This window comes from Oncorhynchus gorbuscha, linkage group LG16, assembly GCF_021184085.1.
Source record: "Oncorhynchus gorbuscha isolate QuinsamMale2020 ecotype Even-year linkage group LG16, OgorEven_v1.0, whole genome shotgun sequence".
NCBI lineage: Eukaryota > Metazoa > Chordata > Actinopteri > Salmoniformes > Salmonidae > Oncorhynchus > Oncorhynchus gorbuscha.
In genome coordinates, this window is record NC_060188.1 from 22,974,708 (window position 1) to 23,118,886 (window position 144,179).

General features: G+C 41.8%; 1 protein-coding gene across 1 annotated transcript; it reads left to right on the forward strand.

The window, feature by feature from the left end:
* Nucleotides 1-5,108: 5,108 nt before the first annotated feature.
* On the forward strand, nt 5,109-93,859 carry LOC124000380 (heparan sulfate glucosamine 3-O-sulfotransferase 4-like). Its single transcript, XM_046306699.1, has 2 exons — nt 5,109-6,360; nt 91,677-93,859. The coding sequence occupies exons 1-2, from the start codon at nt 5,747-5,749 to the stop codon at nt 92,329-92,331; spliced, it is 1,269 nt and encodes a 422-aa protein (XP_046162655.1). The 5' UTR covers nt 5,109-5,746; the 3' UTR covers nt 92,332-93,859.
* The last annotated feature ends 50,320 nt before the right edge of the window (nt 93,860-144,179 follow it).

Sequence of the window (144,179 nt, forward strand, 5' to 3'; positions counted from 1 at the left end):
ATTCTTCTTGATCCTCTCCTGCTGTTTTAGCAATGTGCCAGACCCTTAATACTGTAAAGGTCTGCTGGTGTTTAGGGATGGTATTATGCTTCTGTCTCTCAAAGACAGATTGACCATACAGAATGTATTGCAAATTGCCATGAAGCCTGTCAGGCAGAAACAATATGATTAAGTACAACCCGTGGCACAGTCCTTAATGAAGCAAGAGCCGGGATAAAAGTTTTGCCCCCCAAGGACCTGCTGATGGTGGCCCTATGGTGATCCAGTGGGAGAGGTCTAATACAGGTAACTGACAAAATAAAGGAAACACTTGAGGGATACAAAGTATATTTAAAGCAGATGCTTCACACAGGTGTGGTTCCTGAGTTAATTAAGCAATTAAAATCCCATCATGCTTAGGGTCATGTATAAAATTGCCCAGTGGCCCATTAGTTTGGCTATCATGGCTAGAAGAAGAGATCTCAATGATTTTGAAAGAGGGTTCTCAAAGGAGCATAGGGGTTTTTAAGTGTGTGTGTGTGTGTGTGTGTGTGTGTGTGTGTGTGTGTGTGTGTGTGTGTGTGTGTGTGTGTGTGTGTGTGTGTGTGTGTGTGTGTGTGTGTGTGTGTGTGTGTGTGTGTGTGTGTGTGTGTGTGTGTGTGTGTGTGTGTGTGTGTGTGTGTGTGTGTGTGTGTGTGTGCGTGCATGGAGGTGGATATGTAAGTGTGCCTCAGTCTCCAGATCTCAACCCAATTGAACATTCTGGAGCGGTACGAGACAGCATTTTCCACCTACATCAACAAAACACCAAATAATGGAACTTCTCATGGAAGAATGGTGTCGCATCCCTCCAGTAGAGTTCCCGACACTTGTAGAATCTATACCAAGGTGCATTGAAGCTGTTCTGGCTCTATTAAGACACTGTATGTTGGGGTTTCCTTTATTTTGGCAGTTACCTGTACATCTCAACGCTGGTACTGCGTGAGTATCAGCCCCCCACTGTCCTCCCTCTAGGTATGGTCTCTTGGTGTTCACTGGTTGCTATATCGAACGTACAGTATGACCCATTCTGAGGTTATTGGATTATTTCGCCCAACAAACCCCACTGTGGATAATTTGTCCCTTTTCTTGCAGTCCTAGACAATTACTTTTTTATCAGGGCAAATTTTGTGAAACCTCATTATCTTGAGCGTTTGGAATGAGGATCAATAGAGATTTATCCTTTGTTTGATTTATTACAGTGGAACAGAGGAAAATACCCAATTGTCCATTTTCCAACTGCTTTCCATGTAGGATGTTGCCATACCATATTTACACCTTTAATTGTTCTGCCGTCTTCCATGGGGGTTTCAAGCACAGAGAGGCCACTGCTATCCGACCACAACCTTGGAGCCAACTGCTGCATTGCAAACATCCAACAAATTGATTTAATTGCATTCACATACAATAAAGTGGAGATGTAAAAGGTCAGTAAGAAATGATCCAAAGCCCAAAGGAGGTTGTTTTAAGGTGCCAGCTGAATTTAATTCACATCCATCACTTTTTATCATCTAATTAGTTCACAGAATGGCAGGCAACATTGGGGGAAAACAGCATTATCGATCACATAAAGGCCTGATATCTATCACTTCACCTCTGCATTGACAGTCTCCAGCCATTTCTAACCATGGGAGTCTATGTGGCTGAGCATCTCACTGAAGTGACGCTTAGCCAGACAGCATGTCTCTACAGCCCGGTGCTGACATCCTCTTGTGATAGTTTACAATAAATACTGTGTTTAATTATTAATTATTTATATCATCGATTGATTTCAAGGCAAAGAATGACTTTGTTCTTGGACATGGCTGCTGCCATTGCATTTATTTTGCATACTGTATCTGTGACTGTGTGACTATATAGTGCTTTTGTGGTGCAATACATCAGCTCATTATGTCAGTGTGAGGCTAAAACATGCAGGGAGTTAATTAATGTAAACCACCTGTATCGATGGGAAATGATATAAATTCATAATGACTTCAAACAATGATTTGCCACATTGATGAGTTGAGATTCTAATGAATGCATAGATATCATTTGGTAAGACAGGAACTAAAAATGAACTGTTCATTTTGAAACATGGACTCCATTTTATGCCAATTTTGAAGAATGCAATCAAAATTGATTTACTGTAATAATCCCTCCCTAATCTTAAAACACAGACATTCTGAGACAGACTGTCTTCCTCCAGAAAAAGAAAAAGCACCCAGGAGACAATGAGTCCTGGATATAGTGATCCCCTTAGGCCGGCTCCAACTACCTCCACATTCCACAACCCACACTGTACCAAAGTACTATCTAACTTTTCTCCTGTTGACGCCAATACATGCATTATTCAAAAGTGATTATCTCAAGTTAGGTGTTATCAACCAGGTGTAATATATAATTTTAACTTACCAACCTTCAATTGCCAATCAACAATTATTAAATCAACAGTTATTATAACTTCTAGACAACCAAATGTCTCGTATGTATGTGTGGACTGCAGGATCCCTGATACAGTACTTGAATGGCAGTGGATATACAGGTATACAGGTAACTGACAAAATAAAGGAAACACCAACATAAAGCATATCAATAGGGCATTGGGACACCACAAGCCAGAACCCTTCCTGTCTCAGCCTCCAGTATTTATGCTGCAAAAGTTTGTGTCGGGAGGCTAGGGTCAGTCTGTTATATCTGGAGTATTTCGCCTGTCTTATCCGGTGTCCTGTGTGAATTTAAGTATGCTCTCTCTAATTCTCTCACTCTCTCTTTTTCTCTCTTTCTCTCTTTCTCCCTCGCTCGCTCTTTCTCTCGGAGGACCTGAACCATAGGACCATGCCTCAGGACTACCTGGCCTGATGACTCCTTGCTGTCCCCAGTCCACCTGTTCGTGCTGCTGCTCCAGTTTCAACTGTTCTGCTTGCGGCTATGGAACCCTGACCTGTTCACCAGACATGCTACCTTGTCCCAGACCTGCTGTTTTCAACTCTCTAGAGATAGTAGGTGCGGTAGAGATACTCTGAATGATTGGCTATGAAAAGCCAACTGACATTTTCTCCTGTGGTGCTGACCTGTTGCACCCTCTACAACCACTGTGATTATTATTATCTGACCCTGCTGGTCATCTATGAACATTTGAACATCTTGGCCATGTTATCCACTTGGCACAGCCAGAAGAGGACTGGCCACCCCTCATAGCCTGGTTCCTCTCTAGGTATCTTCCTAGGTTCCGGCCTTCTAGGGAGTTTTTTCTAGCCAACGTGCTTCTACACCTGCATTGCTTTCTGTTTGGGTTTTAGGATGGGTTTCTGTACAGCACTTTGTGACATTAGCTGATTATCTGATGATTGATTGAGAACAGTTTTAATGCAAACTTTATTGGAGGGACACCATTCTTTCATAATAAATTAAATAATTTGGTGTTTTGTTGAAGGCGGTGGAAAATTCTGTCTAAGGTGCTGCTCATTCTCATCAAACCATTCAGTGGCCACTTGTACCCTGTGGATGGGGGCATTGCAATTATATGGGGGCATAGGCATAGTAGCCAAAATAATGATGATGATATGATGTTAATTGCTTAATTAACTCAGGAACCACACCTGTGTGGAAGCACATGCTTTCAATATACTTTGTATCCCTCATTTACTCAAGTGTTTCCATTATTTTGGCAGTTACATTTACATAACTTTACTATAACAAAGCATACTGTATGCTGAAGTGGCTGTACAGTATGTACCACAGCTGCTAAGAAAAAAGGAAGGGTGTGATTTATCTGCCTTTCTCTGTGTAAGAGATGTCCTATTGGATTGTTCAGCATTTCCTGTCCTGTGGGAGGCCATAGGTCGAACACAAAAGAGCTGCACTTTGATTTTTTTGTTCACTACTCTAGGATTATCGCGTTTTGGCAATAAAATATCTTTGGTCTCACCTTTTTTCCTCCTTGCTCAGTCATTTCAGCCACTGTTTGATTTGCCAAACTGCTGGTTACACAATCTTAGAGATGTGATGGGAAGAGAAATTTGGCCAAATAAGCATTCTCTCATACTTTCAGATGCTAATACTATAAGATGACCCTGTCATTCTGCTTTGAGAGCAATGAGCCCTCCATTTATTGTTGTCCAGGCATTGCTGTTCTGCAGATATTTCTGGTGTGTTTGAGGAGTATGATGAATGAGACTCTCTAATAAAAGGAGACATATCTCAGTGGCTCACAATCTAGAATCTCTTACTTTACCTCCCAAAAGGGCATAAGTCAAATTTGTCAACATTTTTCAATTCAGAGAACAATACTGACTGTCACCTTGTGTAATAAATGTGGTATAGATATGTTCTCCCTACATAAGCATCTTTAATGCAAAATACCTCAGTAAGGCTACACAGCCTAGTGTCCGTTCCAGCTCACTTACAATGCACTCCATAGCACTGTCAGGTGCCCCTCCTTTGTATCAGACCAGCATGCATGAGAAGCAACAACCTCTGTGATATGAATTGGTGGAGTGAACCGACGATTTTCATCACACATAATTTCCATCGAAAAAAAGATTGATCTATTCTCCAACCATCCATCCTACCTTCTTGTGTAAAATCTCCCAAGATCACGGTTACAACTATTGCAATGTTCCAGAGAACACCAGTAGGGAGCAGCCATGAGCTGCTTGTATAATAATGATTTAGTAGTCATATAATAATAATAATAATAATAATAATAATAATAATAATAATTACTATTATTATAATTATGACACATTTATTCAGTAAATAATTTGAGGAAATTCAGATGTAGCCTACATTAGTTGAGCAAATTATCTTCAAGATTTCTTCTTAAGTGCATACAGGGCAATACACCACTTTCTACTTTTCCCTACTCACCCTTACATTCATCCAGCAACATCTTTGCAGATCATAAGGCATGTAAAAAGGAGAGGAGGAATAGTCATCCCGCCTTCCCAATGCCATCTCAGTGTTATCTGCCTGTCGTATCTGACATCTCATTGGGTTTCCTACACTCTGGCACCGATTGCGAAAAGTAGGTGTTCACTTACTGAGTTTGTGGTGCTCCTACTAATATAATAGCGCTTCCGTGCGGGTGAGCTCACAGAGTTGATGCGCACATCGTATCTACCAATCAATAGAAGGCATTGGGACAGCAAGCAACATTCCTGGCCACTGAGAGAGCGCAGTCAATTAATATTTATGCAAAGGTTGTTCACTTTCTACTGCACAAAGTTAGCAGTGAGAGGACCAATGTGTGGCAGTTTTTTCACCCTTGTTGGGAAGATCCACAGGATTTGTAATTGGCCGCCAGTGAATCGGGATGAAGACGTGCTTTGCACACTACTTCAAACACTTTGGCGTTCCCTTTTTTATTTTTCCGTAAAATGCCAAGACTTCGTCCATCACATTCTGCACATTTCAAACCAGGCTGCTCATTTGGAAGGACGCCAGACCGCAGGCTTGCTAATCTGCAAATTCAGTCCAATAAATGGTGACATTGGCTGTCAGCGTTGGAATAAGAAATCGATAGGCTACTCAAAAAAGGGACGCGATATTCTTTCGGAATTTTAACGATCTATTTCCTGTATCCTTATAACCATGCGAATTAGGGGTATGCTGGAGTGGTTCAGCTACTCACATTTTCAAATGGAGCTGTGCTCATAGTGACAGATTATTGTTGTTGAGTGTCCATGCAAGTATTGGGGTGGAAACATGTCTGGCCACTTCTTTGAGAGGATCACTGCTATCAGAGATGGCATTTTGGTCCAGCACTTCGGTTTTTACCTCTAAAGTGCCCCGGAAAATTTTATTCATGTTCACCCTCTCCCTTTCTGTCACCTACTTGTTCTATAGCCTGATGAGCTGTTACAACTCGTTACAGTTCCCCTTGCAAGAGAACTACGTGTACCAAGGGAGGCTGGTAACGGAGGAGACAACTTTCGTAACATTAAGGGAGAAACTTTATTCCACTTCACCCCAGGGCTATTTGGACGAGGAGCTGACAGAGGTGACTGCTGCCGAGAAAACGGTTGCAATTTCCACCGTCAAAGATAATGTGGAGACCGAACAAAGAACATTGGATTGGGTTCGGAATCAGGCGGCTCCAACTAAAACTGCCGCGGTGTATCAATCTCCCGCTCTGGAGAGGGAGCACCAGGAATTCAGCACCACGGACAACGAACTCAGGGTGAACTGCACCTCGGATTATGGGGTGAAAAAATTACCCCAAGCCATTATAATTGGGGTGAAGAAAGGAGGTACCAGGGCTCTGCTCGAAGCTTTGAGGGTCCATCCCGATATCAGAGCCGTTGGGAATGAGCCACATTTCTTCGACAGGAACTACGAGAAAGGGCTGGATTGGTACAGGTGCGCGCATCCACTCTCACGTAATAACCCTATCTGGTTCAGGTGTCTCATTACCCCACATAACATAAACCATGTGTTGGTCGATAGCCTCGATTGGTTCATATTTTAAATGCATTAGATGATCTCTAATAATACCTATACCACGATCAATGCAATTATTTATTATAATCATAATGAAAAGAACAACTCTGATGAAAAAATTGCCTACCTATTAGATTGGATATCTGCCAAGTAATTCTGCTTAAGCATGTTTCTAGTCTAGTAAAATATCACCCACTTGTTTTCCATCCAATGATACAAAACAGTTGATCAGGTAGCCTCGTTTTTCTATCCATTCCACTGCATCAAAATGAGAGCTAGACTGATTTGGATGATAAACTAAAATATTCATCTCACTTAGAAACCACACCTAGGGAACAAAGTAGCCTTTATGCACTACACCTTTATCTTGCTTCTGAAGTACAGTGAACCTACTTTTGCAATAATATACAATGTTTTATCGTAGCGTGCATGTATATGAACATAGCATGCAGCAATAGCCAACCTATTCAGTCGAACAGGTGTTCATGCGAGTGCATTCATTGGAACAATACTCAGATCCCACCTGGTATTACCTTTCTACAGTGTTCAGAACTGCCCCTGTGCAACAGGCCTGGTACCTTTAGCAGTGTACTCTGTGTTCGGAATGTGATGTCCAGTTAGTATTCATACTGTACCACATGTTCTGATTGTCTATATTTGTGACACTATCTTGCCTCATTTAGACAAAATGTATTTCCTTGTTTATTTCCATCTGATAATCGCTAGTTCCCAATATTGCGTTTATTTAGCAAATGCCTTGCAATGTCCACCATTGCAGGAAAAAGTCTGGTAGCTTGATAACAAAATGAAAACATTCTGCGCTCACCAAGATCCATATCTGATTCAGTGTATATTGTAGGAATTGTGAAAAAGTGGTCATTTTAAAGCCATTTAATCTGACACAGAGCTGAAACCAAATGCATGTAGCTAAAGGCCTATTTACGTCTATCTATCTAAAAGCCACATTGCCAGGCTTTTGCTGTATGACTACATGGGGGTAGTAGAGATCATCATTTTGATCAGCTCATCCAGATGTTTCTCTGCTGATCCTGAGTGTTGTGCCATCCATGTCTTCTCACATGCAATACATTCAAGGTAAAGATTCCCCCAGTCAGGTTCATCACCCAGTCAGGTTCATCACCCAGTCATGGGTTTTCTTTGTTTTCCAACACTGCACATCTCACTGCCTCCTTCGTGATTATTGTTCTGTTTATTAAAATATAAACAATCGTGTCATTGAACCACAGTCTGTTTGAGGGTTCTTCCGTCCCTCCGTTTGACAGTGGCACTCGCTCAATAAGGCGCCAGCATCTAGCAAGATGATGGTCTGACCAAACAGGGGAATGCTGGATGAGTTCAAATGGACTCAATGAGCAGAGAATGAAAATGAAGCCAGCCAGTAGTACACAGAGTCCCTGACTCCGTGCTTGTGCCCAGAGGGATGAGGTGCTGTGCCTGTGAACCCAGTCTAGTACAGTGGCTCGGGGCTTTGGGTAAACAGGGAACCATCTGCCTCAACTCATTGCAGTGTGGATGGGAGCTATGCGCTCCTCTGTCCTCGGCTGTTGGCTGTTCATTTAGCCCGTGTTAATGTGAGACGTTTCATTACGCTTTCGGTGTCAGGCTCGTTAGACGACAAGATGACAGGCTTACATAAATAACACCAAAGTGTGCTTGTATGTTTTAGTGCCCCTGAGCCAACCAAATCCCTTAAGCGCTCTTAGCATTTATTTCCGCGTTTCGTCCTCTGAGTAATGTTAACCTCAGAATGACGTATGCAGAAATGTAAGTATCGGGTAGATGTGTTTTTTACACCCATGGGGACGATATAGCAGTGTGGCTGTTCTGTCTGCCAAATTTGAACAGTGTTGTAGTGTGACAAGGGAAACAAAGGTTACCCTCAGAGCTATGTGATCTGCCCACGTCCTGATGCTACAGACAAAGCATGTCATTTTTGTGGTGTTTTTGCTGTGTAAAAAAATATACTACGTCACATCTGTGTGCAGGCCTGCTGTGTAGGCAGTGTGCCTAATCCTATGACTGAAATCATGATTACGCCAATATAACATTGGCTTAGGAGGTTGAGTCCAAAAATGTTGTCAAACGCACTGAATCGGTTTGGTTGTGCTCGTTTCATACTTTGTGATGGCTTGGAGAGTTAGACACTGGCAGAGGATGAATGTGGTACCCGTTGTAAAAGATTTAAAAGAAGCCAGTACAAATGCACAGCCTGAAGAGGTGTGCACTGAGAGAGCTATTCTGTGCTTGCCACAGTTATATGGTGTTCCAGAATCCCGGTACGCATACAGAATTCATCTGGTAGAAAATATCAAGTGAAAACATATTTTTATACCCCATCCTCTGGGCATATAATTCACAAGGAGTAAGTTCATCTTCTTGTTCATGAAATATGATGCAGCACCTCGGTGACATCTGTTTTACCCGGGTTACACAGTGTTTAAAAGGCTTGTCGGAGAGGACCTTATGCATTGTTAAACTCCTTACCGCTTTTGAGGAGAAGCTATAGTCTTTAACCAGCAGGTCATTCTTTCTGTGTGCCGGGTCATAATAGCTATACCATAATTAGAAGAATCACGCCGTTGCCTGGAAGCCTATCTCGGGTTTAAATCGGTGCTGCAAAACAGCAGACGATTCATTGAGCTGGTATTTAGGAACAACTCTATTGCTTGTGTTACAGTTGATTTTCCAGGAAGATCATTTGGGTTGTACTACTATGCTGATCATATTGTGTGAGTTGTCAATGAGATGCATAGCTCTAAAGCGGCTCTGAGGTCTCCGAGCCCCTTATCATTGTGTTGGGAGAATGACACTTTGTAAGCCTTGTAAGCGATAAAAGCTGAGGCAATGTGACTGTAAATCCTTTGAGCTGTTTGGTACCTTTGCAAGGCAATGGCCCTGTGTTGCACAGTGTGACAAACAATAATGTTAATTTACAGTGGTGCTTGTTCTGAACGTGCTCTCCTTCCCCAAGCTATTTCACCTCAGGCAGAGGTCTTGGTTGCTGCCTGCTGGCTTTTATATGAGGTGGCCTTTAAATAAGATGCCAAAGAATCAGCCTTGCCATCACCAAGGACTTTCTCTCTTTGTGTGAATTGTAATGCATTCTGATCAATAGGGACCTACACAGCTCAGAAGCCCACACAGTGCAGGCTCTACGCTCTGCCAAGGCCTTGCAATGAAGTGCTCTCATTCTTTTATCTACTTCTTCATCGAGGCTCTGTTTCCCACTGAATGGTGGAAAAAGCTTAACGAAAGAATTTCCAGTTTGCTGCTTCTTCTTTTTCAGTAAATACGAAATGCTAGTAGTGTAGAGACCATGTCAGAGCACCATGTCTTTGCACTGCTGCAGGCCCGGGGGGACTCTGAGGAGAATAGCATGAATTCCAGCCCCAGCTTTATCCGCACCCTTCAGTGTAGTAAGACAGGACCCTCTGACAGGAAGTGTGTGTTGGAGACAGCGATCTACTGCTGAGAGTAGCATCAGAGAGTCTAAATCCTGTGTTTCTCCCTTGTTTACCCCTGCGCCCCCACCTCAGCATGCAGCTCCACGGCTCAGCTCCCTGAGTCTTGCCACCAGACTAGGGGCCCGTGACTCCAGTCGGCGGGGAGATGGGATGGAGGGAGGTGGGCCAGATCCCTGAGCAGCAGGCTGGATGCCATCCCCTCCATCTTCCAGCTGGGCCTGTGTTGCTGCTGCTGCAGCTCCTCCACGTCCTCCGCTCCTCCCCGGCAAGCCGGAATCTGTCTGTGCCTGATAAGATGGCGCCAAGGCTCGCAAGGACGCACCTCTGGGTACTGGGATGCCAACGCGGCAGTCGTGGAATTACATTTTTTAATTAGCAGCATGCCCCAGTGCCTGTCAAGAGAGTGGACCACTGCAGTCAGGTTGGTCTCAACATCCCCCCTCCCCTTTTCCACTTGATTAAACTCCCAAGCACCACAGAGCCCAGAGATTCCACCAGCGTCCACAACAGAAACATATTTATTTCCCGTTCCAGCGCCTTTGACTGGATGCAGACATGGCACAGCGCTATGACACAGACGGCACCTTCCCGCCAGAAAGCCTTTGTGTCATCTCTGTCTGGCTGTTAAACATGAGTTTATGAAGGAGAATAATCAGAACCTTCAGATTGCTGCACCACCAATTACTGTCAGTCTGGATAAATATGGATATTGGATCACACTTAAATAGCCTAATGTGACTCCCTCTGTAGCAAGTTCCTACAACTATGAATGGCAGGTTTGTGTAGCTGTTTACTCTAGTGTGTTATCACATGCAAGATACCTGTTACATGTTAGCTAGTGAAATGTCTACTAGCTAGATATTTAGGTTTGTGTATAGCTATCTTATGTGTATGTGTCTACAGCGAAACTGTGGGAACAATTCACAGCACTTTATCTTTCCAGTTCAAACATATCAGCAGGTATTATCAAGATAAGTCTAGTCATGAACACCATCCTCACAACATTGCACTGCCTGGGAAAATGTTTTTTTTTTCTGCAATGGAATCAGTGTTTTGTGTTGGGAGAATGTGGATTCAATTTGTTTTGTGTTACTCTAGGGTCAGCCTTGGGGGGTTATCTTAGTCTATTTTTATCGTGACACTAGAATTATGAAAGAAGTAACACTGCTGCATCCTTTGTGGCTTAGAGAGAGAACAAATCACTCTGGCAGTGGGTTAGTGCAGACAATTTCATTCTACCCCAGCTCCTTCTTGCTATTCACATGCAATACCTTACCCTCTCTCTTTGACATTCATTTCCTATTCCGTGTCATGGACAAAGCTACACCCAAACACCTAAAGTGATCATTCTCCAATTCCAGTAAAGTTGACTTTACTTGAGCTTAGAATTTAATTTGCTGATTCAATTTGTCAACACAATGAATTGGCAATGGGGCATGGTTGCCATCAAGGCTCAGCCTCTCTTTAGGTTTGTGTCTGTCAAAATAGAACTGGATGGAATTCTGCCTTGCATTCTTCTCCATTCCACCGCCAATGGGAAAACAGGGAATTCTTAGCCCCCTATTTCAGTTCCATGTCATAGATGGATTGCCTGAAAATGACAGCCCCAGTCTTGCCTGTTAAGTGATTTATTTTGGACCCAAAATAAAGTATAAGCACAAGTCATTTTAAGCTTGAAAGGATTCCTATCTCCCAGGGATTATTTACTTGCCGCAGAATTGCCGTGATGTGCTTCTAGTCAGAAGGAACAATGTTTCCATTCGGCAAGAATGCTGCTTTACAGCCGTCTTTAAATCTCCCTGAATAAGACTTCCTTTTGGGACAAATAAGCATGTCAATCATGCTTGTCAAGATTCCAATTCTCCTTTAGCCTCTCCTGGAGCACTTGGTGCTGTGCATACATGCCCCTTATCGGTTGTGAGTGATGCAGTCTCATGACACAAACGCAAAACCAAGCTGATGCATTGGTTCAGTCAGAGCAGGGTTCTCTCTGACAGGGCTGGCCATGGAGCCAAGACGTCACGCAAGGGCTGTTGGGAGCATGTTTCAAATATGTGGCTGTGACCTGACATGTACTCCAGGAGTGTGTTAAGCAGAGGGATGTGGGGAGAGTGGAAATCATAACTTCTCCCTCCACGCTCTACCAGTAGCATTATTCCGCCTGCATGCCCATGACATGTTACACACAGAGCTTATTCACAGGAAATACATCAGCTTGGCTGTATCAAGATGTAGGAATTAGCTTGAGATATAGTCTGGGATGACATGGAAAGCAATCGCCTTATTTTTTCAAGGACTTGCCAAAGAACAGAGCAGAATGAAAAGGCAGTTCTAGCTATAGAAATACACATGTATCCTGTCAGCTCACATGCACCTCGCGCCACTGACGCCATCCACAGCTCACAACAATATTGACAGGCTTAATTCAATTATGGCAGTGTGATGTGCTGAGACTCCGGAGGTGTGAGCTAATTCCTCTGTTTATACCCCTGAGTCACTGTCACAAACAAAGAAATTCATTGGCTTCCAGGAGCTTGTTTGCTGCGATTGTCCCATTGCCTTTGAAGTTTCTCATCGCTTTAAGTTGTTTATTTATTCATGCTCTTTCTTTGCCTGAAATCACCATGGGGTATTCCGCTAGAATATTTTAGCACAGTGTGAAACAATGAAGGAGCTGAGTATTAGACGTGTAAACTACGCACAACACAGTCCTTACATTGAGATGGTATTCTGATTCAGAGGGGCTGGGTTAAATGCGGAAGACACATTTCAGTTGAATGCATTCAGTTGTACAACTGACTAGGTATCCCCCTTTCCCTTTCTGTGTTGATTGGGCTTTTCAAGTAGGAGCTCTTCATTGGGAGTTGTGTTTATTGAAACCATTTTATAAGTATTTAGGTTTTCGAGTTTCAACCATCTGCATCAAGAACACTTTATCAATCAGACCTCCACCATGAGAATACTGTCCTCTATTCTCTGTATAGGCTGGTGGAAGTGATTTTTATATAGAGGCTGTGGCATTGTGCCAAGCTCCTTTGAGACTTAGACTAAACTGATGAAATGCAAAATGATTCTTTTAGGGATTATGCTAATTACTAATTGGTGTATAAGAAGGTGATTGTTTTTCCTGGATAATTTGGATTATTGGCATTAGAGATTTAGTTGCAAATTAACGTGCTCTTCCTGTTTTAATGGGGCCATTAGCTCCTCCCAACAATGCGAAGCCAACTCTTAGTTAATGTGGCTGATAGTTTTTCTTTATGCCTTTAACATGCTCAGCCACACACACACACACACACACACGTGTGCAGGGTGACACACGAGGAAATGTGTTTCGGTGCAATCATGTCAAAGATGCGTGTGTGTTTAAAAGAAAAGTGACATATCCCGTGATCCTTCATGTATGGGGGTAAGTACAAAGGGGTACATAGTCAGACATCACAGGTACAGTCATGTTTCCCCATGGTTTTGTTTTTCTGTTGAATGTCCGAAGTTAGCTATGAAGCTTTGTATTGTTCCAAAAAAAGATAGATGCCAAACTGTAGTTACAGTATATATATTTTACTAGGCAAGTCAGTTAAGAACAAATTCTTATTTTCGATGACGGCCTAGGAACAGTGGGTTAACTGCCTGTTCAGGGGCAGAACCTTGTCAGCTCGGGGATTTGAACTTGCAACCTTTCGGTTACTAGTCCAACGCTCTAACCACTAGGCTACCCTGCCATATTCACAAGATATGTTTCAGAGCAGGAAGAAAAGATAGAAGAAGAAAAGATCGGAGTGAAAACATGCTAACCCATACCCAGGGCTATAGCAGGATTATACTCTCTTTTTGTCTGAGGTCTTTAGATATGTGAGCTACACTTGGTTATTCATCCCATTCATTTTCAGTATGCCTGGGATGACTCTGCTCACAGTCGCCTTCCACTCCCATCGACCTCCAGTTTGTTTCACATCTGCACGACTCGAGGAGGGAGAATGTGAAGTATGAATTGATTTTGAAGTAAGCATACATTTACCTTCAGACACCTGCGGAACATATTGGGCTCGTGCTGCATTGCAAAACAGGCTATTTTAATTGATCTTTGTGATGAACAATGAGGACAGACCACCCTGTCTTTGGAGTCAAGGTGACTTTGGCATGACAATCCTATGCCGAGTCCCTTGTTTTTTTATGATGGGACAACTTACCATGAAAGCGCATCTGGGCAGAGGTGAGAAGGTAACAATGCTGTAACTAATGGGTTTATTTTATTTAATTTACTGGCTGTGGCCCCCAGATCATTGGAGGCATGCTGGCCACAGTGAGATTGAGGTTGCAGTGGGAAAGAAAGAAAGATTAACCCTCTTTTCAAAAGGGCAAATTTCACTCTCATGTCATGCTGGATTTTCTTGCTGAGATAGCAGGCCAGTATAAATCTGCAGAACTAAATGAATACAGGTTTGCGGTGAAATGGGCCTCTCAAGCTTATTCCGTACAAGCCACCTAATCAACGTCACGCTGGGGCCATGCTCGCTGGGCTGGGGGATCGGTCATAAATGAAGGCTTTGTCAACATGTCCTTAGACGGATGCAAGGGAGCATTTGCAATAACAATTCGAAACGTTGACGTACCAAAGGAAGGTCAATTAGGCATATCTAACGCGACTGAAGTTTTTTTGAGGGGAAAGTTGTGAGGGCAAGTATTTTCCTAATGATTAAAGGTATATAATTCTGTAGAACAGCTTGGTAGGGTTGTTGCTGTCACCATTAACACAGACTTTTAGCAAATATTATCTTTGATGCCATTGTTGTAGTCACATGTCTCTCCATATCTGTTTCTGGCCACATTGTCTCCAATTAACAGTCTCACAATTTTCCGATGCAATCAGTGGAATATAAATGAAGCAATCCCAGTAGCCTCTGGCTCTGCGTCGTCTCAGCCTCACGCTGAATCACTCGCTGTTAGATCTGTTTTGTAATAAACCCACTTTTTACAGGGCTAAACACGTACTCACTGCACCTTGGGTAAACTCAACAAACGCTTCAGGGTTTCAAAATTAATGTGGCATAATAATTAGTTAACCAACAGTGCGATGCCAGAGGAAGGAATTTTACTCCTTGTGTTTAATAACAGATAGTTTAATTTGCCTTGCTACTAATGTTGCATGTATTTCTTTATGCTATTTAATAGTTGGGACTCACTTAGCTGGCTCCTTCCCTCCACACAGATGGATCTGCACAAATATACCCATTTGCTGATTTTCCTTTCAGTAGATTTTTGGTTTGTGATGGCAAGACAGTGTAAAACACTGAAAACTGCCTACAAACCACTGATGGTTGCTCATGGCGGAATCCGATCAAAACAAAGAAGCTGTGTTTGGTTAGTTCAATCAGTCAGCCATTGGCTGATCGATGGGTCGGTCTGCATTCTAGTGGATGTTATTGAAGTACATTTTTAGGACTGAGGCATTTTCTCTTATAGGCTACCCCAGGTGTAATATGATCACTTTCCCTCTCACCTGTCTGTTGGGCTAACCCAACTCTAAAGCTGTGAGAGGGGTGTGTGTTTTTGTTTTGTTCGAGACGAGTGAATGTCCAAAGCCAAACCAAAAAGGCGCTAGACATTCCACGGCACCACCCATAGATGAAGAGACTAACACTCTTAAAGGCCAGTGCAGTCAAAAGTATGATTTTCTTATGTTTTATATACATTTCCACACTATGAGGTTGAAATTGTGAAATTGTGAAAATTATGATAATGCCCTTTAATAGGGATAGGCGTTCCATCAACAGGACACTTCACATAATCACAGTTAACTAGCGGTTCCTTGTGTCACAATAGCAGATTTTATAGAATTATATCACAAATTTGTCTTATCTTAGCAATTTCTTCTCAGCTAGCTACATAGCCGTCTTTGTATCAAAGATAATTGCGTAATTATCGTATTGGCTGTCCTAAAGTCTTAAAGCTAACGTTGATTAATATAACTCAACTGTCCAAGTTTAGTGCAGCTATTATAGCTGTCTTTGCTGTCTTCGTATCAAATGCCAAGATAATTGTGTTGTTTGTTTGAGTGTGTAGTCCAATTATCTTAACAAAACACTATTTTTTCCTTAACGAGGTGAGTTTGAGAATTTATGTGTAGCCAACGTCTTCTGAAATCTTGCATTCACAGGTTTATCATTTTCTTCAAACAGTACAACGGTTGATTTGTTTGAGTATAACATAGCTAAGTCTTTGTATCAAAGATAATTGTGTAGTCTAGAGCGATTTTCTAAGCCATCTATTGTCGTTCTTTTCATATAAACAACACTGCTAAAAGGTCCACTGCAGAAACTATTACACTCAATCGACTTTTTGTATTTGCCAGCTGGCCATTCAGCAGTTTATCATTTTAATCATTTTAGTCAATAAAGGAATCTGAACATTCGAGAAGTCCACTTGTCATTCCAATCCTTTGCATTAAATGTCAACTATGTGTCTGTTTATCCCTGTTCTCTCCTCTCTGCACAGTCAAATCACATGGCCGCGGCCACCCTACTCTGGTGGTATTCCCACGTGGACATCCTCTGGAACTGTAACCAATCTTCGGTCAATCATTAGGCAGAGTTCATCTCAGCCTATGCCTCCCTCCAGTCCCTTGACTTCTTGGCACTGACGGAAACATGGATCACCACAGACAACACTGCTACTCCTACTGCTCTCTCTTCGTCCGCCCACGCACACCCCGACAATGTGTCCTGGTCTTCATTGGTCATTCTCTCTTTCTCCCCTTACCCATCTGTCTATCGCCTCCTTTGAATCTTTGTCAGTTATAAGCTTAACACTTATCATTTATCGCCCTCCAGGTTCCCTCGGAGGTCAAATGAGCTTGATGCCTTGATAAGCTCCTTTCCTGAGGACGGCTCACCTCTCACAGTTCTGGCCTTTAACCTCCCCACGTCTACCTTTGACTCTTTCCTCTCTGCCTCCTTCTTTCCACTCCTCTCCTCTTTTGACCTCACCCTCTCACCTTCCCCCTACTCACAAGGCAAATAAACATCTTTACTAGATGCTGTTCTTCCACTAACCTTTTGCAACTCCCCTCCAAGTCTCCGACCACTGCCTTGTATCCTTTTCCCTCTCGCTCTCATCCAACAAAATGATTATTCATAGTCCTCTTCCATCCTATCATCTCTTCCCTCCGCTCAAAACCTATCTCCTGATTTGCAAATGTTGAACTCTATAATATGGCTAGTGAATACTGGAAAATCAAAGTGGAGGAAAACTGATCCCTGCGGACCTGGCATCCTTTCATCTACATTTTCCTCCTCTGTCTCTGCTGCTAAAGCCACTTTCTACCACGCTAAATTCCAAGCATCTGCCTCTAACCCTAGGAAGCTCTTTGCCACCTTCTCCTCCCTCCTGAATCCTCCGCCCCCTCCCCCTCCTCCCTCTCTGCAGATGACTTCGTCAACCATTTTGAAAAGAAGGTCGAACATCCGATCCTCGTTTGCTAAGTCAAACGACGCTGATTCTGCTCAAATGCCCTACCCTGTGCTCTGACCTCTTTCTCCCTCCTCCAGATGACTTCACACTAAATGTCATGCTTGACCCTAGTTCACTCTTCTCCAGACCATTTCCGGAGAGTTATCAGTCTGAAACTTTTCGTCTTAACTGCGAGAGTTGACATTTTCTGAAAACTCATCCGAATGTCAACAATTAAAGTGATCTTTTCTCTCCAAAACTCTTGAACGTGCCGTCCTTGGCCAGCTCTCCCGCTTTCTCTCTGAATTTCATCCAAATCAGTGGTTTCAAGACTAGTCATTCAAAATAATTGTTGCTAACTCTCTCTTTTTTCCTTTGTATTTTCTTCTGAACCATCAGATCTATTGTGTTGTATTCTCCTGACATTCACCAGGTTGGCACATTTCCACAAACTTCAAAGGGCTCTGTTCTTGGCCCTTTCATTCTGGTACCAAGTCAATCTGTCATAACCTATGGTCTCTCTTATCATTGCTATGCAGAGACACACAATTAATCTTCTCCTTTCCCCCTTCTGATGACCAGGTGGCATCGCATCTCTGCATGTCTGGCAGACATATCAGTGTGGATGACGGATCACCAAAAGCTGAAAAGACGGAGGCTCCCGGGGAAGGACTGCCCCCATGATCTGAAGACAACTTTGTGTCCCAGAGCGGATGCAGTTTTGGACTGTCTTAGGTTCATGCTCTACAACAGGGTTGTCAGGAGCGGCGCAGGTTAATCCGGCATGGTCTGGATTACTAATTGGCTGGGCTCCCTGTCTGTGCCATTAAACCCTTCAACTTTCCAGAACAATTGGTGTTCAACCTTCCCAAGTTTTGGCTCCTCCGTTCTCTCCACTGGCTTCCAGTTGAAGCTCGCATTACAAGACCATGGTGCTTGCCTACGGAGCTGTGAGGGAACGGCACCTCAGTACCATCTGGCTGTGATCAGGCATCACCCAAACAAGGGCACGTTCATCCACCTCTGGCCTGCTCGCCTCCCTACCACTGATTGGAGTCAAAACTGTTAAGCCCTGGCCCCCAATGGTGGAACAAACTCCCTCACGACGCCAGGACAGCATCAAACTGATTGTTTTTATAAGATTAATCTTCACAGTTTTAATCACTATTGTTAAGTGACTGTCCCACTGGATGTCACATTTGGTTGATGATGACTTAAATGTAAAATGTAAATGTAAACTACACATGGTTGATGATATTACTAGGTTAACTAGCTTGTTCTGCATTGCATATAATGAATGCGGTGCCTGTTAATATATCATAGAATCACAGCTTACTTCAACTTCGCCAAACGGGAGATGATTTAACAAAAGCGCATTCGCAAAAAAAGCACAATCGTTGCAATAATGTACCTTTTACCATAAACATCAATTCCTTTCTTAAAATCAATACACAAGTATATATTTTCAAACCTGCATATTTAGTTAAAATACATTTATGTTAGCAGGCAATATTAACTAGGGAAATTGTGTCACTTGCATTCAGTGCAAGCAGAGTCAGGGTATATGCAGCAGCTTGGGCCGCCGGCTCGTTGCGAACTGTTGACAGGCCATTTATTCCTAACAAAGACCGTAATTAATTCACCAGAATTTTACATAATTATGAAATAACATTGAAGGTTGTGCAATGTAACAGCAATATTTAGACTTAGGGTTGCCACCCGTTCGATAACATACGGAACGGTTCTGTACTTCACTGAAAGAATAAACGTTTTGTTTTTCGAAATGATAGTTTACGGATTTGACCATTATTAATGACCAAAGGCTCATATTTCTGTGTGTTTATTATATTATAATTAAGAGAGCGGTCTGACTGAACGGTTGTAGGTTGCAGCAGGCTCGTAAGCATTCATTCAAACATCACTTTCCTGACTTTGCCAGCAGATTTTCGCAGTGCTTAAAGCTCAACGCTGTTTATGTCTTCAAGCCTATCAACTCCTGAGATTAGGCTGGCAATACTATAGTGCCTATAAGAACATCCAATAGTCAAAGGTATATGAAATGCATATGGTATAGAGAGAAATAGTCCTATAATTCATATAATAACTACAACCTAAAACATCTTAACTGGGAATATTGGAGACTGATGTTAAAACCAACTTTCATATGTGCTCATGTTCAGAGCAAGAAACTTAAACGTTAACTTTTTTTACATGGCACATATTGCACTTTTACCTTCTTCTCCAACACTGTTTTTGCATTATTTAAACCAAATTGAACATGTTTCAATATTAATTTGAGACTAAATTGAGTTTATTTATGTATTATATTAAGTTAAAATAAGTGTTCATTATTCATTCAGTATTGTTGTAATTGTCATAATTACAAATATATATATAAAAATCGTCCGGTACCGGCTTCTCTTGGTCCTCCAATAATTGGTATCGGCGTTGAAAAACCATAATCGGTCGACCTCTAGTCTGGTGACATCACAAGGCGGTAAATTAGATAAAATAACTAAAATAAAGATAGCTCCAAACCTTTTCAGTCCCCCTCCCCACTTAGATACAAACATTTAAAAAAAGATCAGTCTTGAATTTACAACTGATTATTTTCCCTTTCATGAGATATAAGACAGTTTTGCATCATCTCTTGTTTTTGTGCGCTTTACTATAAATATTGTGAAGCAGAAAAGATCTTTGTAGACCTCATTAAAAGTTCCATGAATTTTTCATACAGTATGGCATTTGGTTCAACTTGAATGATAACTGCATTAGTTCCCCAATTGTCTTCATTCTACTACATTCTGGTTATCCGTATTCAAGTGTTTCATCATCAGTGCATGATGGCATTGGGCATTTTTTCGTTTTAACGTAACAGCTCCATTGGACTCCTGCTCTCACCGGGAGCTTTCGCACTGAGATTAGCCACACCGTGTCTCTAAACTGTTCTGACAGGTGATTTGCCCATAGTCTTTTGATGAGTTGTTCACATTCTGATATAGCAAAGTTCCTATACATAATAATTCCACCGTAAATGCCATTCACAATTGAATCATAGATGTCTTTGCTTGACTGAGTGCACCAGTTTATTTGTAAATATCTGAACTTTTTGGTAAAATCGCCCTTAGATATGGTTGAAATACTGGATGCTGCTTTTTGCTCTCCCTTTTCCCCCCACTCAAACCACTCCCAGACAGTCCTAGCAAAATCCTTGCTTGCGAAATTGTTTATTTTTGACCATTTTCATTTAAGGTACTTTAAGGTATTTAAGGTACTTAATTTTTACCCAGAAATGATTTAATATTGAGATAAAAACGACTGGAGTGGCCCTTTAAATCCCGGTTATCATAAACCAGTCCACTCATGCCACCGTCAGACTGCAGCTGAAGTGTAGGTTGAGTTTAGGTTATTGCAGTGTAAGTCAAAATGATATGCCTCCCGTATCCTCACAAGTTTGAACAGGACAGGAGAAGGTAGGTAATAGAACTTTTTCTTATTGCGACAGCGTCTTTAGAAAGGCATTCAAAGACTAGCCCTAGTAATACAGGAGTATGGTAATTAATATCAGTGAAAAACAGTATAGTGTTCAGACAAGCCGTGACATTGAAAGGGCATGCCCCCCAACTCAAATAAATGTTGCCCCATAGAGCCAGGCATGGCCCTGGCATTCCCCGATTTTTAGTTCCTTTTGTTTCACGAGTCAAGGGCCTTTTTCTATCAGACTTGTCCATTATCTGAGTCTGAAAGACACAGCAAAGTCCACCACATGGTCTGTCAATTTGTGAAACTCGCCAGAGTAGTCCTGGTGTGATAATGAATGTAATTTCTTTCCTCCCATGGCACAGACACAATTATTTAAAATGCCTGTGGACCTGTGGACCTGTGGACCTGTGGACCTGTGGACCTGTGGACCTGTGCATGTGGGGAAGTGTAAGATACACCAAATAGTCATCTTCACCCACTCCAGGATGAAAATAATTGTCAATGATGAAGTATTTCTTTATTATAAGTAAAGTAAATGTTTTAATACAGAAACGTGTTCCAGTAGGGCTTCAATAGGAACAGGAATATTTCCTAATAATGTCACGTGGCTTATTAGCCACAGCATCAACCACACATTTCTTAACATTCTACAATGCTGCCCGCTGTGCTGGTTCATCTATCTGGCTTGCACCCGACCAGAACTGACAACCCACTGGATTGACTGACTGTCACCAAGGCACCCGCTATAAAACCGTATCAGCCCAACCTGAGGTTGTGATCCCAGCCTCGTGTTGTGTCTGGCTGAGGCATGTTTGTTTTGGAAAGAGCACTCTGCCTTCCTTGGCTGTCCACTTTATTGCAGCGGCCCTTAATAGCTTGATTTAATGCACTCTCAGAGGTCAGATATTGCGCTGGCAGCCACAGACCACTTCCTTCCTCACTGCCCCATTAATAGCAGCAAACAAATCAGAGATGCACTGTAAATTCTCTCCCTGGCATATTGGAGCTGTTTGGATGGGAGACGTGGACAGATTTATTATGGGGAGGAAGGATATCTCCAGCCAGGTTTTTTCCCATCTCTCTCCAAAACATGGGCTGTGTGAACACTAATTAAATGTATTATTCCCAGTAGGATAGCTTAGCTAGTGTTCCTTCACATGTCCTCTGATCCTTATGGTAGGTCTGTGCAAGATGTGTACTGTATGTAGAGTCATGTGCAGAGTCACTCATCAACTTCTTCAGTAACCTCATAAAGGATTGTAAGTAAAGCCTGTTTATCCTGACATCAACTTCTTCAGTAACCTCATAAAGGCTTGTAAGTAAAGCCTGTTTATCCTGGCTTTTCACAGGTCTACTTCCCCCAAACAAGAAGCTCAATCTCAAGTGGTTTATTTTGTCATTGAGGTTTGCTAATTGTTCCTTGTAAATGCCTTGTAGATGTGTACAGTGACAGTCATGAGCATATCAGTCCAGAACCTTTGACATTGTGCATCTTGGCTTTGGAGAGTCATGTGTTGTGTTTAGGGACTATCACCTAAATAAAAACTACCGGTCAAAAGTTTTAGAACACCGACTCATTCAGGGGGTTTTCTTTATTTGGACTATTTTCTACATTGTAAAATAACAGTGAAGACATTTAAACTATGAAACACACATATGGAATCATGTAAACTCAGCACAAAAAGAAACGTCCCTTTTTCAGGACCGTGTCTTTTAAAGATAATTCATAAAAATCCCAATAACTTCACAGACCTTCATTGTAAAGGGTTTAAACACTGTTTTCCATGCGTGTTCAATGAACCATAAACAATTAATGAACATGCACCTGTGGAACGATCATTAAGACAATAACAGCTTACAGATGGTAGGCAGTTATGAAAACGTAGGACACTAAAGAGGCCTTTCTACTGACTCTGAAAAACACCAAAAGAAAGATGCCCAGGGTCCCTGCTCATCTGCGTGAACGTTCCTTAGGCATGCTGTAAGGAGGCATGAGGACTGCAGATGTGGCCAGGGCAATACATTGCAATGTCTGTACTCTGAGACACCCAAGACAGTGCTACATGGAGACAGGATAGACAGCTGATCGTCCTCACAGTGGCAGACCATGTGTAACAACACCTGCACAGGATCGGTACATCTGAACATCGCATCTGCGGGACAGGTACAGGATGGCAACAACAACTGCCCAAGTTACACCAGGAACGCACAATCCCTCCATCAGTGCTCAGACTGTCCGGATAATAGACTGAGAGAGGCTGGACTGAGGGCTTGTAGGCCTGTTGTAAGGCAGGTCCTCACCAGACATCACCTATGCCTATGGGCACAAACCCACCATCGCTGGACCAGACAGGACTGGCAAAAAGTGCTCTTCACTGACGAGTCATGGTTTTGTCTCACCAGGGGTGATGGTTGGATTCGCATTTATCGTCGAAGAAATGAGCGTCTCACCAAGGCCTGTACTCTGGAGCGGGATTGATTTGGAGGTGGAGGGTCCGTCGTGGTCTGGGGCGGTGTGTCACAGCATCATCGGACTGAGCTTGTTGTCATTGCAGGCAATCTCAACGCTGTGCGTTACATGGAAGACATTCTCCTCCCTCATGTGGTACCCTTCCTGCAGGCTCATCCTGACATGACCCTCTAGCATGACAATGCCACCAGCCATACTGCTCGTTCTGTGTGTGATTTCCTGCAAGACAGACATTTCAGTGTTCTGCCATGGCCAGCGAAGAGCCCGGATCTCCATCCCATTGAGCATGTCTGGGACCTGTTGGATCGGAGGGTGAGGGCTAGGGCCATTCCCCCCAGAAATGTCTGGAAACTGGCAGGCCTTGGTAGAAGAGTGGGGTAACATCGCACAGGAAGACCTGGCAAATCTGGTGCAGTCCATGAGGAGGAGATGCACTGCAGTAGTTAATGCAGCTGGTGGCCAGATCCTGATTTTGACCCCCTCCCGCCTTTGTTCAGGGACACATTATTCCATGTCTGTGGAACTTGTTCAGTTTATGTCTTCTGTTGAATCTTGTTATGTTCATATAAATATTTACATATATTAAGTTTGCTGAAAATAAACGCAGTTAACAGTAGAGGATGTTTCTTTTTTTGCTGAGTTTAGTAACCAAAAAAAGTGTTAAACAAATTAAAATATACAGCTTTGCACACTATTGGCATTTACTCAACCAGTTTCACGAGGTAGTCACCTGTAATGCATTTCAATTAACAGGTGTGCCTTAAGTTAATTTGTGTGTTTGAGCCAATCAGTTGTTGTGACAAGGTAGGGGTGGTATACAGAAGATATCCCTATTTAGTAAAAGACCAAGTCCATATTATGGCAAGAGCAGCTCAAAAAAGCAAAGAGAAACAACAGTCCATTATTACTTTAACACATGAAGGTCAGTGAAGAACTTTGAAAGTTTCTTCAAGTGGAGTCACAAAAACCATCAACCGCTATGGTGGAACTGGCTCTCATGAGGACCGCCACAGGAATGGAAGATCCACAGTTACCTCTGCAGCAGAGGATAAGTTCATTAGAGTTGCCAGCCTCAGAAATTGCAGCCCAAATAAATGCTTCACAGAGTTCAATTAACAGACACATCTCAACATCAACTGTTCAGAGGAGTCTGTGAATCAGGCCTTCATGGTCAAATTGCTGCAAAGACACCACTGCTAAAGGACACCAATAATAAGAAGAGACTTGCTTGGGCCAAGAAACACGAGCAATGGCCAAATTAGACATTTTTGGTTCCAACCACCATGTCTTTGTGAGATGGGGTGTGGGTGAATGGATGATCTCCGCATATGTATTTCGCACCATAAAGCATGGAGGAGGAAGTGTTGTGGTGTGGGGGTGCTTTGCTGGTGACACTGTCTGTGATTGATTTAGAATTCAAGGCACACTTAACCAGCCTGTCTATTACAACATTCTGCAGCTATACACTATCCCATCTGGTTTGCGCTTAGTGGGACTACCATTTGTTATTCAACAGGACAATAACCCAACACACCTCCAGGCTGTGTAAGGGCTATTTTACCAAGAAGGAGAGTGATGAAGTGCTGCATCAGATGACCTTGCCTCCACAATACTCCGACCTCAACCAAATTGAGATGGTTTGGAATCAGTCGGACCGCAGCGGGAACAAAAATCAGCCAACAAGTGCTCAGCATATGTGGGAACTCCTTCAAGACTGTTGTAAAAGCCTTCCTGTCACACCCTGACCTTAGAGAGCCTTTTAATGTCTCTATTTGGTTTGGTCAGGGTGTGATTTGGGGTGGGCATTCTATGTTTTGTTTTTCTATGATTTTGTATTTCTATGTTTTGGCCGGGTATGGCTCTCAATCAGGGACAGCTGTCTATCGTTGTCTCTGATTGGGAACCATAATTAGGTAGCCCTTTTCCCTTCTTTCTTTGTGGGAAGTTGACTTTGTTTAGGGCACATAGCCTTTAGCTTCACGGTTTGTTTTTGTAGTGTTTATTGTTTTGTTCAGCGTCTTTTTTCCAAATAAAAAGAGAACGCTAACCACGCTGAACTTTGGTCCTCTTCCTTTAAAGGCCAGGTGAAGCTGGTTTAGAGAATGCTAAGAGTGTGCAAAGCTGTCATCTAGGTAAAGGGTGGCTACTTTGAAGAATCAAAAAATATAGTTTGATTTGTTTAACGTGTTTTGGGTTACTACATGATTTCATATGTGTTATTTCATAGTTTTTATGTCTTCACTATTATTCTACAATGTAGAAAATAGTTTTAAAAAATAAGAAAAACCCATGAATGAGTAGGTGTTCTAAAACTTTTGACAGGTAGTGTATACCCGATATGAAGCCGTCACAACCATACAGGAAAACGAAGCTTGTAAATTGGAAGTAACCTTTTCTCAGACAGCCCTTTCCTTCCAATCACATCTCGGCTTTGCAGCAGTATGACAAAATATTTATTTTCATCAAATGATATTTGGTCAGACAGGATAATTATTATTCTAGTCAGCATGTGTTTATCTTGATGTAGCCCTCAATAATCAACTAGATCCAAAAAGCACATTTCATTCAGGTGCCACTGCGGTCAAAGCCCTTGCATTTCTAAGGAGCACTGCACAACATCATTTTCAACAATAGTGGTAAAATGAGTTCCTTACACAATGTTAAACATTTGACTTATATTTCACGCTGTAAATATAGCACAAGGGTGTATATATCAAAGCCTTCATTATTCAATATTTTTATTGACATGACTACAGCATTTGAGAATCATCAATTATGTTTCCTGGGATAAATGGAACAACGTCAAACATGTGGTTTCCATATGTTTGATGTGTTTAATAACGTTCCATTCCAGTCATTACAATGAGCCCGTCCTCCTACAGCTCCTCCATCCAGCCTGCTCTGATCCTAAGGTGCATTTACTGTAAAGGCGTGACTGTTTTTGAAGCGTTTCCAACCTTCCCTGTAGATGTTACACGAGCACAGCTGCTTTGAAAAAATTACCCAGAAACCCCATTTTTCCATAGTTATTGGGAATTGGAAACTACACTTGCCAACAATCATTTAGAGAGACATGGCAAAGCTACATAACTGTTAACCCTTCTGTAGCTTATCTTTAAAGGCCTTCATTATGAGTTAGAGCCATATACTTAGAGTTTTATCAAATGTATGAAACCAACTGGCCGGTGATTGTAAATGAATCATGTTGTGGTGTATAAACCCGGGATGGTTGTGATTTTTAGGTAGAAAGAGCTCCAGTAATGCTGAATCTCTGAGGCAGATGTCTGTATTTAGACAGGGCAGGTAGCATATTTGAGCAACAGATACTCTAGGGAGTAAAAACCTTTCAGTGTTCTGCCAATTACAGTGTTCTGTGTTCTTACGGTGTTCTGCCAATTACAAAACTTGCCTTGGAAATGCATGTCTTCTTCTTATACTCCTCTCCACATTGTTTATACACCAATCTCCCACTGCATTCTCACCTTCACTTTTCTTATGAAGAATAAACTGCCCGAGGCTACTCTCATGCAACAATGGTTCACACTGTCCATAACACAGAAAAGCATTCACCTTACTCACAGGAGACCATGACTATTTCAACAGTATAGACCTCTTGTCACAAAAGAGCAGGAGCGAGGGAGGACGGTAATGGTGTGCGATTGAAAAGTAGACATTTTGCCCATCCCTGTACCACTTGATTATGTTGTGGAGAAAGAGAACTTCACAAGGAGTGGAATATCAATTTCCTCTTACGTTCTAAAAATGTCAATAATCAAAGACTTGGTATTAATTACACACATAAACAAAGCAGCCTTTTTAATGGTGATCAACATCAAAGGTAGTGGCGGACTCAACAAAAATAGTCCTTGGAGAATTCAGTGTGGGGTTGTGTGTGTGTGGGGTAGGTGTTGTGTGTGTGGGGTTGTGTGTGTGTGTGTGGGGGTTGTATGTGTGGGGGTTTGTGTGTGTGCGGGGTAGGGGTTGTGTGTGTGGGGTTGTATGTGTGTGTGTGGGGGGGTTGTGTGTGTGTGGAGTAGGGGTTGTGTGTGTGGGGGGGGGTGCGGTCGGTTCAGTGCTTGTGTGCATGCATTATGTTTTGTGTCAGTCTGTCTGTGTGTTTTTGTTTGTGCTGAATGAGAATATTTTTAATGTGGAAAGTCTGTGATGATTCATACTTTGCTCAAGGAAAAAGGCAACATGTTGGTCTGCCCCACTAAATAACCAACAACATTATGAATTCTATTTCTCTCCCCTCGCTATTAAAAATGAACAGGCCCACTATGGCTGCAAAACTTGGCAGCAGGGACTTGGTCTTGATTTGCGGGGGAACCAATAAAACGGCTTGGCGGGGGCGTCCATTCTCTCAGATGTTAAGACATATGAATTATGCAGAAACCAGCTGTTCCAATATTTATCACTATGTGTGAATATTCTTTAATGCATATGGGGGAAGCCAAAGTCATTATATCTGTTACATATTTAGGCATACATTTGGTTGATGGATGCTAAAGGATGAAATATGAGGGTATTAAGAATTGCACTTCATGCAAATCCTTAAATACGGTTTGCAGTGTTCGGTATTGTGCTAGCATAATAATATCCCAATAAACTGTCCTCAGCTGCTCAATGGTAAGTGATCTCATTATTTAGGATTGGGCTTTATAGTCAACAGCAAGAAATTTTGAGGCAACCAGGAGAGTGAAAGGATCTCGTGTTTCCTTTCTTTTTTTAACACCCAATCTAAATTATGCACAGTAGCATTGTTTATGCGTCAAACCAGGCCTCGTTCCAGAATCATCACAAAGAGGCTCAGTATTAATTGGCAACAACAGAATGGAGACACAGCAAACAGACACCTTTCTCACTCGGTCCACGATGCAAATCATATTCAGTATGGGAAAAGCAGAGCCAACTGTCTTTTAAGTTTCATCCCTTCAGTTCTAATGCCAAATTCAGTTGAGCTGTGCAGTGTTTAACCTCTCCACCTCCGGATTCCCAAGGCTCCGAAAGAAATATCCTGACTAAAATGAATGTAGGGGTAGACGGCGATTGGGGAGGTGAATGAGGGATTGTGAATAACGCTGAGATAATTGGGGTCTGCTGCAGCTCTCTTTCCCCCTCTCAGATCCAGGGACAGCCAATCGAAGGGGAGACAGGGGAGAGAAGAGGTCAAAAAGACTTATTCAGCAGTGGAACACATTTGAGGTGGGCATGCACACACCCTCTACTTCCTTGTACTCTCATAGTGGCCCCTTTAGTACACAGGGAGTGAGTTAGGTAGATAGATCGCGTGCATCTCATCTATATTGAGAGTTACACCTCAGCGGTACAATCAGCGGCCCCGGTGGAGAGTGCTGACCATGCTTGAGGGGGAATGGGGGGAGTGGCTTTGTGGCGCACCTTGGCGAGGGTTTACCCACGAGACACTCACAACACTGACACACTTTCACTTTGGCTAATAAATCATTAAAAGTCTGATGTGCACCGATGGGAATGCAGTGTCAGTTTTGATACTTGATTAGCATTTCTGTCACTTCGCTTTATGCTTAACATAACTCCAGCTGTGCAACCAATTCCCACTGCCCATCGGCATGACAATGCCGAGCCATTCCTCAAACTGACAGGCCGTCATGACAACATGTCCACTAAAGGGGAATTGCACTGAACGTCCAGAACACACATGCAAAAGAAATGTTTTCCTTAGAGACATTACACATCTCAAGTGTCACAGTATCAGACTGTGTTGGTCTCTGTGTGTAGAACACTGCCAACGGATTGGGGAGTCATGATAACTGCACAACATAGTTTAGATCGACACTGGGAATGCTCACTCACACTCGTATTGGATGGAGAAGCTGATGCCACGTCACACACAACTCACCAGTTCTAAAATCACTGACTACCGGTGGAAAACAAGGTGCAGCCATGGCTATAAACTTTATATGAGTGTGGCTTATTAATTTATCAGTCCCAGTTGTAAAGCCTACTCTACTGGAAACTTCCCCACTCAGGGATGGATCTGCAGAGCGCAGGGCAAGTAGTATGTCATCCTTGTTTGATTGCTACTGTTTTAATGGTGATCATGACTCTGCTCATTAAAAAATGTCATTGTCTAATATTATCTTATTAGATTGATTTAGATTCAGTCTGGAAGATCAGGCTTTGACTCTGACCTTGGGCACCCACCTTGCTCTGGTCTGTGGCAGTTGCTTAGTCTAGGTCCTAACACACACTCTTCGTATGGTAATGAGCGATGTTAATATTCCCTGCCTGACCTCCTGGTTCACCATTGGTATGTTGAAATCTGTCAGTCGGCTGCATCATTTCTGATAGCCCCCAGTCAGTCTGCTCTGACCGTTCCCTGTCAACTAGCAGATAGTTGCGTTGCTCTTTAAAATCAGGCTGGCTAGAAATAGATGATTGTACTTAAATGTATTACTGTGGACTTTACAGGACAATGTTACATTTCATTTAATCAAGCTCTTTTGATGTTATGGTTCACTGCCGTTTTGGTGATATAATTCAACTTGAAACAATCAAAAGATTGCTGTGCTTTATTGTTTAACAATAGATTGCATAACCCTTGAAATTGTTCAAAACACTTCTACTACACAGTAAATAAAAATGAAACAATAACTGGAGCATCATTTTCCATCTCTGCACAGACGAGTAGCGTCAAAAAATAGAAATACTCTGCAAAATAGTTGTTACATAACAGCCTAATGTAATTGTGACTATTTACATGGTTTTGTTTGTTTTATTACTGAGTGTCTTTAACAATGTATAACAAGGCCAAGCTGTTCTCTGTGGGTTTGGTGGGTACTCTCTGATTCTCTTCCAGAGCATGACCATAGTATCTATCCACTGTGGGGCCTGACCCTTGCTTGAAGGCGCATGGCCTACATTGTACTGAATATAGTAAGTCCTCTTTGTCTTCTCCTCAGAGGCCCTCTGATTCAAGAACATAAAGGAATAAAGAACCACATGGCTTAGAGAATGAAAATACACTCTAGGGTATGTTGCCATTCCTCGGCTGGTTTTGCCTGTCCATTATGATTCAATTTCACCATGTCTTTATGCAGTGGAAATGGAAATAGCTAGCTACGAAGCGTTACGTGTTATGCTATTAACATTCAGCTGTCTGCATATCTTGGGGAAAAGCATTGTGTTCTACTTTCAGATAAGATATTGGAGATAGCTTGACAGTACGATACTTAGCTTTCAGAAGGCATTTTGCCCTTCAAATGACAATAGACCTGAAGTCATTACATTCTTCCTGTATTCTCTATCCACTATGAAGGTCTGGACTGGAGAGCAGATCATGGTTAGCATCAGCAACAGAACGATGATGAAAGCCTTTCTAAAACTTGTGTGACCTGACTAACCTGCACAATGACTTTGACTAATTAGATGTCATGGAGCGTGGTGCGCTGGTTCAGAATGCTAAGCCTGCAAATTAATATTCCATCATGTTGTGCTTAACAAGATAATTAAATGCTAATATACGCTAACAAGCAACTCTGTTTGTATAATTGGTGCTAGTGGCATTGTGCTGTATGTGGAAATGATTTGGATGGAGGGTGAAGATTGTAGGATTTAAAACAGGAAATAATTCTAAGGAAAGTCAAGTTTAATACGTATCAAAGCATTTGTTGTGTCAAGAAACCTGTTCAGATTATGGTCTGTCTTTAGACTAATGGATAAACAATAGATATAGATTCAACCAATTGTTTTGCTTGATAAGTAAGGGGGTGTTTTTGTTTTCTACTTCCAGACAAGATGAGCATGAGTACAGTAAATTATTGAATCTAATTCTAGTTTTGTTTGACATGGATTGCAGTATATTATTATGCATCGTTTCTGTCGCTGTATATTTTCCCATCACATCTTGGCTGTCACTCTGGGTGTATCCCTGCCTCTCACTCCATCATATTTGTTGCTGTACATATTTGAGTTTCAGTAGCACCAGTAATAGCCTTTTAGTGCTGGCAGCTGTACATCTGCAGTGCTATTACAAGTCCTGACAGCTTTAGTGGCACAGCTGCATTAACCCAACACTAAGGGAAAGAACTGAGAGTCTACCATGCCGGTCCCTCCTGATCTCACCCGATGCCATTTTCCCGAGTTGAGCTCACACCTGCCGAAACGCCACACATTAATCTGTCAGAAGTGAGTTCCTTCATAAGTCTTATCTAAAAATGTGTGACAATGGATTATTTTCTTCTTCTTTTTTGCCACACTGTAGGTTAAGTTAGGAACGTACGTGTTTTCAACGTGTCCAACTGACTAAGAAAATGTTTTCTGGTTGTTGAATTTGTTCATTGCATGTGAAGTATGACTTTTCCTCCCTGAATGGTTTCATTGGAGTCATTAATGTTTGGATGAAAACCAAATTGTTCCTTCAGAAGCATTAGTCTAGGTTAAAGACAAATATTTAGTGTTTGTCTTGGATGTTGGCCCATGTTTTCAATATTAATTGGCACTCTGAATAACACAAAATTGACAGTTTTACTGGCACAGCAGACTTGGTTCTGGCCAAAGACTGTTATTCGGGAGTCAAATCAGAATCAATTTAGACATCTATGCACCGAAAGTAATGGTGGGTCTAGAATGTTACTAGTGATTTAAAATATGCAAATTCTCAGCCCTTTAATGCACCATACCAATATTACTACAATTGGCAATGTACTGAATGTTTGCTTTAGACTAGAATACACTAAATACACATGATGATTAAAGTACACTGTAAGAGCTTTCCCACAGAGACATGCAAATGCAATCAGTGACACCCGGTCAAGCACTCAAAGCCTGTTCTATTTAACCTCAGACGCCTTGCCAAGAGATGATGTTTAGCTCCAAATTAACAGGTTTGCCGGCAAGTCCGAACTGAACTTTTCTAAATTGAAATAGTCCTCGTTCTTCATTGTTGATCTCAGCTGTAGCCGTATGTTTACTATGTTTCATATAACAAAATTGTGTTCTGTTAATGGGTTTCACACCTGTAATTAAAACAGAAGGTCAAATATTAGAAATAAGTGCTATTCAAATCCTCTGTAATTGAATAGTTGAATGGCTAATTAAAATCCCTGTTGTAGGGTGAGATAAGGGAAATTACTCTCCTTTATGCACCTGCTCTGAATATGCCTCTCATTTTCCCTTTCTACTCCTCTCTATGTCGCAAAAGAAAGATTCCTTTTCCCGGTCTGTCACGCTGGTTTAATAAAAGATAGCCTGGAATTAGAGTGAAGACAATACCCAGTGTTTGCACCAGCCCCCCCCTGGGAGCCTGATTAAATATACCACAAGAGCCTCTAGCCAACCAGCTCGCTCCGTCCCATAAACTGCTGTATGTGGGTGAAGCATCACCATTCCATAGTGTTCACACCCGCCCCTAGAAGAGAATGAAATTAGCCACACATCCCACATATTCCAGGAAAGGCTCCTCCTGCTTTATCTTTAGATCCCCAAGTCTCTTTTCTTTCTGTCCTGTTTTTTTCCCCCTCCTTTTATTTCTATCGCAAGCAATCAAGTCATCGAATGTATTTAGTCTTTTGTCTTAACGCTGCACCCTGGAGTATTTATAGAAGTGCAGTTAACAGTAGCACAGAGCTGGGGGAGGAAAATCATCTGAATGCGTCAGCTTCTGCAGCTCGTATCAGCTCTGTGAATCCAGTCCCCTTGTGGGATCCATGGAAAGACGGGGGAAATTTGCGAATCTGAAAATAATTTTGCTTGCTGTGAAACTAAACAGATTTTCAACTCCCACTAGTCCTGACTGAGGTCTCACTGAAGTTGCAGGAATCGTGATGACAGTACACTTTCATATAAAACTGCATACATCTACCCTACTGTCAGTTGAGCTTAATTTCATGTAATGCAATCCTGATGAGTATTGTGTCTTATGCACTATATAAAAACAGGGATTAGCCTAGGACTAGTCAGTAAAAAATTGCATTTCAGAGATCACTGTTTGATGTGTGTCCCAGTACTCTGGTACTGATGTACCATTCCAACATGTGCCCATGCTGTGGAAACTGCCAGAAATCTCCGGTTGATTCTCTCTCATTTCAGTGCACTCAGCACGTTGGGCCCATAATGCCTTGAGTGGTTGCCTGAGCCACATGACATCACTCTGTGTAGCCACTCTCTCCAATTCTAGTTTGTCCTCCTTTATCCAGGGTAACAAGAGCGGAGATAGTATGGGGGGGGGGGTGTTGGGTTCCTCGACTAAGTCCCAGAGCAGCCTCTCATGCAGAAGGCAAAAAGCTCGCCCGGGGCATGATATACCAGAGAGCTGTCTGGCTGCACGCTAATCTCACCAGCCACCCACCAGCTCTGACCTGTGTTTCCAGTGTCAGTAGCAGACTTCAGGACAAGCCCACCCCTCCATCACTGTCAGAGCCAGGCCTAATGAGCGCCAGAGGGCACCGGGTCAATAACTAAGCTGATTTGCCTACTGATACTCCGTCACCAGGAGACACAGCAGTAAGGAGCAGGAAAAGGAGACTTCTCTGCTGTGTCTAGGCATAGTTTCTCCCATTACAATGAGTCATGTGGTTTCCCATTACCTGGGCTGGCGGTGGATGTCTACACTGATCTTCCAACTACCCCTCACAATATACGCATGACCTACTGCAGAAAATCTCAGGGACACCTGGAACAGATTGTGAGAATCCAATGCGAGTGCTAAGAGCACAATATATATAAACGAGGATGAGCACAAAGGGGGATTAACTCAAAGAATACCCCCTATAATATCCATTGCAGACTTTGTAATAAATGTCAGATATTTCCTTGTCAACCTCAAAAGAGCCGCATTTTGTCTTCCAAGCTGCATGATGCATTAATAACTTAACACTTTTATTTCTACCTGATCTGTTGTTATTCTTAATACTGGAATAAGTGATGTGAAACTGAAACGGCTCCTCTGTGATTTTAAGAATGCCATTCAAATATGTCAGCGATTACAACCTCCGAGCTAATTTACATGTGATTATGCATCTGTTTCTGTGGAAGAAAAAGAAGACCGGATGGCTGTAATTGTCTAACTTTTAGCATGTAATTATACAGCAATTTTCTCACTGTAGTCTTAGATGCTATGGTAAATGCTGTGTGGCAGAATTAATTGCAGAAAAGGGGTGCATGTTGTCTCGATATACACTTTCCTTTTTGTTCACTTTTCATTGTCCCTCATATTCAGATTGATTCATTGTCCCTCATATTCAGACTGATTCATTGTCCCTCATATTCAGTTTTCAATAACAATCACCTGGCTCTATTTTCTCTGTGGAAACGTTCCTTTGTGTGGTAGAGACACAGGCTGTATGAACTCTGTTTCATTTCTTGAAGTATACGCACGTTTCAGGCTCCTACACTGTGTCTAAACCCACATCTAACATAGCAGGGGACAAAAAGTGATGAACAATTATCCCCATACCTTCTCCTCCTTGTGTTGCATGGATAGCTCCTTATCAGCCGGTCACTTTGCCAGCTTATCTCCCGTCTCCCATTTAACTTCACTGAAAGCGCCATCGAGCTGCTGATTACTTTAATCTATTGGAAATGAGGCCTATATTTAACAGTGGAGCTCAGAGCATATGACATTTCAGGCAACCAGGGCTTATCCTCTGTCAGTCAGCGGTTGGATCCATCTGCTGGCCATGCCTCTCTGTCTGGGGGAGGTAGGCTTGGTAATTCTAGATACACACTTGATGCCTTTATTTTGGCATGGCCTTCCACGTCTGACTCTTGATAGGGAGTATTGGCAGTTCTCAGGAAGACTGGCAGCAGGCGTAATCAATCGGGCCATCCTGTGTCAGGGGGAGACAGCTGAGCCTAGAGGCTGGCTATCCATCAGGGACAGCAGGCAGAGCCGGCCTCCACGAGTACCTGGATCTCCACCGGACTTGTAAAAGTTCAACAGCCGTGTGCATAAATAAAAAGGTTGTTTTAATTAGGTAGTGCACTGTTGAGGTTTATTCAATCCTCTGTGCCTCCTAAGTGCCATTAAGATGTGGTTAAATAATGCATCAGGTAGAACGGTGAAAGGTAGATTTTTTTGCCTTCTCCACTCAGTGGATTTGAAAAACATTGTTACTCTCTGAGACATCAGGGGAGTGATTTGGCCTCTTAGCCGCCCCCACTAGAGGCTGGAGTTGTGCGCGGGGGAGTTGTTGCTCCGAGGACAGGTACAGCAGTTCTCTTAGCTGCTGGACATGAAGGACTCAGGAATTGTGTAGTTCTGCACAATTCTGTGGCTGTTCAAACTGAACTTTATAGTATGAGGGTGAAAGAGCTCAGTTGGAGGTTCTCTGTCTGTCTTACTTGGTCTGAGTAAGACACCGATATACAGTGGGTAAAGTTTGGTGAGATTGATTTCTGCTTCCACATTTGTATTCTATCTATTTGTTAAGTACTTACCTGCAGTGAGCATGGTATTTGTTTGTCCACCTTCCCACGGTGTGAGTCACTCTCCACTAGTAGAGCCCTAGGGGCTAGGGCGCAGTGTCTGCTGCCCCCACAGAGTGTGCCCCTGCCTGGCCTGACTCTGACTGTCGTATGGCCGGAGGGGGCAGAGCGCCAGGCTCAGGCAGCTTACTGAGGTGACATTTGTAGTAAGTGATCCGGCACCGTAGAGGGACATTAACAGAGTATCAACTTCCATATGAGTCAGTCTTCCCTCTAACCTTTGCATCCTGCCCCCTGCTATGACCATGATACAGTCAGGTACACTGACATCAGTGAATCATAGGACATGACCCCAGTGCTCCCAAGTGCATAGATCAGATCAACCCACCCTTTTGTACTGCGTGGGAAGTCATGTGGAAAATTGTTTATCATGAAAAAGGACACGTTTTCATGATGAAGATCGAAGCAACGATTCCATCCGCCATAAACATTAAACAACAACAGACCCTGCCAAATAACCATTATCATCATTGCCCCCCACCAAACAACACTCATTAAGAACAGAGCTTTCAGTGACACTCTAACCCTGTGACTAATGTGCTCCTACTGTGTGAGAGCCATAATGGTGAATTAATGCTCTGGTTGCACAAACTGTACATTGTGAAAGCCACCCGCTGTGAGTTCAGTAATCAGTGTTTGCATTTTTTTGTGTGTGAGGCTTAAACATTGATGCAATGTTTACTCAGGACCCACTGTGCTCATCCCTGACAGCTGATGAGGTTTATTAATACAGGGACATGTAATTACAGGGTAAAATTAGACTGGATAAAGTCATTTGAATGGATGCAGTACACTCTTTGAACAACAAGAAAAGAGAGATACCAGTACCACCGTCTCCCCCACTGTTCTTCAAAGCATGGAACGGATGCTATTGGCATCTATGAAGTATGATTTCTTGAGTCATAGCAAGAAACACGCTTAATGTCCTTAAAATCATGTGTATTTTTTTCCCCTGCTGCATTATAGGCATGCAACTGCAAGTGCTTTCATGTTCTTTCCCCACATGGCCAAATGTGTCAGCGTCACTTCTGATATGCTTTATTTAGATCAGTCATTTCAATTATGTCATGCAATACATCCTGGGAAGAAAGTCAGGATAGAACTTATGACGGAAGCAAGCGTTATCTCTCTACGTGTGGAAATAAATACCGCCCTCCTCCGTTCATGCAGGCTAATAAAAGCTGTGTTGAGTATAATCCTGCCAAAAGGTCCAGCAATACTAATTACCTGCTGTTTACTGGGCTCTATACACCCCACCTTTCTCGGGACAATCGATGACTACACACAAAGGCCGGAGGAATCAAATCACCGCTGATAACCATTAGAATGAAATTGGAGGAAGTTCATTAGTGATTCCTAGGGCATAGTCAGGTCTGCAATATTGGAGAGACAACCCTCCCCTCCTATCCTTTGGTCTTTTGTTCTCGTCCTGTGTGGAAAGCATACAAGTCGGGACTTCTAAGACAATTAATTCAACTCGCAGACGATAGGCAATCTCATGCACTGCCTGCCTCACAGCAATCTGCAGGAAGATTAGCTGAATTTGATTCTCAATGTTTTTCCTGCTGTTTGGTTATTTGCACACGCTGTCTCCAGTGTTTGTCATCTGGCATGACTGCACTGATGTTGCCGTCCCATCGCTGTGTGTGTTGTTCAGCAGCGTCTTCATGGGTTGGTCTAGAACAGCCTCCTCAAGCCTCCTCTCTGTTGCCAAGGCGCAGTCTTAAGTCCCTCTCCCACCATGGTACAAGCAACACTTTGGGTTGGAATCACTGCCAGATATGTTTAAAGATAGCATTTTTTTTTTGTCAACAATGTGTCATCATTATGTGTTTTGGTCTAATTATTATTTAAACATTTTTGTGAAGTGTGTTGCGTAATCTGGTAATTGCAAGGTTCTTTCCATTCTTTGGCCACTGTTATCAGAGGAAAAATAACAGGATGTGTTACTCTCAGACGATCACAATAGCTTTGGGATTATGAAAGATGCCATCTGGCCAAAATGCCAGACTTGTAATCATCAATTAAGCATCGGTAGAGGTTGGTCTCAGATAGTATCTAGCAAGTGTTTTAGGATGTTTTGGATTTAGTGTTTTAAATCTCTGGCTGGGAGAAACAAAGTTTGCTCTACTGTGAAGACTTGAATTCCTCTAAAATTACTTTGGCAACCTGTACAAAGTGAGGTCACTGCAAGGCTTACAGACAATCTTTTTCAACCTTTACCAAAGCAGAGATTGTGCGGTTGGTTGGTTGCACTGATGCTTTTTATGACCAGATGTATGTGCTGCTTATAGTTCACGGTTCTGCTGTATAGTACACTGCACTGTATAATACATCCCTGGTATATCCAAATAATTACCTTATATTTACTGTGGAGGGCTATTTGCATGTGCTGAATATTTATAATGAATGGTAATGTATTAAAATCCTGTGGTTTTTTAATATATATTTTTTTAACAAATTCAAGTAATTATATGCGCATGCTACTTATTAAATCATGTCAACTGTAAGGCATGACAGAAACACAATTTAGAGACAATCTGTGCACCTTTGAATCGGTTTCCTTACAATGCCTATTTTCACTTGAATTGGTTGGAGAAGTTAGACTGCTCTCTAACTACACCAGCACAGAACACAAACCGTAATACTCTCAATTACACGGCATCATTTTGAGTAATGAACATGTGTTATGACTTGTGCATTATACACTAAATCATTCGGCCTCTCCTTCATCCCGCTATCGCATTTGAAAGTAGCTGTACGAGGTAGATTAGTGTAATCCACACAATACTCTGGCTTCCATGATTTTAAGACAATTAATTTCTCCATTGGACCCTCAGATTAGGTGAGTTGTATTGGACAGAGTGGCCCCTAACCTCTGGCTTTTGCCTTCATCACAAATCGTATTAACTCACATGGCCTATCTAATTAAGCATGCAACAGACCATGAGCATCGAGCCAACGAGTGAAGCGGGAACAATAGATTGGGCAATATCAGCTAGGGATACGATGTGGATGTTTATTGTATAAAAGCCCTCTACAGCTCTCACTTCGAGCCGGATAGGAACAATTGTCCTGGAACATTAATTTTGTCTGTTTCGATGTTCAAACACTTGACTCATTTGTTTTTTCACATGGAAGGCCCTATTGTACTAAAGTCCACCTTTACCAAGGTGGAAAGGAGCATTGTGGGTGTCTGTATGCTCTAACCCAGGCTCCCTACACCTCAAATATTCAAGAGGTGTCCGGAGGCCATTCTTAGCAGGTTTAGTCCAAGTGCATCACCTGTCAAACTGTATCGATTCAGCCTCTGACTCAGCTGAAATAAAAACAGAGACACATGTGTACCTAAGCACTGCTACTTTCCACGTACACGTTCTCACTACTCCAGGAAGGGAGCGTTACGCCATGTGGCCAAGCCATTTGCTCTGCCTATAAAATGCTTGACTGGTTTTCTCTTTCTCTCCCCTTTTACTTCGGTGAACGTATTGGAAACCACCGTCCGTATAAACTGTTAAATGCAAGGAGTCTGGAGCATGTCACTGCATGTCAGAGAGCAGATAGGGTAAACTTTATTTATCACAGGAAAGGCCTTCTCACCTCCTAATAATGACTTTGAAACCATTGTGTGTGTTGATTTTAGCAGTCATCAAAGGTCTCGTGCTGTATCTCCTTTTTTCTTTTATACAACTTTTTAAAACCAATATTCAATTCATCATCAATATTGCAGGTGGCCTAGTGGTTAGAGCGCGTTGGGCCAGTAAATGAAAGGTCACTTGGGCATGGCACTTAACTCTAATTGTTCTAGAGTTGCCGTTGATAATGGCTGACCCTGGCTGTGACCCACATGTAGAATGTGGAGAACCGTAAGCAACTCACCTAATTATGGTTATTAAGTTGAAGTTGGAAGTTTACATACACTTAGGTTGGAGTCATTAGAACTAGTTTTTTAACCACTCCACAAATGTCTTGTTAACAAACTATAGTTTTGGAAAGTCGGTTAGAACATCTACTTTGTGCATGACTCAAGTCATTTTTCCAAAAATTGTTTACAAACAGATTATATCACTTATCATTCACTGTCTCACAATTCCAGTGGGTCAGAAGTTTACATACACTAAGTTGACTGACAGCTTGGAAAATTCCATAAAATTATGTCATTGCTTTAGAAGCTTCTGATAGGCTAATTGACATAGTTTGAGTCAATTGGAGGTGTACCTGTGGATGGATTTCAAGGCCTACCTTCTAACTCAGTGCCTCTTTGCTTGACATCATGGGAAAATCAAAGGAAATCAGCCAAGGCCTCAGAAGAAAATTGTAGACCTCCACAAGTCTGTCTCATCCTTGGAAGCAATTCCAAACGCTTGAAGGTACCACCTTCATCTGTACAAACAATAGTACGCAAGTGTAAACCTCATTGGACCACGCAGCCATCATACTGCTCAGGAAGAAGACGCGTTCTGTCTCCTAGAGATTAACATACTTTGGACGCGAAAAGTGCAAATCAATCCCAGAACAACAGCAAAGGACCTTGCGAAGATGCTGGTGGGAACAGGTACAAAAGTATCTATATCCACAGTCAAATGAGTCCTATATCGACATAACCTGAAAGGCCGCTCAGCAAGAAAGAAGCCACTACTCCAAAACCGCCATAAAAAAGCCAGACTACGGTTTTCAACTGCACATGGGGACAAAGATCATACTTTTTTGAGAAATGTCCTCTGGTCTGATGAAACAAAATTATAACTGTTTGGCCATAATGACCATCGTTATGTTTGGAGGAAAAAGGGGGAGGCTTGCAAGCCAAAGAACACCATCCCAACTGTGAAGCACGGGGGGTGGCAGCATCATGTAGTGGGGGTGCTTTGCTGCAGGAGGGACTGGTGCACTTCACAAAATAGATGGCATCATGAGGCTGGAATATTATGTGGATGTATTGAAGCAACATCTCAAGACATCAGTCAGGAAGTTAAAGCTTGGTCGCAAATGGGTCTTCCAAATGAACATTGACCACAAGCATACTTCAAAAGTTGTGGCAAAATGGACTACAAAGTCAAGGTGTTGGAGTGGCCATCACAATGCCCTGACCTCATCCCTATAGAAAATATGTGGGCAGAACTGAAAAAGTGTGTGCGAGCAAGGAGGCCTACAACTCTGACTCAGTTACACCAGCTCTGTCAGGAGGAATCGGACAAAATTCACCCAACTTATTGTGGGAAGCTTGTGGAAGGCTACTCGAAACGTTTGACAGAAATAAGAAATAAAAGCTGAAATAAATTATTCTCTCTACTATTATTCTGACATTCCACATTTTTAAAATAAAGTGGTGATCCTAACTGACCTAAGACAGGGAATTTTTACTATGATTAAATGTCAGGAATTGTGAAATGTATTTGGCTTTGGTTTAAATGTATTTGGCTAAGGTGTATGTAAACTTCAGATTTCAACTGTTTTTTCAAATTGAGAATCTCTCTTTTAAAAAAATGTACGGGCATAGTACTAAAGTGTGTGTGTGTGTGTGTGTGTGTGTGTGTGTGTGTGTGTGTGTGTGTGTGTGTGTGTGTGTGTGTGTGTGTGTGTGTGTGTGTGTGTGTGTGTGTGTGTGTGTGTGTGTGTGTGTGTGTGTGTGTGTGTGTGTGTGTGTGTGTGTGTGTGTGTGTGTGTGTGTGTGTGTGTGTGTGTGTGTGTTAATGGAAATATGTCTGGAGTGCAGGTTTGAAGGCCATCAGATGGACTATTATTGATATAAAAACACGCAATGTTTGTATCCCTTCTCAGCTTCTCTCACCACATGTTTCTATTAACTGTGCTATGTGTCACAGATGTCCAACTTGCCCCCCAAAGGGGATTTTGGTGGTTCTAGTTCTACGTATATTTTTCAGTGGGAAGGATTATTTACTGTGTGCCGGGGGAAACCTTACTTCACTCTTGTATATGTACATCTTTCAAGTTTCTTCTCTGCAGTCGGTGCTCTAAATCAAATGAGCACAGACCTCTTTTTTCCTCCCCCATCTCCTGAGAGATATTTTGTTTCAGGGTTCAGAAAATAAAACAGTTTAGTCAGGGTTTGAGGGCATTGTTTACTGCATTAGCAACACTCCTTGGAAAGAATTCTGACATCTTATGATTTGAAACAGAAGGTGGTTTGTTTTGTTGCCTCTTGTCTCTTGTACATTTACTGCCATGTCACCCTGCTGTGTCTCTCTGTGTACAAAGTGTTTGCTAGGGGAGTTATATTTGATAGAGATCTGTGAAGACCACTGATAACCTTTTAACATGCTTGTCCATGTCTGGTTGGGTGCTTGATGAAAAGAGAAGAGTGTCTCAAACAGAGGGGAGGTGAAAGTGCTGCCTATGCCCTTCCAGTGACATTATCTCAAGTGCGACACTACTGGGGAGCGAGTGGACTGGAGTGCAGGGAATATCTCAGAAAAACTAAAGATGACATTGATCAAGGAGACAAATAGGATGCCTCCACAGAGCCATTCATCATTACCTTTTTCTAATACTAAAATCCCTCCACATTTCAAAAACATACTAGTCAGATACAGTAGAAATAAAACGCATGAACTAAGAAGTGCACAATACAGTTTGCAGCCCAAAATAGTGGAATACAACAACCCTCTTCCATGAGATAAGAATCATTAAACGAAGAAAAAAAAGTATTTAAGAAGCTAGCGATGAAACTGTGGACTTTAAAGCTGCATCGGTCAGGTCAGGATAGATGGAATACTGGTAGTCTGGAAAGGGATAAAGAGAGTTTGTGACCTTGTTAATAATTCCTTCCCAAACCACTGGAGACCCTCCACCATTACCAACACAAACACCCTAAAGAAACAACTGCCATGGCCTTACTTGTTTCCATGCCATTAGGTATATTCTGGAGCAAGCATTAGCTTTGAGCAAACCTTAGCTTATTGCCTTTTCACCCGGGGCATATTGCTTACATGGCGGAACACAGTATTTCCATAAAAAATGCCCAGGCTTATTCATCTGAGTGTTTCAGGCCATTATGAGAAGTGCCCTCTGTGAAGATGGTTCCTGTCCTCTAACAACTGAAACAGCACAAGGAATAAGTGAAAACCATATGTCTGGTATACCCCCGGCCTGCAGTGAAATCACTGATAGTTTCACTTCTAAGGAAAAGACAAGTGCATGAACATCCCTCTTGCTTCTGGGGTGGGGGTGTTTGCTTTAGGACATACTGAAGCCCCAGCTAAAATGTTTTTCTCAGTTCCATCCACTGTTTATCCATCAGGCTTTTCCCTCCCACTCGGATTAGTTAGAAATCCATGCGCCAGTTTAGAGGGGTTAGCCTACTTGACGGCAATTGTCATCAATGAATCTGGAGGGTATAGCCGTACTGTTTGGCTTGCAGTTCTTTCAGGTAATTAAGAGGGGAAGCCAACCGCCTCCCCAATGTCTAACGGATTTCACTATCAGCTTTGCAAAGAGCTAAATGAAATTAGTAGTCTGTCGGCTACCGGCGGTTAAGTCTAATTTATCTCCTTCTTCAGACACTGTCCTGCGTTGCATTTTTAGACAGGGGGTGCTGTCCCGTGTCGGTGACGCGATCATTAGAAGGTCAGCGGCACACAAAAGAGGACAGCTTGCACAGCCACCTCTCAACAGGACTCATCTAATCTCGTTTACAGCACAGTGGGTGCTCCTCTCCACTCACAGGACGCTATGCTAGCTAAGGAATGTGACGTGGCGAATACTGACAAACTACTGGAAACGATATAAATAAATAAATAAAACACCTCCAGACGAACCACAGAGTGGCCTGTCTGTGTTTTGAGATGCAAATGTGTCATTAAGGATGAGCTAGTCACCTCGCGTTTCTGCCACCATTGTCACATGGCCGACTGCTGCTGTCTGAGCATTCAGTTTAATGATACCACCGGTAATGAGGCAGCTTTTGATGAGAAGCTATTGCGCCGATGTTGATGTCCACTGGATGTAAACGGGGTCACATCTACCTTGAGTAATGTAATCAATGCTGTGCTTCTATACCACTTAGCCTGCTTTGAGTTGTCATGAAAGAGATACGCTATGTCGCTACCTGTGCTGTAGCGCTGTAATGAAACGGTTCATTAAAATGGGGTGGAGCTTTGTGCTGCATGCTATGTTGGCTATGTCATGTCACTGACCCTCAACTGATTCCAATGATTCAACGCTATTATGTTTCACACTAAAGCCTCGACTAACTGTCTTGCAGTTATAACAGGATCATACATGTCATTTCTTTACATTAGCAGTAAACTATTATAGTTGACCTTTTTAATAAGCTTTTGCTCATTGTAAATCTAAGCTTGACATTTTTTCCAATTGTCTTAAATTAGTTTTCCAAGCTCAATAGTGTCATTGGTGTGTTGTTGGCTGCTGGACATGAATACAGAGCCCATTGTGATCACTATATGTGTCTACAGTAATGTGTGTGCCTCCCAGCCAGCTCTTAACTGATGGCTGTGATTGACATGACGGCTGCCACAAGGCTCTGGATCTCAATTATGACTCACACCCCATCCCTCTATGAAGCACACACACCCACAGACTCTCCTCTCTGAAGCACACACACAACCCCCCCCCCCCCCCCCACACACACACACACCCTATGTGAAGAAAACACATCTACAGTGTCTCTCCCCTGTGAAGCACACATATCCACAGCCTTTTGTCATACACTGTGTCTGACTGCACATCAAAATAGCAGGGTAGTCTCCAAAATGTTGCTAATTCTAACTCACTACAATGCTAGCAATACATTCTTCATCCACAGCTTTGGGGGGAGCGTATTTAGTGACCGAGTATTTAATTACAGCAGTTGTACACTGCAAGGCAGTTAGTTATTCACAGTGCTGCTTGTCAGTTTTAGCACAATGTCCAGGCTATGAAGAGACACTTTGTATGGTGGAAAATGTATGATCTGCTTTATATTTCTGGAATAAGATGGGTGGGAAAAATGTTGTTGAAAAAACTTTGACCACCCTCATCTCTTCCTTTTCGAGTGCTTAATTTTTGCCTCTTCCTCTCTTTCTCCCACTACATTACCTTCTTGCGTTCTCTCTTTTTTTCTTTTAGTTTTGTATGTACACCTTGCTTTTTCACTCCCCCTCTTGTTCAGCTTTTAAACATTGATAATACCTGCAGAGAACATGGAGGCCCATGTAGGGAGAGTGTTGGTGACCTCAGGTGACGCGGAACACCTGCCTCTCTGAGGAGATGTGAGGAACGGCTATGTTCCTCTCCTCTGCTCTCCGATAGGACTCGTACAGACCCTCTTTTTCTGACTGATGATGAGCTCTCTTTCCTGGTTGCCAGTCCCAGATGTGCCTTTGATCGCTGTGTCTATTTTTAGAGCCTTTCATTTTCGCCAAGGAGTGAAATTGATAGAAAAAATACATCGTTAGAACAAATACAGCATTGTGCAGCATTCAAAATATGTCGAAAAATTCAGTCTCATTTTTCCTTCCTGGAAGACACATCTCAGATGTTTGACAGCAGGCGCTGAATTAGTGACACATTTATTTTCATTACTGGAACTTCCTTGTGATTGATTATGGCTCGAGCTGTTTAAAGTTGAACACCAGGCACTGCATCCATAGTGATGAAGCGGATGGACATACACAACTCACACCTAATTTAGAATTCCTATTTTAGCAACACATGTTTAAGCATCATAGATTTTCCCCTGGCACCCAGTTTTGTACTGATTGCTGTGTTTATGGAACTCACACGGAGCAGCATGTCCTTGTATATTATCGGATGTGGTGCGCAATGTCATGCCTCTCTTTGCTTGCCCTAGTAAATGGAGCTTTCTATTTCCAAGGAGACGTTTAGTCATAGCTCATTTGGTTTGAGGATACTCATCACGCTCAATTAGTTAAGTTTATGCTTTTGCTGTCATTCCTTTTAATAATAATTATTGTCTGTTTTTATGGTCAAATCAAATCATGATTGCTCGCAGTAGAGAGCTAGCCTCGCTGTAGAGAGCTAGCCTCACTGTAGAGCTAGCCTCTCTATGGAGCTAGCCTCTACACTAATGTTTAGACACAATATTACACCTGTAGAGAGAGAGGACTCTAGTGAATTAACTGGTGTAGTTGCACAATGTCAACGAGTACAGATTTAGCCACACATCACCTGCTGGTCTACATTGATCTATGGAACTGGGATTTACTGTAGATGCTAAGAGCACTGTTGGACCATAATGCTGTGTAAAAGCAGATAGATACAGACAAATAGTGGATGAAAGTGGTCGTGCTTGGCGATTATTGTCCTAAATGCCCTGAAATGGGTGGATTTTAGAGGATTAATAGAATAGAGCTGTTGTGTGCAGCCATTTCCAGATGTTGCAGCTGTAATGATTGATGCTTACTGCCTCCTAGTCAGTGGGTGCTTTTTAAACTTTTTATTTCACTTTATCTATGGAAATGTTCTTTCCCGGGGAGTTGAATTGGAAGCTCGTCAATGTCCATGACGGTATATCACCGCCAAACTGCTTTGATAATGCACTAAAAATGGATGTCTGTCTTACCTGGGACTTCTGACGGCATGTCTTGAGATAAAACAATTTCCCAAACTGACAATCTGGCAATTAGTGAGAAAGGTCCTATTCTAATTGTTAGTGCCATGTAAATGTTTCCTTTGCTTTTATCTTTACATCCCACTTAATGGAAAAATCTACAGTGACTTTAAGGGTAAAAAAAAATACAATGTCCACATGAAAATCACATTGAATATAAAATGTGCATATACTGTACATACACAAAACATAGAAATATATACACATACTGAAAGGCTTCACATACACTATATGCATGCATATGTAAACTCAGCAAAAAAATTAACATCCCTTTTCCAGGACCCTGTCTATCAAAGATGCTTCATAAAAATCTAAATAACTTCACAGATCTCAATTATAAAGGGTTTAAACACTGTTTCCCACTGTTTGCTTGTTCAATTAATCATAAACAATTAATGAACATGCACCTGTGGAACAGTCGTTAAGACACTAACAGCTTACAGACGGTAGGCAATTAAGGTCACAGGTATGAAAACTTAGTACACTAAAGAGGCCTTTCCACTGACTCTGAAAAACACCAAAAGAAAGATTCCCAGGGTTCCTGCTCATCTGTGTGAACGTGCCTTAGGCATGCTGCAAGGAGGCATGAGGACTGCAGATGTGGCCAGGGCAATAAATTGCAATGTCCGTACTGTGAGACGCCTAAGACAGCGCTACAGGGAGACAGGACGGACAGCTGATCGTCCTCGCAGTGGCAGACCACGTGTAACAACACCTGCACAGGATTGGTACATCCAAACATCAAACCTGCGGGACAGGTACAGGATGGCAATAACAACTGCCCGAGTTACACCAGGAACACACATCAGTGCTCAGACTGAATGCCACCAGCCATATTGCTCATTCTGTGATTGATTTCCTTCAAGACAGGTATGTCAGTGTTCTGCCATGGCCAGCGAAGAGCCCGGATCACAATCCCATTGAGCACTTTTGGGACCTGTTGGATTGGAGGGTGAGGGCTAGGGCCATTCCCCCCAGAAATGTCCAGGAACTTGCAGGTGCCTCGGTGGAAGAGTGGGGTAACATCTCACAGCAAGAACTGGCAAATCTGGTGCAGTCCATGAGGAGGAGATGCACTGCAGTACTTAATGCAGCTGGTGGCCACACCAGATGCTGACTGTTACTTTTGATTTTGATCCCCCCCTTTGTTCAGGGACCCATTATTCCATTTCTGTTAGTCACATGTCTGTGCAACTTGTTCAGTTTATGTCTCAGTTGTTGAATCTTATGTTCATACAAATATTTACACATGTTAAGTTTGCTGAAAATAAATGCAGTTCACAGTGAGAGGACGTTTCTTTTTTTTCTGAGTTTACTATGAACATCAGTACTCATATCTTAGATAGTCAGTGAGTATGCTTACATGCACACAATAATATGATTGCTGCGAATAGTCAGATTAATATAGTATAATGATTTAAACGTTTACATGCTTTGCAAGAAGAAGAATTTCCCTAATAATCCTGTTTACATGGACACATCTGAAATCAGGGTACCTAATGGGAATTAGATAAATGCAGAAAAACATCTATCAAAATAAACATTCTACCACAGCGACTGTTATTTTTTGGGAAGCCTTTTTCGGACATTTAAAGTTTGTGTGTGAAAACTTTTTCTAAGATGCATACTTTCAGTTTTTCCAAACTCACTTGACAGAAGAGGGAGGTTGCTGGTGCTGGCACATGCGCAGGACAAACACACTGCTGGAACTCTAAACTGTTTTACATGTCTTAATAATATGGAAGATTGCTCAGAAAACCAGGTGTTTTATCTGTGTATGCTTCATTTGATGATTACCTTATGCCGATAAGATAAGCAGAGTAAGGTGTTTACATGACTAATGCTGTACTGGGCCTACTGCCACAATCAGTTTAATAGTGAATGATTAGTGTGCATGTAAACCTACTAGTTTATGATGTATACTGTATGAAGGTAACTCGTCATTCCATGTGCCAGCTGAATGACATGGGTTCATTGCTTTAAACCTCCCAAACAGGCAAGTAGAAAAGGATTACAGACATTTGAGTTGGATTTAGGAGAAAATATGAGCTATAATAAATCTTGCTCTATGCCTAATCCTTGACATAGAATCTGATAACAGATGTTCCACATGCAATCCTTTACATTCTATTGGCTGTACAGTAAAATCATTGATTAACACTAATCTAATCCCCATTGCCGCTGGAAGAAATGGCAGCAGTTTTACGGGCGCCTAACCAATTGTGCTATTTTGTGGGGTTTTTTGCATTATTTGTAACTCATTTTGTACATAATGTTTCTGTCACCGTAGCTTATGACAAAAAAAGAGCTTCTGGATATCAGGACAGCGATCACTCACCTCGGATTAGACAAAGATTTTTTCTTCTACAAGTACTTCGAACACCCGATAAGGCCAACATCCCCGTCATTGGCAAGAGAAAGAGACACAGGTACAGAGGACACAGAGCGGTGTGCCTCGTAAGGGTCCACAGACGGCGAGTGGGACAGCTGCCGTTACCGTCAGTATTACTTGCCAGCGTACAATCATTAGACAATAAATTAGACGAGGTATGATCACGAATATCCTACCAACGGGACATCAGAAACTGTAACATATTATGTTTCACGGAATCGTGTCTGATTGATGACATGGATAGTCAGCTAGTGGGATATACGCTGCACCAGCTAGATAGAACAGCACACACTGGTAAGACAGGGGGGGGGGGGTCTGTGCATATTTGTAAACAACAGCTGATGCACAGAATCTAAGGAAGTCTATAGATTTTGCTCGCCTGAAGTAGATTATCTTATGATAAGCATATATTTTGGTGGCTGTTTATTTACCAACACAGACAGATGCTGGCACTAAGACCACATTCAGTCAGCTGTATAAGGAAATAAGAAAACAGGAAACCGCTCACCCTGAGGCGACGCTCCTAGTGGCCAGGGACTTTAATGCAGTACAACTTAAATCAGTTTTACCTAATTTCTATCAACATGTTAAATGCGTAACCAGAGGGGGGGCAATTCTAGATCACCTGTACTCCACACAGAGAGATGCATACAAAGCTCTCCCTCACCCTCCCTTTGGTAAATCTGATCACAATTCTGATTCCTGCTTGCAGGCAAAAATCAAAGCAGGAAGCACCAAATCAAATCAAATCTTATTGGTCACATACACATGGTTAACAGATGTTAATGCGAGTGTAGATAAATGCTTGTGCTCTTAGTTCCGACCATGCTGTAATATTTAACAAGTAACTCTAACAATTTCACAATATCAAAGGAATGAATAAGAAAATGTACAAAAAATACAGTGGGGCAAAAAGGTATTTAGTCAGCCACCAATTGTGCATGTTCTACCACTTAAAAAGATGAGAGAGGCCTGTAATTGTCATCATAGGTACACTTCAACTATGACAGACAAAATGAGAAAAAAAATCCAGAAAATCACATTGTTGGATTTTTAATGAATTTATTTGCAAATTATGGTCAATAACAAAAGTTTATCTCAATACTTTGTTATATACCCTTTGTTGGCAATGACACCTTTGTTGGCAATGAGGTCAAACGTTTTCTGTAAGTCTTCACAAGGTTTTAACACACCCATTCCACTCCTCTAGAGCAGTGATGTTTTGGGGCTGTTGCTGGGCAACACGGACTTTCAACTCCCTCCAAAGATTTTCTATGGGGTTGAGATCTGGAGACTGGCTAGGCCACTCCAGGATCTTGAAATGCTTCTTACGAAGCCACTCCTTCGCTGCCCAGGCGGTGTGTTTGGGATCATTGTCATGCTGAAAGAACCAGACACGTTTCATCTTCAATGCCCTTGCTGATGGAAGGAGGTTTTCACTCAAAATCTCATGATACATGGCCCCATTCATTCTTTCCTTTACACGGATCAGTCGTCCTGGTCCCTTTGCAGAAAAATAGCCCCAAAGCATGATGTTTCTACCCCCATGCTTCACAGTAGGTATGGTGTTCTTTGGATGCAACTCAGCATTCTTTGTCCTCCAAATACGACGAGTTGAGTTTTTACCAAAAAGTTTTATTTTGGTTTCATCTGACCTTGTGACATTCTCCCAATCTTCTTCTGGATCATCCAAATGCTCTCTAGCAAACTTCAGACGGGCCTGGACATGTACTGGCTTAAGCAGGGGGACACGTCTGGCACTGCAGGATTTGAGTCCCTGGCGGCGTAGTGTGTTGCTGATGGTAGGCTTTGTTACTTTGGTCCCAGCTCTCTGCATGTCATTCACTAGGTCCCCCCGTGTGGTTCTGGGATTTTTGCTCACCGTTCTTGTGATCATTTTGACCCCACGGGGTGAGATCTTGCGTGGAGCCCCAGATCGAGGGAGATTATCAGTGGTCTTGTATGTCTTCCATTTCCTAATAATTGCTCCCACAGTTGATTTCTTCAAACCAAGCTGCTTACCTATTGCAGATTTAGTCTTCCCAGCCTGGTGCAGGTCTACAATTTTGTTTCTGGTGTCCTTTGAGAGCTCTTTGGTCTTGGCCATAGTGGAGTTTGGAGTGTGACTGTTTGAGGTTGTGGACAGGTGTCTTTTATACTGAGCACAAGTTCAAACAGGTGCCATTAATACAGGTAACGAGTGGAGGACAGAGAGCCTCTTAACATCTTGGATATAGGGGGCGCTCTTTTAATTTATGGATAAAAAACGTTCCCGTTTTAAACAAGATATTTTGTCACGAAAAGATGCTCGACTATGCATATAATTGACAGATTTGGAAAGAAAACACTCCGACGTTTCCAAAATTGCAAAGATATTGTCTGTGAGTGCCATAGAACTATTGCTACAGGCGAAACCAAGATGAAATTTCATACAGGAAGTGCCACAGATTTTGAATGCGCTGTGTTCCAATGTCTCCTTATATGGCTGTGTATGGGTCACGAATGAGCTTAGACTTTCTGTCGTTTCCCCAAGGTGTCGAGAGCATTGTGACGTATTTGTCGGCAAATCATTGGAAGATTGACCTTAAGAGACTACATCTACCAGGTGGCCGCTTTGTGTCCTCCGTTGCAATTATTGCGTAATCTCCAGCTGCATGTATTTTTCATTTGCTTCGAGGAGAAACACAGCTGCCACGAATGATTTATCATCGAATAGATATGTGAAAAACACCTTGAGGATTGATTCTAAACAACGTTTGCCATGTTTCTGTCAATATTATGGAGTTAATTTGGTAAAAAGTTTGGCATTGTAGAGACTGCATTTTCAGATTTTTTCTTAGCCAAATGTGATGAACAAAACGGAGCGATTTCTCCTACTCAAGTAATCTTTTTGGAAAAACTGAACATTTGCTATCTAACTGAGAGTCTTCTCATTGAAAACATCCAAAGTTCTTCAAAGGTAAATGATTTTATTTGAATGGTTTTCCTGTTTTTGTGAAAATGTTGCCTGCTGAATGCTAGGCTGTGAAGGCCCACGGGAAACACAGTGAGTAGAGCCGGCGCAGAATATCCTGGGCCGAAGAGACGCACCGGAGACCAGGAGGGCTGAGCCGGCACCATCCATCCTGGCTGAATGCCCACTCTAGCGCGACAACTGCGGGGAGCTGGAACAGAGCACAACGGACACCGCATAACACGGTGCCTGACCGGTCACACGCTCCCCACGGTAAGCACCGGGAGTTGGATCAGGTCTAAACCCTGACTCTGCCAATCTCCCCGTGTGCCTCCCCCAAAACACATTTTTGGGTCTGACTCTCGTCGCGAACCCCGGTGTCGACGTTGTTTCTCCCTCGCTGCCTCCGTCTGCTCCCATGGAAGGCAATCCATTCCGGCCTGGATCTCCTCCCACGTCCAGGATCCTTTACCGTCTAAGATGTCCTCCCATGTCCAGTCCTCCTGGCCGCGCTGCTTGGTCAGTTTTTGGTGGGATCTTCTGTAACAGCTCTCGTTTGTAGAAGGAGACCAAGGCGCTGCGTGGTAGGCGTACATCGTATTTTTATTGACGACACCAAACAAAATAACAAAAACAAAAAAACGGAAGCGCACAGTTCTGTCAGGCTCAGATACAAAAAAAAAAAATCCTACAAAACCCAAAAGGAAAATGACAACTTATATATGATCCCCAATCAGAGACAACGATAGACAGCTGCCTCTGATTGAGAACCACACTCGTCAAAAAAAAGAAATAGAAAACATAGACTTTCCCACCCGAGTCACACCCTGACCTAACCAAACATGGAGAATAATAGGGATCTCTAAGGGCGTGACAGTACTGTTATGTATCACTGTCTTTTTACTGTTGTTTTTATTTCTTTACTTAACTTTTGTTCACCTAATACCTAGTTTTTTACTTAAAAATTGCACTGTTGGTTAGGGCTTGTAAGTAAGCATTTCACTGTTGTATTCCACGCACGTGACAAATAAACTTTGATTTGATTTGAAATACATTCCAACTGTATATGATTTTTTAAATTAATGGCTGAAACAGTTTTCTTTGTACATACTCAGAATGTATGCTGAATAATAGCTTCTGTATTCCAGGAGATATTAATCACTTGTTTTGACCAGTTTTAATCTTCTGGAGAGTTAAGAGTCTATTGGGTAACTCAAAGCATATGACATGTCTGCTGTGGAGAATTATTTTTAAATAACTCGAGTGCATGAATTAAAATGGATCCAATGTGTTCAGCGAGCTAACTTTTAATTAGCGTCAGCTGTACAAGTTGAGCCGAACAAACCCCTGCTATACCGAGCTTAATTAGAGGCTGACTTGTTGTTTTTATTGATTTACAAAGCCTTTCATAGACACTCAACTCCCCTGCTGACGACTCATTGTGACCAACGGGAACTCACTCACTCAGTGCTATGCCTGCTGGGGGGGCCTGCGGGTCGGCATTCTCATCCTCATATCAGCCATGCGTGGAAACAGCAGAACTCATGTCTGAAAGAGCGTTTTCCATTCCTCTAAGCATTTTGCCTTTTGACACATTAGTCATTTGGTTTGTGGGGTCCAGATTAAGTCAGCACACTATCATCCAAATGAGGCAGGAGAGATAAGTAATCTAATTTACATTTGTTGTTCTGCTTTAAGCATAAACAGCCAGATGCTCTATTTATGAGACTGTCACAATTAGCAAATAAACATTTTCACATTAAACCTGATTAAAATTCATAGTAGGAATTGGGGTATTCAATCAAAAGCAAGGTAAGAGGCACTTAGTGGTAGCCCGATATGGTGTCTTTTCCTGAGGCATTCTATTCAAATTTTAGGAATAACCTGTTCATTCTAGTAAATATGTTTGGTAACTTAGTTCAAGAGGCATTATGAGAATGGTACTCTATCTGCAATCAATAGGGTTCATGGCAGAGAAAGCACACTTGCATAACCCACAAACCCGTCTATGGTCATTGTAAGCCACGTTGCTTCAAACCGAAATTAAAAGAATATTACGTGATCCAGAAACAATGCTTCCTATTCAGCCTTTTAAGAGCCAGTCCATGTGACCTGTTGATAAAAGCTCAAGATGTGACCAGTACAGTCTGATTATATGTTAGTGAAATTGATTGAAATACTGTACTTCAAACACTGCTAAAGAAAATATGTTATTATAATTATTATGAGCTTGAGTAGCATTGGTGCACTTTGCCAGAAATGGTATATAATTTGCACAGCTCTTAGATCCCTCCATTTAGAATGTTCAGGACTAGGCGTCATTGCAGATATGTCTGTTAGTTGGTAATATTCATAGGATGACAGAGTAGTCGCCCACCTTTTTCCAATACATTACATTTTCTACAGATTACAATAGCTAGCAACCTTCTACAGTCCATACATTTTACAGTTCATACATGGTACAGTATGTACATACTGACCGCATGTTTGCGCAACTAGCCTATGCTTCCCTTTTCAATACAGATTTGATACTTCTATTGAATCTAATTCACCCACACACCACAGGCACACAGTTACCCGATTTTATCAACAGTATTCAGAAAAACACATTCAAAACTACGATTATTGTGTGGTCATTGTCCTACCATTTCGTATTTAATTGATTCCTCACATTTTAAATTTGCTTTCCCCATGGTTTGATGATTACTTGTGGGTCCACTTTATTAAATTCTATATCCTGGGCGATTTTTTTGTGATGTGAGCCTCTCCTCATCATTACCGTGGTGACCACTCTGAGCAGATGAAAGTTTGCTGTAAATATGTTCCCCACAATAGCTCTGTGTCTCCCAGTAGAGATGAAACTTTAAATACGTGGAAAAACGAGTATACTGTATATTGTTCTTTTTTAAACATAAGCTGACTCCAAGGCCACACTTGTCAAGGGAAATGTCAGTGTGCTTCTCAGCCTTTTATCATGCTCGCCGCTGCTGTCATAATGAAGCGCCATTTCATTTCTCTTTCCCCAGATGAAGTGATAAGAGTTGAAAAGTGGTTTTGACATGTAGATGATGGAGGAGAGAAGTAAATAAGTCCCACAGCTCTGTGGAGCTCTGCTCTGTACACTTCAGACAGTGTCTGGAAGCAGGATTGCACAAGGGTTATGTCTCCTCCGGAGATGAAAGAAACCAGGCTTGATTTTGTCTGGGAAACACGTTATATAAAAGCCATATTAGCGTGCAACTATAAAATGTTGATCAAGAAATAAGGAGACAAAACTAATTGAGACAAGGTTGTTTTCTGTCAAGCTTGTTAAAGATGACATGAGGAGGAAGAGTATTTTTTAACTGCAGTTGATTGGAAAATACAACAAGCATGGTTCATTCTTATACAGCAAATTGGAGAACACAGAAGACGGCCAAAGTAGCTACAACTGGTATGTTCGTAAGGTTTATTTCTATATGCTATCATTAATAATGATGAAGGTGATGATGATGACAATTATGATTCGTAATGGCTGACAAATCTAGCATTAATGGATATGAGATATTGTTGGCTATAAAGTGGCAATAAATAAACTACCCTCTTCAAACAAAAGCCTGTGTTGCCCACTGACATTAACGGATGTGCATAGTGCTCAGCAACTCTTGTGCCAGTGAGGAGGAAGGCCATGACAGTTAGCTACAGCATAATGTAGAGAGGATTCAATTGCAAAGCAACTGTAATTGATTAACCATTCAAGAGTTGACTGCCTTCAAAGCAGGAAAATTGAATTCTGACCTCAATGATTTAGCATTTCAAATGACCTGGCTTATAGAAGTGACTTTGAATGTATGCTGTGCGAATTGTGATGGAGAGGCCCAGTTTTGTGCCTGTGGTTTGTGCACAGAATCTCAGATTAGTTCTCAGAAATGTAGACTTGATAAAACGGTATAGCTAATATTTCAGTTGAATTCTTTTGACATTACATTTCCCCAGACTAAATGAAGCCTAATGACTAAAAGGTCTTCTCATTTCATGTTTTCATCACCTGTTTCCTTTTTTTGAACTTTCTGATACACTGTAAAAGTATGCCTGTGTTGTAAAGGCTTAAAATGCATTTGTAGCTCTCCTTCAGTCGCAACTCTCCCAAGGCTTGTGTATTCCTTCTCCGTGCCTTGTTTCTCTTTAATAGCCCTGTCTCTATGTCTCTCTGGATTACCATGTAAAGGAACCATTTACTTGGTCAAATACTGTATATTAGAAGAAAAGACAATCATGCATTTTTAATGATATTGTTTGTTTCTGTCTCTCCTTTTTCTCCAGAGTGCCATCCACCCTGAGCCAGGGTAGTTCTGGCGTCAGTTCATCCAACATCAAGTGCATTTTTCATGGGGCAATCTGTGTGATTCTTTTCATGTGGCAATCTGCGTGATTCTTTTCATGGGGCAATCTGTGTGATTCTTTTCATGTGGCAATCTGTGTGATTCTTTTCATGGGGCAATCTGTGTGATTCTTTTCATGTGACCAATTCCTGCCCCCCCCCCCCCCCCCCCACACACACACACACACACCAGCCTGCTTCTCTGTGCCTAAGCAATGTTGCATATGAAAGGGACTCATCAGAATGGAATTGAATGTGTGCAGAAGAAAAGAGGCGAGAGGAATAACAGTGTCTGCAGGTCAATTTAGATGTCCATGACAAGGCGTCAGAAAGGTCATCTGTGGCATTTCTTTATTTTGCCAGTTTATAAAGGGCATGTGTTGTAGGGCATGGAGGGCAGCAATGAGCAAGGGGGATCTTGACTGGCAGATTGGCACATTGGTTCAACCCCTACCCATGACATGTGCTCGCTACAAATATATAAAGGACTCTGTCAGAACAACCCAGCAATATTGGAGGTGGCAAAGGTCATGGACATTGATTCCAACTAACTGATTTCATGTTACAGGTCTGTGGAACTCTTCACATGAAGCTGAACTGCTCAGCAGTCGGAGAAGCTCCCAGTCTTCTGCAAACTAATTGCTGTAAAATGGAAGTGCCCTGAACCTGATGGCTCTCATATCAATCCATGGCGTATTTATCTTTAATTGGGCGCAATACATTTTTAGGGCCCTGATCTGTGCCATTTTTTCAGATGACATTTAACTGCTTTTGACTGCCATTTTATTCACACGTTTTGTTCACAAGTTTTCACAAGTTCACCAAGACACCCATCAAAACACTTCTGCCTATGTGGGTAATAGCTTTTTACTCTGGCAGTAGTCTTCTTTGTGCAAGCTTTAGAAATAGCTATACAATAATTTGCAACAGACATTAGGCAAAGATAACATGGTATTGATGAAAGCAAACCAAATCATTTCTCTCCATAGAGGACATTTGTATGCAGTGATGTGTATTTTTTTATTTAACTAGGCAAGTCAGTTAAGAACAAGTTCTTATTTTCAACGACGGCCTAGGAACAGTGGGTTAACTGCCTGTTCAGGAGTAGAACGACAGATTTGTACCTTGTCAGCTCGGGGATTTGAACTTGCAACCTTTCGGTTACTGATAAAGTTTGAAGTTAATCGATCAAGTGAAGACTGCCCGCGCCATCGGCGTGCCATGAAGGCGCCACTCTCTGACCAAATTTTGTGTCCTATAGGATATACTACACCCCTAATCATATAGGAAAGTCTAGTTACGTTCTTGGATCTCTGAGGAATAAATATGAATGTGATTTCACTGGTTAAAACAACGTTTAAGGTTAGATTTTCACAGATTCCTTTCTTGCAAATTGAACGAGTGGAAATACAAAATCGATTGTGCATGCTGTATGGACCTTTTTAGGATCTGAAAGAGGATTTTATCTAACAAAACGACACTTCATGTTATCTGTGGGACCCTTTGGATGATAAATTAGAGCAAGACTTCAGAATGTAAGTACACAATTCACCTTCAGAGGTGACTTTATCAAACCTATCGCGGTGAAAAAAAGTGTTTTGTTGTTAGGAGCTCTCCTCAAACAATAGCATGGTATTTCTTCACAGTAATAGCTACTGGAAATTAGACAGTGCAGCTATATTAAAAATAATTTAAGCTTTCATTCGATATAAGACACTTATATGTACCGACATTTGTTGTTTCTCTAAAATCTGCGATCGTGACACAAGGCGCTGCATGATTTACAACTCTCCCGTTGACGGGACGCCTATCCCTATTAACACCGCTGCTACTCCCTGTTGTTATCATCTATGCAGTCACTTTAATAACTATACCTACATGTACATATTACCTCAACTAACCGGTGCTCCCGCACATTGACTCACATTGTACCGGTACTTCCCCGTGTATAGTCTTGTATTGTTATTTTACTGCTGCACTTTAATAACTTGTTACTTTTATTTCTTATTCATATTTTTTTTAACTGCATTGTTGGTTAGGGGCTTGCAATTAAGCATTTCACTGTAAGTTCTACACCTGTTGTATTTGGCGCATGTGACTAATACAATTTGATTGGAATGTCTTAGCAGAACAGCCTCTAAACAAATATCCAACTAGAATAGAACAGCTATGTCAAATCTGTTCTGTTGTATTGTTTGGAGTGTTGCCCTGTTGTCAAGAACGACATGAGAAGGGTGGAGGCTTTCTGCAGTGGATGTCTCAAGAGAATCTGCTGTGTCTTCTAGACAAATAAAATACACTACAGTAAGCTATACAAGAAGACCAGTTGCCAAAATCTCTCTGATGGCTTGACCACATTCTCAGAATGCCCAGATTTAGACTCATTATGGACTTATGTCCCAATGGGGATGAAGTGGATTGAGCTGATTGAGGCCTATTTAGAATATGAGATGTTTGTCGGCCTATGTGGACAACTCTCTTGCTAAAGTCTCTTGTACACTCTGATCTACTATGGTCATCCATGCCGTGAATATTGCCTAAATGAACAACTGGTTAATTAATGGTCACATACTTTACCTGTACTCTCTTGCCTAAATTGACAATTTGTCTGGCCTAGATGGTCATATGCACTCCAACCTTTGCTGCTGCTTTCTCTTTGTGGGTCTAGACCAGGTTGTTGTAAAACACTGACACTCGTTGTTGTGAAAATGGCTATATATTTATAGCTTTTGTATTCATCGATTTTGATGTGCTGCACCAAAGTTTAATTTGTGGGAAGATCTACACCTTTTCTCATCCTTTCTTCCTGAACATCTCAAAATGAGCTTGATTGATGTTATCTCGACTGTTAGTGCAATCATAAAAGAGAATTGTGAATTGTTCCAAAATGGAAATGTTATTTTCTGAAACATCATTTGAGGAGTGATGAGTGGCATTTGGGACCGACAAGCACTTGAGGTACATACGGTATGTGCCAATGAAATCACCAAGTCCAGACAATTTCAAAGACCTTCCCATGTTCAATGAATTTACATTGTCACACAGTATCCACATTAACAGCTAGGGGAAAGACGACAGCAGGAGACAACTGTATGGCTCTGTATGCCACAGAAATAATATTCTATTGCGTATGTTGTCAGAAACTGGGATTTGATTGGATTTCTTCCCATGGCTTACCATGGCAGTCCGCCATTATATAATAATCTGAATAATCAAAACATAAGGGTAGACATGACATTTTCTGTGTTATCATGTTTGGTTCAAGAGATATGAAGAAAAATACATTATTTGGTTGGAAAATGGCCGCAGTGAGGATTTTTTGCGATTAATCATTTATGCCAGCTTTTGTTTGTTGTAGACTTAGTTCACACCCACCCACGCACGCACACAAACACACATGCACACACACACACACCCACGCACGCACACGCACACGCACACACACACACATTGTTCCTCTATCCATGTGGGGGGATGAAGTTAGTTTGTTTGTGGGGTAATTAATTGTGTAGGGAGTCCTTCAGATGTGCAACTTTCTCTCTGGAGGATATGAATCCAGATGTGCACGGGTCTACCGGGAGTGACACTTCATGATATGTACAGTTGAAGTTCGAAGTTTACATACACTTAGGTTGGAGTCATAAACTCGTTTTTAAACCACTCCACAAATGTCTTGTTAACAAACTATAGTTTTGGAAAGTTAGTTAGGACATCTACTTTGCGCATGACACAAGTATTTTTTCCAACAATTGTTTAAAGACAAATTATTTCACTTATCATTCACTGTATCACAATTACAGTGTGTCAGAAGTTTACATACACTAAGTTGATTGTGCCTTTTAACAGCTTGGAAAATTCCACAAAATGATGTCATGGCTTTAGAAGCTTCTGATAGGCTAATTGACATAATTTGAGTCAATTGGAGCTGTACCTGTGGATGTATTTCAAGGCCTACCTTCAAACTCAGTGCCTCTTTGCTTGACATCATGGGAAAATCAAAAGAAAAGACCTCAGAAAATAAATTGTAGACCTCCACAAGTCTGGTTCATCCTTGGGAGCAATTTCCAAATGCCTGAAGGTACCACGCTCATCTGTACAAACAATACTACCCAAGTACAAACACCATGTGACCACGCAGCCATCATACCGCTCAGGAAGAAGATAGGAGACATGTTCTGTCTCCTAGAGATGAACATACGTTGGTGCGAAAAGTGCAAATCAATCCCAGAACAACAGCAAAGGACCTTGTGAAGATGCTGGAGGAAACATGTACAAAATTATCTATATCCACAGTAAAACAAGTCCTATATCGACATGACCTGAAAGGCCGCTCAGCAAGGAAGAAGCCACTACTCCAAAACCGCCATAAAAAAGCTAGACTACGGTTTGCAACTGCACATGGGGACAAAGATCATACTTTTTGGAGACATGTCCTCTGGTCTGATGAAACAAAAATAGATCTGTTTGGCCATAATGAACATTGTTATGTTTGGAGGAAAAAAGGGGGAGGCTTGCAAGCCGAAGAACACCATCCCAACCGTGAGGCACGGGGGGTGGCAGCATCATGTTGTTGGGGTGCTTTGCTGCAAGAGGGACTGGTGCACTTCACAAAATAGATGGCATCATGAGGTAGGAAAATTATTTGGATATATTGAAGCAACATCTCAAGACATCAATCAGGAAGTTAAAGCTTGGTCGCAAATGGGTCTTCCAAATGGACAATGAACCCAAGCATACTTACAAAGTTGTGGCAAAATGGCTTAAGGACAACAAAGTCAAGCTATTGGAGAGGCCATCACAAAGTCCTGACCTCAGTCCCATAGAAAATTTGTGGGCAGAACTGGAAAAGTGTGTGCGAGCAAGGAGGCCTACAAACCTGACTCAGTTGTACCAGCTCTGTCAGGGGGAATGGGCCAAAATTCACCCAACTTGTGGAAGGCTACCCGAAACATTTGACCCAAGTTAAACAATTTAAAGGCAAATGCTACCAAATGTATGTGGGAATGTGATGAAAGAAAAAAAAGCTGAAAAAAATCATTCTCTCTACTATTATTCTGACATTTAACATTCTTAAAATAAAACAGGGAATATTTACTAGATTTACTAGATTAAATGTCAGGAATTGTGAAAAACTGAGTTTAAATGTATTTGGCTAAGGTGTATGTAAACTTCCGACTTCAACTGTATACACAATGCCTTCAGAATGTGCACCCCTTGACTTTGGGATTAAAATGTGGGATTAAAATGGATTTTATTGTCAAAGGACTACACAGCATACTCTAATGTCAAAGTGGATGAACAAATCTAACATTTGTTTAAAAAATATATATGAAAAATAGAACACTAATATATCTTGATTAGATAAGTATTCAACCCCCTGAGTCAACACATTTTGCAATCACCTTTGGCAGCGATTACAGCTGTGAGTCTTTCTGAGTAAGTCTCTAAGAGCTTTCCATGCATGGATTGTGCAACTATTATTATTTTTGAAAATTCTTCAAGATCTGTCAAATTGGTTGTTGCAAATTGCAATCATTTTCAGGTCTTGCCAAAACTGTAACTCGGCTACTCAGGAACATTCACTGTCTTCTTGGTAAGCAACTCCAGTGTAGATTTGGTCTTGTGTTTTAGGTTATTGTCCTGCTGAAAGGTGAATTAATCTCCCAGTATCCGTTGGAAAGCAGACTGAACCTCCCCAGTCCTTAATGATTACAAGCATATCCATAACATGATTCAGCCATGACTGTGCTTGAAAATACGGAAAGTGGTCCTCAGTAATGTATTGAATTGGATTTGCCCCAAACATAACATTTTGTATTCAGGACAAAAAGTGAATTGCTTTGCCACATTTTTTGCAGCATTACTTTAGTTTCTTGATGAAAATAGGATGCATGTTTTGGAATAGTTTTATTCTGTACAGATTTACTTCATTTCACTCTCTTGTTGATCCGTCCTCGGTTTTCTCCTATCAAAGCCATTAAACTCCGTAACTGTTTTAAAGTCACAATTAGACTCATGTTGAAATCCCTCAGCTGTTTCCTTCCTTTCCGGCAACTAAGTTCGGAAGGACGCCTCTATCTTTGTAGTGACTGCATGTATTGATACTCCATCCAAAGTGTAATTAATACCATGCCCAAAAGGATATCCAATGTCTGTTTTTTTTTTTACCCATCTAACAATAGGTGCCCTTTTTTCTGCGAGCCATTGGAAAACCTCCCTAGTCTTTGAGGTTGAATCTGTGTTTGACCTTATAGATAATTGTATGTGTGGGGTACAGAGATGAGGTAGCCATTCAAAAATCATGTTAAACACTATTATTGTACACAGAGTCCATAAAACATATTATGTGACTTGTTAAGAACATTTTTACTCCTAAACCTATTTAGCCTTTCCATAACAAGCGTTTCATATTTAATTAACTTGTAGACATTTAGAAAAACATAATTCCACTTTGAAATTATGGGGTATTGTGTGTCTGACACTGACAGAAAAATCTCAATTTAATCCATTTTAAATTCAGTCTGTAACACAATAAAATGTAAATATTATTTTTTTGTCAGCAAAACGGGACTAAGGAAACTTGTGTGAAATAACACAGGTGACACTCCAATGGCCCTAACAACATTATAGGATAGAGATGTGTGGGACCAAACACTACTGTACATCAGGGTTCCCCAACTGGCGGCCCACAGGTGGTTTCATTTGACCCCCCGCCAGGAAATCAGCTCCAAATTATTTTAATTTAAGAAATCTGTTCCCACATATTCCCACACATAATAAAGAGATGTGATCGTATACAAATGTAAGCAAGGTTTAAAATGATTATGTTTTAGTCAAACATTATATCTGTTTGGACTTCTTGCGGTCAATTTGCAGTCTACAAATGATTTATTTGTAATTATGTTCCGGAGCCCTGACCATCCGCTCAACAAAGAAATCATCCCGCTGCTGAATCTAGTTAATGATCCCTGCTGTACATACAGCAAGTTAAGTCTAGGGTTGTTACAATTGCTGGAGTGAACGACACACAGCTTGGCATAGCTTGACAGGTATTCAGAAACTCCCCATACCTCTATTTTAGACAGCCAAGAGTTGCTCCCAGGGCCTTCCAACATAGCTCATCCCACATGAGATGGACTGTCACAGTCTGAGGCAGCAGACTCAGTGCAGGGGGAATGTGTGAGCGGCCTACAGCCTTATGCCTCTCTGTCATCATCAGGGCCAGTGACAGCCAGGCAGGCAGACAGGAGCTGGGGTTTTCTGTGACTCAGCTTTCAGGGTCAGGATCAGGAACCCATAGGGCCCTGTGCGGTGTTATCTCATATGGGAGCGGGGAGGGAGGAGAGTGAGGGTTAGATGGGGGGCTTTGGTCAATGATGAGCAAACTGCCCATGGCTGGTTTATGCAATATGCATGTAAGCTGTCAGATCAGAAATGTCACTGTGAGTGAGGCTGTTGAATGAGAATATTATTTAAGTGATAAAATGTTGGGGAAATTTAAAGCGTCTGCAATTTAAAGTGGGGTTGTTTTTTTCCTTTTAATTTGTATTTTTTTTTATCAGAACATGTGTTTGTGATTTAGAATGAGTACGAAATCGGTTCTATGTAGGCTACAGATGTAGGATCTTAATTTGAGCCAGTTTGCTACACCAGGAAAAATAATAATTTGGCAACAGGAAATGTGAATTATTATGTGGATTATAATGAATGGATATTTTTATAGGGGTAGATACGTTTGGGGGTGGGGGTGCTGCAAAAGTATTTTTGTCCCCACTACAGATGGCTTTATCGGTCCGCTAATACCAGCAAAGGCCTAATGCAATACTTTTGTGATGTAGATATGTCTTTTTTTTGTACATGTTTTTTTTAAACATATTTTTGTATTATTCCGATTTTTCAGGGGGTGCTGCATCACCCTCAACACCCCTATTTCCCACAGCAATGTAAAATACACTACAAGTTTAAAATGCCATTGCAGGAAAATTCTCCTACAATAGCGTGATAAAATGAAGATCCAACATCTGTGTAGGATATTTTTAGTCAGTCCTGCTCTTGAGTCTGGGCTGATTGGTAAATGGAATGTTTAGGCTAAACAGGTGCTTGAAGAAAAGACAAGGTGCCCCAAATTTGTTCTTTCAATCAGTTTCTCTCTTTGGATCTCATTTCAAGCAGCAATTTCAAGTCCATTGTAATTCACTATATTGGAGAAACTAAATACTCAAGTCACTGACTTTCTCTCTGAAGCAAGTTCCACCTAACAAATTATTCCAATGTCTGGTTCAGAGCACTTAAGAAGCATGAATAATTATACTCTGCGGTAGGATGGGGCGACAACAGCTTGTATGTGTGCATGCATGTGTGTGTGTGTGTGAGTACAGTGGTGGAAATAGTACCCAATTGTCATACTTGAGTAAAAGTAAAGATATCTTGATATAGAATGACTCAAGGGCCTCTCAAGTGGTGTAGCTTTCTAAGGCACTGTGTTGCAGTGCTAGAGGCATCACTACAGACCCGGGTTCAATCTTGGGCTGTATCACAACTGGCCATGATCGGGAGTCCCATAGGGCGGAGCACAATTGGCCCGGCATTGTCTGGGTTAGGGGAGGGTTTGGCCGAGGGGGCTTTACTTGGCTCATTGCGCTCTCGCAACTCCTTGTGGTGGGCCAGGCGCCTGCAGGCGGAGGTCGGTCGTCAGTTGAGCGGCATTTCCTCCAACACATTGGTGCAGCTGGCTTCCGGGTAAAGCGGTCTGGTGTTAAGAAGTGCTGTTAGGAGGGTAATGTTACGGAGGATGCATGACTCAACCTTCACCTCCCGAGCCCGTTGGGGAGTTACAGCGATGATACATGATCAAAATTGGGGAGAAAAAGAGGGTAGAATACCAAAAAACAATGACTTAAGTAAAAGTGAAAGCCCCCCAGTAAAATATTACTTCAGTAGAAGTCTAAATGTATTTGGTTTTAATATAGTTAAGTATCAAAGTAAATGTAATTGCTAAAATATATTTAAGTATCAAAAGTAAAAGTATAAATCATTTCATATTCCTTATATTGCATAAACCAGATGGCACAATTTTCTTGTTTTTCAAATGTACCGATAGCCACACTCCAACATTAACATAATTTACAAGCAAAGCATTTGTGTTTAGTGAGTCCACCAAATCAGAGGCTGTAGGGATGACCAGGCATGTTCTCTTGATAAGTCTGAGAATTTGACCATTTTCTTGTCCTGCTAAGCATTCGAAATGTAGCGAGTACCTTTGGTTGTCAGAGAAAATGTATGGAGTATAAAGTACATAATTTTCTTTAGGAATGTAGTGGAGTAAAAGCAAGTTGTCAAAAATATAAATAGTAAAGTAAAGTACAGTGCCCGGTTGCATAAAATATATAAAGTGTTTCCCTTAAGGGTTTATCTTAATAAATAATGTTCCCTTACCTAAGGGAATTGTTTAAGGTTGTTGCATGGAGCCCCTCAAATATTTCCTTAGGTAAGGGCATACTTAAGGGGTTTTACGGTAGTTTGAAAGCATGTATGACAGAAAGAGTATCTGGCTACCATGGAGATGGCCTGATTCACTGACTAAACATCTCCTCAAAGAGATCTCTTTTGTTTTGTGAGATTGGAAAAATAGAAATGCTATAATCAAGACAGGACAACCAAATTGCTTCAGAAGGTAATAAACCAGGTTTCTCATCAACTTGTTTATATTACTTTCTAGTACACAAAGCTAGCTTACAGAGTAGCTACAGCATAATAAACAAGCCAGCTATCTTTGTAGCCAGGGATAGTGCACCTTCCATTGTTTATCTAAGTAGCTAGCTAGTTGAGGTTTTACTTTTGTAACCAGATCAGATGAAAGCAACATTCACCTCCACAGATGCTTTTTACATTGATATCGATACTGAATGACGCAGTTAAGGGACCTCATGGGGACCTCACTTAATTTAAGGGGCAAATTCACCTTAAGGTGTTTTATGCAACTGGGCCCTGATACCCACAAAAATGACTTCAGTAGTACTTTGAAGTATTTTTTACTTAAGTGCTTTACACTACTGTGTGTTTGAAAACAGCATCACTAGTGAGTGTGTGAGGTCTGACTGTGTGTGACTGTCACCAGCTGCACATTTGGCCAACTTGATTTCATCACTGTTCAACAGGGGCTGTTGTCACACAATAATGAAAGGCAGATTCAGACCTCCCATTGAGCTTGTATCGTGCTGCTTTAGTAATGTCTTTAAGGCCATCGAACCAGCATTGCAGTATTCTTGTTGTAATGGTCAAAGAGAATCACAGAATGGCTTTGAGTACCGTACAAACAAGAGGAGGCTAGTGGGAGGCGCTATAGGAGGACAGGCTCATTGTAATGGCTGGAATGGAATAAATAGAACCGAGTCAAACATGGTTTCCATATGTTGGATGTGTTTGATAAAGTACCATTTAATACCTTTCCAGCCATTACAATGAGCCTGTCCTGATATAGCTGCTCTCACCAGACCTCCTCTGGTACAAATTTACAGGGCCGGCTCCAGGCATAAGCCAAAACCTACTGTTGAGAGAGAATAATCGAATACACAATGTGCAAGTGTATTATTTAGTTGTGCATCATCAATTTTTTGGTTAGTCATTCTCACTCATATCATTAGCATGGCATAAATCATGGCTAAATGTTTCATACAATTCTAATAAAATCCTCTCTGGCCTATGGCAAAATGTGTAGAATCTCGGTTAGGGCCCCCAAAGGGCTAGAGCCCTGAATAAGACACCTGAATAAACATTGCTATGAATTTGAACTCTTCAAAAAAAACAGATTCAGACACTATATTGGTGTAGATTGCAGCACTGATGCACTGAGAGATAATCCTTCCATGGAAAGTAATGTATCGCTGCATGTGAAACTGTCTCTGTCCCCATACTGCACTCGAACCAGTGTTTCTCTGCTCGCAGACACACGTGATCTCCCTCCTTGACAACGTACCAACTTTTTGAGCTATCAAAAAATATCTAATTCGATAGCTCCTTCGGTGACATTTCAAGCTAGCTGTGGAGTGAGCTTATGGTACGTTCTTAACTCCATTACACATGGTCATTGGGTATAATGGTGTGAAAGAATTCCAAGCTGCATGATGCTAATTTCAACCCTAACCATGCTGTGGACATGTGAGGAGGCAGGACACTTGGGAGGACAGTAAGATGCCGGCGTCATTTGCTCAGGGAAATAATGAACAGTTAAAGGGAGAAAATAAGCTCGTAATAGCTCACTGCCTGTGTGAGGCAATAATTAATGTAGAAACCATTTATAATGAGTCCATCAGGAGCTTGGACCTCATCATAATACCCTTGTGCTCATTTGGTGGACAGCAAAGCCATTTACTCACAAGCCTTGCATGGACGTGTCATGCACTCTTCATAAGTGAATTGTTCACCATGGTCTTGGATAGTCAATGTACACATTATTCAAGCTCACAGTGCTCTGCGTATGTTGATTCCACCTTGAACGGTGCAAACAACTACCACTCGTATACAGCAGATGATATTTCTGCTCATTTGAGATGTGATCATGTGAAATAAGCAAGCAGGGAATTAATTGCCTGGAAAATTCCTTCGGCAAGCTTTTAACTGCTGTGCTCACATATAAAAACTGTCTATTAAAAACATTAATAACACCAATGTTATTCATCAGTAGATGTGAATGCTTGAGATCTGTTTCCAATACAAAATATGAGTCAAGACAGAATTAATTAAGTCAATTTTTAAGAAAAATGTACACACTTTCACTTTGATTACATGGAAAGTGAATATGCATGCAGGTGTGTCACAATTGCTAAATGGTTCTGAAACTAACTGTACACAACCGTAGCTAGCTAGCTAACCATCTTAGCTAACCTTGCGGTTAAAGAATTCACTTGTGTGTGTGTGCACTTATCTGCTGTTAGCTGCACACCACTCTTTGCTAGCAAACAAAAGCAGTCTAGTCAATCAATATACAAAGTTGTGTGCTATGCAGATGTCCTTTAACTTCCTTGTTGGTCCATATTTTCAGTTGCTTCTGTGAGGCATTATGGATCGATGGCCCCGACCAAATTATTCAAAGCAACTATTCATTCCTCTCCTAACAGGAATGCATCCAACACACCACCTGTGTCAGATGCAGCCTCCAGTAGGAGTTCAAGGGTCGGTCATCTTACCGTTGATGGCTGTTGCTTTTAGATGATCGTTTCTACTAGATGATAAATCAGTAAAAAGCCCAGCAGTTAATGACGTATACAGATGGACCACTTACTGTAGTGTTGATGAAGACATGGGGCGTTGTTGTAGTGAGTGTTTCATTTGCAGCCACATAGACAGTGAAGCCATTTTTATGGGGAGTTTCAGGATGAGTAGCTCTGTTTCAGGTAGAGTAGGTCTATCTATGTGTCTTATAGTTTAGCTGGAGGTCACGTAGATTTAAACGCAACCAGACAAATGTATACCCAGTCATGCTGACAGTCTAGACCACCCCCTATGTCATGTTGAAATGTGGTTTTGGCATTCCTCATTATGATCAATCTTCAATGAAGAATCCAAATGTATTCTGAACTAAAGTCTGCAGGTTCTCAGACAGGGGAAAATGTAGAAAAAATATGCTTCCTCACTATAGGTTGACTCCATCTCTCCTTCCTCCCTCATTATAAAGAGTCTTCTCTTTGAAATAACATCTGTTTAGGATTCCTCACAGTAGGGGAGACACCAGAAAGCCGCAATGCAGTTTGCTGTGTCAAATCATCAGATCACAGTACTTAATTGAATGTTGTTCAGGAACCAGGCAGCAAGGAATAGCCAGCCGGCTAAATTCAAAGTAATTCAAATATACAGTTCAGTTCATGGCAAATTATTTTGATCATTTAACCCTTTAACCCTCTGTACCACTCGGTATAATCACTTTGTGACAGCTTTATGAAATAAAGAGATGGATAGATAGATACTTTGGTTGCAGAGGAATAAGCCTGATATCATTATTATTCCACAGACAGAGGTGTATGGTGATGAACTATCATTGCATTTTCATGGAATGCAAATATTTTCTTTTAACCTACAGTTCCGCGGCATGACAGGTCTTGACAATGTGCTGTGGTCTCAGAAACAGGGGCTTATTATAAGAATAGTGTAGATGGGGAACATGTTCCTGATGAGTGGAGTACCCTCCACTTAAGTGCTCTCTGGTAACCAAGCTGGAGCACGGGTAGCAGTCCCCATGAGCTTTCCAGGGCTTTACTGGGATGTTTTATCCTTTTGTACCCTGTCTCACTCAACTTAGTGGGGCCCAGGGACAGTCTCTGGCACTGGGGTGACTGAGGTTATAGGAAGTTCTCAGGTACCAAGTGTAAGGTATAAAGCTGCTAGTGAACCTTCCTTGCTCCCCATGATTCAGAAGTGCTTTTGAAGGGGTTTATCTGATCAGCAGAATGATTCCTGCCAAGGCGTTATTATGTGATTATACATATTCAGTACCACAGGTAGACAATGTAACGAACAAGATAAAATGTACACAATTCTTGGATAGGATTTTTTAAACTTGTAAAGTCATCAAATTCTCCATAATGTTTGATCACATTAAACAATCTTTGGTCAGATTTGAGATCTGTTATTATATCCAGTGATTCTGACACTCGGGTTAATTGACAGGCAGTGGATCGTCCTTAAACAGAAGAGACTCTCACAGCAGTTGAGGAAAACTAAAGTGGGTCATGAGGGAGTTGTTTGAGGGTCGAGTGTTAAAATGAGGCTGATGGAACTACAATGGTGCATAAGAGGGAGGCTGTACTATTACATGGAATATATCTGCATGTATTATAGGAAGGGAAATCAGCCTCAGTGGAAATGATGCCAAAGGCCATCATTTCATGACCACACAAGTAAGATGACTTTACCCTCCTAATTTCTCTTCATTCATTTAAAAGGATGTCTTATTTTCTCAAATATTTGCAGCGGTTGGTTGCTAAACTGTTCTTTTGTAAATAAGTTCCTTATATCAGGAGAAGACATGGACTGACACTCTACAGATGATAAGTACAGACATTCAGTTGCATCGTGAAATCGGTGAAACACATTTACTCTAACAGCTTTTTAGGTAAAAAAAAAAGAAGAAATCTGCAGAAGCAGAATATAGGCCAATAAAATAGAAATTGTGTAATGTACTGTAGCTAGCTGAGGAAAATAAACAAACACCAAATTCATACTCGTTTGTAGAAAAAAACTGGTGCCTCTCTATTATACCATTCCAGCCTTTCAAGGAGCTAACTGTCATGGAAAATTGTAAATGTACCATTTCACTTTTCTTCAGTTTTTTTGTATTTTTTTATTCTCCTGAGCTACCGTAGAAAATGTGATCTAACTGAAGCAGTATGTGGACAAAAGTGGGGACAGTAAACTCTCCAAGAGGTCATTCATTGGCCAGACACCTTTTAGTCCACATCCAAATCAAATCAAATCAAATCAAATCAAATTTTATTTGTCACATACACATGGTTAGCAGATGTTAATGCGAGTGTAGCGAAATGCTTGTGCTTCTAGTTCCGACAATGCAGTGATAACCAACAAGTAATCTAACTAACAATTCCAAAACTACTGTCTTATACACAGTGTAAGGGGATAAGGAACATGTACATAAGGATATATGAATGAGTGATGGTACAGAGCAGCATACAGTAGATGGTATCGAGTACAGTATATACATATGAGATGAGTGTGTAGACAAAGTAAACAAAGTGGCATAGTTAAAGTGGCTAGTGATACATGTGTTACATAAGGATGCAGTCGATGATGTAGAGTACAGTATATACATATGCATATGAGATGAATAATGTAGGGTAAGTAACATTATTACATTACATTTACATTTAAGTCATTTAGCATAAGGTAGCATTGTTTAAAGTGGCTAGTGATATATTTACATCATTTCCCATCAATTCCCATTATTAAAATGGCTGGAGTTGGGTCAGTGTCAATGACAGTGTGTTGGCAGCAGCCACTCAGTGTTAGTGGTGGCTGTTTAACAGTCTGATGGCCTTGAGATAGAAGCTGTTTTTCAGTCTCTCGGTCCCAGCTTTGATGCACCTGTACTGACCTCGCCTTCTGGATGATAGCGGGGTGAACAGGCAGTGGTTCGGGTGGTTGATGTCCTTGATGATCTTTATGGCCTTCCTGTAACAACGGGTGGTGTAGGTGTCCTGGAGGGCAGGTAGTTTGCCCCGGTGATGCGTTGTGCAGTCCTCACTACCCTCTGGAGAGCCTTACGGTTGAGGGCGGAGCAGTTGCCATACCAGGCGGTGATACAGCCCGCCAGGATGCTCTCGATTGTGCATCTGTAGAAGTTTGTGAGTGCTTTTGGTGACAAGCCGAATTTCTTCAGCCTCCTGAGGTTGAATAGGCGCTGCTGCGCCTTCTTCACGACGCTGTCAGTGTGAGTGGACCAATTCAGTTTGTCTGTGATGTGTATGCCGAGGAACTTAAAACTAGCTACCCTCTCCACTACTGTTCCATCGATGTGGATAGGGGGTGTTCCCTCTGCTGTTTCCTGAAGTCCACAATCATCTCCTTAGTTTTGTTGACGTTGAGTGTGAGGTTATTTTCCTGACACCACACTCCGAGGGCCCTCACCTCCTCCCTGTAGGCCGTCTCGTCGTTGTTGGTAATCAAGCCTACCACTGTTGTGTCGTCCGCAAACTTGATGATTGAGTTGGAGGCGTGCGTGGCCACGCAGTCGTGGGTGAACAGGGAGTACAGGAGAGGGCTCAGAACGCACCCTTGTGGGGCCCCCGTGTTGAGGATCAGCGGGGAGGAGATGTTGTTGCCTACCCTCACCACCTGGGGGCGGCCCGTCAGGAAGTCCAGTACCCAGTTGCACAGGGCGGGGTCGAGACCCAGGGTCTCGAGCTTGATGACGAGCTTGGAGGGTACTATGGTGTTGAATGCCGAGCTGTAGTCGATGAACAGCATTCTCACATAGGTATTCCTCTTGTCCAGGTGGGTTAGGGCAGTGTGCAGTGTGGTTGAGATTGCATCGTCTGTGGACCTATTTGGGCGGTAAGCAAATTGGAGTGGGTCTAGGGTGTCAGGTAGGGTGGAGGTGATATGGTCCTTGCCATTTCTGAAGTGGAGCAGGCCTTCTTTGTGGCAAGCTTCAAAGGTTCTGACTGTGCTGCATACAGTCCCAGGTCAATCACTCCATCACACAGGCACAGAGCCAGAGATATGCCCCTGCTTTAACTAATCAGGACCATCACCGCCCACAAAGTCATGCAATCCTAACAGTTCGCATTTAGTATCAGTCTTTTGTATGTGTATTTCTGCAACTACTTTGGGTTGAACGATAATCTGCGTTCGTACAGAAGGCCACCTGAAGTTTCTGCTCCACCCAGTAAAATGTATTTCTGAGGTGACGTCGACTGTTGTTTAGCAGTCAAATGTGTTATATCGCCCTGCCTGCTAAATGAAGATTTTTCAAGGTTGGCTGTGCAGCTGGGGATCGAAGGACAGGATCTCCATCAGTGTCTGGAGATGTATCTTATTTCCAGTTAGGAAGAAAAAAAACACTTGGCTGGTTTAGCTTTACTCACTTCGCTTCCTTTTAACGCCAATATTTGGTGAAAAAGGTACATTTAGGCACAACTAAAATCCATCAAAAGGCCTTTGGAATAATAGTCCGACATCTCAGACTGTAACACTGCTGCTGATGATGGTGAATAAGTCAGTTTAGCCTCGGCAGTGTGAGCCAGCCCACTGATATTCTGGAAAATATTTACCCTAGCACTCAGTTTTCCCTATAACCTTGGTGAATAGTGCTGCTAAATAGTTTATTTCAGCTGTGGTCAGAGAAACACCACTTCTACTTAGCGCTGTTTTAACCTGGGATCACAGTCATTTGTCACCATGGACACTGAAGGTAAAGTCTGTAAAGTTCTTCAACTATTTGTTTCTTCCCCTCTTTTTCAGCAAAGGGATATTTTCAGTTCTCTTGAGAGGGAGAAGACTTGTCAGTGATCTTGCAGATACTCCTAGAAGAGAAGAATATTTGAGATTAGAGCAACAAGAGAAAAAAAAAGCCCCCAGAGCTGAGATGAGGGTTTAATATTTGGGTTTTATTTTATCCATAAACGTTTGATACGTTACTTTTTAAGCTCTCCCTTTGGCAGTGCGGATTACACAAGTTAATCTGTATATCTGTAAAACATTATCCTGCATTTGCGATGTGTGTTTATGGCAGATTCACTCACAGTGTCAGACTACCTCTGCTGAGGAGATTAAGGATGTGTACAGTGGTTTATTGGAAGTGCTGCTCATTGGCTCAAAGCTGGCCTCAGAGGGATGCACTGAGATCTATTCCAGGATAACAAACCTATCGCCCCCCCCCATCTTTAGCATTGCAAGCCAGTGAGTCTGCTCAATGACTTGGGATGGCCATTTCACAACTGACATGTTCCCTGTCCCTTTTCCCAAAGATAAAGAATGGTTTTATATTGAGTTGGCTCAGCTTTCTGTTGGGGAGACATAATGCTGAACTTCAACAACAATCTGCACTGAGTGCTCTACCAATGTGGAATATTGTCTAAGATTCTCTTTATAAGATGGTTGCAAGTGGGGTACTTGGGCACAGTTCAATTGGATTGCAGATGCTAGGCTTTGATCCTGAGAATCATAAAATATACAGTGCCTAGTGAAAGTCTACACAACCCTTGCAGATTCTTCATATTTTACTGCCTTCAAATTAAATCTAAAAAGGGATTATATTGAAGGTTTTCATATAGATCTATACAACCAACTCCACATTTTAAAAGTATAAGTTATGATTATTTATTTAAATAATGATGTCTTGATTGTGTATGTCTTCACACCCAATAATACAGCGCATTGGGAAAGTATTCAGACCCCTTGACTTTTTCCACATTTTGTTAACTTACAACCTTATTCTAAAATGGATTAAATCATTTTCCCCCCTCATCAATCTACACACAATACCTCATAATGACAAAGCAAAAACAGGTTTTTAGACATTTCTGCAAATGTGTAAATAAATAAAAACTGAAAAACAGACCATTTACTCAGTACTTTGTTGAACCCTTACAGCGATTACAGCCTTGAGTCTTCTTGGGTATGACGCTACAAGCTTGGCACACCTGTATTTGGGGAGTTTCACCCATTCTTCTCTGCATATCCTCTCAAGCTCTGTCAGGTTGGGGAACGTCGCTGCACAGCTATTTTCAGGTCTCTCCAGAGATGTTCGATCGGGTTCAAGTCCGGGCTCCTGCTGGGCCACTCAAGGACATTCATAGACTTGTCCCGAAGCCACTCCTATGTTGTATTGGCTGTGTGCTTAGGGTCGTTGTTCTTATGGAAGGTGAACCTTCGCCCCGGTCTGAGGTCCTGAGCGCCCTGGAACAGGTTTCCATCAAGGATCTCGCTGTACTTTTCTCTGTTCATCTTTCCCTCGATCCTGACTAGTATCCCAGTCCCTGCTGCTGAAAAACATCCCCACAACATGATCCCACCACCACCATGCTTCACTGTAGGGATTGTGCCAGGTTTCCTCCAGATGTGACGCTTGGCATTCAGTCCAAAGAGTTCAATCTTGGTTTCATCAGACCAGAGAATCTTGTTTCTCATGGTCTTAAAGTCCTTTAGGTGCATTTTGGCAAACTCCAAGCGGGCTGTCATGTGCATTTTACTGAGGAGTTGCTTCTGTCTGGCCACTCTGACATAAATTACTAATTGGTGGAGTGCTGCAGAGATGGTTGACCTTCTGGAAGGTTCTCCCACCTCCACAGAGGAACTCTGGAGCTCTGTCAGAGTAACCATCAAGTTCTTGGTCACCTCCCTGACCAAGGCCCTTCTCCCCGGATAGTTCAGTTTGGCCAGGCGGCTAGCTCTAGGAAGAATCTTGGTGGTTCCAAACTTCTTCCATTTCCATCTACAAACAATTCCTTCGAACTCATGGCTTGGTTTTTGCTCTGACATGCACTGTCAACTGTGGGACCTTATATAGACAGGTGTGTGCCTTTCCAAATCATATCTAATCAATTCAAATTACCACAGATTTTCTCCAATCAAGTTGGAGAAACATCTCAAGGATGATCAATGGAAACAGGATGCACCTGAGCTAAAGTCTCATATCAAAGGGTCTGAATGTAAGTAAGGTATTTCCGTTTTCTTTTCTATAATTTTGCAATTTCTAAAAACCTGTTTTGATCTGTCATTATGGCGTATTGTGTGTGGATTGATGAGGAAAAACATGAATTTAATCAATTTTAGAATAAGTCTGTAATGTAGCAAAATGTGGGAAAAGTAAATTGGTCTGAATACTTCCCGAATGCACTATAATTACTTGGTCGAAGCACCTTTGGATGCCATTACAGCAGTGAATAATTTTGAATAAGATTCTACAAACTTTGCACAACTCATAGGGCAACATATATCAACTGTTTTTGGCAAAATTGCTCAGGCTCAGTAAATTCTGTTTGGAGTCATTGATGGATAGCAATATTCAAACCTTGTCTCTGATTTTCAACAAAATTTAAGTCAGTATTGAGACTAGACCACTCAGGAACACTCAACACCTCTTGGAAAGCCATTCTGGTGTGTCTTTGGCATTAAATTGTGTGTAGTTGTCCCGCTAAAAATGTTTACTCTATCCCAGGGTAATGTTTTCTGAAGACTGGTGCGGGTTATCCTCTCACTTTTTACCTAGGCTTTGCTCCTTTCATATTTATTTTGATCCTGATAAACTCCCCAGTCTCTGCCGGTGACAAGCATACCCATAACATTATGTCAAAGTGTGAAGACCTTCACTAGGCACTGTACATGAAAATATAACATAGAATGAAAAAAACACTCTTTGTGTTATGTGAACCCTGTCCAGCGCAGAGAGCGACATTAAATCAAGTGGTCTGGCCATAGCATTTTTTTCTCTTGAGTTATTTATTTTGACAGTGTTGTTAACCCTCTTGCCCTTATGTTGTTGAACAAGGGTCTCTCCCTTAGAGATTCTGGATCAGAAACAGGGCACACTATGGGTATTCCTTTAGAAGCAATCTTTTGAGATTAAGTTGTTCTCAGGTGTTTTTGTGAGATCAGATTGCAATTAATTATATTATATCAACAGAAAATTCAAGTAGCCAGTGGCATGTTCACTCAAATGTACTCAAACTGAACACTGCATCAACCCATCCATAAAGAGCCAGGCTTGCATAAACCAACCCACATAGAGTAATGGTAATAAGACTATTCCCTGAAGACAGGCCAGAACTCAGTACAACAACACATCTGCCCATACATATTGAATGATTTTAAACCCATTTCAAACCATTTTGTCAGACATTACCAGGAAAAACAATCCCCGCACTAACCAGATGTAAGTAAACATAGTTGTCGTTCTTATATAAGCATGTATTTCCTGTGCTTCGCTTACTCTACTATCATGCCTGTCGCTCAATACACCCGTGTGTGATGTAACTATACCACTGCTGTGGAAGAAGTATGAAATGTCCAAATGATAGCATGCTAAATTTCATAGATACAGTCAGGTCCAGAAATATTGGCACCCTTGATATAGACTGTATAAAATAAACAATACAAATACTGTGCTGTATTGTATGTTAATTATTTGGGTTAAATTCTATTATCTTATACTAATACAGTTCAGAGAAACACATTTTGTTTAACAAGTAACACTCTTTTCTCACTGTTTTTGTCTCCTTGTTTCTATATAGAACTTTCAGATCTTGTCATGATGAGAAATCAGGCCTGTGCGCACGCTAGAAAAACAAACTCTGTAGCTGGTTGTCCGATTTTTGGGAAATTGAGAAATAGAGGCACTTCCTCAATCAAGAAAGCTAAATCAAGCTACTTTCTACGTTCTATCTCCGACTTTCCTGGTGATCCATCAACATTCTGGAAAACAGTTAACAGTACTGAAGCATGGAAATTCCTCTCTTTCCCTGCCTAAGCAAGTTGTGTCACACTTGGGCAGCAATACTGAGAAAAACTTGATAAGTGATGCTTTTAATCAGCATTTGATATCGCCCGCTTTTTATTTGAAAGAAATGGTAGTTTAATTTACCCTAGTCAGCCAATCAATCGAGTGACCGCCCTTCTCTCAGCCTCTAACTGGCTCGATGTAAGTTTTGTTAACTTCTAGTGAATCTTTGTTTTCATTTCAATACTTGATACTTATTTCCAAATCACTTTGTATGGTGGCCTCATTGATTGTGTCCCCGCATATACTGTAAATACCTGGGAATCTGGATTGTCGAAAATCTATCTGTAACACAGACGCTGGGAGTCAGGAAGCAAGTACAGGGGGTGAATTTAATAATACAAAACACATGGAACAAAACAAGAGCAGCGTCTGGACATGAGAAACAACTAATACTGCCTGGGGAAAGAACCAAAGGGTATGACACATATAGGGGAGGTAATCATAAAAGTGATGGAGTCCAGGTGAGTCTCATGGGGTGCAGGTGCGGGTAGTAATAAGTAAACTTGCGACAATGCGTGCCAGAGAGGGGGAGCAGGAGTAGACGTGACACTATCTCTCAATAAAGCATGTTGATGACTTAGTTAAGAAATTACAAATTAAACTATAGGAATTCCTATAGAACTCTTCTATAGGAACAGGTTGTCTTTCGTTAAATAGCTGAAAACAAATCATTCAGTCAACATTCATTCCCATTATTGACTACGGCAATATTGTCTATATGAATGAACGCAGTTTATAATAGGGCATTGCATCCTCATTTCGACGCCAAACCCCACCACTGATATGCGCGGCCTAAGAGCTTTATTTTCATGTCATCCAACAAATGTTAACACCTGGAGTTTGCTAAATGGCATTGGCACCTGGATTGGAACCAGCGCTATGTTCAGATGACATGAAAATAGAGATCTTTGGCCACGCACACCAGTGTTGGGTTTGGCATCGAAATAAGGATGCATAAGCAGAAAGGAAACCCATACTTACTGTAGAATATGGTGGTGGATCTTTGATGTTGCGGGGCTATTTTGCTTCCACTGGTCCTGTGGCCGTTGTTAAGGGAACATTTTAGCCAAAAATCTGGTTGCCTCTACTAGGAGGGTGACACATGGACACAAGCGGATCTTCCAGCAAGACAATAACCCCAAGCACACATCAAAATCCACTAAGAACTGGTTCATTGACCACAAAAATCAACATTTTGCAATAGGCTTGGCCAGTATTCAGATTTTTACAACATCATACCGTATTTCTGCTATCCCGGAATTTACGGTATTACCGCCGGATAACACACAAGGTGGCATTAAAAAAACACAAAATGAAGCCTATTGGGGGTCTACTATTAACCACAATGCCAACAAAATTATCACAAGTAATAGCGAAATCACATAGACGTTCTTAGCTAAATGCTAACGTGCGAAGGTGAACATAAACTAAGTGCAAAGACAGGTGAATCCAGTTCATAAGGTTATACAAGCATATAGCTAGGCGCTACCAGATGTCATTTTCGATGAGTGTCGATATTTACAAGCGAAAGTGTACGTGAGAAATTGTGCAAATTGACAAAACATGCCATTTCTGAAGGAAGAGCAGCATGTGTACACGGAGCAGAGGGGAGAAGAACGGAGGAGAAAAAAAGCTAGTTGTAGTTGTGAATTGCATTCAAGTGTAACTTCATCAACTCATATGCGCAGCACAACAGAGACTCGCTGATAGATATTGTATAGAACGCTATGGACTGACTAGCTTCTGCTTTCTCCAGCTGTTCTATTAACAAACAAACATGTGAATAGCTCAACTGTTCTGGGGGACTAAGGTACTGTAAGCTTCATAGTGTAAAATGAAGAACGCAATCTGTTTTTATCTCCTAACGTATTGCACAAGTTGACTGCAGGTATTAACTTAAAAAGTGGCCACAAATATTCAAATGTCAAATAGTTTTGACGGCATTGACGCTATTTAAAAAACATCCCATGGCTTTTCCCAAATACCCCAGTATATGGTGCAGTATACCGCCCAAGCCTATTTTGCTTTGGCCATTTTAGTCTCCGGGCTTGAAACGGATTTGAAAACCTGTGGTTTGAATTGAAGAGTGCAGTCCATAAGTGTAGAGGGAGGATATCAAAGGAAGTGGATTATGTTTGGAGGAATGGTCTAAGATCCCTCCCAATGTGTTCTCCAATCTCATAAAACATTTTAGGAAAAGGCTCAGTGCCGGTATCCTCGCAAGGTGAGGTATTGAAAACAGGGGTGGCAATCATTTATAAAGAAAAATACATAGCTTTTTTAAAACCAAATATTTTCATCTGAGCAATTGTATTAGTACAAAATAATATAATTTAAAAAAAATTAGCATACAATATAGCTCAGTATTTGTATTATTTATATTAGTATTTTGCTCATCTTTAAAAGGGTGCCAATAATTCTGGAAATGACTGTATATGCCATCAAAGAACATTTGTATATCAAAAGAAAAAAGACTGGTCTTGGTGTACAGAGAAAATCGAACGGATAAGTATTTGCGTAAATGGCTATAGCTGTTCACAAACCTGGTCCACCCTTTCAGAGTATTTTCAGCTCACTGGTTGAATTGAGCAATCTGTGCCAGCTAAAGCACAATTTGGATTAGCAAAGGTTCCACTGATAGGTCAGTTTAGTCCTTAATGGAGCGGCTTAGGCCTTCTGTACATGATTATAACATTCTTAGCAGCCTATTTCCTTGTAGCCAGATGTTCCGGAATAAACACCAGGGTGTAATCATGTTGCTTTTCCCCTTAAACCCAGGCCTGGTGTGCTCTTTTTGTGACAGGGAAACTAAGCCGTGCATACAGATGTCTAAGTAACTTTCTTAAGACAAATAATATAGGAAGAATCTATTTAAATAGGTGGGCAGGTAAAGCGCAGGCATTGCGATTTAGCTACCGAACAGTGCTGACATGTTTTGACACTGCAACAGAAATGCATTATAAAAACTCATTATCTTCTGACAAAGGTTAACCCCTCTTCCTCTCAGGACTGCTTAAGAAACAAATATCTTCCATTCATATATTTAATTTAGTCAAACATATATTTTTGAAGTGCCTCCTGCATACGAAGAGCTTCTGTGAGTGGCATAGGATTTTGAAATATTATTCAAATTCCGTAATGAATGTGGACACATACTGACATCTTCAGATTGCAGCAAATAGCTTTCATTCTAAGTGACCACCTACCTCTGCATGTTTAAAGGCTTGCTGGCAGCCCTTTGCTGAGTAACTTTATAAATAGTTGCTGAAGGTTCCTGTAGGCCAGTTCTTTTCTCACAGACAAAGAAAGTACATTGAATCATGAGCTCATTTGAAGACTGGGGGGACAATTGACAAGTCAGAAATAAATTGAATGGAGATTTAATAATAATAATAATAATATAATAATATATGCCATTTAGCAGACGCTTTTATCCAAAGCAACTTACAGTCATGTGTGCATACATTCTACGTATGGGTGGTCCCGGGGATCGAACCCACTACCCTGGCGTTACAAGCGCCATGCTCTACCAACTGAGCTACAGAAGCTACAGCTACAGATTGGTGGGTTTACATTCAAAGCAATGCGACCTCTATATTGTAAGCACTCATCAACACCCACGACAACACAATACAAAAGGAAGGAAGAAAGAAAGACAGTACAGTATATTGGAAACTGATGATTAAGGCCGATGATTAAGGATGATGATGAAGATGATGACAAATCCAAAACTTATAACTATAGAATTATCTGCAACTTGGAGCAGATACTGTCAGGGATATCATCAGCATTATTTGTATTAAATCCATACACTATGAACAGTAAACAAGTGTTTGATATTAAGTTTGTGGGCGAGAGGATATATCACATCGGTCATATTACACCAACAAATTGACTGTCACAGAGCGTGAGTTGAGTCTTGGCCAACTCCAAATTCTAGTTTGGAGTGCAGTGCTGTGGACAAATATAGTTCTGGCTAGGAGAATTGCACAAGCTATTAGAGGCTCCCGAGTTGGCTCCCCAGCTGTATTTGGGAGTCCCATAGGGCAGTGCACAATTGGCTCGGTGTCGTCTGGGTTAGGGTTTGGCTGGGGTAGGCATCATTGTAAATAAGAATTTGTTCTTAACTGACTTGCCTAGTTAAATAAATAATCTAGGAATAAAATATTGTTATTCTGAGCTAACACTCACACTTGACTTATTCCTACTATCACTGACTTTGCTGATGGATACTTCATTGATGAAAAAAGTACTTACTATGACTGAGATGTGGTTGTCCCACCTAGGGCTGTTACGGTGACCTCATTACCGCCACACCGGCAGTCACGAGTCATGGTGGCAGTCAAATTCCATGTGACCATTTAGTCACGGTAATTAGGCTTCTCCAAGCTCTGATGCTGCTGATGGACATTAGTGTCCTACCAAACGTGCTAACTGCCTGGTACTCTGCACTCTATTGTCCCTCTAATCACTCTGACAATGCAAATGTAATCGAAAATCAAATCAAACACTTCATGAGAGCCCATGAGCTCATGTTGCCTACTATATTTATTTCTCAGCCTTCCTAATATTAAGCAGATTGCTTCTCTTTAAAACAGGAGTATAGCCTACCTGGCTGGCATGAAAATCAACCAGGGAAAAGCGTCCTCATTCACTATTTAAGCGCATAGATTACATGTATTTTTTTTCCACTATCCCTGTTTCGAGAAAGGTGCATGACAACGGTCCATTCTAAATCAAAACAAATGTATCACACATATTATTTAGTATGTTTTTTTATTTTTTTTAACCTTTATTTAACTAGGCAAGTCAGTTAACAAATTCTTATTTTCAATGACGGCCTAGGAACAGTGGGTTAACTGCCTGTTCAGGGGCAGTAAAGACAAGATTAAATCAAGAATAGTGTGATGGGTGACAATATTAGCCTATCACTTGTAAATGATATATTATCACTTGTGAATGATGCCCAGCTAAAGGCAAACAATGCATGTTTTTTTTAACAACTTTTTAAAATCATAGTCGCACACCTCATGTAGCCTCTCCCTTAAGCCTATATGTTTTGATAAGGTTTGTATCACAACTAAAGTGGCCAAATAACATCTTAAAATGAAACGCATTAATCGGCTTTACAACGGGTGTAGAGCCTAACTGGCATACATACGCAGCCCGTGATTTTCAAGTCTGGGGAAGATCATTTTCACCATAAAAATGCACCTTTATAATAAAAGCATAACATGTATAATCGCATTTGTGGTCACTTTTAAGAATGAAGTTTTCCTGCTAATGGAACATTTGCTCTTATAGCCTACTGCCGTGTGCACATTGCTGCGCTAATAATGTGATAGTCTATTAGTTTATCAACATTTTAAGCTAAACGTTCTCATCTGTTGCGTCAGGCTCATTGCTTAAAAAACATTTTTTTTTTTATGTTAGTGGTTGTATTAATTTGGGATCTATCGCTTCCCACAACTGTCCCGGACTATGTTTGGAATATTTATTTGTCCCGCAGAATAGAATAGGTCAACTTTTAGATTGACATAGGTTAGTGCTTTTGCTGTTCGTTAGGCCTACTTATCTTGTTGGCTGGCAAAAAGTAAATGTGGACAGTTCTTCCAATATATTCAATATGTGTCTCGGAATTGGATAAGGACGTGCCCAATCGCATCCCAGATGTGTCTGTCTTCACTTGTAGCCTGTGAGAAAGACCCGATCAAGTGCCATGTAAGAGGTGGTTCAGAACGCAGTGGGGAGAAGGGAATTATAATTATTATATCCAGACCAAGGGCCCAATGGCCACGGGCCGGAAAAGGCATGGATTTTTTTAGGGGGAGTATGGCCACACAAAGGGGATTCAGCCGGGAAATTCGAGGCATTATCAAGTGCTTGTTAAATTGTGAACAAGAGACTGATGAAGTGTGTACAGCCTGTGCAAAAAAACAAAGTAGAGCTCATGCCTTTCATGCAACTTTTTTCAAATCATCATTAGAGTTGAATCATGCAGCCTTAGAATGTATTAAAAATCAAACATATAGCCCAACATTTGTATCACAACTAAATAACTCTAAATTGAGCATATAGGAGTACCTGTTTCTTTGTTAACATCTCAAAACAGAATAGCCGCATGTGCGCACTCCCTCAAATCGTTTGGAGAAAATGTCCTTTCTATTTTATTCAGTTATGTTCAATTGTATTCTTCATACAATAAAATAATAGAAAATAATTCCACGGAATTCTAAGCAAATCTGGTCTGCTAAATGAACTAGTGTAGCCCACAGCCATATGGCACAGCCAGATCAGGGCCAAACATAAGGACAACGCAGAGTACGCTATTCTGTTCTTCTGAAATATACTACATTTTCTTCATATCATGATTCTTTAAATCGTGGATTTATTTTGATGGTGTAGGCTATATTACATTGATTTATTAGACTTTTTAAAATGTAGATGTTCCAAAGATCTGCATCAGTAGGCTATGCGTGGAAGACAGGAGATGCTAAATGTGTTTATGTTAATTACGGTCAATGACCGTGAGACCGGCAGTTATTTCCTTGACAATCACCGGCTGACAAAATGTAATGACCGCCACAGACCTAGTCCCACCTAGCTACAGTATCTTAAGATTAATGCACAAACTGTAAAATGACTAAAATGTCAAATTCAGAATCTAAAGCCATTTGAGTTATTAATCAACATTCAGTCTTTGCTTTTTTGATTCCATGATTCCTGGATCAAGAATTCAACTAAAACACCCTGTTGTGAAACATGTACTGTATAGTACAATGACAGTGTGCACTGTACTGTCAAACAGCACTCTGGGTTGATGACAATGTCTTAACATGGGTATATATTGAATGTTCTCCATGGGTGGTTTTATGTCACTTTGTTCGAACGGTGGTGTGAGCCATATGGGGCTTTCTCTGATGTGAAGTGGGTTTTATATATTTTACGCCCACATGCTTATCCACGCACTAATAGATGTCCCTCACTCATCACTCATGCAAAGGCCTTAGTATGAGAGAGATGTGTGGAGTTTCTTCCATCCATGATCAGCTGCAGCCAAATCTCCTAAGTGGCCAGATGAGTGTTCCTAGCTGTTTTTCCCATGCAGGATAGGAAATCTATCAAGTTCAATCTGTCATATTGTTAATTGGTTCTGCATAACTGAACCAGATCTGCAAAAATGCCCTGGATACACATTTTACTCTTTGCTTCTGACATACTCAGGTGTGACCAGCAATTACTGTTTGGACTTTTATTTTATTCCAATCAATTCTTGACTGTGTTTGGGTAAGGTAAATAAATGACATTGAGAGACAATGAGGGTGACTGACAATTTGTACTTGTCTATTCACTGTGGTGCTCTGAAGCAGAATACAGGCCATCACATCTGCTTGTTGTTGTAATTGCCACACCAATCGTATAATATAAAGGGCTATTGTGAGCAAATTGTATGTGTGTAGCCTGAAGCACTCTCTTCAGTTCATCCAAATGCACGTAAACAAACACAAGTGAGGAACATTTTGAAGTAACAATGTATATATTCAACTGAGGGGCATGTTCCCAGTATTGCAAGACCTGTGTATTTGAGTGCTGATAAAAACAGTAATGTTTGAAAATATTTTTCTCTTAGGGATGGATCTGCAGAGTACGGTTTCGGTTCTGATCTAAAGCCACAGAACTTAAAAGAGTGACACAGAAAGTGAACTTGAAAGCTGCCGATAATATCTCCTGAATCCTTGAAATGCGATTGGTCCTATTCTCCTCCTCTGGCTTTAATCTTGTGAAAAATAGGCTAATTTACTGGCCAATGTATAATAATAATGGCCTAATCATGCAGTTTATTATGATATTCCAAGGGTCCATAAAGTTTTTTTTCTCCCTTGCCTTTGTTTTATTTCATGATGTTCTATGTCCAAAGAGAATGTGAACATTGCTTCAGATCTCAGCGCGCCAGTCTGCCGTGGTGGGTAGAGAAAGTGCCTGGCTCCCCCACTGTTGGAAGTGGAATGGTCTTCAGGGGATCTCAAGAAGAGAGCTGGAAAAAGGTTTTGATCAGGACCAGCTGTCAGTTCTCTAGTTAACTCTTCCATTGAAGCACACTGTTCTTCTGCAGTATAATGGGCTTATTTACAGCGGGGAGTCTGTGTTCTGTTTTAATTCAACTCACCTCTCCCTATTTTCGCACTAGCAAATTGTACACCAATGTTGTGCTCATTACCACGTACCAAGTACAATTCCAAAGCTGGGAGATGGAAGTGTGCCAGAAAACAGCTGCAAAATGCCCCCGCTTTTCTTCTACAAAATAATGCCTTCATCCACTAACAAAGACAGAATAAGTCCATTTACAGTATTCCTCACGAGAAAAAAATCAAATGTTGTTTTCTCCCTGGATAGGACCCACAGTGTGTGGACTGCTCAGGGATTGTACAAATGCCATTGACATGACATGGCTTTGTGAGTTCGATTCAGTACCAGTGCCTACGATGAAGCCAAATGAGAGATTGGAGCAGCTTTTATTACTGTGCCAGTGTTTTATTAGAAATGACCAAGCCTCTCAGCAGCAATGTTTTCCATACACCAAGAAACAGCTTGGCCTTATTAGTGTCTGGGATGCAAATGAATATTTTCCCCAACTCGTCATGCCTCAACATTTTCTTCTTTAATGGTTTTGACAGGGCGTAATGAAACATATTCATTGAGGGAAATGCATGGGCATGTTCCAGAGCCCCCTCATAGTGAGTGTAGCAGAAGACTTCCTCAGTCGACGTTTAAGAGATGGACATTAAATGGCACTGTTGGTAGTCTGTGTGTTGAAAGGAAATGTGCATTTCCTGAATGTTTTGTAACCGCTCCAGACGTGTGAATGTAGCATTCATTTAGTCTCTATGTGAAATGGTTTAAAGCTGTGATGGTCGGTGGGGTGAACCTATACCCAGTTCACAGTGCACAGATAGTGGCACCCAACCTGGCGAAGCAACTATATTTACAATAGGTGTTTGTCTGAGTCTTGGCCTAACATCTGTAGCTCTCCATTGGTTGGATGATTCATAAGACATTCCATTTGCATGAGTTTGAAACACATGACAGAAATTATCAGTGCTGTCATCCTCCTCTTTTTTCCCTCTGTATATTAGAAATCTTGACGAGAAGCAATTCAATTGCTTTTAACTTCAAAGCAGCAAATGAAAATGAATGTTAAAAAACAACCTTTTTCCTGTTTACAATGTGCTACTTCAGAACAGCATGCTTTCAAAGTACTTATTGAAATGACCTTTTCTACCCTCTCATATTGAGAACTGCAGCTTTGTTGTCATAATATGTAGTAGTCACACAGTTTTTTTCTCCTGTCTAAGTTTACATTTACATTTACATTTAAGTCATTTAGCAGACGCTCTTATCCAGAGCGACTTACAAATTGGTGCATTCACCTTATGACATCCAGTGGAACAGTCACTTTACAATAGTGCATCTAAATCTTAAAGGGGGGCGGGTGAGAGGGAATACTTATCCTATCCTAGGTATTCCTTAAAGAGGTGGGGTTTCAGGTGTCTCCGGAAGGTGGTGATTGACTCCGCTGTCCTGGCGTCGTGAGGGAGTTTGTTCCACCATTGGGGGGCCAGAGCAGCGAACAGTTTTGACTGGGCTGAGCGGGAACTGTACTTCCTCAGTGGTAGGGAGGCGAGCAGGCCAGAGGTGGATGAACGCAGTGCCCTTGTTTGGGTGTAGGGCCTGATCAGAGCCTGGAGGTACTGAGGTGCCGTTCCCCTCACAGCTCCGTAGGCATGCACCATGGTCTTGTAGCGGATGCGAGACAACTGGAAGCCAGTGGAGAGAACAGAGGAGCGGGGTGACGTGAGAGAACTTGGGAAGGTTGAACACCAGACGGGCTGCGGCGTTCTGGATGAGTTGAAGGGGTTTAATGGCACAGGCAGGGAGCCCAGCCAACAGCGAGTTGCAGTAATCCAGACGGGAGATGACAAGTGCCTGGATTAGGACCTGCGCCGCTTCCTGTGTGAGACAGGGTCGTACTCTGCGGATGTTGTAGAGCATGAACCTACAGGAACGGGCCACCGCCTTGATGTTGGTTGAGAACGACAGGGTGTTGTCCAGGATCACGCCAAGGTTCTTAGCGCTCTGGGAGGAGGACACAATAGAGTTGTCAACCGTGATGGCGAGATCATGGAACGGGCAGTCCTTCCCCGGGAGGAAGAGCAGCTCCGTCTTGCCGAGGTTCAGCTTGAGGTGGTGATCCGTCATCCACACTGATATGTCTGCCAGACATGCAGAGATGCGATTCGCCACCTGGTCATCAGAAGGGGGAAAGGAGAAGATTAGTTGTGTGTCGTCTGCATAGCAATGATAGGAGAGACCATGTGAGGTTATGACAGAGCCAAGTGACTTGGTGTATAGCGAGAATAGGAGAGGGCCTAGAACAGAGCCCTGGGGGACACCAGTGGTGAGAGCGCGTGGTGAGGAGACAGATTCTCGCCACGCCACCTGGTAGGAGCGACCTGTCAGGTAGGACGAAATCCAAGCGTGGGCCGCGCCGGAGATGCCCTACTCGGAGAGGGTGGAGAGGAGGATCTGATGGTTCACAGTATCGAAGGCAGCCGATAGATCTAGAAGGATGAGAGCAGAGGAGAGAGAGTTAGCTTTAGCAGTGCGGAGCGCCTCCGTGATACAGAGGAGAGCAGTCTCAGTTGAATGACTAGTCTTGAAACCTGACTGATTTGGATCAAGAAGGTCATTCAGAGAGAGATAGCTGGAGAGCTGGCCAAGGACGGCACGTTCAAGAGTTTTGGAGAGAAAAGAAAGAAGGGATACTGGTCTGTAATTGTTGACATCGGAGGGATCGAGTGTAGGTTTTTTCAGAAGGGGTGCAACTCTCGCTCTCTTGAAGATGGAAGGGACGTAGCCAGCGGTCAGGGATGAGTTGATGAGCGAGGTGAGGTAAGGGAGAAGGTCTCCGGAAATGGTCTGGAGAAGAGAGGAGGGGATAGGGTCAAGCGGGCAGGTTGTTGGGCGGCCGGCCGTCACAAGACGCGAGATTTCATCTGGAGAGAGAGGGGAGAAAGAGGTCAGAGCACAGGGTAGGGCAGTGTGAGCAGAACCAGCGGTGTCGTTTGACTTAGCAAACGAGGATCGGATGTCGTCGACCTTCTTTTCAAAATGGTTGACGAAGTCATCTGCAGAGAAGGAGGAGAGGGGGGGAGAGGAGGATTCAGGAGGGAGGAGAAGGTGGCAAAGAGCTTCCTAGGGTTAGAGGCAGATGCTTGGAATTTAGCGTGGTAGAAAGTGGCTTTAGCAGCAGAGACAGTGGAGGAAAATGTAGAGAGGAGGGAGTGAAAGGATGCCAGGTCCGCAGGGAGGCGAGTTTTCCTCCATTTCCGCTCGGCTGCCCGGAGCCCTGTTCTGTGAGCTCGCAATGAGTCATCGAGCCACGGAGCGGGAGGGGAGGACCGAGCCAGCCTGGAGGATAGGGGACATAGAGAGTCAAAGGATGCAGAGAGGGAGGAGAGGAGGGTTGAGGAGGCAGAATCAGGAGATAGGTTGGAGAAGGTTTGAGCGGAGGGAAGAGATGATAGGATGGAAGTGGAGAGAGTAGCGGGGGAGAGAGAGCGAAGGTTGGGACGGCGCGATACCATCCGAGTAGGGGCAGTGTGGGAGGTGTTGGATGAGAGCGAGAGGGAAAAGGATACAAGGTAGTGGTCGGAGACTTGGAGGGGAGTTGCAATGAGGTTAGTGGAAGAACAGCATCTAGTAAAGATGAGGTCGAGCGTATTGCCTGCCTTGTGAGTAGGGGGGGAAGGTGAGAGGGTGAGGTCAAAAGAGGAGAGGAGTGGAAAGAAGGAGGCAGAGTGGAATGAGTCAAAGGTAGACGTGGGGAGGTTAAAGTCGCCCAGAACTGTGAGAGGTGAGCCGTCCTCAGGAAAGGAGCTTATCAAGGCATCAAGCTCATTGATACAAGCACGACCACCATGTGCTGTACTCTGTCATATAACCACTGCATCCCCGTATCAGGACGTGAGTGACTCACTGTCTTTCAGGAAACGGGAAGTCCTTACACTTATGTTAGATAGGACTGGATTCAATACGTATTGCCGATGTTCCACGTTGTAGCCCTATTATCGTGTAAAGACAATGTTCCCGCATTAGCGGAGACTGCATTCACGATAAGCGCTGCATATGCTGGCTCAATCAGATATTACATTTACATTTCAAGCTCGCTATATCGCTGAATATCAGCGGTTGGGATTGAATCCAGCCCTCAGTGTATAAATTAGAGGGTCTGCCGTTATGGTACAGAGGTAAATGCTAAGAGATGTGTTATGTGGTCTAACTGAGTAAACAGCAGATGGTTCGCCGGGCCTCTTTAGCGTTCTGTGTTTTATTTACTTACCCACCTGAATGACCCAAGTTGAGCTCAACAGCTGATGCGTAGAGAAATTAGAGTTAACTCTTTGCTCTTGTTTACTTCAGTTCCGCCAGAGTGCAAGGCCAGAGGAGTCATCTGCCTGGCGCATGCAGGAAAATTAGCTTGTTTATCAGCATTGTGATTTCTGTTCCGCCTCTCTGTTCCACTGACATTTTCGATGTACACGATCCATGACGGATTCATTCTCAATCAGTTTGACCTCAATCGGAGATGAAGGTATCGCGTGCTTGTTCAACCTCCACATATATATTTTTTAATTAAGCCTGATTAGGACAATAGCGTATTATGTGGCTGACTTTTATATAGAAGAGGTCACATTGAGAATAATGTATCTGTCTTGTCAATGGGAGGCATGACACGTTACTGTTGAGGCGTGCTATGTTGTGCTTATGGTTCTTTTTAGGATGTGCCGTACATAGGTTGTTTCAAGGCGATTCATTGTGGTGTGTTTTATTGAGTTTCCTCTCTCTGTGCTTTAGTTCTCATACACAGTGATGGCACACCTTCACTACCATCTAACATGCTTTAGACTTGACTTTAAATAGCCATCAGCTGAAGACCTTGAAGGGAGAAAAACAATCTTTAGCCATTCATTACCCCACTGAGGAAGTGTGGAACATTGATGGAATGTAATGAAAACTAATACTCCTTCCAGTCACTATGCAATCTGTAGGTATGTTTTAAATCCCATTACAGCCTAAGAAATAGCCACAGCCTCTATAGTATCTTGAGCCAAACAGAATCCAGGGGGAAATTACCCATCGGGAGTGCAATACTGTTACAGAAATGACATTAACAGACCACTTGTGAGACTTAAGGGTCAGTGTCCATGTGTGTCTGCATTTGGTGTGAGGGGAGTCAATATGTATATACATAACACTTGATTTGTTTCTCCCAGTAAATTGGATTCTTTGCAAAGAGAACAGTTCATATAGAATGTGTCGGGGATGCAAACAATGGATGTGGCTATATTGTACCATCTTAGGTCTATGCTGATGACAATCTAAATTGATCAAACGAAAGTGGAATCATTTATTTTGAAGTAATTTAATAATTATGAGATGTAGATTTCACAAATTCAAAGAAAATATAGCATGACTAAGACTATAATTACTTGCATACAGCAAGGAGATTGTAAAACATCAAATCAATAGCATTTAGTACCGTGTTCATAAACTTGTATTATATTTAATGTTTCTATTTGGTGTAAGTATATAAAGGCTATACCATTCACAGCTTTTAATGTGGCCAATTTAGACTGTAATCATGTCTAAACAAATAGAACATGGATTGCAATGAAAAACAATGTAAACATTTAATATTGATTTGCTGGAGGTAAATATAATGCTTATCCATAGAGGAAAACAGTGAAACTGTAGGAACTAATCTCTCTTTCGTATGTATGAATTACATTTGCTTCCACATTGATTTATCCCTCAACTTAGTCCCAGAGACAAAGTTGAACATAACATTTGCGGCACTGGCAAATGGTTTCCTGTTATCCCTGAGATAAATCTCTCAAGGCAGGGCCATTTCTGTTCTACTACAAATTATCACAAAGAATCGTATAATTAATCACTATTCCCTTCAATGAACAGCCTCTAACCTTAAGAAAGAAAAGGAATAAGTGTGTTGCACACAACGCAGAAGTGGAAATGAATGCTAAGGAATGGAACTCAGGGCAGGCACACAGTGTGGAGCACACAGAATAAATGTATGACAAAACAATACCCCAGGCACCAGCAGTATTAATGATATGCAGTGAACTCATTATTAAAGTTCCAAAACAGCTCCTGGAGTAACACAGATGGAGCCAATTAGGCAATGAGCACACTTGCTCACTTGCCGTTACATCTTCCGTTTCTTTTATCTTGCCCATATTACTCCACGGATGAAATAAACTGTATGTTTCTCCTCGCTACATAATGTCCAGTGATAATAACAGTTATTTTCACTTGTAATTTCAAATCATTTATTGCTCCTTTAAATACCAAATGTGCTTGTACCCTGTCCTTGAGTACCTCATTTGTGTTGCAGTAGGTGCAGAGAGTTCAGTATAAACAGAGCTGAGCTAAGTTGCAGTAGGTGCAGAGAGTTCAGTATAAGCAGAGTTGAGCTAACTGCCGCTTCTGTGTTCACAGAGACCTGATGCCTTCGACGCTGGAGGGACAAATCACCATGGAGAAGACACCCAGCTACTTTGTGACTAGCCACGCCCCCAAACGCATCCACACGATGGCCAGGGACATCAAGTTAATCATTGTGGTCCGCAACCCTGTCACCAGGGCCATTTCAGACTACACACAGACTCTGTCCAAAAAACCTGAGATCCCAACCTTTGAGGTTTTGGCCTTTAAGAACCGGACGCTGGGCCTAATAGATGCGTCGTGGAGTGCTCTACGTATAGGGATCTACGCGCTCCACTTGGAGACGTGGATGCAGTACTTCCCTCTCGCCCAGATGCACTTTGTCAGTGGAGAGAGGCTTATTGTTGATCCCGCTGGCGAGATGGGCAAGGTGCAGGACTTTCTGGGACTCAAGCGGATCGTCACGGATAAACACTTTTACTTCAACAAAACGAAGGGATTTCCTTGTCTCAAGAAGCCAGAGGACAGCAGCACCCCGAGATGTCTCGGCAAATCTAAGGGGAGAACTCACCCTAAAATTGACCCGGATGTTATCCGCCGACTGCACAAATTCTTCAAACCCTTTAACATGATGTTCTACCAAATGACTGGCCAGAACTTTGAGTGGGAGCTGGAGGAGGGCAGTGACTCTCGGGGCTCTCAGAACTAACAGACGGTTGCCCCACGTCACAGCCACAGCTACACCACCAGCCTTTCTCAATAACACATCCACTGTCTGTCCCTACCGCTTCATCCTCTGAGAGAGTGCTTGAGTATGTCAATCAATCATGGCTGTCTTTGAGAAGGTGTCTGTATCAATAGGAAAAAAAGAGTTTACCGATATGCTTCTATTCTCTCCCACAAAACTAAAACATTATTGTACATACTATACATAAAATTATATTTATATTTGTGAAGGGGAGATGATTTTATTCCTTTTGTTTTAAAAACATAGAGCTGATATATGAATCATGTCGACTATGACGATGCATGCATGCGATAAGTTAAGTGTCCTTACCTCCTGAGCCCTAAGGGTGTATTCTGCCTGCTTCTTCTCCTTTTACTTTCCATGCAGTTTGTTGCCCTTTCGCCCACACACACCAGCGTACAGTACAAAACAGTCATACTACTCAGATGACTGAGGCCATGAAGTATTCTGGATGATTTATTTCGACACTGTAGAGATAAAAGAAAATAAATTAATCTTACAGTACAATTATCCCTTGACGTGACCCTCATGATGTATTTGAGGTTGTCCGTGTATATGTATTATAAATGGAGACTATTCCTTTTTTGTCAATCCAAGTTTACCAAAGCATAGCTTTAATTTCCTCAGAATCAATATTTTTGTTGACCTGCACTTGTAGGTAACATGTTTTAAACGAATGTACAGTACATATATTTCAAATAGTTTTTGTATATCATCATTTGTGAAGCTGGAATTGGCATATGGTGTATAAACTAAATTGTATTTCTCACACACATTAAGGGATTACTGTAAATGTCACACCCATGCAAAGTATGCCCAGTAATCTGAAGTAACAGTATTTGAGGTGTGCACAAAGTATATTATAAATTTAGGAAAACTATTTTATATAGAGCTATTATATGATAAATGTGACAGAACTACTATGGGGGAAAAAATGCAGTGAGATTTGCGAGCCAATGGGGTTCTCCTGTTATTGTTAAGTCGATGAGGTGAAGAACAACAGAGGAGGACCCAACAGAAGGGAGTTAACAAACATCTGGTGCCACGCAGTCTTCTGTCATTAAGAGACAAATGGGTTAATTAAGTAAACCTGGAACATCATTGTCAATGTCAAATTGAGGATTTGCTTCAGACAAAATGTTATTATGCACAGGTTTACCCAGTAAATCTCCCACATTGTTTTGAGAGTATCATGTATCTGACTGCAATATGTCAACCTGTTGAGGAAACATTATGTACATCATCGCATTTCAACCCACTTGTGCTCATCTTCATCCAGGTTTGTATACATGGCACAGATTATAAGAGTTTTACAGTCCTTTTTTGCTTTTCTAAAAATGTTACTTTATGTCTCACTCCATGAAATAAGAACCGTCATCCTTTTTGCATAGCTTTCTGTGCGTCTGTCTGCTGTCTTACTACTGTCTCTGGACTTTTCATCAATTGAGACAATCAATGCAGTCAATGAGTCAATAAATACAGTCTTCTACACATCAATGGTTGCCCACAGATATGATGCATTACACTGTTCATCTTCCCTGTTTTCTGGTCGGCCGTGACAGGCTGGATTGGTTCACTCTCTGCCGGCCTCCCTGTCACCCAGGGGAGGCTGGATGCAGCAGCTCGTTACACAGAGCAATTGATTCAATCAAGGTAAGAATCTACTACCCGTTCAAGCACTGAGCATGAACACTTACCTCAGAGCCTCAGTTTCCCAGTCACACCTTCCACTGAGGCTTCCCTGTGCCGATATCCCCTGGTGGCTTCCTCTGAACCTCTGTCTCTCTCTCCGTCCCCGGAGCACACTCTCTCATTCCTCACATGATTCTCTCTGTCTAGCACGACTCTCTCTGTTCAGTTTAGAACAGAAATGCGGGGTCATAAATAAGATTGTTTATAGTTTGACTACTTTGGGGAAAATGGTAGGTTGCATCAAATCATCAAATTTGAATGGGATTCTGCTGCCTGTTTTAATAGTGTGTTGGTTTTACTCTGATGAAGAAACTGCATTGAATGCATATGCTTAGAGGTGGAGAAATGGGATTTCTTGCAAAAATAATACTTTTCATTTGCCAAAAAAAACACCAAAAAAATATTCTAGCTAGCTAATCACTATATTGCACACAAAAGCAATTCTTTTTCTGGCAACTCATTTGAACATTTTCCATTCTAAATATGTAGCAAACTTTCCGATATTGCTTGGAGAAGTTCGTTCCTTTTAATTAGGGTCCATGCTATTAAGGCAAATTTTTTCTGCTGAGTCAGTGTGCTTGAGAAACTAGGGCTGCACAACTAAGAGATTAAACAAGAGGGTTGAGAGGAAAAATGGGGAGAGAAGAAAGTGACATTATACACACACAATATCAATCATACCTCCTTGGTTTCTCACTTCAACAGAGTGATCGTAGTAAGATCCAACATCTGTATGCCCTGATGGACTCAAATTCATCGTTGTTTTACCAATTAAAACATAAATTCCCCTCGAACATTGTTCAGAGATGCCGTGTGGAAGGACAAAGATACCTAACGTGTCATGAAAACAGATAAAAATGTATACAAAGCATGTCTCTTTGTGTACCAAAGGACAGTCCTCAGTCGGTGGAGTAGTGTAGTGCTTTGAAACGCCTTGTGAGAGTTCCATTGTATGAAAGGCATGCAAAGCTGTCCTCCACATGTTTCTCCCTATGGGGGTCGTGGGGTGTTTTTGGCTCGGCACGGTGAGGAGACAGAGGAGAGAGGAGCTCTACTTAGACAACGGGAGGAGCATCGCCCACTCATCACAACCACTATTGTTTTGCCGTCATCATGCTCCCCGAATGTACAAATGAATGTCTGTCACTCAATACCTGTAAGTAGATAAAAGAGACCATGTATAATTTCCTCGCAAGTGGCATCTGCAGTACTTCACAGTAGCCTACTGTCCAATGAAAAAAGCTCTTTATAAACATAACCTAGTTCGTAGAATGACGGAGAAGAACATTAAGGCATGAACATAAACAACAATGATGCAAATCTACCATTGGAAAAATGATAAACTAAGGGCTGGATACAATCCAGAGCGTGGAAGATCCGAGTTATAGTGCAATTGAAATGTAAAGGTAATTTCTGACAACATTCTGTATGCAGCTTTTACCATGAATGCAGTCTCTGGGTGTTACTCAAAATGCACACTATCGCGCTCTGAGCATGCAAGTAGGAGCACGGGAGGGTCGAAGTATGTGTCCAAATCCAAAGTATGCGAAACGGAGCACGGAGAGCACTTCTCGAATACGTACTTTGTTTGTATATATTTTGAATCATGCATCGATGCAAGCTTTAATGGAAAGTGTGCAAAGAAATATGACGCAGCCACTTAAAAAATGACCAAAATGTTATTGAAATCAATGGCGGCCATTATTTGAGTTGAAGCGAGAGAAAATACACTCTGACTTTGAAATTCAATGTTGACACGTTAATAAATACATGCTGCGTTCAGTTTTGCATTTTTACCTGCATACGTACTGTAGATCGCAAGCCCATAATAAGTCAATAGGACTAACTGGCTAGCTACTATTGTTACAGTAGCTAGCCACAAAGAATTGTTAACTAGCTACTCACAAAGAATTTACATCTATCTTGCATAATATTCATTTTAGGTCATTTTGCCTTTTAAACTATCTGGTTAGCTACATTATTATGATTCACATATAGCTAACTGACAGTTATGAAGTAAAACGGTTGCTTTGTGTATATGCTGTTTAGTCTATTGTTGTCCATTGTCCTGGCTGGAAGAAGGTTCAGTGAACGGGGGGGATAGACTGAGGTAATACAGTAGGGGGAGTGTGAGTGCTTCTCAAATTGTTATGCAGGTGAGTGAGGACCCAAAAGCGAATTAACAGAAACAGAGTTTATTCAAGTCCAAAACAGAAAACGACAAATCCTGAATCCTTAACAGAAAATGTCCAAACGGGGAATAACAGAAATCCTCTAGTCTGTAGAGGGGAAGAACAGGAGAAGCGGCCACAGACTGCAGGTCGCTTCGGGTAGGCGCAGGCCGTAGCTGACAGAGACACCTGCTCACACGCAGCATCTGATGAAGGCAAAAAACACGACAGGACGGAACAAGAACACAGTACAGCAAACAAGGATCCGACAAGGACAGAAGCGGAAACAGAGAGAGAAATAGGGACTCTAATCAGAGGGCAAAATAGGGGACAGGTGTGAAAGAGTAAACGAGGTAGTTAGGAGAATGAGGAACAGCTGGGAGCAGGAACGGAACGAGAGAGAGAGAGAGATAGAGAGAGGGAAAGAACCTAATAAGACCAGCAGGGGGAAACGAATAGAAGAGAAAGCACAGGGACAAGACATGACAATCTATGACAAAACATGACACAAATGTTATGCTTTATGCGTTCTCCACACTCTCGTCCTCACAAGAACGTATTCAAGAGAACGTCGTCAGAGAATGCACTCGAAGCATGAGTGTGAATGCATATAGTATGCATATTGAGAAACACCCTCTTGCAACGTGGGTACATTGCTTTTAAATTTCAATCGTGCTGTAGCACGCTACTTCCACATTCCGGATTGAATCTAGCCCTTACTCTATCTCTCTCTCTAGTGAAACTGTTACGTCATTTTGTTTTGTTATTCAAGATTGGGGGCTTTTAAAAACAGGAATTTGTCATCAAATATGTTAGGAGAAAGGGTCCTTTTTAACACAGTACAGTAGTTTGCCATGTCTAGAAAGAATCATTCTAGTTAGCTACATTGCAGTCCAATCTTACTCCGACTGGCTAAAAGCAAAACTTAATCTCAAATGGAAACAAACAATTCCTGTAAAGTACAATAGGATGCATCTCAACAGGATCCAGCATATCATTTACATGACCTAAACTGATCTTGTCGAGATCCATGGAACGTTTATGATCAAGCTATCACTGTAGGAGTGGGGGGGTCTAAATAAGTAACCTGTTGTCTAGAGCCATGGAACGTTTATGATCTAGCTATCACTGTAGGAGTGGGGGGTCTAAATAAGTAAACTGTTGTCTAGAGCCATGGAACCTTTATGATCAAGCTATCACTGTAGGAGTCGGGGGGATCTAAATAAGTAAACTGTTGTCTAGAGCCATGGAACGTTTATGATCAAGCTATCACTGTAGGAGTGGGGGGTCTAAATAAGTAAACTGTTGTCTAGAGCCATGGAACGTTTATGATCAAGCTATCACTGTAGGAGTGGGGGGGGGATCTAAATAAGTAAACTGTTGTCTAGAGCCATGGAATGTTTATGATCTAGCTATCACTGTAGGAGTGGGGGGGGATCTAAATAAGTAAATTGCTGTTGTAGAGGAGGGGAAGGGGTGAGCTTGTTTTTCATCCTCATCTCCGAGTATCAATTACAACACTATTTACAGTGCACGGAGGCCTGTATTGTCTGGGATCACCCTTCTGATGCCAGCAGAACAAAGTGTTGTCTATATAAAGAAACATTTTTTTCCCAATCAATATCTCTCTGCATCCGATATGCTCCTACTCCTAAAGGAGACTAATTTCTTGATCCATCATTGTTGGTAATGGGCTCATTAATACAGTGTTGATTCATTTTCTGCTGGGTGGATATTAACCTTTTGCCAGCAATCATTAATTATGTTTGTCAGAGGTGTGGACAGTATGTATTGTGAATTAGATTCTTGGAGGCCACATAAACAAACCTCTTAAAGAGTGACTGAACACACTGACTCTGCATGTGTTTCTCTTTTGCTCATTAAGAAAAAAGAGATTTCAGTCTTGGGGGTGTGGTTCGATGTGGCTTTTACTGATTTTTGTCCCCAAGGAGACACCATAGAACAAAGACAGTATTACTTCCTCAAAATAGTACAAATAAATGTAATATAACTGAAGATATCTGAAATTAATTTTGACATGTTTTGCCGAGGTTTAAGTCGTGCAATTTTATGTCTAGCTAAGGTGTTTATTGCAGTATTTGTCATTTAAAAAAATGTGCAATTAATCGTTTTATGTTAACATAAAGTCCGATCCAATGTCCCAATGGGCAGGTCTGTCTCACTGTCTGAGTGTTCTGAAGAAGGAATGGATAGAGTGCAATCATTTCAGCTGTGTATTGTGCTAAGCCTGTCACATGCTTCCCAGTCAAACCAGTTTGTGTATATATTATGACAACATTTTGTGACATTTTTGTTCGTTTTTGGTGTGTGGCAGGTTTTTTTTTGTCTGTTCAAGCACACAAATTATTTTCTTGAGGCAACTCGAAGTTCGGTAGCCGAAGTCTACACCCCTTTTTCGATGATTTGTCAACAGTACTTCAATTAAGTGTTTGTTGTCATTCAATGAGAGATGACTAGTTTTCATGCAAAAAAATCACCTGAGAAATACTGCACCAAACATTTGAGTTAGATTTAAAATGGCTCGACTAAGAACCCTGCAAAAAAAGTCAAAATGAATTAATTACAGATTTCTTGATTTATTCATTCTGACTATTTTGAGGAAAATGTTTGGCTATGTTGTTGCTACGGCTACTGAACAGTAATGTTGCTTCTTTTTTTCATATTTTTCAAGTGAAGGTCTTTTAAAGGACTATGCGAGGCACAGATGTTTGCACCGCCTAGCTTAGTTCTGTTGGGAGCAAACTGAATCTAGTATGCGGGTTGCCTTTAATGGGCAAGTGAGCACTGTCGGAATCAAAACCCAACCCTCAAGTAAAGTCATGAAGAATTCACTTACAAAACCTTTTTTTGGACGAGACTAACATTATGAACAATATTATCCTTTACCCTTTGTAGTCAATAAATGTTTCTGACTATGCACTTTATAATGGAAATATTACAGTTCACTGCATTTACTGTCTGTTGATTACAGTTGCCATACCGATAGACTCGCTACTCTCTCCCTGTTCATGTTCTATTTTCCTTTGTACACAATCATGTACGTTTGCCCTGAAACTGGCAGCAGTGGTCCCTCATCTTACTTTGTTCAGTGATGCATGCCTTCGGGGGCAATTATTATGCTCTGAAAAATCTAAAAACTCATGGTACAGTAGGTGATCAAAAATGCCTGGCCTGATGCATCTGATAACAGCTTCATGTAAGGGCATAGGGTAATGTTAGCTTTAGACATGCTAGTGATTGGTCAATGTAAGGGTTTGAGGACGCCTGGGGTGTTAAAACTCTGCAACTGGAATATAAACCACTTAAGTTCTCAAAATAACTTTTCACCAATTATACACTCACTAGATATCACATACAATGCAGCACTTCTTTCTTTTCTTAATTAGGCTTAGTGCCCATCCGTCAATAGCTCCTATTCTCCTATGAGGGTTTGGTCTCCCCTCTCATTTGTCAGCAAAGTAAAAGATTCTCAGCCTAATTAGAAGGTATGTTTTTCATGAGGGTATTGAGAGTAACAATTATCATGTTGATTTTTAAGAAAGACATCTTGCTCGCTACAAGAGACTCACTCTGATGTCATTGCAATGACATGGAAGGCCACCGTTGGGTGACTGGTACAAGGTTGTTAATCTTTTATCAGATGTGTTATATGAATGACTTAGTTATTGCATATGAGCTCCTAGAGTGTGCGGCTCTCCTTTTGTTTTTCATGTGAATGACCTAAAACTGATTCACTATTCCGACAGCATTATTTCAATGAGTTTATGATCCATTTGTGTCATGGGGGAATGTCGCTAATGAGAGACCTACTTCACGTTGTTCCTTGAATCATCGATTTGTATGAAAGATCAAATGTTATTTTTATATGTTGTTTGACTATACACCTCTGACTGTAACCTAAGTGATACATTTATTCATGTATTTGTTTCACCAATCTATAATGTATACATTTGCGTTACTATCAGAAGCCTTGCAATTCCTCTCTATTTTTGTCTTGCATGCAATGAAAAGAAAATACATCTCTGGGGAATTGTCTACATAATCTTCATATTCTGTGAGGTATGGTAATTTTTCATGAACAATAAACCGTGAGTAGGAGATGAATTAGTCTGTTCCCACTAGACCAAGTCAACCTGTCTCCCTTGGAGGTAACTGTACAGTACTAGCTTCCTTCAAGTCACATGTAAAGACCAGCTTTCATTAGATTTGTCTAATCTCCCAGCAGTTTCATTTACATGTAATCAGCTAAAAACCATTCACAAAAACGTCTGAGGAATTAACGTTTGACAAAGTTTGGACAATTTCCGTTTATCAGGTATGCATATTGTTTTGTATAGCCTTTTGATTTGAATGCTTATTGGGTTCGTGGTTGCTGGTGTGTGGTTTGTAATGTAAACATATAGTACACAGTAAAGTATACACAGTAGAATGGATTTTGTGTATTGAGAGTAGTTATCTGCCAGAATGCAACTTTGGTCTGCTTTATGTAGATTGTCATCCAAGCTCCACCTCTTAGCGTAGATCATACATTAAATTATTTGGAAAGCCTCCATTGTTAAACAGCCTTCTGTCCTATTTCTGAAAGTGTTACTTGAAATGAACGATGATAATGGAAACACTTACTCTCATGGTTAACATTTATTTACCATTGCCCCAGGTATTATTTGAATAATTTATCAAACTTTTCTGGGAGGTTTTATGCAGTTGTTAATCATCACACGTACATATTTGCTTAGCATTGTCATGGTTCTCCATTACCAGTGATACAACATGTGTTGATTTAGCTAGTTACTTACATTGTAAGACAATTAAATGCACAGGATTTACCACGATCATAGGGTGAGAAATCTCTGGCATTTCAGTGCATTTGCAGAAAAGGCATGTCACTCTGGACGTTTCCAATGCATTTGTAGTCCACGTGTTTTGCAAGTGACAGAGTGAGAAGGGTACAACATGTTCAAGAAACTCATTTCGAAAGCCTACAGGCAATACAAGAGCTGACACGAGCTGAAGTACAAAGGCAAAGTTTAAACGTATTAGAGCTCTAGTCAATCTGCTAAGCTGACACAAAAGCCGAGGTACACAGGCAAAGTTTAAACGTATTAGGGCTCTAGTCAATCTGTACAACTGAAGCATTACAGATTCCGCAATAGAAATTTCAAAGGTAATTTCAGATTGAGCCGACATATGCAGCCTTTACCGTGAATGCAGTCTCCACTAAAGCGGTAACATTGCCTTAAAATTTCAATCACGCTGTAAAGCTGAACTTCCACGATGCGGATTGAATAGAGAGATACCCTGACAGAAGGCAGGATGCCAAAAGTTGCACCAGGTTTTCTCATGTTTGGACATTGGACTGTTGTTCTGTTCCATCCTAACCCTGAAGCTACATAAATGATGCAAAAATAAAGTAATGTCAGTTCTCTGAGGGAAGAGTGCCTAATGCATGTATACTTGACAAGCCCCACACACCTGGCACAAACAAAGAAGGTAAGAAGTGGTGTTAGTGAACAATAGAATCGGTGACCGTGTCTTACCATCTCAACATTGGTGGCTGTCATCTATGTTTGTTGATCCACATTTTGTCGGTCATTATTATATTGTCCTTGTTCGCACAACAGCTTTGAAGGTTTATATGCAAGCTGTCATACATTTGTATGAATGGCATAGCTGGAAAACCTTGTAACACACTGAAACCGTGAGTGGCATGGGCATATGTGTGGCTGAAGGACACCCCCTTCAGCACCATGGACAGGGCCACAAGCTTTTCTTCCTGGGTTCCGACACATAATGAAAAATACATTACAGTCAAAAATACTTTACAATTTACACACATTTATTACATTAGCAAAGACCATACAGACTTATATATAAAACTAACTAGTACTTTTTTTGCCTACATTTAGTGACACTGGTCATATTCAGTCGGTGTTTCGCATCTGGCACATTCAGATGAGAGTGCTCTGAAATCAGAGTAGATAGCCAGAGTACTTTTTCGAACGCAAGACATATGCTAACTGGAAAATTCGTTCAAGTTCTTGCTAGCTAACCAAATGACATCTACATTTCTAGCTGTGTACAGCCACAGAAAAACGATATGAGGGTAAAACGTCAGTCAGTCACCCTCTCCTCCAATGACATGACATGATCTTAGTGACAGTCCTCCGTTTTTGTCTCAAAAAAAGATTGCGTCGTTGAGACTGAAACAGTACATCCTAAGTGGAGGCAGCAAACAAATGCCCACAAAATAAACAATACAACTAAAGAATAATCATTTGTGGGTGGGTGTATGTGGACACCTGCTTATCAAACATCTCATTCCAAAATCATGGGCATTAATATGGAGTTGGTCCCCACTTTGCTGCTATAACAGCCTCCACTGTTCTAGGAAGGCTTTTCAATAGAAGTTGGAACATTGCTGTGGGGACTTGCTTCTATTCAGTCATAAGAACATTAGTGAGGTCGGGCACTGATGTTGGGCAATTAGGCCTTGCTCGCAGTCAGCATCCCAATTCATCCCAATGGTGTTTGATTGGGTTGAGGTCAGGGATCTGTGCAGGCCAGTCAAGTTCTTCCACACCGATCTCGACAAACCATTTCTGTATGGATCTTGCTTTGTGCACGGGGGCATTGTCATTGCCACAAAGTTGGAAGCACATGATTGTCTAGAATGTTATTTTATGGTGTAGCGTTAAGATTTACCTTCACTGGAACTAAGGGGCCTAGCCCGAACCATGAAAAACAGCCCCAGACCATTATTCCTCCTCCACCAAACTTTACAGTTGGCACTATGCATTCGGGCAGGTAGCACTCTCCCGGCATCCGCCAAACCCAGATCCGTCCGTCAGACTGCCAGAAGGTAAAGCGTGATTCATCACTCCAGAGAACACATTTCCACTGTTCCAGAGTCCAATGGCAGCGAACTGTAAACGACTCATGCTGGCTGACGCTTGGCATTGCGCATGGTGATCTTAGGCTTGTATGCGGCTGCTCGGCCATGGAAACCCATTTCATGAAGCTCCCGATGAACAGTTCTTGCGCTGACCTTGCTTCCAGAGGCAGTTTGGAACTCGGTAGTGAGTGTTGCAACGAAGGACAGACAGCACTCGGCGGCTCCATTCTGAGAGCATTTGTGGCCTACCACTTCGCGGCTGGTCCGTTGTTGCTCCTCAACCTTTTTTCACTTCAAAATAACAGCACTCACAGTTGACCGGGGCAATTTCCCATCAAACTGAGTTGTTGGAAAGGTGGCATCCTATGACGGTGCCACACTGAAAGTCACTGAGCTCTTCAGCAAGGCCGTTCTACTGTCAATGTTTGTCTATGGTGATTGCATGGCTGTGTGCTTGATTTTATACACCTGCCAACAACGGGTGTGGCTGAAATAGCCGAACCCACTAATTTGAAGGGGTGTCCACATGATTTTGTATATATAGTGTATATATATGGTCACCTTTGTTCGTTTTTTGCTGTTCAATTGAAGGGAATTCCATTCAATGATGGCTCCATACAATACTGTCATTTTCTTGAATTTGTTCTGGAACTGGGGACTGTGAAGAGACCCCCAGTGGCATGTCTACTGGGGTAAGTATGTTAGAGCTATATGTAAATTGATTATACAGACAATTTAGAATTCAACAGATTAATATTTCTCACAAAAACAAGAATTGAGCCAAGAGAGACTGACATGCATACTCTTGGCATTAGCCTTCTGTGTACAATGAGGGCAAGATGTGCTGCTCTGTTCTGGGCCAGCTGCAGCTTTTCTAGGTCCTTCTTTGCAGCACTTGACCATATCACCGGGCAATAGTAAAGATTAGATTAAACTGGGGCATGCAGCACATGTTTGGTCAACTGTGGTGTTAAGATTTCTGTGCATTTCTCTATCACAGACAGATCTCTCCCCATCTTTACAACAATTAGATCAATATGCCTTGACCATGACAGTTTACAGTCCAAGGTGACACCAAAAGATTTAGTCTCCTCAACTTGCTCAACAACCGTGTCATTCATTACCAAATTCAGCTGAGGTCTAGAAGTTAGGGAATGTTTTGTACCAAATACAATACTTTTAGTTTTAGATATGTTCAGGACGAGTTCATTACTAGCTACCTATTCCAAAACCGACTGCAACTCTTTGTTGAGCGTTGCAGGGATTTCACTCGCCGTGGTTGCTGACGTGTATAATGTTGAATCATCAACAGGGGCGGCAGCGTAGCCTAGTGGTTAGAGCGTTGGACTAGTAACCGGAAGGTTGTGAGTTCAAACCCCCGAGCTGACAAATCTGTCGTTCTGCCCCTGAACAGGCAGTTAACCCACTGTACCCAGGCCGTCATTGAAAATAAGAATATGTTCTTAACTGACTTGCCTGGTTAAATAAAGGTTAAAAAAAAATGCTAGTGGTCGATCATTAGTAAACATATAGAACAGTATGGGCCAAGAGATATACCTAGTTCAGCACCATGGACAAAGCCACCCACCTCAGCACTGGAGACAGGTGTGCTCACTTCAGAACGCTGGACAGCGGCATTCAGTTCAGCACTGTGGAAGCTGCACTCCCTTCAGCACCAGGCCAACCAAAGACAGCACCACAGCTCTGCTCCCCCAACACAGGATTACTAATCAGCACATCTGCAAGGCATTCCCTAATCAATTGACTGGCACAAGAGTGCAGGCTGGATCTCACTCAATTGGAGCAGTTAGGAAGACAGCCACCGCATGCCTGCTCTACCGCTTATTAAAGGGCCTCCCAGAGGAAATTGCTGCCACTGTTTTGACTCAATTTCCTGTCCTAGGGGGCAAATGCATGTTTAGGTTTCACCTCAGTGGAATGACGAAGGCTACGTATACATATTCATGAATTAGGTGTGGCAACTTCCACTTGGAGTTGATAAACATCAACAAATAGGGCCCTGACAGCTGTCAGTGTAGCTTAGCTAGAATGCGAACATTAGCTAGCTAGCTAGTAATTTAATGTTATCTGATGTTGCTCTTTTTTTATTTGTTATTTACTATACCGTATTAAAAAGATCTAGCTAACATTACAACTATCAAAGTATTAGATCATGTTGTGAAGCAAAGCTTTAGTGGTCGAAACCATTTATGTTGGGGTGAAGCAGGTTTGCAAAATGCTATCATATCACTCAAATATACATTAATAAAATGGTCATATGTATATTTTTATTACAGACCAGCTAAAAAAACAAGTGAAAATTGACAAATTTTCCAATGGATTATGACAATTTTCTGGGTAAAAGAGGGGTTGCAAAAACATACATTTGAACCCTCTATTTTAATTTGTTCCATGGCTCAGTCTGTTTGTCTCACCTCAATTGCGAATTGTTGTGTGTTTGCTCATTGTCGCTTGTGTAGTCGGGCACAGCCCACTCAGCCAGTGGACCACCAATACCATGGTGGAAGAAGGTGAGAAAGTTTCAGTGGCATAAATATCATACCACCCCAACAAACGCTAAGCTCCCCTGTTATTGTAATGATGAGAGGTAACCATCTCTTTGGGGTACGATATTTGTGAATATGTAACTTTTTCTGTCATCATTAGTCATGATTCAGTATTCTATTCTTATTCATTATTCTATTCTTATTTACAATAAAAGTGACTCCAAAATGACACAATACATTGTTTACCATTCATTTCTCTTGGGCACAAAATAATCTGAAACACAAATAAAACAAATATTCAAGAAGTGTGTAGACTCACAAGCTTGATGTAGTCATTGCATGCTAAGAATATGGGACAAAATACTACAGTATACATTTGACTGCTTTAATACACATATAAGTGAATTTGTCCCAATACTTTTGTTCCCCTAAAACAGGGTGGGGTGGGGGGTATGTACAAAAAGTGCTGTAATTTCTAAACGGTTCACCCAACATGGATGAAAATATGTTTGATTTCAAATCCAAACTTTTAAAATACAGAAATACATCCAGTATGATACAAAGGAAAACTTCTACATTTAAGACAGGAGAAACAAATGTATTCCAAAAAGAACAAAAACACATTTATTTTAGTTACCTTTTTCTCAACTTGTTTCTATTACTTTCTTACTTTCCATCACGTCAAGCTAATTTACAGAGTAGCTAGCTAGCTAGCCCACTATCTTTGTAGCCATGGCCTGTGCAACTTCCATTGTTCAGCTAAGTAGCTAGCTAGCTATGCACCTAGCCAGCTGGTTGATGTTTAATTTTGCAAACAGAGGAAAGCAACATTCACCCTCACAAATTCTGTTTGCATCGATATCCATACTTTATTAAGCACTTAAATCAGTGCAACTGACTTAAAGTTAAGGAAACATACTTAATGGGAAAATGATAAGGAGAAAATGTACTTAAGTTGTTTTATTTAACCTGTCCCTCTTCCCTCACTCGCTATTAAGGCCAGAGAGACCCTCCCTAAATGACTGATGCTGATGACCCAGAGGCCTATCTCTTGCCATTTGAGAGAGTCAGCTGTTCTAGCCCCTATCTCACAGGAGAAGAGTAACAAGCCTATCAGGATCTGGAGATATTAGAGGCCAATAACTATGACCGTTTGAAGGAGGAGATCCTAAGCAGATCAGGGCTCAACCCCTTCGCCAGCACACAATGGTTCAGTACCTGGAAATACTAAGCTGGCCAGGCACCCCGGGTCCAATTATACCACCTAAGGTGGCTTGGGAAAAATTGGCTGATGCCAAAAGTAAACTCTGTGGATGAGACAAAGTTTTCCTGGACCAGTTCATGAGACCCCTTTCCTAAATATCCACGCAAAGCAGCCACCCAACAATTCCCTCAGACTCACCAGGACAAGTTGGAGCCCACAAAATATGCACTTAAGTCAAACAAACAGGAATGACCTCCTGAAACAAGCTGACACACAAACTTTTTCCTCAAGAAAATATGAGCCTGCCAAAACAGCCGCTTATTTCCAAGCCGGAGAGGAATGACGTAATGCCGTTTGGTGCGGAAAAATGTGGAGCCAAGGGACACCCTACTGACAACAAGTGTCGACTAAAAGATGAGCCAATGCCTACATACTCAGGGGTGGTTGGTCAACCCTTCATTGCCACCTGTCAGATCTGAGAGATGATGGAAGTGAGGTACCCGCTCGCAAGTATCCAGTGCAGGCGTGCTCCTATAACCTACTGTCCCTCTTGGACTCTGGTAGTGCCATGATTCAAATACAGACAGAATGGATTCCTGTATGGTCTCTTCGAAACCACAACACCCTACCCCTCACCTGCATCCATGGGGATACCAGGCACGGCCCGACAGCCTGCATCCGGCTCAACACTGATTGTGGAGCATGGACTGTCATTGCAAGGGTGATGCCAGAATTGATGACCCCTCTACTCCTGGCTCGAAACTGCCCCGGATTTGACTGTTTTTAAGGCTGCTGGAGTGAGCAGAAATCCCTCTCGCACTATCGCTGGTGTTCACCACACTCACAGACACAAGCCTTTGCTGGGAAACATACTAAAAACCCATTTTTTGCCAGTAGAGGTCAGCGGGGTGAAGCCCCACAACCAGACCAGCCTGACCACAGCAAAGATCTCACCGATGTTGAAGGTGAGCCACCATACCTATCAATGACTTCTCCGTTTTGTTGGAGGGCCATTTCAGCTCTGCCCAACTGAGAGACCAAAACCTCGCTAAGTGCCTGTCATATTCCCTGTTTGGACTTATCAAATCTGTTTTGGACACTTTTGGGTCCTCTATCACCTGCATCGTTTTGTTGCCATTTCAGTTTCTGGACCAAAACGCAGTGCCCTAGAAGGGTCCAGGAGGTGGATGATGAAGCCCTGAGAGACTGGCCTTTGGTGACTCCTTACTTTTGCCCTTCGTCAAGGGCTACGCTATTGGCTTACATAAGTAGGTGAAAGCCTTACATCACAGTTCCTAGTGCTCAAAGTGTATGTTCCAGTTCTTCTCCAGCTGGCCCCCATCTTTGGTGCTCATCTGGGCAAGGAAAAGACAAGGCAACAAATTGTACAGAGGTTTACTGTCCTGGAATCTACACTGCTGTCACACACTACTGTCAGAGGTGTCCCACCTGTCAGTGGACTGTCCCAGTAGGGCTTACCCAAGCGCCCTCTCATTCATTGAGACACCATTTGATAGGATAGGAGATTGGCCTTGTTGGACCACTCCCAAAGTCTGGGTGAGGATACTGAGATATCCTGGTGGTGGTAGACTATGCCACCAGGTAACCTGAGTTGATTCCCCTGCGAACAATTACCACCAAGGCCATAGCTAAGGAGTTGGTGTATTTCCGCCATTCAAGCTCTTTTACGCTCACCTCTGAACGGGCAGTTAACCCACTGTCCCTAGGCCGTCATTGAAAATATGAATTTGTTCTTAACTGACTTGCCTAGTTAAATAAAGGTAAAATAAAATAAAATCCTGGTGAGTGTGTGATCCTCCTTCTCCTCACCACAGAAAGCAAGTTCCTCACTCAGGGGCAGGGGCCATACGAAGTCACGGACCAGCAATGTACAAGTTAAACCAACCAGATTGCCGTAAACAGGAGAAAGTGTATCACATCAACCTTTTGAAGAAGTGGGAGGAGGATGATGTTACTGTGTCTCCACAGAGCTTCCCAGGAAATTCCCTTAGACATCATAAACATGGCACAAGACTTTTTCCCCAACAACTCCAAGAGGTAAGACACTTTGTTGATCAGTACATGGATGTATTTTCCTCTTCCCCTGGCGACAGATGTGGTAGAGCATGATATAGAGTGGGGCAAAAAAGTTCTTAGTCAGCCAACAATTGTGCAAGTTCTCCCACTTAAAAAAATGAGAGAGGCCTGTAATTTCCATCATAGGTACACTTCAACTATGACAGACAAAATGAGATGAAAAAAAATCCAGAAAAACACATTGTAGGATTTTTAATGAATTTATTTGCAAATTATGGAGGAAAATAAGTATTTGGTCAATAACAAAAGTTTATCTCAATACTTTGTTATATACCATTTGTTGGCAATGGCAGAGAAAATGTCAAACGTTTTCTGTAAGTCTTCACAAGATTTTCACACACTGTTACTGGTATTTTGGCCCATTCCTCCATGCAGATCTCCTCTAGAGCAGTGATGTTTTGGGGCTGTTGCTGGGCAACACGGACTTTCAACTCCCAAGATTTTCTATGGGGTTGAGATCTGGAGACTGGCTAGGCCACTCCAGGACCTTGAAATGCTTCTTACGAAGCCTCTCCTTTGTTGCCCGGGCGGTGTGTTTGGGATCATTGTCATGCTGAAAGACCCAGCCATGTTTCATCTTCAATGCCCTTGCTGATGGAAGGAGGTTTTCACTCAAAATCTCACGATACATGGCCCCATTCATTCTTTCCTGTTCACGGATCTGTCGTCCAGGTCCCTTTGCAGAAAAACAGCCCCAAAGTATGATGTTTCCACCCCCATGCTTCACAGTAGGTATGGTGTTCTTTGGATGCAACTCAGCATTCTTTGTCCTCCAGACACAACAAGTTGAGTTTTTACCAAAAAGTTATATTTTGGTTTCATCTGACCATATGACATTCTCCCAATCTTCTTCTGCATCATCCAAATGCTCTCTAGCAAACTTCAGATGGGCCTGGACATGTACTGGCTTAAGCACGGGGACACGTCTGGCACTGCAGGATTTGAGTCCCTGGCGGCATGGTGTGTTAATGATGGTAGGCTTTGTTACTTTGGTCCCAGCTCATTCACTAGGTCCCCCCCTGTGGTTCTGGGATTTTTGCTCAACGTTCTTGTGATCATTTTGACCCCACAGGGTGAGATCTTGCTTGGAGCCCCAGATCGAGGGAGATTATCAGTGGTCTTGTATGTCTTCCATTTCCTAATAATTGCTCCCACAGTTGATATCTTCAAACCAAGCTGCTTACCTATTGCAGATTCAGTCTTCCCAGCCTGGAGCAGGTCTGCAATTTTGTTTCTGGTGTCCTTTGCTCTCAGCTCTTTGGTCTTGGCCATAGTGGAGTTTGGAGTGTGACTGTTTGAGGTTGTGGACAGGTGTCTTTTATACTGATAACAAGTTCAAACAGGTGCCATTAATACAGGTAACGAGTGGAGGACAGAGGAGCCTCTTAAAGAAGAAGTTACATGTCTGTGAGAGCCAGAAATCTTGCTTGTTTTTAGGTGACCAAATACTTATTTTCCACCATAATTTGCAAATAAATTCATAAAAAATCCCACAATGTGATTTTCTGGATTTTTTTTCTCATTTCTCATAGTTGAAGTGGTTCTATGATGAAAATTACAGGCCTCTCTCATATTTTTAAGTTGGAGAACTTGCACAATTGGTTGCTGACTAAATACTTTTTTGCCCCAATGTACGTACTCCACCTGGGAAGACTGTACACGTGAAGCCGTACAAGTACAGGGTCCCTGAAGCTCATCGCAAAGCCAACCGTGCTGAGGTCAAAAGACTGTGGGACTTGGATGCCCTATAGGAATCAAAAAGTCCATGGGCCAACCCCATCATCCTGGTATCAAAGCCAGATGGTACACTGCGCTTCTGCAATTACTTCCGATGACTAAATGAGGTGTCAGAGTTCGACTCCTATCCCATGCCATGGGCTGATGAGTTCATAAAGCGGCCTGGATGAGCTTGCTACATCACCACACTAGACCTTACCAAACTGCCTTCGCTAAACCTGATGGGCTCTAAGGTTTTTCCTTTTGGCCTTCACGTGGCCCCAGCCAACTTCCAACCGCTGATGGACATTGTCCTATGGCCACATCAGGACTTTGATCTGTTTGGAGAACTTGGAAGAGTACTTGGAGAAGTTAGGCTGTGTCTTGGGTTCTCTCTGACAGATTGGCAGGCCTGACAACCAACCCAAAGAAGTGTTACATTGCACAGAGTGAGGTGCAATATTTTGGATACACCATTGGTCGAGGACTCATCAAACCACAATTGAAGAATGTTGAGACAATCCACAACTTATCCAACCACCAAGACTCAGGTGAGAGCCTTCATAAGGCTGGCCAGTTACCATCAGTGGTTTATTCTCTGGTTTTCTGCCCGAGTGTCTACCCTGAAAGACATGATCTCTGGCCAAGCCAGAGAAGGTTAACCCTTTGACGCGTATGAACACACGTGTGATCATTCTACAGTGGTCCATGCAGTGTACGCTCAAATCAGTGTAATTAGAAGACTTCATTAAACGTCTAGTTATGATTGACGCAACAGTCAGCGTTTGAGCTGGCAACACTGTTATTTCACAGAAACATTTTGAATACCACAGCCTTTACAACTTTGTCCTCAATGTGAGCAGGTCTTTTTTTGGATGCAATGTTCAGAAATTTGCAAAAGTAGCATCAGCATAACATAATTCTCATCCAAATCGGGAAAATGTAGGCTACATTAGTCCTATCACTAAATGAGTAAAGAGTGAGCTAACACACACAGTCATATTTATCCAACTCTCAGCTGATAGAAACCATAATATGAATGAGCTAATAGTAATTACTGCTTACAATTCATCACATCATGAGTGAGCTTACCTGTGATCAACATAATTAAGTAAAACACTTTCTAAAAGTAAAAAGAAATCCCACGATGGGTAGAGTTTGTACGCGCAGCCTTGTTTGTTTTTCTGTGTAAACCAAAGATAAGAAGAGGTGACAAGAAGAATTTGGTCTGTTTCCACTATGCATGTTGAAGGTGAAGGGAGTGTGTCATCGACCATCTTTCACATTCAAAAGTTTACTCGAAAGACAAGTGAACCATCCCTTAACCTTGTTTTGCTATAACATCTTTGGTCTGACACCCAGGAAGCATTGAATGATGTCAACAAACATGGCTCCACACAAAGCCGGCAAATAAGTTAGCATTAGTGGGCTAAGCTGTAGCATTAGTAATGTATTTCAAAAGGAGATGACTCACAAATGTGGAAATTCTGGAAATATTTGTAAAATTCTGACAATGATTCTGAGTATGACAGTGAGGAATCAGATTCTGACAGTGACAGTGAGAAGCTGCCCCCCAACCTTGTGGCCATTGAGAACCCTGACTCTGAGCTCCCCTTGCCCACAGACGAAGTCCCAGGTCCCTCTGAAGATGCTGGTGGTGATGGAGGCAGACTGACAGTGGATGAAGTATGGGAGGTCTGAGGTAGCTGGAAGGCCTCCAGCCATTTCACCCCTCCTGGCCCTGCTGTTGGCTTTGATGAATCCCAGTCTGGAGTGCAAAGCCCCTTGCCATCTCCCTCTGAGGCAGAGTGCTTCAAGCTGTTTCTGACAGAGGAGCTGTTGGAAAACATAGTGGACACGACCTGGCAGCTACAGGAGAAGAGAGGGGCACAGGGAAGGTGGACCACCTGACGGGAGAGAAAGATCAAACCAGACCGTGTGCTTGAATATAATCGCAAAATGGGGGCAGTGGATAAGTCGGACATGATAAACAGTTTTGTGGCATGCGCTGGGAAAACCACCAAGTGGTATAAGAATATATTTTTTACATCTGATCGACACTGATGTCCTCAAAGCTACATAGTTGACCGCCAGCTAACAAGTGAGGTGATTACTGAAAACGTTTTCTGTAATTTGACATACAGTTCACATACAAATTAAATACAGTTCCATTATGCAATTATATTGATAATATCTCACCCTCTTCCCCATTCCCTCATCCTCCCAACTCCCTCTCCAAATAGTATGTTGCTAGAATACATAAGTGGTCCAGAAATCTTCGGCAAAAAAAAAGTCCACTTCCAGTTATGATGTTTGCAAGTTATGTCAAATACTGTGTGTGTGTGTGTCATTTCCAAAAGAAAAGAATAAAGAGGAACTATTAGTAATTAGAATAAAATGTCAGGATAGCAATAAAACAATATTACAAGTAACATAATAACTGAAGTGTTCCACAAAGGCTTGACAACGGGGCAGGCCAAATTAATACACAGGCCAATGCAATGGTCATGATAAGCCCTTAGAAAGAAGGGAACCTTCTTTTGTCAAATTAATGTCAAATTTGACATGTCGTCGCAGGTTAGGAGAACTTATGCAGAAGGTTAAGATAATCAATGTAGTAGGTTATGAGAATTAGGTTAAGGTTAGGAAAGGCTTAGAGTTTCATTAAATGTAAAAATAAATCTACTTTTGACATTCATTTGACTACAGCTGCATCCCTTCTAACCATGACCGGAGCAGCTTCAAAGGATACAACACAAGATAATACTTATTTGACACCATTAGAATTAGCGTTGTTTTTTCTCTTATTATTCAACTGTTACCATGCACCTGCAACAAAGATAGTTCAGTTGTGCAAGTGCCTTTTGAATTTTGAATGACAGAACTACCACAAATGTTTATGAAATAAACGTGTCCGCAGTTCTAGAGGAATACACATTATACATTATAACCAGTTAGAGATAGGGGGCAGTATTTCCACTTTGGGTGAATTGCGTGCCCATAGTGAACTGCATCAAAATCTGTCCTAAATTGCTAATATATGCATATTATTATTAATATTGGATAGAAAACACTCTGAAGTTTCTAAAACCGTTTGAATTATGTCTGTGAGTATAACAGAACTCACAGGGCAGGCAATCTTCCAAACAAGTTTTGAAATCCTGAAAGTTGGGGCAACGTTGACGTCATCGACCCTCCCTTCCCAACAAGTTATGGATCTGGAAACACTTCCTACATCTTCCACTAGATGTCCTCATTCAGTAGAAAGTGTAATGGAGCATTTGCTGTGAACTTTGACCTAATGGGAAGGAAAGTAGTTGGTGTCGCAAAAGGATTCTATTTTGTTGAGGCGCGTTTGCGTTTGAGTGCTTCGGCTGTTCCAATCAGCCCCAGATGAAAATGAATGATCCGGTTGGAATGCCATTGGATCTATACGATTATAACATCCTGAAGATTGATTCTGCACTTAGTTTGACCAGTTTCTTCGACCTGTAATATGTCATTTGGCAGTTTTGATGCAAAGTTTTCCTGGACCAGAATTCATTTTTTGGGCATTTCAGCTGAAAGTGGTAGCAAATGCTGGTACTTGGACAATAGAATTGAACATTATGAAACAAAACGATTTATTGTTGAACTAGGACTTCTTGCACTACATTCTGATGAAAGATCATCAAAGGTACGGGAATATTTATGTTGTAGTTTTGTATTTCTGTTGACTCCAACATGGCGGAGAAATATTGTTACGTCTGAGCGCCGTCTCAGATTATTGCAAAAAAATGTGACACAGCGGTTGCATTAATATCTTTAATTATATGTAGAACATGTATCTTTAGTCAAAGTTTATGATGAGTATTTCTGTTATCTGGCGTAGCTTTCTATAATTCCTCCTGATATTTTGGAGGATGTTCTGAACATGGCGTCAATGTAAACCGAGATTTATGGATATAAAATGCATATTATCGAACAAAACATAAATGTACTGTGTAACATGTCATATGACTGTCATCTGATGAAGATTTTCAAGAGGTTAGTGATAGATTTTTTTTTAAATCCTGCTTTTGTGATTTTTATCTTTTACTGGAAAAAATGGCTACGTTTTTTCTTTGGTTTGGTGGTGGTCTAACATAAATATATGTTGTGTTTTTGCCGTAAAACATTTTCTGACACGCTGGGTAGATGAACTGTCATGTTTTGTCTTAGATTGTCTTGTCATTTTGCTTTTCCCTCTGTTCATTTTCCCCCTGCTGGTCTTTTTAGGTTCGTTCCCCTTTTTCTCTCTCCCTTCCTCTCTCTCTTCTCTCTATCGTTCCGTTCCTGCTCCCAGCTGTTCCTATTCCCCTAATCAATCATTTAGTCTTCCCAATCCTTTTCCCTGATTAGAGTCCCTATTTCTCTCCTTGTTTTCCGTTCCTGCCCTGTCGGATCCTTGTCTATTGTTCACCGTGCTGTGTCTATGTATCGCCCTGTCGTGTCGTGTTTCCCTCAGATGCTGCGTTGTGAGCAGGTGTCTGAGTCTGCTACGTTCAAGTGCCTTCCCGAGGCAACCTGCAGTTCTTGATCAAGTCTCCAGTCTGTTCTCGTCATTACGAGTAGAATTATGCCTTTTGATTGTAAAGTTACTTTACTGGATTAAAGACTCTGTTTTCGCCAAGTCGCTTTTGGGTCCTCATTCACCTGCATAACATGAACAAGGTGTTTATCTTTCATTTGAGGTATTGGACTTGTTAATGTGTGGAGGTTAAATATTTCTAAAATAATATTTTTGCATTCCCTGCGCCACCTTTTCAGCTGAAGGGGGGGGGGGGGGTGGAGTTCCCCGTAGGGGGAACCCCTCGCCTCTTAAGCTCCATACACTGAACAAAATAAAAATGCAACACTATTACTTATTTTTTCTGTTACAGTTAATTTAAGGAAATCAGTCAATTTAAAGTTTTTATTTGTCCTTTATTTAACTAGTCAAGTCAGTTAAGAACAAATTCTTACATACAATGACGGCCTACCGGGGAACAGTGGGTTAACTGCCTTGTTCAGGGGCAGAACGACATATTTTTACCTTGTCAGCTCGGGGATTCGACCTGGCAACCTTTTGGTTACTAGCCCAACGCTCTAATCACTAGGCTACCTGCCTCCACAAAATAAATGTATTAGGCCCTAATCTATGGATTTCACATGACTGGGAATACAGATATACATCTGTTGGTCAAATATACCTTTAAAAAAGGTAAGGGTGTGGATCAAAAAACCAGTCAGTATCTGTTGTGACCACAATTTGCCTCATGCAGTGTGACACATCTCCTTTGCATAGAGTTGATCAGGCTGTGGAATGTTGGCCCACTCCTCTTCAATGGCTGTGCAAAGTTCCTGGATATTGGAGGGAACTGGAACACACTGTCGTACACATTGCTGGAACACACTGTCGTACACATTGATCCAGAGCATCACAAACATGCTCAATGGTTGACATGTCTGGTGAGTATGCAATTCATGGAAGAACTGGGACATTTTCAGCTTCCTGAAATTGTGTAAAGATCCTTGCAACATGGGGCCGTGCATTATCAAGCTGAAACATGAGGTGATGGTGGTGGATGAATGGCTCAAAGTGGGCCTCAGGATCTCGTCATGTTGCCATCAATAAAATGCAATTGTGTTCGTTGCCTGCCCATAACAAAACCCCACAGCCACCATGGGGCATTCTGTTTACAACGTTTGCATCAGCAAACCGCTCACCCACACAACGCAATACACGCTGTCTGCCATCTGCCCAGTACAGTTGAAACCGTGATTCATCCATGAAGAGCACACTTCTCCAACATGCCAGTGGCCATTGAAGATAAGCATTTTCCCACTGAAGTCAGTTATGATGCCAAACTGCAGTCAGGTCAAGAACCTGGTGTGGATGATGATAACGAAGATGAGCTTCCCTGATACGGTTTCTGACCATTTGTACAGGCATTTTTCAGTTGTGCCAACCCACAGTTTCATCAGCTATCCGGGTGGCTGTTGTCAGACGATCCTGCAGGTGAAGAAGCCAGATGTTGAAGTCCTGGGCTGGCGTGGTTACACATGGTCTATGATTGTGAGGTCGGCTGGACGTACTGACAAATTCTCTAAAACAACGTTGGAGGAGGCTAATGATACAGTAATGGACATAATATTCTCTGTCAACAGCTCAGGTGGACATTCCTGCAGTCAGCATGCCAATTGCATGCTCCATCAAAACTTGTGTTGTGTGACAAAACTGAACATTTTAGAGTAGCCTATTATTGTCCTCAGCACAAGGTTCATCTGTGTAATGATCATGCTGTTTAATCAGCTTCTAGATATGCCACACCTGTCAGGTGGATGGATTATCTTGGCAAAGGAGAAATGCTTACTAACAGGGATATATATTATTATATTTATACAGTTTTAAATGTTATGATTATTTATTTGTGTTGTTCCAAATGTCAGAATAAAAATTACAGTTAGTGCAGAATGGTGCTATTTTTAGGGGGGGCTGAAGGAGGGGGTTCGCCCAGGGAGCCATACAAGCTAGAACCACCAATAGGTGGAAAACATGGGCTCTCATTGAAGACAGAACATTGAACATCTGCCTCAAACGTAAATTGTCCGCCACAGTGAAATGGGATAATTCTATGTGAATTAATGAGGAGGTGGAACATACCTAATTTCAAACTGTTGTTAGAAAATTATGCATTGACATGTAGCTGAAACATAGCCAACAGATAATTAGCAGACAGCGTGCCAATGGTTTGAGGGCAGCACAGGTTAACTCTCCTGTTGCGTAAAAGTCCAATTCTGGAACAGTGCATGAATTCTGACATCACGAGCATGAAAAAACTAATTGTATTAGAGATAATCGGAGCTCACACGTGAAAAAGTTAAATGGAGTTCAGAAGCCGAGAAACCTTTCAAGGACCTTCAAACCTCCCTCTGTTCAAAGACATGTATGCCCAGTTCAGCTGGATTACTAATCAGCACACCTGCACCTGGACCTCACTCAACTGGTGCAGTTAATACTTACCATCTACAGACTCTGCCAGTGAAGCCACTACACCACTGACGCAAGAAGCTACAGGTGTCTACCATCTTGAACCACCCTCTTGCCTGAACAGCTTTGTGGAGTAAAACTCCAGAGACACTGAAAAGGTTAGCAATTAAAAGCTGTAAGACTAAAAGCTAAATTAAAAGCATTTGAAACATGAACTCTTTTGTTGAATGTTTACTCTTTGCCGCTTGTGTAGTTTGGCACACGCCACTCTTCCCGACAAACTCATACAAACTGGAGACACCACAACTGAAATAAACAGGCAGTGATGGTGCTTCTCAGCCTGGTTCCCCTGGGGAATAAGGCTTGTGTAGATTGTGTGTAATGAACCTTCCGGGGATTAAAGTGCTGTTTGCAGGTATTCGCAGCCTCCTGTCCATGCTGTCAAACAGCCCCAATATGTTAATGCCTTCAACAAACAAGACTTACCACGCTCTACCATAGCGCAATTTGTGCATTATGCAACAGATGCCTGAACACAAAGATTGACTTTCTCATCAAGCAAAGGTCAGAACAGAGAGAAACATTGGTTTCATATTTCGAGACTCCCTCCATAGGGAATACTATGAATGGTTTGTTAATTTAAAGGGGCAGTGCAGTCAACGTGATTTGCCAGTTTTATATATACACTGCTCAAAAAAATTAAGGGAACACTTAAACAACACAATGTAACTCCAAGTCAATCACACTTCTGTGAATTCAAACTGTCCACTTAGGAAGCAACACTGATTGACAATCAATTTCACATGCTGTTGTGCAAATGGAATAGACAACAGGTGGAAATTATAGGCAATGAGCAAGACACCCCCAATAAAGGAGTGGTTGATAACAGGTGATAACCACAGACCACTTCTCAGTTCCTTCTCAGCTTCCTGGCTGATGTTTTGGTCACTTTTGAATGCTGGCGGTGCTTTCACTCTAGTGGTAGCATGAGACGGAGTCTACAACCCACAGACGTGGCTCAGGTAGTGCAGCTCATCCAGGAAGGCACATCAATGCGAGCTGTGGCAAGAAGGTTTGCTGTGTCTGTCAGCGTAGTGTCCAGAGCATGGAGACGCTACCAGGAGACAGGCCAGTACATCAGGAGACGTGGAGGAGGCCGTAGGAGGGCAACAACCCAGCAGCAGGACCTCTACCTCCGCCTTTGTGCAAGGAGGAGCAGGAGGAGCACTGCTAGAGCCCTGCAAAATGACCCCACAAATGGCCACAAATGTGCATGTGTCTGCTCAAACGGTCAGAAACAGACTCCATGAGGGTGGTATGAGGGCCTGACGCCCACAGGTGGGGGTTGTGCTTACAGCCCAACACCGTGCAGGACGTTTGGCATTTGCCAGAGAACACCAAGATTGTCAAATTCGCCACTGTCGCCCTGTGCTCTTCACAGATGAAAGCAGGTTCACACTGAGCACATGTGACAGACGTGACAGTCTGGAGACGCCGTGGAGAACGTTCTGCTGCCTGCAACATCCTCCAGCATGACCAGTTTGGCGGTGGGTCAGTCATGGTGTGGGTGGCATTTCTTTGGGGGGCCTCACAGCCCTCCATGTGCTCGCCAGAGGTAGCCTGACTGCCATTAGGTACCGAGATGAGATCCTCAGACCCCTTGTGAGACCATATGCTGGTGTGGTTGGCCCTGGGTTCCTCCTGATGCAAGACAATGCTAGACCTCATGTGGCTGGAGTGTGTCAGCAGTTCCTGCAAGAGGAAGGTAATGATGCTATGGACTGGCCCGCCCGTTCCCCAGACCTGAATCCAATTGAGCACATCTGGGACATCATGTCTCGCTCCATCCACCAACACCACGTTGCACCACAGACTGTCCAGTAGTTAGCGTATGCTTTAGTCCAGGTATGGGAGGAGATCCCTCAGGAGACCATCCGCCACCTCATCAGGAGCATGCCCAGGTGTTGTAGGGAGGTCATACAGGCACGTGGAGGCCACACACACTACTGAGCCTCATTTTGACTTGTTTTAAGGACATTGCATCAAAGTTGGATCAGCCTGTAGTGTGGTTTTCCACTTTAATTTTGAGTGTGACTCCAAATCCAGACCTCCATGGGTTGATCAATTTGATTTCCATTGATAATTTTTGTGTGATTTTGTTGTCAGCACATTCAACTATTTAAAGAAAAAAAGTATTTAATAAGAATATTTCATTCTTTCAGATCTAGGATGTGTTATTTTAGTGTTCCCTTTATTTTTTTGAGCAGTGTATATATTTCCACACTATGAGGATGGAAAAATACTGTGAAATTGTGAAAACCATAATAATGTCCCATGGAAAGTAAGCTCCATCCCATTAATTTTTTATCCTGAAAAACTCCAAGTCCTTAACGATTACAAGCAAACCCATAACATGATGCAGCCACCACCATGCTTGACACTATGGAGAGGGGTAATTCAGTAATGTTTTATATTGGATTTGTATTCAGCATAAAAAGTTAATTTCTTTGCCACATTTTTCACAGTATTATTTGAATGACTTGTTGCAAACATAATGCATGTTTTGGAATAATAATTCAAAAATCATTTTAAACACTTTATTGCACACAGAGTTAGTCCATGAATCTTATTATGTGACTTATTAAGCACATTTTTTCCCTTGACCTTATTTAGGCAAAGGGGTTGAATACTTACTGATGCAAGTCATTTCAGCTTTTCATTTTTTATTAATTTGTAAGAAATGTAAAAAACATAATTCCACTTTGACATTATGGGGTATTACAGACTCCATTTTAAATGCAGGCTGTAAGACAAAAACAAACAAAAATTACACAAATATAAATTTTCACATTCAGTTGCCTCAGTTTGTATGAGAGCAATTTGCATATACTCCAAATCAAATCAAATTTTATTTGTCACATGCAGATGTTAAATGTGAGTGTAGCGAAATGCTTGTGCTTCTAGTTCCGACAATGCAGTGGTAACCAACAAGTAATCTAACTAACAATTCCAAAACTACTGTCTTATACACAGTGTAAGGGGATAAGGAACATGTACATAAGGATATATGAATGAGTGATGGTACAGAGCAGCATACAGTAGATGGTATCGAGTACAGTATATACATATGAGATGAGTGTGTAGACAAAGTAAACAAAGTGACATAGTTAAAGTGGCTAGTGATACATGTGTTACATAAGGATGCAGTCGATGATGTAGAGTACAGTATATACATATGCATATGAGATGAATAATGTAGGGTAAGTAACATTATATAAGGTAGCATTGTTTAAAGTGGCTAGTGATATATTTACATCATTTCCCATCAATTCCCATTATTAAAATGGCTGGAGTTGGGTCAGTGTCAATGACAGTGTGTTGGCAGCAGCCACTCAATGTTAGTGGTGGCTGTTTAACAGTCTGATGGCCTTGAGATAGAAGCTGTTTTTCAGTCTCTCGGTCCCAGCTTTGATGCACCTGTACTGACCTCGCCTTCTGGATGATAGCGGGGTGAACAGGCAGTGGTTCGGGTGGTTGATGTCCTTGATGATCTTTATGGCCTTCCTGTAACAACGGGTGGTGTAGGTGTCCTGGAGGGCAGGTAGTTTGCCCCCAGTGATGCGTTGTGCAGTCCTCACTACCCTCTGGAGAGCCTTACGGTTGAGGGCGGAGCAGTAGCCGTACCAGGCAGTGATAGAGCCCGCCAGGATGCTCTCGATTGTGCATCTGTAGAAGTTTGTGAGTGCTTTTGGTGACAAGCCGAATTTCTTCAGCCTCCTGAGGTTGAATAGGCGCTGCTGCGCCTTCTTCACGACGCTGTCAGTGTGAGTGGACCAATTCAGTTTGTCTGTGATGTGTATGCCGAGGAACTTAAAACTAGCTACCCTCTCCACTACTGTTCCATCGATGTGGATAGGGGGGTGTTCCCTCTGCTGTTTCCAGAAGTCCACAATAATCTCCTTAGTTTTGTTGACGTTGAGTGTGAGGTCATTTTCCTGACACCACACTCCGAGGGCCCTCACCTCCTCCCTGTAGGCCGTCTCGTCGTTGTTGGTAATCAAGCCTACCACTGTTGTGTCGTCCGCAAACTTGATGATTGAGTTGGAGGCGTGCGTGGCCACGCAGTCGTGGGTGAACAGGGAGTACAGGAGAGGGCTCAGAACGCACCCTTGTGGGGCCCCCGTGTTGAGGATCAGCGGGGAGGAGATGTTGTTGCCTACCCTCACCACCTGGGGGCGGCCCGTCAGGAAGTCCAGTACCCAGTTGCACAGGGCGGGGTCGAGACCCAGGGTCTCGAGCTTGATGACGAACTTGGAGGGTACTATGGTGTTGAATGCCGAGCTGTAGTCGATGAACAGCATTCTCACATAGGTATTCCTCTTGTCCAGGTGGGTTAGGGCAGTGTGCAGTGTGGTTGAGATTGCATCGTCTGTGGACCTATTTGGGCGGTAAGCAAATTGGAGTGGGTCTAGGGTGTCAGGTAGGGTGGAGGTGATATGCGCGATGTGCCCTTTTTTGGGTAGGGTGGAGGTGATATGCGCAATGTGCCCTTTTTCGGAGTCTGACCAGAACACCGCCGCGTTTCCCTCTTTTTCGGAGTCGTTTCCTTGGGTCGCTGCATACGATCCATTCTGTTGTCCTGTTTGTAAGGCAGAACACAGGATCCGCGTCGCGGAAAACATATTCTTGGTCGTACTGATGGTGAGTTGACGCTGATCTTATATTCAGTAGTTCTTCTCGACTGTATGTAATGAAACCTAAGATGGCCTGGGGTACTAATGTAAGAAATAACACGTAAAAAAAAAAAAAAACTGCATAGTTTCCTAGGAACGCAAAGCGAGGCGGCCATCTCAGTCGGCGCTCTCCAGAATCTTAAGAAGAGTGATCAGATGAATTGCTATTAATTGCAAAGTCCCTCTTTGCCATGCAAATGAACTGAATTCCCCAAAAACATTTCCACTGCATTTCAGCCCTGCCACAAAAGGACAAGCTGACATCATGTCAATGATTCTCTCGTTAACACAGGTATGAGTGTTGATGAGGACAAGGCTGGAGATCACTATGTCATGCTGATTGAGTTCGAATAACAGACTGGAAGCTTCAAAAGGAGGGTGGTGCTTGGAATCATTGTTCTTCCTCTGTCAAACATGGTTACCTGCAAGGAAACATGTGCCGTCATCAATGCTTTGCACAAAAAGGGCAAGTATAAGGATATTGCTGCCAATAAGATTGCACCTAAATCAACCATTTATCGGATCATCAAGAACTTCAGGAGAGCGGTTCAATTGTTGTGAAGAAGGCTTCAGTGCGCCCAAGACAGTCCAACAAGCGCCAGGACCGTCTCCTAAAGTTGATTCAGCTGCGGGATCAGGGCACCACCAGTACAGAGCTTGCTCAGGAATGGCAGCAGGCAGGTGTGAGTGCATAATCCATGTTCATCTGTACAAACAATAGTACGCAAGTATAATCACCATTGGACCACGCAGCTGTCATACCACTCAGGAAGGAGATGCGTTCTGTCTCCTAGAGATGAACGTACTTTGGTTATTCTCTAAGAGACAGAATGCATCTCCTTGCGTCTCCCTCCTGAGTGGTATGACGGCTGCGTGGTCCTGTGGTGTTTATACTTGCATACTATTGTTTGTACAGATGAATGTGGTACCTTCAGGCGTTTGGGAATTGCTCCCAAGGATGAACCAGACTTGTGGAGGTCTACAATTTTTTGTCTGAGGTCTTGGCTGATTTCTTTTGATTTTCCCATGATGTCAAGCAAGGAGGCACTGAGTTTGAAGGTAGGCCTTGAAATGCATCCACAGGTAAACTTCCAATTGACTCAAATTATGTCAATTAGCCTATCAGAAGTGTCTAACGCCATGACATAATTTTCTGGAATAATCCAAGCTGTTTAATGGCACAGTCAACTTAGTGTATGTAAACTTATAAGTGAAATAATATGTCTGTAAACAATTATTTAAAAAATTACTTGTGTCATGCACAAAGTAGATGTCCTAAATGACTTGCCAAAACTATAGTTTGTTAACAAGAAATGTGTGGAGTGGATGAAAAACTAGTTTTAATGACTCCAGCCTAAGTGTGTGTAAACTTCCGACTTCAACTGTAAATACATTCTGAAGGCCTCCCATTGGGCAACTCCAATTATGCTCCTCAGCCGGACCACTCCAAGGCAGTCCTAGTAAACATTTTGCTCGTGAAATGTTTTTTTAATAAGGATATTTTTGTCTCTTTTGACTATTTTAATTGAAAACAATCACAGTAAGATACTTAATTGTTAGCCTTGAATGATTTGATATTCAGCTAAACACGGCTACATTGGACCTTTAACAAATATTTGTATTATGGAAATCAAATGTGTTATTAACCCTTTCCTTTACAATTACCATTGTGTCCATGTCCTACATGTGAAATATCACCTCAATCAAACCATTCAACCAACCTCAGTCTTATTGTAACAGCCTTAAACTCATAATCACTGAAAAGCCATTCCTAACAGTAATTCTAAAGTAGATACGTTATTTTTTCTCTTTGAAGGAAACATCATAACCTTGTAAAGTCAGTTACAATATCTCCGTTATTCCAGAAAACCTACAGTAAAATATTTGACGTTTTCTCGATAATCTTAATAATAAGACGTTTTTGGCATAAATTAATGGATGTCCTTGAATAGTTATGTGAAACACTGTCGAAACTACCAGCATATTGTTTATTTTACAGTACACTAATCCCCATCATAATGGAGTAATACCAATTATGTTCAGGAATGTCATATTTTGAGTTAACTGTGCTTTTCAATTAAATATATTGGTAATGTCTGAAAGCAAGTTTACCGTGTGTGGCTGGGTGGCCTTGAAAAGTTATATGCCATACATGTCTGCATGTCTGTTATTTTTCTATTCTATTTCATTTGACCATTTCGTGAAGATTCAATGCTAAGATTAGATGTGTTCATATGGATGAAATAATTATCCTCACTACACGAATACTAAAAATTTTGTTACTGAAAGTGGTCACAAATTACAACCATTTAACTGACTAGTGAATGTGAACACTGGCCTAAATGTGAAGTCAGTGTCTTTGATTGTCTTTTGGGCAAAGCATTCGGAGAATAAGAGGTGGCTCTTGAGTCAAGTGAGTCCAGGTCAATTATGGCAGCAATGCCAGTGTGAGACAAGCATGTTCTGTTCATGAATTCCGATTGATTCGTACAATCATTTGAATGGTGGAAAGAAAATGCTTATCATTTAATTGCACAGAAAACAGACAGCACTCAAAGTCACAAGAGACAGTCAGGACCAGGCATGCTGAGACAAAGACCCCAAATAAACCATTTAAGAACTGCATTCGAAAGAAGGCAAAAGTATAATTCAAAACTGTAAGACAGTGCAATCTGCTATACTTCATGGGGATGAGGGAAAGTTTGGTGATGGGTGGTAGGATGGCAGAGCGTGAAGGGGATGTTAAATGTTAAATGAGTGTGGAGCTTCCACTGTGTTCTACTGGAGCTCCATTAATCGCTAGGCTGACCAAAGGATAGCCAGATTGTTTCCAGCGAGACATTGTGTGTGTGCTGCTCCCAATTATAATTTAGATGCATAGCTTCAAGTGAAGTCATTGATCAGATTCATGATGAGGAGAACCACTATGCAGGAAAAAATGATCATGTTTTGAGCGCAAACAGTCCTTGATGTTAAATGTTATGCAAACACCCTATACAACAGAGAGGAATTTGTTGAGGTTTTTTTTTTTTAAGATGGAAATATGAGCTGCTGCACTTTTTGCCGCAATAAATAAATTGAGTTTCAGTAAAAACTTTGCTGAATGTGACAGCAGTTGCTAGTAAGTTATGTTTCACAAAAAGTTACAATATTTTATCACACTGTTATTGGTTGGCAGAGGTTCTCAACCTGGGGTCTGAATATCTACAAATTCACATTTATCATATACTGTATTTAACAGGTTGCCTAGCCAGAAAGAGACAAGAATAACCTCCAAATTGTGTGGATATAATGGGCTACTCATGGGCTGTGGCTGATGTGTGGATGATGAGGTCAAAGGGATATGGTTCTCTTCTGGGCTCTTAATTAAAAGTCAGTCATGACGCACCCCAGATTCAGCTCAGCCACCCCCGTTCTTTCGTTACTGAATAACAATCATTACAGGAGGTGTCAGAGCAAGTCAATATGCTGACAGGGTGAAGTACCACCCCATCCATATCGCCTGCTCCAACCCTGTGCATCAACTTCACTCACACTGAGTAACAAGAGGAACGAGCTCAAGATTTGTTCAAATCAGCACCTCCCTCCCCCAGGTTAAGATGGGGGAGGTCAGTCTTCGTTCATTCTCTCTGCCAGACTGTACCAAGGAGGCATCATTAAATGTATTTTCACTGGTTATTGTGCATAATTCATATTCAACCCGTTGAAATATAAATGTTGCTGTGGTGGAGAAAGTCCGCAGCACAAGATGAGGGGCAGAACCGAACCTCAAGTGGGAGTTGATGTTCAAGGAAAAAGGCAGGAGTGAGGAGCCCTTTGGACAGGTCTAGAGCGCCTCGAGGTGAATCCATTTGGAATGTTATCCTGACACACCAACTGAACTTGGAGAAGATCGATGGTCAATCCAATTACTCGTTAATGGCCAACATTTTCCTCTTCTAATTCCTGTACGCAAAGCATACAGAACACGACAAACCATATCTCACATCAGTGCACTGTTTGTGTTTTCCATCCACAATTTTAAGGAATCAAAACAGCCCACATGAGCTGTGTTTGTATTTTCACTAGGCAATTTTCAGGAAGTAACATAAGCGAAGGCTTGAGTAAAGGAGGCAGAGAACTGAATAATGTAATGATGGTGTGACTGGACAAGCCAGGAAGTAGCCCTACTTCACATTATAACCAGTCCTCTGGAGATTTCGTTTGAATCCCAACACAGTAGATGGCAATATTCAGGGCTCTCTGCTTACTTGACCACATATGACAATTACTCCGGTAACCTCACCAACCTGAACCTGGATTCAAATTGAATAGCAGCCTAGGGTTGGGTAAATATGGATAACACAGCTTAGACCGAACAAATACAGACATAATATTAATCTTTGATGGGTTTAATGTTGCTGTGGCTTAACTGGAGGGTGGCTTTTTCATACTGATCTTTTTCCTGAGGGCAGTTAAAACAATTGTTCATTTATTTCAATCACTCAATCTCTTCATCGATGGAAAAATGTATTCTAGAGGCTGTGGGCTTAGAAACAGAGGAAATGGTGGAAGCTTTCATCATTTCCATCCAGTCTTTAGTGCACCTGTGTAATGACAATAGGGGAGAGTGGGGTAAGTTGAACAATGTTTTACATTCAGCATCATTCCATCAATGGAAATATAGCATTCTTTCTACCAATTATATCTACATATGTTTCAGGGTGTAGTGCATCCCTGGAAATCAGAATCAGAATTCATGTAAACATTACAAAAAAAAAAAAAAAAAAAAAAAAAAAGTGGTCACTTGGCACAACTTACCCTGGGTATGGGGTTAATTGAGCCGCGGGACAGAGTAAGTTAAGCCGCCTACACATTTCTGTACTGAATTAAATATTACCACTACCTTTTTAAAGCCATGTATACCTTTACTTCCCAAACACAATCACAATTTTTAATTTTACCTTTACCACAATCACTTTTGTCTTTTAATAATTTTGTGCACATACTTAACACCTAACAAACACTTTGGAATTTCTTTGTACACTTTTAACATAGGCCAGGGCCTGTTATTATCTCATATCCCAGCGATAATGTCTTGCCTGGGAAGAAAACACTTCAATTTGCTCAATTCCAAACACAAACATACAAAATGGCAATATAGGAGGAAGATGGAATCCTATTACACCGGCTCCGGCCATCGTCACATGTGGCAGTGCTTGCAGATGATAACAGATTACAAAGGGAAACCCAACCATGAGCTGCTCAGTGATGCAGAACTCCCAAACGAGCTAAATGCCTTTTATGCTTACTTTGAGGAAGACAACACTAAGTTTTGAGTGAAAGCCCCTGTTGTTCCGGAAGACTGTGTGGACTCGCTCTCTGTGGACGATGTGAGTAAAACTTTAAAACAGCTTATCACTCACATGGCCACCGGGTGGAATACCAGGGAGTTTTCTCTAAGCTTGCGCAGACCAGCTGGCAAGTGTCTAAACAGACATTTTCAATATCTCCTTGTCCCAGTTTGTAATCCCAACATGTTTCAAGCTGACCACCATTGTCCCTGTTCCCAATAACTCCAGGGTAACCTGTCTAAGTGACAATCAGCCTGTAGCACTCACATCTGTAATTGTGAAGTGCTTTAAAAAACTTCATTGGGATAGGGGGCAGTGTTTTCACTTCCGGATGAAAAGCGTGCCCAGAAGCTAGGATATGCATATAATTGGTAGATTTAGATAGAAAACACTCTAACGTTTCTAAAATTCTTAAAAGTATGTCTGTGAATGCAATTCCTAGGGCTTCCACTAGATGTCAACAGTCTTTAGAAAGAGTTTCAGGCTGGTTTTTGGAAAAATTACCCATAAATTGTAGTTTTTCTAGGTGGTTCCCATTTTGACTGTAGTGTTTCCAAGCGCGTGGAGGAAAGCACGTTCTTTCTTATTTAACTCCGGTAATGAACATATTACTCTCCGTCTTAAATTTGATTGTTTATTTGCATATTAGGATACCTAAGGTTTGATTATAAACGTTGTTTGACTTGTTTGGAAAAGCTTATTAGTAACATTTGGGATTAATTTTGTATGCATTTTGATGGAGGGAAATTGAGTGGATTATTGACTGAAGCGCGCCAGCTAAACTGAGTTTTTATGGATATAAAGAAGGACATTTTCGAACAAAAGGACCATTTGTGATGTAACTGGGACCTTATGCAGTGCCAACAGAAGAAGATCATCAAAGGTAAAGCATTTTTTATTTCGCCATTTCTGACATTTGTGTCGCACCTGCCTGGATGAAATATGTTTTTCATGTGTTGGTATGTGGGGCGCTGTCCTCAGATAATCGCATGGTTTGCTTTCGCCGTAAAGCCTTTTTGAAATCTGACACAGCGGCTGGATTAAAAACAAGTTAAGATTTATTTTGATGTATTACACTTGTGATTTGATGAAAGTTAAATATTTATAGTAATTTGAATTCGACACTATGCAATTTCACTGGATGTTGTTGAGGTGTCCCCCTAGCGGCACGCCTATCACAATGTTAAGGCTGATTATGACACACATCAGCATCATCATCCCAGACACGCTAGACCCACTCCAATTCGCATACTGCCCCAACAGATCCACAGAGGATGCAATCTCAATTGTACATCACACTGCCCTCTCCAACCTGGACAAGAGGGGAAATAACTATCTGAGAATGCTGTTCATAGACCACAGCTCAGTGTTGTATATCATAGTCCCCTCCAAGCTCATTACCAACCTGGGACTGAACACCTCCCTCTGCAACTGAATCCTGAACTTCCTGAATGGCTGGTCCCAGGTGGTGAGGGTAGGTCACAACACCTCTGCCAAGCTGACCTTCAACACAGGGGCCCCTCAGGGTTGTGTGCTTAGTCCCCTCCTGTACTCCCTGTTCACCCACGACTGCGTGGTCACGCACGACTCCAACACCATCATCAAGTTTGCTGACGACGGTGGTAGTCCTGATCTCCGACGGCGATGAGGCAGCCTACAGGGAGGAGGTCAGAGACTTATCAGTGTGGTAACAGGACAACAACCTCTCCTTAAACGTCAGTAAGAACCAAGGAGCTGATTGTGGACTACAGGATTAAAAGGGGAGAGCATGCCCCCATCCACTGGTCTGTAGTGGAGTGGATTGACAGCTTCAAGTTCCTTGGAGTCCACAGCCCTAAGGACTTAACATGGTCCACACACACCCACACAGTTGTGAAGAGGGCACGACAGTGCCTCTTCCCCCTCAGGAGGCTGAAAAGATTTGGCATGAGCCCGTGGATCCTCAAGAAGTTAATTAAACAACTACACAATCGAGAGTATCTTGACTGACTGCATCACCACATGGTATGGTAAATGCACCACCCGAACGCAAAGCATTTCAGTGTGGTGCGGACATCCCAGTACATCACTGGGGCCAAGCTCCCTGGCATCCAGGAACTCTATATCAAGTGGTGTCAGAGGCAGACCCGAATTGCCGAAGACTCCAGCCACCCAAGACATAGACTGTTCACTCTACTGCCATCCGGCAAACGGTACCAGAGGTTCCGACCAACAGGGTCCGAGACTGCTAAATAACCATACGGTTGCTAAATAGCTAATTTAATGGTTACCTGGACTATCTGCACTAACCATATCTTGCACTGACTCTACCCACACTCAACACTGCACTGTCACTCTTATACATTCACATACACTACATACGCACACATACAAATAACACACACACACACACATACGACACAACACAAACACAAAAATACATGCACACACACCCATACACACAGAGTACACACTTTTACACTTCTACACTTTTGCTACTATGTTCTTTATTATACTCTTATTATCTATCCTGATGCCTAGTCACGATTACTCTACATCGAAGTACATACAGTATCTAGCTCAAATATTTCATACCTCTGCACATTGATATGGTACTGGTACTCCCTGTATAGAGCTCCATTTTGATTTTTTTTTAAACTCCGCATTGTTGGGAAGGGCTTGTAAGCAAGAATTTCATGGTAAAGTCTACACCTCTATTAATTCGGCACATGTGACAAATACAATATTTTGTCATTTTGACTTTGCCATTGGATCAACCATTGGCTCAACTTACCCCATGGCCATGGTTAAACTGGCCATATGGCCATGGTTCAACTTGCCACATGGCCATGGTTCAACTTGCCACATGGCCATGGTTCAACTTGCCACATGGCCATGGTTCAACTTGCCACATGGCCATGGTTCAACTTGCCACATGGCCATGGTTCAACTTGCCACATGGCCATGGTTCAACTTGCCACATGGCCATGGTTCAACTTGCCACATGGCCATGGTTCAACTCGGCACATGGCCATGGTTCAACTTGCCACATGGCAACCTTCTTAACGAAATTCAGCAAAAAAAGAAACATTCTCTCACTGTCAACTGTGTAAATATTTGTATGAACATAACAAGATTCAACAACTGAGACATAAACTGAACAAGTTCCACAGACATGTGACTAACAGAAATAGAATAATGTGTTCCTGAACAAAGGGGGAGTCAAAATCAAAAGTAACAGTCAGTATCTGGTGTGGCCACCAGCTGCATTAAGTACTGCAGTGCAACTCCTCCTCATCATGGTCTGCACCAGATTTGGCAGTTCTTGCTGTGAGATGTTACCCCCCTCTTCTACCAAGGCACCTGCAAGTTCCCGGACATTTCTGTGGGGAATGGCCCTAGCCCTCACCCTCCGATCCAACAGGTCCCAGACGTGCTCAATGGGATTGAGATCCGGGCTCCCTGCTGGCCATGGCAGAAACTGACATTCCTGTTTTGCAGGAAATCATGAACAGAATGAGCAGTATGGCTGGTGACATTGTCATGCTGGAGGGTCATGTCAGGATGAGCCTGCAGGAGGAATACCACATGAGGGAGAAGGATGTCTTCAGTGTAACGCACAGCATTGAGATTGCCTGCAATGACAACAACCTCAGTCCGATGATGCTGTGTTATACCGCCCCAGACCATGACGGACCCTCCACCTCCAAATCGATCCCGCTCCAGAGTATAGGCCTCGGTGTAACGCTCATTCCTTCGACGATAAACATGAATTCGACCATCACCCCTGGTGAGACAAAACCACGACACGTCAGTGAAGAGCACTTTTTGCCAGTCTTGTCTGGTCCAGCGATGGTGGGTTTGTGCCCATAGGCGACGTTGTTGCCAGTGATGTCTGGTTAGGACCTGCCTTGCAACAGGCCTACAAGCCCTCAGTCCTGCCTCTCTCAGCCTATTGCGGACAATCTGAGCACTGATGGAGGGATTGTGCGTTCCTGGTGTAACTCGGGCAGTTGTTGTTGCCATCCTGTACCTGTCCCGCAGGTGTGATGTTCGGATGTACCAATCTTGTGCAGGTGTTGTTACACGTGGTCTGCCACTGCGAGGACGATCAGCTGTACTTCCTGTCTCCCTGTAGCGCTGTCTTAGGCATATCACAGTATGGACATTGCAAATGATTGCCCTGGCCACATCTGCAGTCCTCATGCCTCCTTGCAGCATGCATTAGGCACGTTCACACAGATGAGCAGGGACCCTGGGCATCTTTCTATTGGTGTTTTTCAGAGTCAGTAGAAAGGCCTCTTTAGTGTCCTAAGTTTTCATAACTGTGACCTTAATTGCCTACCGTCTGTAAGCTGTTAGCGACCGTTCCACAGGTGTTATGTTCATTAATTGTTTATGGTTCATAGAACAAGCATGGGAAACAGTGTTTAAACCCTTTAGAATGAAGATCTGTGAATTTTGGGGGATTTTACGAATTATCTTTGAAAGACAGGGTCCTGAAAAAGGGACATTTCTTTTTTTTTGCTGAGTTTATACTACCTCACACAGCTACGAGGATACACTTTCATGCTAGGTTTAGAACCTCACATTGTTCTACACAGTATACGCTTCAATCTTAAAATGACCTACTTTGGTAGATACAAGCATCATGAAACCTCTAACACAATAAATTAATTATTAATTAATATTTTTGGGGGGACTTAGCTTGCTTACCACTTTTTCCAAGTGTTTCCTTCCTTCACAGACTCCATGTTATTATGACCTCTTCCTAAAGATTTGGTTAAATTATTCATGTTGTATGTGGTTCCCTAGAAACAAGGGTGGCTCAAGTTACATCTTTGACTTACCCCACTTTCCTCTTCTCATAAATGCAGTAAACTCAACTCTGATGCACATGACAAGTAAGATTTCTGAATCCGAATAAGTAGCTTATTCTCTGCTTGAGTAAAAATGGCTGCAGGGCCTTCCCATAAATCTATTTTGTGAAGCCTGGAATCCAACTCCAAAATGGCTTGTTGTCATTCCCTCTAAAGGCTGTGAATACAGTGGAACGCTCGCTGACTACATCATGCAAATGGTTGTGTAACTAATCTATAGGACGCAGCTGCTGCACCAGTATGCGTGGATGGATTGCATATCAATGTGTTTTGAAGTGGTTACTGGATCTGTACCTAGATTGGACGGCCAGCTTTCATTTTAATGACAGTAGTCTGACACGCCAAGCATATATCAAACACCATTGCAGCGTGTATGCCTGCTTTGGCACTCTCTATCTAAAGTGAACAGATATCCTTCAATTTATCGTAAAATACTTATTGGCCTTTAACACAGAAGCTAAAACCACTTTTAAGGATTTTTGCCACCAAAGGTCAAATGGCAAAAAAAAAATCACAGAGCGCCTTGATCCACTTTAATGTTATAAAAGTTGATTGGTGTCCCTGTTGAGACGCTTAGATCTTGCTCTGTTTAGGACACCATTTGATCCTTTACTTCAAGCAAGCCCTTATTCTTACACGTGTGTCGCATCTCCAGGGCTGATGAGCCCCTTCCCTGTGCCAGCTCTGTTCTCTGCCGGGCTTGCTACAGGATCGATACAGGGTCAATTTATTCTCCCCTTAGTCGCACAGATCTAGATTCCCTTGTTTTCCTTGCTGCTATGAGAGTAAGCGCTCCTCTGGTGCCATGGTCCCCTTGGAGTGATTTAGTGCACTCTTTCTTACATCCTCCCAGGCCTGCTGAGTTTGCCTGCATTCAACCCCTGATAACATTATCAGCCTCTGAGTGTTATGTTCACTGTAAAGAGTTTATTAAAGCATAATTTATGGTGGCACATTTTTACCAGCAAATCTCAATTTCCTAAATGTCTTATGTATCATTTGTGTCTATAAATAATTGTAAATATTTTTATTTATTTGTGAATTCCATTTTATTTTGGCTTCTTATACCAATGAGTTTTGCAAAGAATTTGCGTCACAGAGAAAAGGTTCCTGAACGTACTTTAAACTTTTTTTTCGCTCCATTTTAACTAAACAAAAAACAACGATAGCATAGCCAGACATTCTCTTCTCTGTCAATTTAGGTATGCAAGGGTCATTTCGGAGTGGCCTTGAACTGTGATGATGTAGCTCTCACCTTTTGTGCAGTATTAATGATGGTGGTACAGGGGCTGATATGGTTAGCCCTATCTGTGGTGCTCATCCATTCTCCCCTTCCTGTCACTGGGCTGTGTGGAGAATGCATGTAATGAATAATAGACCAGAGGACTAACAGCAGGGTAATTACAGGATAATGAATGCACCTGCGTTTTGCCCACAATGTCAGCAAAAAACTGTCAGTATGTTGAAAATCACTGCTTCTCCTCCCAAGAGTGCACTCACTCTCTAGGAAAAAAAAAACATTGACAGAAGCCAGTAGAGTATAGAGCAGCAATGGAGAGGGAGGTCTGGAGTGTCTTTATAGATTCATCTGGACTGTTAGCTGTCAAAACAAACCACTTCAACGTGTTACAGTACCACAGGCATAATTGTGACACATTATGTTAGATGATTATGATTATAGTAAACCTGGTGAATTTTGGTGTAAAGTACTGGACTGATCATTGCCTTCACATGCTTATTGGTAGTCAATATTAATACAAATATTGGTATAGAATCAACATTTTTGTAATATTGAAATATTGTTTAGATGCTCTTTGCCATGCACTAGTATTCCTCGCAGTAGCTCAGATGACTGCAAATGTTGCCTGTTTTTGACAATACATGTATCACTGGCCATGGTGAAAATGGGTTTTAACACAAGAAGAGTTAATGTGGCATTGAGGAATGTTGACTAGAGAGATGGGGGAAGACACACATTGATTGAGGCTGGGTGAATGATGCCATCAACTAGGATCCTTCATCCCCCATCAGCTCCAATGTCTTCTCTGGATTTCCACAGGTGTGACAAAATCACAGTTCAAATCATTTACAGCAAATACAGGAAATACATTCACTGGGAAAAACATATTTTGTGTCAGACAGCATTTTTTAAGAAGGAAAAAGGATACCATTACTGGCTACAACACTTTAGGCATGGTTTGCAAGTTAAACTGTAGGTTCAGCACCATGGACAGCGTCATCCAGAGAGGGAGGCTTCGGGCAAGGAGCGAAGAGAAAAACTATGTAGAAAGTAGCACAATATAACCTTGCTTACATTACTTTTTAACCCTTGTATTCCCTTCCTTTCCCAAGCGTACTGTTCATTTTCAAAATAATATTGTAATAACATTGTTACCATATGAACAGAAATTACCACATAATACCACAGAAATTATTTCTGGGATCAAATACTGTCTGTATCTTACTTATCGTTTCTTTCATTCACTATCCTTTTAGTTTCCTAGCAACTGACACAAATATGTGAAACAAGAATACCATAACAAGCCTAAACACTTTTACCATCCTTCACTCTTAAAATATATTGAGTAAGGGAATTTTAGTTACAAACAGTTAACCCCATTCTAAACTTGGACCGCATCAGCACCACTTCTATGCAGATATGTTTGCTGTGAGCGTCATCAGGAAGGGAGGAAGGCAGGAAAACTAGCTTAGGGCCTATGCATACCTGTATACCATTCCTTAACAATTGTTTGACTGATAGCTAATAAAGTTTTTTTTTTTTATTGCCCAGAACCTGAATGTAATTTTATAATTTTGATTATGGAAAACAATAATTGTTATCATTAATCAACTTAAATTGAGTCAATGTATTGGTAGCACTTTCCAGGTTACCAAGACACTGTATGGCTAACCTAATTTATTTTCTTCGTATTCTGCTATTGAACAAGCGAGAGGCAACTTTTCATACTACGTAAAACAAAATTCTGTCCCTTATTCTGTGCTTTATAAGGAGTGGGCTTGTCCTTCATGAGTTTGTCTTGTATTAAGCTCATCTACCGTGAACATTACACGCAATATATCTTCAACAATATAATTTGCCAACAAAAGTCTTACAAAGGCCACCTATGCTTTACCTGTGAAAATGAAGAGCTGCCATACAGAGGTCACTATAAACAAAGCATAACACACCATGCCAATTTGTGCTGCGTTATTAAAGGATAGAAAGTGGCGGCCACCATCATCATGAGACAATAATGGAGCCAGGCCTAATAACTTATAATGAGGTAGCCTATTAAATGTGACTTCATCTTCCCCTCAGCCTTTTAGTGATTAGATATTACAGCTATTTATCAATGTTGAGTTAATTAAAACATTAAGGTTTCAATGAGTCTAGACAAATGCTCAAGCGATTGGGCTATTTGTTCCCCCTTTCCACAGGTATAAAGGATTATCGGCGAGCTCCACACAGAGAACTGGTTTGTTTGTTACAGTAAGATAATGTTAGGTTGGTATATGGAAAGAGGCTGGACCAGGTGTTGGATCATTTCTGATTAGTTCATTTAAGCTTCATGTGATGGCTGTGAGATAAGCTTGAAGGGACTGGGACACAGTGACTGAGAGGTTTTTACCTTGGTCAGGACAATCTCTCAACGTTATTGAGTCTGGATGGTAATGACAGCTGAAAAATGTTCAGGTGGATGAGGGAGGATATATCATTGGCTAAATTATTTTCATATTGACCTCTTCCTTGAAAAGGATGGCCTCACTCTCACTGTGTTTTGAGTTCAGGTAGGTTCCTGGGACTTTAGGTACTTTGGGACAGTGGTGTGTGTGTGTGTGTGTGTGTGCGTGTGTGCGTGCGTGCGTGCGTGTGTACAGGTGGGTGTAGCATGTAGTTTGATTATGGTTGTAAGACTTATTTATTTGTTACCTATTTTGAAGATAAATTGGTCTATGTATCTTTAGACTAGAAATAAGTCCAGCAAAAGAGAATTTCTTCACCATTAATGAGACATGCAAGGCTTTATGAACACATAAAGAAATGCTGATACAGCATATTTCCCTGACTTTATCACAAGGTATGGAACCCTTTATAGTTCTCTTCCATCAACACTGTGAATACATTGGATTAGAGGCACAATCTGTATTTTACAGGCATAATCTATATTTCCTGTTGTTCATTGGTCATTTTTTGTTATACTCATTGTACCTACACTCACAATTTACAAGTACTGTACAATTGTCCTAACCTATCATAACCCATAATCTAAGTTTGTATTGTTAATGTTTTTCTTTGCAATTTGATTTGAGGCAACAAAAAAATAATAATAATAATAATTTTTATTAACCAGGCAAGTCAGTTAAAAACATATTCTTATTTTGAATTACGGCCTGGGAACAGTGGGTTAACTGCCTGTTCAGGGGCAGAATGACAGATTTGTACCTTGTCAGCTCGGGGGTTTGAACTCGCAACCTTCCGGTTACTAGTCCAACACTCTAACCACTAGGCTACGCTGCCACCCATGGGATTAATGCTGGGACTTTTTCAAGTTGCTGTAAACATATACTGTATGTAACCAGGACCCTTTGCTCTGTTGGACCCTGTTTATGCTTGTTATTAAAATGCGTCCAATTAAAGGATCTGTGTTCGTGTCCAATAAAATCCAATCACAATGGCCAGGTGTGAACACTTTGGGACAAATTGTAATCTGGTGAAACCATCTCCCAAGGTGGACAAGGTTGTATTCTGACTGTGAATGAGGACAAGTCCTTTTCCTTTCTCACTCCAGGCCTTCAGAAAACCCTTCCTGTACATTTCTGGGCTTCTCAAACTGTTGGGACATTTAAAGCATCCCTTAAGACTGATCTTTACCGACTGGCCTACCAAAGAACAATAATAAACATTGCAACAACCACGTTTACACCCGGTTTACATCCAGAAGTAATATGTGGTCAAACCAAATGCGCCTCATCCTAACTATGACACCTCATATGGGAGGAGAGGAGAAGGTTCTCCTGATATTGCTCAGCCGACACAACCTTTGTTTTCCTGATTCTATCTGTTTACCTCCACCCCTTGGTGCAAGGTGCTATCTGCAGTCATTGTTACTTTTCCTATTCCTAGGGGAAAGGTTCAGTACTAAATAAAAGATCAGAGAGCATAATATTATAGTGGGTTATGGTTACAATAGATGGTTGTGGGACTCCACAGCTGTATACATAATCAGGAGGCAATTACTGAGGCTGAAAAATGAATTTTGAACTGAGGAACAGTCAGTTGGGATGGAGGCTATTACCATTTTAACAGTAATTACATATCTCTTGATCACACATGTTTTACAATTCATTGAAGTTGGAAACTAAGCAAGGAGCAAGACAAAAATGATGATCAGTGAAATACAGTGGAGATTACTGGTGTGAATATGTATAGTTTGCACGCCAGGATGTGAAGTGTTGGTTGACATTTGTAATCAACAGCATACCGCTAAAGTCACAGAGCCAAGAGTGTCATATTGAACAGATAGAGAAAACATGTAAGCGTCCTTGGTGTTGCTATGCTACCATGCTGGAATGCAGTTTCTGACTCTAATCTGGAATCACGCTTCATTTTAGACCATCGTAGCTCGTATTTCGTGTTAATCCACAATAGCATAATTGAAGCTGACAATGGGAATTGCTCAAGAAAGCTGTGTCTGAGCTGGCCTCGTACGAGCCAACCTGATATTGCGAGCAGGAGTCAGACAAATATGCCCTCCCCGAGTCACTAGTGTGTTACTCTAACAGCTTCAAATAACATGTTTGTTGATTAAGACTCAAGAAGAGGATAATTAGCCTGGCAGAGTAAACACTCACCGGGTAACCTTTGATGTTTACTGATGGTCTGTTTTACATTCCTATTTCTCTGTTTGTACCTGTGCATATGCAATAATTGTTTTGGGGTTTCCGAGTTGGCAAGGATAAAATATTGTTGATACACTCTATCAACACAATACACAACCCTCTTCGTGGGTCACCCGCAAATGATTTCCTGAAAACGTTAAAAATACATGGACAACTCAAAGGGAGGAAAGAGAGAAAATAAAATTGCTCCAAATTTTCTAATCTCCACATCATACAGTGTAATCACATACGAACAGCTCGTTAATATTCAGGGTAACGAGTAGCAAAAATGTTGCTGTCTTTAGGGAGAGTATGTTTTCTTTCAACCTTATCTATACACATTAAGAAAGGGACTTCTCACTTATATGCTTCATTTGTGGACCCACTGCACACAAGAAAACTGTATATCGCAAGCAAGTTCCTGCTGCTGATGCTTTAAAAGTGTTGGTGTAGAGGAGGTTCTGTATTCCTCCCTGCTACTGCTCCTACCCCCTTTCCCAATGAATGGCATCAGCCTCTCGGTTTCTTGCATTGACAGCTACTCTAATTGCCTCAGGGCAGCAGATTCCCTGGCAGAGGCCTAGGGGATTTGAAGGAAGGGGAAAAATGAAACCATATGTGAGCATTATAGCATTGATAGGTCCTGCCTTTTGCACTGTCAAAGGCCTTTTCAGATGCAAGGTCATGATCCAGGGTAGATCTTGAAATTCCTGAGTCTTTGGTCTACAGAATGTTGAGTGGCAATAGAAGTGTTGGTACAAGCTCCATTTTTTTCAATATCCCTTCATTGTGTTAGGACTTGCCACGCTACTGAGGTTTTTGGATTCCTTAAATACTTCCCTTGTATAAAGAATGTGTACTGTAAAATAAAGATATGCCTTGAATAATGTATATCTGCAGTAAGACTGTGTATGCATACTTCAGGTATCTGGCACATGTTACGGGTATCATATTTTTGTAGAATGAAAGCTCTTTGAAGCACAAATGGTGACTGATTCAGATTTGTTATTGTAATAACTGCAATGTAAATGAATTTGCAGTATTATTTGAGGAACCAATGCATGACATTGTTGTAATAATCCTGTCAAAACTCCTAGCAGTCCTTCCTAGAGACTTACATTTAAACAAAACTCTAACATTGTGTTACTCGGTGACACACTTCCTTTTGCCCACATGGTAATGATGCCTTATTTGCGTCACTCTCCTCACTCTTTTTTCCATGCTCTGGGTCGTTGGTTGACAGTCAGTGACATGTCAAATGACTGGTGTCTACTCCAATGCAAGACAATGTCAGATTTACAAGGCCATTTGTCAAGAAACTTCCTCTTTTACCGTATGAGTTGAGACAAGTAAAGGATTGTGACTCTATCAGATTGCATGCATGGTTTTTCCACTGTATGCCTCCCACATTGAGGAGACACCTGCCTTGGGTTGTGTTCATCCCCAGTGGAATACGCCTAACCATACCGTACAGTGAAGAGGGAATATAGTCCAATACAACATCATAAATCCATGGTATGATTTGAATGAAATTTCACGTAATAAAGGGGAATGGAAATGACTGGATGAAGATTTCCTGTACGTACAGAGCAGCTACATTATGAGGTGTGAATTATCTTCAACTGAGTGTCTATAAGATGTCATGTTTTTTACTCTGAAGGTTGAGTAGATGAAATATGATTTTAATATCTCTTGCCACTCTGCTCTGGATTTGAACAGCTATGGCATATTTATAGCATCATTTGGCTAAGTGACACCCGTTTATAGCAAATGTATTATCTTTAAGCACATGCATCAGCAAGAATTACAGGATGACTTCACCCCTGGATGCTATGAATCTTCTCAGGGATAACATAATGCATGGCTGTAAATTGTTTAAATTGGATCCGGTCATTTCTAATCAATGTAATTGGGTATGACTCCAGAACCTTTACAGTCAAGAAAATACAGTATGTTAAATTCATCAGATCAAAACTCTTTCGATACCACTTTGTTTGGATATCTAGTTTTGCAAATGAAGATTTAAGATGACATAACATCACACACTCAAATGCAATCAACATTGTTTTGTGTTCAAAACATTGTTTTGTGTTCAGAAGCCACCCAAACCCCCCAAGGCTGTCAAGGTTTATGGTATGGTTGTAGGGGAGCTGTCCACCAGATGTATGGTGCTGAATCTGTCTGAAAGCATTATGTTGTTGATGTAGAACAAATCTCTGTGAGGAGACACATACCCACCATCTATTAGCTTGAAAGCATAACCTGTCCAAATTTCTACAATCTCTCTGTCTCTTTCTCACTCTCAGTTTGTGTCACTCAATGGAAAGTCAACCATTCTACTCTTTATATAAAAATGAACCTTTTTACATTTTAGTGATTTAGCAGACACTTTTATCCAGAGTGACTTATAGGAGCAATTAGGGTTAAGTGCCTTGCTCAAGGACACATAGACAGATTATTTACCTAGCTGGCTCGGGGACTCAGACCAGCAACCTTTCGTTTACCAGCCCGTTTACCATCCCAACACTCTTTAACCACTAGGCTGCCGCCTCTCTAAGTATTGTCTAAATGGTGATAATACTGAAATGGCTTTGATTATTAACTCTCGATTACTGTACGGGGAACCACAATTAATTGTTCACACTTAACTAAGTTTTCCCTAACCTTGATAATGGTCCTTGATTTTCTAACTAGCCCATTATTCTCCAATAACTGTTTGGCCTCACATTTACCATTAGCATAGAAAAGTAACAACATGACACAACCAAATGACATAACAAGCACACTTTCCAACATGGATCAGTTTGTCCCATGCCAGGACAGGAGTTCCAATTTGAATGCCCAGCAGTCAGAGTAACAATATTTATTTCCATCTCGCCAGCCACACACACCAACGAGAGAGTAAAGAGGCGATCCGGACAGCTTTCAAATAGAAGCCTTCACAAAGTGTCAGAGTGGGGTGGGTGGTGGGAGAGGCTTGATAAGGACAAGTTAAATTTGAGCTGGAGCTGTGATCAGTGAAGCAGGAAGGGGTGTTCAATTAAATATTTCACATCAGCTTGTGTTGTAGAAATGTAGTCCCAGGGCTGTCATCCATCTCGCAGCAACATTCCTCTGCAAAACGAGGAGATATTTTTAATGAGAAGAAAAATGATATGGTTTTTGCTTATCATTGCCATTACCCTTGATGTGACAACTGGATATTTCATCTTTAAATCTTAATCCTTATCTAATAAGAAATGTGCGCTCTTTGTCTGAGAAGGTGGACAATGTTACTAATTTGATACTATGCCATTAATAATAAACATTTTTTTCTTCTTCAGTTGCAACAAAGGCACTCGCGAGGACTAATTACTCAGTCTGCCTTTTGTTATCTGGCACACTTACATTTATTTCATCGGGACATGTCAAATTTGATCTTATCAAATAAATATTTCACTGTTTTGCCGTATACAAGAAAGTATATATAGTGTAATAGAGTAAAAGAAAGCTGAACATATGAGTCTCAAAACATGAGGCATATGAGTCCTAACCAGACTGGAATGAAAATACATCTCCAACCAAGTTCCATCCAGTTAAAGAGTTAAAAGACAAATCACACAATACCATAATTTATTGGACAAGATATCATATCACCTACCCTCTCAGCTAAACATAGGACAAGACATTGGCATTCAGCTCTTGGTTGAGCATTTGTATTATGCAAATAAGGTCCATGTAAATAGGTAAACATGCCATGCATTGTCATGTCAGTCTGACTTATTCACACAATGGCCTTAGAGGCTGTGCTGTTTTGAAGGTCTGAAGGCTTTGGGTGACGTTTTATCATGGTGCCATTATATTACTGCCTCTGTTTTTCTCCTGTGAAAGAAACCATTCATTACACCTTTTATCTTTTATTCCTTTCAGAGTACATTTCCGGAGTGACAATAGTGTTTTCTCATTGGAGACGAACATTGTGAACTATACTGAGCAAACGCTGTTATTAGAGAGCACTAGTGATTTCACAAATAGATTGTCTCCAACAGCAATTTTAATTTACATCAACTAGGCAGTTATTCTGAAGAAAATAATTATGATTACCAAGAAACAAATTGGAAAGACACCCCAACCAATTGAAAGTACAATGTCAATGAAAATATGTGTATGGCTGTAGATATTCAGTGTCAAAGCTATGCTTTCACGGTATGTCACACACATTGAAAAAAATATTAGACTAGGGTCTTGCTGGGCTCAACAAGGAGCAAAAAATGAGCAAAGTATGTGAGAATGCTGTTCTTCAATTACAGCTCAGCATTCAACACCATAGTACCCTCCAAACCCGTCATTAAGCTCGAGACCCTGGGTCTCGACCCCACCCTGTGCAACTGGATCCTGGACTTTCTGACGCCCCCAGGTGGTGAGAGTAGGAAACATCTCCCCCCGCTGATCCTCAACACTGGGGCCCCCAAGGGTACATTCTCTGCCCTCTCCTGTACTCCTTGTTCACCCATGACTGTGTGGCCATGCACACCTCCAACTCAATCATCAAGTTTACAGACTACACAACAGTAGTAGGCTTTATTACCAACAATGACGAGATGGCCTACAGGGAGGAGGTGAGGGCCCCTAAATCCGAGGACCGGATGTTGTACACTGAGAGGAGGAGCAGATGTGACAGTATTTCGTTCCGATGGTTACGATGGTCAGTGAGGATGATGAATGGTTCCTTGGCACCCTCCAGCCAGTGTCTCCCCTCTAGTGCCAACTTCACCGCCAAGAGCTCCCGATCGCTGACATTGTAAGTCCTCTGCGGAGGACAGTTTCATGAAGAAAGCACAAGATACAACGTCAGTGGGTCCCCCTGTCTGTGTGACAAAACTGCCCCTACACCCACCTCCGATGCATCAACCTCAACCACAAAAGGTAGAGTGGGGTCTGGGTGTTTTAGCAAGGGAACAGAGTTGAAATGACCCTTGAGGAGATGAAAGGACTCGCCGGCTGCTGGAGGCCAAACCAACCTACGAGGCCAACCCTTGAGGAGGGAGGTGAGCGGGGCATCGATGGTGAAGTTCCTGATGAAGCAGCAGTAAAAGCTGGCAAACCCCAAAAACCGTTGTAACCCCATGGTGGTTGGGACTGGCCATGACCTTAATGCATCTATCTTCTTGTCCTCCATCCTCACTCCCTGCGGGCTGATGTGGTAGCCCAAAAAGAAGACAGCCCTGAGGTGGAATTGGCACTTCTCTGCCTTGACGAACAGGTGGTTATCCAAAATGAGTTCCAGGACTGCTCGAACGTAAATTATGTGATCTTCAAGGTTGGTCGAGAAGATGAGGATGTCATCGATGTACACAATCACCTGATGTCCGAGCATGTCCCTGAACACCTCGTTGATGAATACCTGGAACACTGACAGAGCATTGGCTAAGCCAAATGGCATAACCAAATACTCGTAGTGACCAGACATCTTCCACTCATCCCCCTCCCGAATGCGATTGAGATTGTTGGCACTCCGCAGGTCCAGTTTGGTGAAGAACCGGGCCCCGCGGAGCTATTCGATGGCTGACGGCACCAGAAGGAGAGGGTACCAATACTTTGTGGTGATGTATCGATTACCGTGGACTCAATGACAAGGGCGCAATCCTCCCTCCTTCTTGGGCACAAAGAAGAAACCAGCCGATGCAGGGGACGTGAACCTGCGGATTAAACCCTGTTGGAGCGCCTCTTGAAT

Excerpts from the sequence above, each read along its gene's own strand:
- LOC124000380 (XM_046306699.1), top strand. The coding sequence starts at position 5,747 with ATGGCATTTTGGTCCAGCACTTCGGTTTTTACCTCTAAAGTGCCCCGG. Across the intron at positions 6,361-91,676 it reads AAAGGGCTGGATTGGTACAG|AGACCTGATGCCTTCGACGC; the intron begins GTGCGCGCATCC and ends CTGTGTTCACAG.